General features: G+C 37.6%; 1 protein-coding gene across 1 annotated transcript; it reads right to left on the reverse strand.

Moving 5' to 3' along the window:
- Positions 1-24,353: 24,353 nt before the first annotated feature.
- Positions 24,354-114,407, reverse strand: PXDN (peroxidasin). Its single transcript, XM_059829558.1, has 23 exons — positions 114,178-114,407; positions 83,350-83,421; positions 81,668-81,739; positions 74,747-74,818; positions 67,479-67,550; positions 66,190-66,261; positions 64,031-64,200; positions 62,583-62,700; positions 60,263-60,432; positions 59,046-59,318; positions 57,581-57,697; positions 56,233-56,391; positions 53,696-53,808; positions 52,566-52,722; positions 48,722-48,830; positions 48,133-48,290; positions 42,200-43,703; positions 41,221-41,355; positions 38,614-38,822; positions 30,204-30,324; positions 27,551-27,683; positions 26,191-26,304; positions 24,354-25,568 (listed from the first exon to the last, which is right to left on the reverse strand). Exons 1-23 carry the CDS (start codon positions 114,405-114,407, stop codon positions 25,446-25,448), a joined length of 4,473 nt encoding a protein of 1,490 aa, XP_059685541.1. The 3' UTR covers positions 24,354-25,445.
- Positions 114,408-130,318: the final 15,911 nt, after the last annotated feature.

Consider the following 130,318-nt stretch of genomic DNA (forward strand, 5'->3'; position numbering starts at 1 on the left):
AAATGATGAGGTGCATGGAAAAGTAAACAGGAACATATTCCACCAGGGTACTTTTGAAAAAAGTTTTTTGCAGTAAAATAGGGCAGAAATAAATGTGAACCATGGATCAAGTATTTTTTAATTTTTTTTCATTAAAGTGCCTAATCAGACTTTAAGTACCTAATTTAATCACCAAAGCTTGGGCCTAAAGCCATTTGCTGAGTGAAATCCAAGTTTAGAACATAAATACAACTTTCCTGCATAATGCAGCTTTGATCTAATGACTAATAACAAGGCAGGATTCTTGTTCTATTACTCCCAGAACACAAATGAAATGGCCTTTGTGTTTTCTTTCTCTAATCTTGATTATATCTGTATGTCTTGTAGGTCTAAGAGGGCAAGACAAAAGTAATTATAATTCTGTTAGCTTAAGGACAATCTCTGCTTTTGGATCCAAAGATTTTAAAAAGAGTTGAAGTGACTTCTTTTCTTTTTTTTTTTCTTTTTTAAGTTTCTTTAAAAAGAGAGAATGAAGAAATGTAAAAAAAATGAGCTAATGAGATGGCTAGTGCTACTTGTTGTTTCTTGTGAACTTGTCCAGAATTCAGAATGCATTTTTCCTTAAGAGAGGCGATAAAGTCTTCAATAAATAAAGATAACATGGTGTCACGCTACTGGAATTGTGCAGGCTCATAGAGCAGCCTGCAAAAACACTGTGGAAGAATATGTTGAATGTCTCTGTAGTCCCTATGGTAACACTGGAGCAATAAGTTGTTCTGAGGACAAGTGGAAAAAAATGCTATGAGAAAAACAGACCCTTCCTGACTACAGCAAGGAAAAGGCATGATCTCTGCAGCCTTCTAGCAATAACGTACATTGTGATTATAACTTTAAGTATGCAAACAGAGATCCAAGTGTCACAAAGGGGATGAAAAATAAAGAGCTGGCCCAAGGCTCTGTGGTTTTATGATGGGGCTTGAGGTACAGAGGTAATTTTCAGCCTGTAATTAATATTTCCCTGCTTCTGCCAAGGCTTCCACAGACTAATCTCTTCTCTTTCAGGGTTCCTAATTGGATATCCTCTGAACAAAGTCCCATGGCTCTAAGTAATGCAATGATCACAATAAAATTACCACATAGTAGCAGTTCTTCAAATACTTCCTAAGCACTGTAGGTGGCTCTGCTGCTGTTCCTTCACTTCCTACATTCTCACTTTCTCCCATGACCATCTCATGATCTTGCTCAGCATCCAACATCAATCATCTTCAGAGGTGCTTCCAAGCCACTGCCAGGCATGAGTGGGATTTCCTTACTCCAGGGCAGAAATACCTATTACCATCAACATAACATATCTGCAGCATTCCTGTCAGAGGTCACTAAGCTGAATTTCTTGTCACAGCAATATCTTATGTGAATTTTCACAAATGAAAAATACGAATTGCTCATAATTGAATGTGTAAAATGTCAGCTTGGTATACTGAAGATGGGGAATAATGCTGTTTCTTCTGTAGAGATCTCAGAAAGCAGGAAGGAAATGTTCCTGAGGAACACAGGGGAAAGGAAAAGGATCTGGAGCATGGATTTTCAGCAGAGAATTGGAGGAACTAGCTGGGGAAGATGAACACCTGGCATAGTAATTGAAGTTCATAAAATGATTTTACATTTGAACATCATATCTGTACCAAACATTTAAAACCGCATATGTTAAAGTCAGTTTCTAAAAACACATATCTATACTCCAAAACGTGTAAAAATGTTACTAGCATACAATATATTAGTAACTGTAATGATGAACAGTTCATAGCCAGATAAATATTATACCAGATTTTAATAATTGTCTAAATAACTAATTGAACATCCCACAATGCTCAAACTAGCAAAATAGTCCTTTCTACAAAATACATGATTGCTTAAAAGTATTTTCTTGCATCTCAGTCTAAAGGTCAAAGAGCTCTCTCCTGCAGCTCACCAGAGCAATGACTGCCACTGAAAGGGACCGTTCATGTTACACCTATGATTTGGGAAACACTTGTTCTAAATAAAAGCTTAGAAATTCTTCACCTCGTCTTTCTCAGCAGCCATTGCACCTTGAAATGTATCTCTCTCCCATTACCTGAAAAAGAGGAAGAAAAAAATCCAACACATATAGTTTGTTAAATAGAGCAAATACATTCATCCTTCCTGTATACCACTTCCAGAATTTCAGAAACAGATGTAACTGAACTACCAAAGCTTCTGAGACCAGAAAGGTTGCAAATTCCCTTCCTCCTGCCCTAGGTAAGGTAAACTGTTGTCTAGGCAGTTTTTCACTGATATGTCCTAGGCAGAAACACATGCACATCTTCTCCACAACACAAGCGGAATGAGCTGGACACAGATCCAGGACACATGGAGCTCACTGCGTATGTGATGCACAGATTGACCTCACTGAGAAGAAGTGCACATTTGCAATAGGTCTGTCCCATCCAAAATATGAGTTATCAGTAAACCATATAGAATCATAGAATCATTTAGGTTGGAAAATACCTTTAAGACCATTGAGTCCAACTGTAAACCTAACACTGCCAAGTCCACCACTAAACCATGCCCCTAAGTGCCACATGTACACATCTTTTAAATACCTTCAGGGATGGTGACTCAACTACTCCCCTGGGCAGCCTGTTCCAGTGTCTGACAACCCTTTCAGTGAAGAAATTTTTCCTAATATCCAATCTAAACCTCCCCTGGCACAACTTGAGGCCATTTCCTCTTTTCCTATCACTTGTTACTTGGAAAAAGAGACAAACACCCACCTCGCACAATATGCGCAATACAGTTAATACAGCAGTCCCAATATACATAACGTACTACTAGCCTCCATTATAATAGCTATAGTTAGTGCCTAACGCAAGACAAATTGTCCTCACAGATCCCCGTAATCCTATTCCATTCAGATAAAATTTTCAGGTGAAAAAGAGGATGTGTCTAGGAGATGCCTATGTCCATCTGGTAAAGAACTCTACTTCTAGGGAATATTAACAGCATGTACCAGTTTGCTCTCCATATCTAGAAATTATATTTTTCATCTCTTATATCTCTTGAGGCAGAAATTTTTGTTATTGTCGCTCTTATCTTGACACAGGGAACCCCAATCCCCCATGTTTAATTTCGCTGCATTTATTTACTTACCAAGACCCCTTCTCTCTCATTGGAGAATACAAGTCTCAGAAAAGTCACGGCCATGAAAGAACGCTGTTAGCAGCAGCAGGAAGAAGATGAATAGAAGATCCAGTCATGACAAAGCTTCAAAGCAAGGACATATGCACTCTTGTCACCCTCTTATCTCCTTTCTCCTTTAATAAAACTCATCTCTCGCTACTCTTAGCAGGATGCTCCAGGGCATCCCAAATAGCATGAGGTCTGTCAGTGTACCTTGCAAAATCAGTGAAAGTCCCTAGGTCTGCAGGGTCAGGGGTGAATGAATAGTGTCAGTTCAACCACATGAACACATAATTAATCAGACAGTAAAAACGTGCTGGGCTCACAAAGTTGTACTCTTTCTTCGGTTACGCTGGACTTTATCACTTCTGACAAACTGTTGGGAGAGCATGACAAAAGAAGACAAAGAGCAAGGTCTCTGGATTATGAGAGCTCACTGTTAATCAATATGAGGACTGCAAATATTGGTAACATCCTGGGCTGGGCACCCAGTTCAGGTATCCAGGTGAAGGGCTGTTTTTCACTCCTGCACGTGCTGAGGGACAGCCTTAAGGAAGTTGTCCAAAGGCAGACTTAAGATCATTGCTCTCCCCTGCCACATGTTTCCTGGCCAAAAATAGGAGGGGAACTAGTGAAGAATATAAATAAGGGAAAAAAATACAAAAAGACTGGAAAGAGGTTACGATGAAACAGAAATTGGAAACAGGCATAAGTTAAAAACAAGAAATGGTCTACAGACAGGCTGGCATCAGTTCAAGCTAAGGGACTTAAAATAATTTAGACAGTCACCTTTAAAAAGAAGTCATAAAAATGCCTTGGCTGTATCAACAACTTTAGCCCTATTATACAGTAAAACCCTTGTTTCTCTTTGTTTTCCCTGTTTTCTCTGTTTTCTCATGCATCTTGTCATTTCCCTCAGGTCTTATCCCTCACAGATAATTTTCCTCATGTTCAGAAAGGTATTATTTAGACTACTTAAAAACATTTTTTTTAATTATACTGATGAGCAATGGTATTGTTCTGGACCTTTGACAAAGGGTGAAATTTTTATTATTTGACATGATCATTTTTAGTGTAGTATGGCTTAAAATAATTACAAGGCAATTAAAAGTATATACACTTCTGAAGAGATAAAAATGCTTAAACACTGCAATCTATAAAGATGAACAAATAAGAAAAACTAACATATGAAAATAAGGTTACCATAATAAAAGAGCCTGGTATCTTTAAGGGGAACTTTTTTGGTTGTTTAAACGGGGATAGAATGTTGTTGAAAATTCTTTAAAAAAAATTTTATAAAATACCCTGTCACAGAAAACATGAGTGATGTTGGCTATGTCCCAGGTAGAAACAAGCTAAAATACCCACAGCGATCTCATAACAATTTCCCAGGACCTCCTTGAAAATGTGAAGTGTGTCACAAGGGGGATTTTCCTGATGAAATAATGTATAAATAGCTTCAGTAAAGTAAGCAAGGGAGTTAATTCTGGCAGGAGGGATCTGCTTTGAGTTTTTGAGAACTTGCTCTCTCCTCAGGTATCTTTTGCTGACAATTTACATCAATGGATACTACAACTCAAACCACAAGAGCGGAGTAAAACCTGCGACTGGTAACTTATTACCTCATTCCCAATCATAGATCTTGGGCTGCCAGGAACCTCCTCTGTCCCTTTTTGGCTCAGCACAGGACACTGTTCAACCCATCTGTCTACCCTGCTGCCTTCTTACCCCTTTGCACACATACACACAGAGGAAAATCTAGCTACAGCTAGCTAGTTTAGAAAAGATAATTTCTTCCAAGCTGTTATGTTTCTCAAGTGAATATCAGATGAATTCATAATTGTGGGAACTCTTGAAACATTTCCAGCTTTATACAACATGTTTGTTTTAGTGCTCCAGTGACGTCTGTAATGTGTGGGTCTGCTGAGATTTGGAACAGATGCATTATTTTCCTCAGCCACCTGGAGGAAAGTAAAATATTGAGAAAAGCTGGTTTATAAGGACTCCCTGGTGTCCACAAACTGGTCTGGTTAATAGGAGAGAAAATATTTCTGATTTTTTCAACTGAAAAACAAATGGCTAAACATATAATTGTTGCTTTCTTTCAAGGAAATAAAAATATCAGAGACTTGCAAGGCTTAAAATTAACACACAGTAGCTTGCCTAGTGTCCTGTTTTGGGGGGACATTAAGAATTTCAGACCTGTCCTGCAAACCTGAAAGTGAAGAGAGCAAAACATCAAACCTGTGTGCAATTCAGTGTAAACTAGAAAGCTTTAGCAGGACTTAGAGGAAATTCGGGAGGTTGTTTTAATTCTTAAATTCTTTTATGGAGGAAAAAAGACACTTGGAGTATACACTTGACGTTGAGAGCAAAAGATCTCTGGAAAAAAGTGGCCAAGTTCAAATGGCAGCCCAGAGAATGGGTTTTTATCCAGACAGAGGGATGTTCAGCTTGTTGCAAATGCCCTTGAAATTAACAGGCAAACCACTTCACATATACAAATATCACCAGCCATATTATTTGCTGAAGACCTCCTTTGCTTCCCCTCAGTATAATGAAATGTGGCAAAATACTTTGTAACCCCCATTCCTTCCTTTGAAAGACAGGCGTCTGTCTGTCTTCAGGCTGAAAAGAGGAACCCTGTGTCCTGCAGCCCTGAGCCTGTGAGCAGACTGAGTGGACTTCATCTCCCAACAGCAACTTTGTAGTTGGTGCAGAGCCTCAGACAGGGATCAGGAGCTCCTGAAGAGGTCCTGCTAAGCTGCAGAGGGCTCACAGGGGTCGATTTGCTGCTCTTCTCACAAATGGTCGCATGGCCTCAGAAGGTGGTGGCATAACAAGAAATGCCAAAGTAGGCTCAAGATGGAGCTTCTCTTATGTAGCTGTCATTTCTTAATGACTGTGTGTAATGAATCTTCCTATATGCAGAGGCCACAGGTTGTTACAGACCAATCTACAGAACCTGAATATTTAGTTCAAGCCTTTAAAGCACCCCTATAGTGTCCCTCGGTTTTGCCGATGCTATATAGCACATATCAAATACCTGCCTCAATTCTTTGTTTCAGATTCTTCTTATTCCTCTGTCTTGGGGTAAATCTTCATGATTATGGTTAAAAAAAAGACCTTTTAGCCACAAGGCCTCCCATGGACACTACACTGGAGGACTGATGCTGAACGTGCACAGCCACAATGTTCTTTATCATCCAAGCAAACTATCCCAATCTATGCAACTGAGGACTGCAAGGGACGAGCCTGCTGGCTGACTTACTTACCTTTGCCTTTTGCATTGATAAGCTATGAACAACCAATTTACTGCATTATATCCACAGATTATCAGGTTAGCAATCAGGTGAGAAGAGCTGTTTGAGCAAATGACTGATCTTTGCCTTCTCTTTTGTTGACGAATATTGAAAACAGAAATATTTTTGTCTAGCTGACTTTAGGATTTCTCAGGTAGTCAAGGAGAAACCTTTTACTTTTAAGAAGTGTTTTAAAATGTCTTCACAGGCTGACCAGAGCTTTCCCACATTAAGATATACAAGGTATTGCCTGAATTGTTTTCACAAATTGACCCAAAACGTCATCGCTGTTATGTGAGGTAAGGTGTTTCTTAACTACTGCTGGGAATAGGGAGGAGATAGTACATACAGCAAAAAACACTTATCAGAGACAAGAGATTTTGTCCAAGATATACACGTTTCAGCAGCAAATGTAAAAACCAGTTGTGTCACCAAACATCCTAAGATGCTGGCCTAAAAATGATATGTTTGGGTAGATAATGTTCTAAAAGAGACAACTCTGACCAGCTGTGCTTGCAGGCTTTACAACCCTGAATCAACCTCTCCTTTTCATGCTACAGCTCAGCTCCAAGACATACACAGTGGGATTTCCAAAGAACTAGGTTTTAGCCCTGTATCTTCCACTGAAATTACTTTTTGCACTTCTTTGGAACTATGAAATTTCAAAGAAAACAATCTGCGTCTATGATCAAAAGAATATAAAGTTTAGAAAGTTTTCTCTTGTCTTTGCATTTTAGAGATTGAACAACAATGATTAAAATATGATTTTGTAACAAATTTTTATGCATCACTAACAAAATTCTTCATTGTTCTTGTGTGCTGGCCATTGCATAAGACCAACTGTTTACCACAGTCTGTTCATCTCATCTTGGAAATATCGTGACGTTTACATGGCAAGTCCTGTGTAAAGGGATCAATGTGAGAGAAGTAGTTCGCACTTCTTAAAAAAACCCAACAAACAAAATGTTTCTTTTTCAAGCCTTCCCTCTGCAAAGTGAGCTAGAATATAAAGACATGTAGTTAAATACTAAGAAAATAAAATATGGAATACATTCCTCTCCTCTCACTCCCAAAAATCTAAATCTTCATTATCTAGCAATTTATAATTAGCTACATCTGCAAAACTGCATTGCTGCATTTGAAAATCCCAAAGGTCCTAGTGCAATTTCTAACAGATGTATCACTTCTCTTACACAAAGGGGAATAATGGTTCGATCAGCTCTTCAGCCCACTAACCACAGGAAATACATCAAGTTATATATCCAACATCTGGTGATGATATCATGTCCCAGTTTGTTTTTCAGCATCTTACATGGACCTAGAACTAGGTCTGGCTGTGAAGCTCAGCAGAGAATTGCACTACAGTTCACTTCTTACTGCCTTTACAGAAATGCTATGAAACATTTCATTGACATGATAATGTATTTATGAAGTCTGTTATTTAGTGAGCCATTTGTCATCCTTGTATCATGGAAATAATCCAGGTATCAGGTTCACAGGAAATGTCTGCTTATGTTAGACTCAAAATTGGTCTGCTGGGGCTTGTTGACATGCTTGATTCTTCCAACTAAGCCCAGCTTGGAGCCAAAGTGGGAGTGAGATGAGCAGACTTGGATAAAAAGCTAATGGGAGTAGAAGGATTAAGATGAGGAGTTAAGGATGCAAGGAGGGGAAAAAGAACAAGCAACCAAGGTGACAGCAGAGTAGAGAAGGCAAGCTGAAGGGTGTATCAGAGAAGTAACAGCAGGGTTAGATCCAAATAGGGATTGTCAGCTAACATCGGAATTACATAGAAATGTAGCTTTCAAGCAGCTCACGTAATTGCCAGTTATCCCAGGCATCATCTAATCCACTGGTTTTTAGATTGCCAGCCTTTAAAACTGATTGGCCTGATTGTGCTAACTTTTTGGAAAGCACTAGTTGGAATGAGCTGAAAGTGTGCAGGTTCTTTCTAACAAAACACTCAGGTTTGCAGGTATGGAGCCTTTGTTTACTGTCATATGGAGTTTCATCATCCTGATCCCTTGGAGTCAGCGGCATGTCAGCATCACTGCCCTGGCTTACAGTCAGCTGTTTTTGCATTTAGAGCAGCCTGGCCTTGGGATAAAGTTGTTCCCAAGTCACTACAGTGACAGTACTATTACTACTGTGAATTTTTTCTGCCTTCATTCCATGAACATTTAATATTAGACAACACCTAGTTCTCAGCCTCTCAAATACTCCTTTGCCACTTTACAAGTCATTTCATTACTGTAAAAGCACTAAAAAATAAAGTCACAGTAGACTTTTAGATTAAGTGTTAGCAAGTAGCTGAAAATTAGCAGTAGCATGCCTTTTCTCAGTTATATATGAAGGACAGCGTGAAGTCACAGAAGTGATTGCTTCAAAAGGATGGCTAAAGTATGCTGTTCCATGGAACAAGGCATGGTGCTTTGGACTCCATGGCAAATGGAATACAAAGTCCAGACAGGGGTGATATTTAATGCATAACCTTATTCTCAGGGTGTCCCTTTGGGTTAGTGTAGGTTGCTCACTGTTCAGCGTATTCTTTTTGATACATCCCATTTTCAGTTTCTTAACTCTCATTATACATTATATTAAGCTTAATATCCAACACTCGTATTTCAGATGCTTTTGTAGGACCTGAGTACCTTAAAGATAAGTATTTATTTAAGGAAGTTCTTCCATTTTAAGACAGTTACTTTTGAATATTTTCAAATTATTAGCCAGCTGGTGTACTGACTTCTGTAGATTCCTAGAACCTTCACACTTGCGATTTGGACCTCTTAATTTACCTGCAGGCCAAAAAGCCACAGTACCCTGTGACCAATCACTTCGGGCATAAATGAACATAGATGGAGCATAGATGGATCCTGTTTACTGTCATTAATGATCTGGATGATGGGGCAGAGTGTACCCTCAGCAAGTTTGCAGATGACACAAAAATGGGAGGAGTGGCTGATACACCAGAGGGTTATGCTGTCATCCAGAGGGACCTCGACAGGCTGGAGAAACAGGCCAACAGGAATCTCGTGAAGTTCAACTAGGAGAATTGCAAAGTCCTGCCCCTGGGAGGAACAACCGCAGGCACCAGTACATGCTGGGGGCCACCCAGCTGGAAAGCAGCACTGCAGAAGAGGACCTGGGGGGTCCTGGTAAACACCAAGTTAACCATGACCCAGCATTAAGGGACTGGAGCATCTCTCCTATGAGGAAAGGCTGAGAGAACCAGGACTGTTCAGCCTAGAGAAGAGAAGGCTTGGGCGGGATCTTATCAACATATATAAACACCTGAAGGGAGGGTGGAAAGAGGACAGAGCCAGGCTCTTTTCTGTGGTGCCGGGTGACAGGACCAGAGGCAATGGGCACAAACTGAAACACAGGAGGTTCCCTCTGAACATCAGGAAACACTTTTTTACTGTGAGGGTGACCGAGAACTGGCACAGGTTGCCCAGAGAGGTTGTGTAGTCTCTCTCCTTGGAGATATTCAAAAGCCATCTGGACATGGTCCTGAGCAACGAGCTCTAGGTGGCCCTGCTTGAGCAGGGTTGGAGCAGAGGTCCCTTCCAATCTCAACCACTCTGTGATTCTGTGACCAAACACCTGATACAATGAGTACAGTTTATGTACTAGCATTAGCAGCATATTTTCAGCTTTTCTTTTACTTTGGCAGAATGCAAAGCCAACCTAGGTTCAAGTTTTCTACAGACAAGAGTAAATCTGTTTGACATTTGTTTAGTCATATTTGCCTGATCAACTCACAGGAAAGGAAATTTCACCATTACCTGTAATCTGTAAAAATACTGTTTGTATTATAGCATCTAGTGTTTGCAAGCACTCCTCAGAGTTCAACATCAAGTGTTAGAGAGTTGCTCAAAGAGTGGATACTGGATATTCATACTATCATATAAAATCAAATAATAGCATGATTTTTACATTTAGCAACCAATGGAGTGATCAAAACCAGAAAAGTTACTACATGTGAAAAGGCAGGAAAATCTTGTGATATCAGTGTAATTTGTATTCAAATATCCAAATTAGTTGCTTGAAAGAATACATCACTTTATCTGATAACTCTCTTCCTCATGCTCCTCTTCCTCTTCCCTCTTCTTAAACAGCAGATTTAGACCAGCTATCTACATGCAAAGGTCTGTTAATTTTCAAAGACATGTTGTTCCCCACTGAGAGTTAGGGACACACATCTCTTTTGTAAGGTCCTACTGATGGTTTCAATATTTATCTACAGAAATTATTATCCAGTGTTAATAATAAAGTAAACCTGTATTGCTATGAGGGGTTTATATTTTTGCAAAATGACAGCAGTATTGTAAAAAGAATTGCCAGTGCTGCACTTTGGGAAGGCCAGTGGGGACTACGACACAGCTAATGCAAATTAGGACACTAGTGCTGGTTTTCATTTTGGGGATGTCTTATGAAATGTTGTTCTGTAACATGGAAATGGGAACTGTGGAAACCCAGTCATGCAATGTGTTTCACCATTAGAAAAGGCTACTAGAAACACGATCTTTGTGATCAAAATCCAAATCCAAAGCAAATTCTGAAAGAACAAGAGGGCAATGCTTTACCCCTATGTAACAACAAATCCCTGAGATGCCCAAAGTGATGTCATTGTAAGACTTTTGATGTTGCTGTTTCTTCTATCACAGTAAAAATAACGTTAATATTTTTACTGACCTGTAATAAAACATCCATGCTGACAATTTTAAAAATAAACAATAAACATACAGACACAAGAGTTACTAATCCAGAATAGTTGTCCTTCCCGCAGAATTGGTCTTGCTCAGTACTAAGGCAACTCTTTCTTGTGGACCCTGTAAACATCCCTGAAAAACAGAAAACTTGGATTATTCTATGGAAACGTGGAAAAAGCAAACTGTGAAGGTCCAGAGTTGTAAATAAAGGAAAACCTACGTGGTATTTCACCTTTCATGCCAAGAGGGTTATATCTCACATCTTTCTCGGACCATAATTTTAGTGGTATTTCTTATAAAGCAGACATTTTTAGACAGATTTCCACTCATTTGGAAAATACTATATTTATTCTGTGTCTACTATTTTACACAGTATTTTCTGTTAAAAGTGTCTTGATGACTAGAAAGTTGTTCTTCCTATTAGGGATGTCTATTAATATAAATTTACTTTTGATGTTACAACATCAAGCAATTAATGGTTGTTCAGAAAATTTGCCATAGTGTAACAAGATCACTGATGATTATCATGTGAATGTTAGTAAAACCACCCAGGCAAACAAGGTAAGGAATTTGAAGACTGACAGAGAGTAAGAGCACATCTAAGAAATGCCCTGCTTTGTTTTCCCTCTTCTCAACTTTTTATAGGGAAATCTCTAGTTGAACCTCTTAAATGGAATTAAAGCTGTCAACCCCTTTTGGGGGATGGGAATGAAAAAGCAATTCGTGCCTATAAAGATACAGGTATCTTCAGTCAGAAGAATTGGAATTCAGCAGTGGAATCCTGCTCTTCATCAGGTGCATTTATGAAAGGGGGCATCTCTACAACTTTATCAAAATGCCTGTGATGCAGAACTTGGAAGAAAGAAACTCCCTACTGAGGAAGACTGAACACCGCATGGCTGCAGAAGCTCTAGTGTGTTGAGAAAGTGGAAGCATATCTCATCTGATCCCGTGTCTGCCTGGGAAAACCTAAGGAAGGGAAGGATGACAACAGGCTGTGAATTCAAGGTTTTCAGACAAATCCAGGCCTAAGGTTGTCTGAAAGAACAGAAATTCTGATGAAAGATGGGCTTGAAGATTCATCCATCATCTCAAAAAGTTAAACTGATGAAAACCTAATACTATTTGCTAGCAGTGCCAACGTGCTTGTGTATGTTTTGTCTCACAATGATGATTTTAAGTTCACTGGGGTTCAGTGAAATTCTGGGATGTTCTATGATTATTTTCAAACTGCATTAACTGACACTTTTTCTCCAGTTTAATTTTGGGCGAGTAAGCTGAGGTTCAAGTGATTTGAGGATTTCTTTTTAAGGGTATAGGTTATCTAACAGGAATTAGATATGCATAAGTATGGTCTCGCTGTTACTAATTCTCCATATGCCTAATTCCATGTGCATGAAAGGAAGGGAGGAAGGACAGAGAATGTCACTTCTAACCCTTAATCTGCCCTGCAGAGCAGCTGGTAGGAAATGACAGGCACTGCAATGGTATTATCAGCCACTCACAGACCTGGAAAACTTCTATAATCATCAGATCATCTAAGACTCAGCTTCCCCTTCTGGTTAAAAGTTCACGGAGGTGTTGTAAATGGTAGATTTGTCTTCATTTGGCCAACCAAATTCCTATTCGAAATAAAGGCAAAGATAGTAAAAATGAAAAACAAACAGGAAAGGGAAATAACACAGTAGAAGGAACAAGAGTAAGCTTTCTCTGAGACACAAAAGACCACCGGTGAGCTTCAGTAGCTTTTAAAAGACTTTACAGAGGCCTGCATTATGATGTCTTTTTTACAGATGGGAGATTTAAACATTGAGAGATGAAATGAATTGCTCAAGCACGCTGAAAGCTAATCCAAGAATAAAACCATCCCGTTTCTTATCTTCAAGGCCATCCTGCCCTCAATTAACTGTTCAAATTTCAGCCAGACAATGGTTAAGAGATGTTTTCCCCTCTTTCTGCCCTGGTCCAGAATATTTTTTTAGGATCAAGATGACAAATAGTATCAATGTAGGATCCAGCAACTCTGGAGATAAGAGGGCCAGCAGCTCTGTTAGACATGCATCCTTTCTAACCATCCCACAGTCCAGATGGTTTCTTTAGAGCACTTCTGATAAACAATCTCTACAAACATGTTGCAGCCAAACCCTTTTAAATTACTCGTTCAAAATACAACCCATTTTGATGTGTCTAATAGCAAAACCTCCTCCTAAATTCCATTTAACTGCTTGGGCTAACTCACAGCTGGACTAGAAGAGTTGAAAACTATTTTCTCTCTTTCTTATTTTTGTTTGTACAAGTAATTCTATCTCTGACATTTACTGTAAAAAAAAAAAAATATTTTAGGTACATCATTTATATAAAACACATAAAATACAGGATATTGTATACAGACTGTAGAGTACTCCCAAACAGCACATTTCCACTTCTCAGTACAGGTTTGTGCTGCCTTCAGGTCAGGGAAACAGAATTGTAATAGAGAATAGAAAAGCCAGTTACTGAAAAGCAACTAAAATATGGATCAATATGTAAAAAATACTTAAGTTAATATCAGATACTGAGAACAAACTCCTAATCAGGACAATACTGTCACGTTAGTATCATTAGGAAAGGAGTATACTATTTAGTAACACAGTAATATCAACTTATCACCTACAAAAAACCTATTTCAAATACTGCAGATAGTGCTTACACCATGGTATTCCTTTCACAAAGAATGGAACTTTCTAGATACTGATGAATAAATCACAGAATCACAGAATCACAGAATCACTAAGGTTGGAAAAGACCTGTAAGATCATCAAGTACAACCAAAAAAAAAAAAAACCCAAAAAAAACCCCACACCCACAACACACCAAAAACCAATCCACCCAACACCACACAGCACCATGCCCATCAAGCCACATCCCACAATGCCACATCCACACGCTCCTTGAATACCTCCAGGGAGGGTGACTCTACCACCTCCCTGGGCAGCCTATTTCAATGTTTCACTACTCTCTCAGTAAAGAACTTTTTCCTAATATCCAGCCTGAACCTCCCCTGGCGCAACTTGAGGTCATTTCCTCTAGTCCTGTCACTAGTCACTTGGGAGAAGAGACCAACACCCACCTCTCTGCAACCCCCTTTCAGGTAGTTGTAGAGAGCGATAAGGTCTCCCCTCAGCCTCCTCTTCTCCAGACTGAACAACCCCAGTTCCCTCAGCCGCTCCTCATAAGGCTTGTGCTCCAGACCCCTCACCAGCTTCGCTGCCCTTCTCTGGACACGCTCCAGCACCTCAATGTCCTTCTTGCAGTGAGGGGCCCAAAACTGAACACAGTATTCGAGGTGCGGCCTCACCAGAGCCAAGTACAGGGGCACGATCACCTCCCTACTCCTGCTGGCCACACCATTTCTGATACAGGCCAGGATGCTGTTGGCCTTCTTGGCCACCTGGGCACACTGCTGGCTCATATTCAGCAGGCTGTCGACCAACACCCCCAGGTCCTTTTCTGCGGGGGAGCTTTCCAGCCACATCAGCATAAATATAAAAGCAGGTGTTTAGATATGCTGCAATTCTTGCAAATAAGCAATTTATTATTTATTTTTGTGCACCCTTCACTTAATTTTGTGGAAATTTTACCATGAACTGAACAGATGAATCTCTTCAGTTTACTTCAATGATTATTCCACACTTTGAGGAACTGAATAGAGTTGCTGTTTTTCTCCTCTAAAACTGCATTCTATTTAAACCACCTCAAACAACCCCTTCCTTCCATTTTTCCAAAGATTTCCTTCAAAATAACTGTGAGTTGTAGTCTTATTTGGTCACTTCACGATGGTCGTTTGGCAAAAGCTCTTTTAACCCCCCTTATGAAACCAGGCCCCATGGTACCATAAATGTTGGTCTTCTTTTAGATTCACCCCCTTTGACAGAATACTTTAGACAGGACTTTGGATCCTTTTTTTAGGTGCAGGATCACCAGTGTCATGTAAGAGAGGCATACAGATTATAGATGTCACTAGGTAGGCATAAGAAATATCATATGCATCCTAGAAATAAGTACATGTAATCACTACAGTCAGAGAAGACTTTAACTCATAATAATATAAAATATTTCATAATTAAAAGAAAATATGTGTAATAAAGGAATACCATATTCAGTGGAAGTTTCCTTCCTGCCTACAGCTGGAAATTCATGTATTCCATAGAGATATTTTAACTAATCGGCTCTCAAGTTTACAAGACAAAAGGGGAGTATGGTTTTCTGCCTGATTGCCAGAGATTTTATTCAGGGCCTGAGAGAGAAATGTATTCATGTAAGTCATGATCCTGTGCATGCTTCCTTGGTGTGCTGTGCCAAGACTGATGTAACAAGCTTTGGGAATCTTCACTGAAGACCAAAATGTGCTAACTGAGATTCAAGATAGCAGCCATCATCCTGACAGTCTGGCAAGCTGCCTAGGAGAATTTGCTGTATCTGCTGGCAGAGTTACAGATATTCTCTAAAGAGTGAATGATTTCCTGAAATCTGGCCAGAAACACATAAATTAGTTTGTACATGGATTTCAATTTCATTTGTAGCTAGGCACTCACAGGTGTAATAAAAATGACTTAGAAAAAAATTAAAAAATGTTTTCTAGGATAATGTCACCAAGGCTTTTATTATAAAATGACAAACCTGATGGTCTCCTGTAAAAGGAATTCCTTTAGTGAAATCCTATCCTTAAACTGTAGTCACACACTATCCCTAGCAATCTAATTAGGAAAGATTTGTGAGTAAGTTGGTTATAAATGTTCCTTGGGATACTTCTGTTTTCAAGAACTGCCACTGTAACTTTTCTGTTTATTCAGTTCTGTCGTACTGGGCGCATGTGTAAGCAAGCAAGAGTCAGGACAAAGGGCCTGGAATGTTACAGATGATAGGATTTCTTCCTAATAAAAATATATTGTTCAGGGCTGTCGTACTGACCTGTAGCAGACTACCATAATTGAAACTGATCTCATGTTCTTGTATCTTAGACACCAAATTCCTTCTCCCTCTTAACCACAAAATCCAGAACTACAGGAATATTACTAGAGTATTTGGGGTGAAATCCTGGCCCAACAGGGGTCCTTCCCAGGACCGACCACGCGGTGTCGATGACATTACCATGTTTGCTTAGCGGAGACAAGATTCCAGCCCTGTCTTTTATCTCCTGTTAATAGAGTTTCACGGGCTTTCAGAATGAAAAAAAGCCACCTGGCCAGATGAAGATAGGAAGGCAAAATAGAAAAATAATGGTCCGTTTAGGGAAAGTTTCTACAGCACTTTTGCAAGATCATACCTTATTAAAATTTTAAATCGTAAGTGCTTAAATTTTCTGTAATCCCATAGGAAAATTAAAAAACATGATTTTAAAACAGTTGAAATGAGCTGGCACAGTCATTGCTCTCAGCTTTCTTTAGACCAGACTTAGTAATACTGTCTTGTTTGCTTTGCAAGAATCTGTGAAAGTAACACTACACCATTTTCTGTAAAGTCTGGGATGAACACTCTAGTTTGTATTCTGGTAATAAGCAGTAAACCACTCAATATTTGGTTTATAAAATAAATGTGTGATTGCTGTGGCATTTGCATTTTCTTTTTTTGTTCTAAAATATCCCTTTCATTTTGACCATTTAAAGTAGTAATTAATAATAAAAAATACTATGCAAGCAACTCTTCTGTGTACAAATATTCCAATATTCCATATAACAAATATTAAGGGTTTTAAGGTGCCCATAGTCACATACTACTGCTAATCTGAATGCTTCTAGAGGACAGGTAAGATGGCTTGCAGTGTTTCTAATGGAGAAGCAAAACCATTATCAGTAATTCTGCACAGAACAGAGAGATACTCCCTTCTATACACTTGCAAACAAGTAATTATCACAAAACCCACCAAGACTGGTACTTACTTGCAGTGTTAGTCTCAACAGAGACATGAATGAAGGCTTGAATGAACTCCGGTCTTCATCTGTGTCTGAATAATTTTCCAGAGCTGTGGTGGAGTTCACTGGCACTGGGAAGTTCTCACATCTGCAAACCATGGCTGTTCAGTAGGCCAACAAGGCATTTCATTTTCCAGTGGTGCAAATCCAATACTAAAATATGCAAAATTCCTGACCACAGCTATAGCTTAATGTAGCCCAAACTCTTTAAACTTCTAATATAAACATTTTCCCCAACCATATTTTTCTGCTCTTTCATAAGTACGGGCTATTCTTGTTTTAATTTAATTTAAATTAAAGACAGAACTACCGGCTGTAATACCAACAAGCTTGTGGCCTGAAAGGGAAAGGAGAGACAAGATTATCACTAGGAACACTCAACCTACACAGCATGTTACTACAGCGTAAATCCTGACTTTCCCATCAAAGCCTTTCTCTCAAAGCTGTCGTGCTTTTAAATAGTGTATCAAAAGTGAAGCAAACAGCAGCAGATGGGGAAAAACCAACAGCGACTGTCACCAGCCTTTTTCCTTTTGTGAACAACTTCTCACCACAGAAAGGAAGCAGCAGCTCAGCCTTTCTTTATTTTTCCTTTAATTTCTTGCTCGCTCAAGTGTGATCAGTCATACTTGGTTGATTTTTGCTACAAGGAATATAAGAGAAGGATTCCCCTGTAGCTGCATCAGAACTTCTATACCAGATTAAATAATTTGAAACCTTATCATCTAATGAAAATTAAAGTAATTACAGAGAAATCTGGATTGCTTTCTAGACTGAGTTTACCCAGTTAGTGTAACACAGTTAAATGCAAAATCATGCATGGGGGAACAAAGAATGTGACTCCTACTTACAAAATTGGGGGCTGTAAAATAGCGAAAAGCAGCTTTAGGATCTGGCTGAATATGAATTTTTGGTGTGATTTAGAGAATAAGAGTAATCTTAAACTATGAATGTATACCCGTAACACCTTGAAGTTTTTAAAAAAAGAAATAAGAAGAATTACCTATTTTGCAAATAAAAGTGAAACTAAGGATCAGGATGAGCAGTGCAGTAGCTGAATACCTGCACATAGACACATTAACTACTGTAGGATGAAATTCTTTGTGAGAATAAGTAACCCACTATTAAAATTTATATTATAGTGGTGCAGAAGTAACATTTTAAAATTTTCTGTCGAGACTGTGTGTCTTTTTAAGACACTATTCAAACACAAGACAGTGTCTTAATGTAAGAAACACTGGATAAATTGAGTTTAACATGCTGTGCAGATGCTAGACAAGACTGCAGTGACTTCTCTGGGCTTTAAAAGTCTATTAATCTAAAGCAATAGGTAGGAGCTATACCCCTTTTTATCACTCCCAATGTGCAAAATCCTTGATCTTAAAAATGTAAGGTGACATGTTTCCTGAATACATCTGAAGTTCAAATGGAAGATATTAGCTGCTTGTGAGGTGAGATGTGGGGTAACAATAGCATTCCACCACAGAAAAAAAGAACATAAGATGAAGGTTTTAAAATCCACATTAACATTTGCCTGCATCAGAAACTAGCTGCCGTTTTCTGACCTCAAGGCAGCTATTGTCTGTTATTGCCCGAATTGATTGTTGATATAAAAGAAAATCCAAATAATCCCATGGCAATCTTTAAATACTCTCAACATAAGAGAATAGCCTGGCAACAAGTAAGGCTGTATGCAACCATGCCAAGCCAGTTCAGCTGAAGGAAAACTTTTATACCACTCTTAAAATGTCTCCAGTCTGCTGCACTGCATTCAAGAAGGCCCTTTCTATAAAGCTTAATTAAGAAAAAAAGTCTTCCTTTTCTGTGACAGCATTTGAGGTTTTAAATAAAAGCACAGGTTGCAAAATAACTCAATTTCACCCGGAGGGAGAGAAAACCCTTGAATAAAACAGCTTGAGTATTCCTTCAGCAACCGTGATTGTTGTCTATATACGAAAGCTGGGACGCTTGCCTCTCACGTGTAGTAAGAAGACGGCTTTCTACAGCAAGGCTGACTTAGGAGAGAGTGAGCCCTCAGCTTGGCATGCGGGCAGAGTTCCTTGGAACTGTGAAACCCGTATTAGGGAAATTTGTAACAGACAGTGCTGAATCTGGCACCTAAGCACGAGAAAAGGACAGGAACCGCAGTATACCTTTCGCTAACGTTTCTGACTGACTCTGAACCCTCCTCCGAAGTGTCCCATTGAGGCCTCTGAGTCCTCGTTCACCAGCTGGGACCTGCTGTTCTGAGGGGTCAGGCTGATGATTTGCCCCAATAAACTTCTTGGCCAGTAGCCTGGAGTTCTTATTTAAGTCCTTTAGCTGTTGAAAGCATAGAGGCGAAAAAAAGAAAAGGTGATCTTCATTGAATGAGAGGCAATGCCTCAAAGTGGAGGTAGGGGACTAAAAGCCTGCCTTACTACTACCGCTCTAGTAGCTGGTCAAATAAATGGTCAAACTGATTCCCAGTGCCTGGAGACTGTCTATTGCAGCCTAGTATATGTGTCGCTTTGGTATATTTAATCAGTTCCTCTATTCCTGATGAACTGATGGATTTTGCCTGAAAAAATTCAGTGTACTTGATGAAATCTGTCTTCCCACCCCACCCCCCACCAAAACAAAGCAATAGCTTCTTTTCCTTTCTCAGGACAGTTCCTGATTACTTTTTTCCCTCTGGGTACTTTTTTCATGCTAATCTCTATGAAAAGAGACATGAAGCACTTTACTGCGCTGATTCTTGGAATGGCTGCGAGCCAGGTTAACAACAGACAACATCTCATAAAGATATAAGTAGGTAATGGGATTTATTTTGGCAACACAGCAACATTTTTAAAGCATGTGACTTGTGGGAATGTAAAGCTATATCACTGAGGGAGGCATCAGACACAAACGTCTTTACTGAATGCAACAATTAGGTTTATTCCTTTATCGCAGGAATTGCTTTTCTGTTCCATTTCTGAATCTAAACAGAGATACACAATTCATAGCTTTTCAGCTAAACACAGCTGGCCAGATCTTCTTGCAATTTAAGACATATCTGATCTGCACTCTGCTCTATCTGTTACCAGGCTGGAATGCTAAAGCGCAGTGAAAGGACCATTCATAACACTGCCGGTGGACAGCGAAGATGTCGGGCAGAAAACAAAAGGAAAAGTACGGTGGAGGTGCAGAGGTTTCCTTGCCATGTCACAGCTGGCTAAGTGTGAAAAAAGGAAAGAAAAGAAACTGTTCCATGAAACTGAGCAGCCAGGATCATTGCAGAATAACAGTTTGATTTTGCTAGAGTGTCTGCTTTAAAATACGGTATTAGCAGACAATGCTGCCTTTTCATGACTTAGTACAATCTCCTGATTAGGTACATCAAATGCAAAGCTGATTAGGACAGTATTAGTTTATTACATGTTTAGCAATTTATTTGTTCCCATTAGTTTTAATACGGATAACGTTGCTTCCTTCCACTGAGGGTCTGACAAACTTTCAGCATGATGAATGAGACATACGCATATGGTCATATTGGTATTTTTTGTTGACATATTATATCTAACAAGCTTTTTGTCACATATCAGATCTCATTTTTTCCTGTACATATAAAAATCAGTGTCATGAATTCTGAAATATACTGCCCTGAACACCACATTATAGATGAGAGAGACCACGAGAAGACAGTAAACAGTCTTTTTTTTTACTGGTAGCTTTATAATTGTATTATCCTGTATATGCAAAATGTTTAATCTATTTTAACAATATGACAACAGAATAATGCAGTTCTGAGAAAATTAGTCAAATATACCAGCTTTTGATACCTTATTCTAGTTTCCAAACTAAAGCCATGGGACAGTCCCAACATGTCTAAAAATCTCACTGCAAAGATTACTGATTTGGTAAATACTATAGGAAAAAAACATGAAACTAGTAGGGGATTAAAAAAAAATATAAGGAAAAATATTTTAGATCATATAATGACATACACTATGGCAGCAAAATAGTATTTTACAAAACAAAGTTACTGAGTATGGGAGGTCATTTCCTATAAAGACAACTTTAATCATACTGAAGCCAAATGATTCTTAGCTGTAATCAACCAAAAGGAATAAAGTCTATTTACTTGGTTTATTTCAAATATAACTGAATCTTTCTCAAAATATATCAGTATCAGCCCAAGAGTTTTATTCTACATGTCTAAACTTTGTGGTTTGGGTTTTTTTTATAACTGTTAGCAAACTTCTTGGCAATTAACTGTGTTGAACCCTGGCAGTTGTCTTATTTAGACTAACACAAAGTTACTGAAACAAACCCTTCTCTTCAAGTCTGCCTGTTTTAGTCTCATGTCAAAAAAAAAAAAAAAAGAAAGGTTGTTGAAATGTAAATATCTGAGTACTGTTAGATTAGGCTTAGGAACTTAGGAACAGACTATGTCTGTTAAAAGAAGTATACATTACCGATTTAACTTACTAGAAAAATGTATACCAGTACTTTGCCAAACCAATTTTACCTGAATTTGGAGAAAAAAATAATCTGATTGCCTAAAATTTTTATAGGATAGTGATTGAATACTACTCATCAACATTTTGGATATTTCAGCAGCCTGCTAGAAAATACATAAATTAACCTATTGCAGTTCTGCTTTTCTAGATTTGCCTTACGCAATACTCAGTCAAACTATAGCAAAGCACAGTCAACTGCAATCTGAAAACGATTCTTAACTCTGCGTCTTGGAGTCTGTCTTTAACCTCTCCCATTTCACTGTTAGTCAACTTAGAATTACATTAATTGCCATGATATTGTATCAGAAAATGCTTTACTGTATGAAGTCGTGAAGAAACAAATGAATCTTAGGTGGATCTAACAAAGAACCGACCCAGTGCCCTAAAGATCCTAACACCTCACCAAAGGATGAGAGTAACTCAGCAGTAATTCATACCCTATGATGGAGAAACAAGGTGAGGTAAATAAGAGGATCTCTTCCTCACAGGAGACTAATTTTGAGCTGAGATTGCATGAACCTGGATATCCATTTGTGAAATTATGTGAATAAAGAATGAATGGAGAATCAAGTGAATTGGAAGGCAAGTCATGATTTGTTTGAAGATGAGAGGAAGCGAAGAAACTGTGTAAGAACAGGCTGTATGTAAGTATTATGACATTCCGATAAAAAAAGGGAAAAAAATGTTCAGTACTAAGAGTTTTCAAATACACATTTGTGCTAAGAAATAGATGTATTTTTAAATATCCTTTCTGAGTCTACGTGTATTTTTTTCCCATCACCTACAAGAAAACAGTGAATAGATACTTAAATTCTATGTGTCATAATATTAATCTACATGATGCATTAGCTCATTGTTTAGTTCTCAGAAATGGAGTCTTGATCATGACAGTCCTGCATAAGATAAGTAATATGGTTCTTTGATAAAGGCCTACACAATGGAATCTTTGGCAAATAATCTAAACAATACACGTATCGAGAAGAAATCACTTGGAATTTACTTGGAAATGTGGCCCATTTTATTTTAACTGAAAAGCATTCATTATACAGTGCAAACAGTTCTTTGGTAAATTTACTGATTAAAATAAAAACAACAAAGACTTTTTTTAGGTAACATTAAAAAAGAAAATAAATATGTAAAATTTGCAACATATTACAGCAATATTCTCACAGTGGATACTGAGGAAATGGTCATCTAGCCATTCATTGGCCACTGTTTCAGAAATGTTCAAATCAATGCTGATTCTGCAGACACTGCAATAAAACTGAATTAGTACAACCCATGACTGATTACATTTTAAACTGTGGATAAAGACCTGTTTTTCCTGAATGGTTTATAATCAGATGGATGGCAGAAAATAACTCAGTATTACACTTGTTTAAGCATATCCAGACTCCTAAGCCCATTTTATATACCATATGAGTAAACAGTGAACAACGAACAAAACCTCCCACTTTACTCTGGAGGCTGGAGAAAAGGAACAATCAGATATAAGGTACTATTTTATAATGTATAAATGGAAACTCTCTTCTCCTATAAGTGGAAATCTTGAGTACGTTTATTTAATATAAAATTGGAATAAAAGAATGCAAGTAGTAACCAGCTGGATGTATTACTGCCTTATTTAACTGTTTAGGCAGTTAAATTATATTTGGTTTAGCTCTGCAATCCTTCCTCGTTGAGGAATTCCTGCTATAGGTCAATGGGAGTTCCATTTGAGTTGGAATTACAGGACGAGACATGTGGTTTGGACTCTCAGCAAAAGTCAACAAAATACCAGAGTATCAAAGAAATACAGGAATGACAACCTCTAGGAACCGTATGATACTCAAATATACTTGCCACACACAATTTCTAAAAGTGTTAACATAGAAAATTACATAAGTCACAACACTGTATATAAAATCAATTAAAATAGTCTTAAAATATAAATTGTACTTCCATGTGTACCTCTACCGCACACCTTTAATACACCACTCACATGTACATACTGCTCCCACCACAGTATGAAACAATTTCTGTAGTAAGCTTTAAAGATACACCAAAGTTTGAATGTGTGTCACGGTATCAGTTTATCAAATTAGAAATTATTAATGTTAGTAATCAGAGAAATTATGTGCCAAAATATTATAGTGGAACTCATATTGCTGTGCTAGGTTAGTTATTAGACAGGTATTTGATCTACCATGCAACAATGAAATATTCCGTCTGTTTGCATAATCTGAAATGTTTAAGATTAAGAACGTTTAATTTTGTGCCGATTTCTTTGATACCCAAATCTCCGTTTCCTAAATTTGAATAATAAACTCAGAAGTCAGTGAACTATATAACTAAAGAAGAGCTCTGGTTCTAGTTAGTCCTGACTTAGGACTTAAGGACTGAGCCATAAATTCTAACATATTAAGTATTCAGGGAGAGAATCAATTCTGAATAAACATAAAGAAGCTGTAAAATGAGGTATGATAGTTGTCCTTCACTGAATATAATATATAATTCCTGGTCAAAAATATGCAGTCTGTATTCTAAAAAGTACACAACTTTGAAATGCTAGAGTAGACATATACTCTATAACATTAAACATTTATTAAATGGGAAATAAAGTCCATTGGCAGACCATTTCTAACATGAATGATAAAAATATTGAGGTAAAAAATATATATGCATTATATGAGACTGGAAAAAAACCCTAAAAAAATCAAATACCTTGTCAGAAAAAAGTAGTCAATCCACAATTATTCATGATGCTTGATTTTGATTGTTTCAACAAACAGTGTCACAATATAATAAGGAACGTATGTCTATTGACAATATGCACAATGAATCAGTAGGAATCTTTGTATACAAAATGGCATGTGACATCTTTTCACATTTTCATAACAGGGCCATACAAATATGTGAGCTGATCTGAGATCAAGAGAAGCATGCTTTAAAACTGGACTGGATGGTCATGTTACAATGATTTAAAATAAATGAAACAAAAAAGTCACCAAGCAATTACATATGTTTTGACAAAAAGGATTATGTTCATTTTAAGATCAAATGCTACTCTCTCATGTATGTTTTTGTAGAATGAGGAACACTGTCAATTACATCTGTAATACACATTCAGTTGCTTTTTGTATCTTCCAATTACATTTATTTGTATTTCCTTACTAATTCTAGCTTTTTTGGTTTAAAAATTTTGATTACTTTTGCTCCTTGAATTAATGAAAGGATATTCAAAGGTGTCATGTAGTTTTCTTTACTTCCTTGCTGTCCCAGATGCAGAAGTGATAGTGTGATTCAAGACAATTTCCATGCATAGGTGGGTTTGCAGAAACTGGCCCTCTACGGCATTGATTTGGGCACAGGGACCTTGTGTTTTCTTTTTTCTTGCTTTTACTAAATAATAACAAAGAGCTAAATAGCAAATCAGACTGGTACTGAAAAGGGATAGTAAACTTTTAACGTTGCTAATTAAAGATAGGAAACAAAGTGTTCATTTTAGAGTAAGTCTTAAGCCCAGTCATTTTGGGTACCTAAAACTACCTGACAGTGTTCTTTTAAAGTAGCACCAGTTTGAGTTTGTCTAACCTGAGATGTTTAACATACAATTAACTTTGACCTGTTTGCTAATTTCCCTTTCGTTAATTTTTGCATTGTGATTACCTTCATGGGCAGAAAATAAAATGATACATTATGTTATACTGTTACAGCACCATTAGAATGTTGTAAATCTTGATTTATTGCTGTTGTTAAGACTGTAGTTACCTGGTTTTGCCATCAGTAGGCATTGATATGATTTGAGGAGTATGCACCCTAAATTCTTAAAAAGCAGACTTATGGCTTCTTTTTATTAATATTTTGTTTTAAGCAGACTGGACAGCAATCTCCTTTAACCTTCACAGGCGCTTCGCAGTCAGCCGGTGGGCATGATTCCACAAAACAAGTAATCTGACCAACCTGTGTCAGGAAAAAAAGTAACAAAGTCAGAACATACTTAGCTATATTTTCCAAACAAGAAACACTTTTCATATTATTGAAGAATATGGTCTCATTTATCCTCTCTAAGATCTTGGCTACTAAGATTAGCTCCACACAGTTTATTTCAGCATAAACTGATACTGAGAAGGCTCTTTGTGTTATACCATCTTTAAATGGAGCAGTATACCATTTTATCTAACATTCAGGCATGAAACTCTGGGATACCAAGTAATGACATATTTCTTTAATTACCTTTATTAAAATTTCACCACAATAAAAGAAAACTAAAATCTAGCACTAAGTTAGATGAGCTTTTATTGATTTTTACGCATTTTAGGCAACTTTTTCATGAAGTCTCTTACTTCACAGTTAATTTTGCCAGTACAACTACACATCAATGAACACAGAAATAGAATAAAAGTATATAAAGGCTGGATGGAAAACCGGTGTCAAGAGCAGGGATATCTGAACAATATAATTTTTTGCACCACATAACTGAAGGTCCATAAAAAACCAATTGGCAGGCACAAAACTAAAACTGCTGGTTTAGAAGCAGAACTTAATATAACTTCTATCTCAAAATGGATTTCCACATACTTACTTTGCATTCACACACAGTACAAGGGTCCCTTTTCCAGGTTTCATTGCTAGAATATGATTTACCCTTTTCATCAGTGCAATCAGTTTTACTGAGGCGTGATTCAAGTTTTTTTATCTGAAAACATTAAAAAAAGTTAATAACTGAATCAAAGAAAGGTTTTTATTTGTGCAAGGCATTCTGTCTTTTTTCTTATGCTACATAATCCATGATGAATACTTGAATGGCTTTTTCTTCTCACTACTTAGTTTTCATAATGCTAAAAGATTAAAAACAGGTAATACATATGGAAACAGCCTTTCAAAAGAAAACTAACAGAAGATACGTCTTTCCTACCATTGGAATATACAACTAGAGCATACAAAGAGAAGCAAACTACACGTGACATATATGGAAAGACAAATCTAAACTTTCAAAAATGTCTAAATGACAAGGAGGTGAAATAAAAAGAATAAACTTAATTAAAAATCTTTGCTTGGATTTTTTACTATCTCTGGTTTTTCCTTAATGATGAATAGGAGTTATATGATTAGTTTGTCTTGCTGATTGTATGCTTCTTGGGAACAGTAATTAGGAAGGCACAATTTTTAATAATCCCTCAGTCTGTCTTATATCCAAAAAAGACCGAAGAACTGACTGAAATGTAGTAAGTCTTAACACAGTATTTCCACTGTCAAAATGGGAGTACTGAAGAGGAGTACAACAATGATTAAGTAATACCATCAAATCAAGTTACTATGCAAATAAATATATGATTCCTATCTATAAATTATATGCAAAAGCTGCTTTGGAGGAACTTAATTATTCTAGGCAAACATTTTGGCCTACTTTGGATTTCTCTGTCCTGTATGGTATACATTTTTAAAATTGAATTCCACTATGGCTGAGTTATTCTGAATAAACGGTTTATTTACGCCACATCGTAAAAGTCTTCTGTAAGCGGTCTAGATCTTAACTATGTTTACAGCTGTAGTCTGGCATACTACTTCTTATGAAGTCTACATTTTAATCATAGTTTTACACAGATTCTATACATTTCAGATAGGAAAAAAAGATCTTACTAACTCCACAGACAAATTTTTAGAGAAAGACTAATCCCATGTTTAGTGTACAATGGTTACACAAGGCTTCAGGTTCAAAAGTCAAGAGGGTCTTATTGTAGAACATTTCAGTACGATTTCAAAAGAACATAGAAATAAGGAATAATAACACACCATGTTCTGTGTTGTGTTTTGTTTGAGATACTATGTGCTGGGTTTTGGCTGCAGTGGATGTCTAAATGTTAAAAATATAAGAGGAGTGATGTTACAAAAACATTATAAAGTAAGTCTACAATTAGAAACCACCCATTATAGCACCTTACCTGGCTTCTGAGGCTTGAAATAGTTTTTTGCATTTCCAAAACAAATTCTTTGAAGTCATTCACTGCAGGCATGTTTGTATTTTCTTTAGATGCTGATGTGGCATTACGAAAATATTTACTCTGTTTCACAGAGCTGCAACAAATGAATCAAAGTCAGGGTATTCATCTAACTCATTTTTATTTGGCTAGGTATTTTAGAACACTTAGCAAAAAGGTAAAAGACGAGCAACCAACGAATGTAGGAACTGTATGAACCACAACAGCACACAAGACCCACTAGTGCTGAAGACAGCCTCAGGTCAGATGAGCTCTGGATTACAGTAAATATCACTAACAACAGGGATTTTCTTCTACTTAGAAAAATAATGTCTGTATTTCATGCAGAGGGACACACAAAGTTGTCATCAGTGACACTGTAGAGCATCACCTTAAATTCACTGGGAAATCTCTTGAGCCTCCAATATGAAAGCAGACAAAAGTGAGAGTCTTAAAAAATGTTACTTCCAAAGATGAAATTCACATTTCGATATCAGATTCATACTTTGTCCCTCTATATGCTCATTAGCAAAATGTGTATTTAAAGAAACACGACTTTAAAAAGGAAACAGTAGGTTTTCATAAATAAATGAGAAGTACTTCTAGATATGAACATATTCCTGTGTCCCATTTTAACTAACATTTGAAATGAGTACTGATTATTGTACACAAAATCTAGAGTCTTTTGTCAATAGCACTTTCCAGCTGATACCTGATAAGAGGTGTACAACACTAAAGTTTGTTAACCAATTAAATCTGTTGATGGGAAACAGTTATTAAAGGAACTGTCCGTAACTAATAACATATTATTTGGCACCACTTAAAAAACATGTATTCAAAACCAAGGATAACACTAATTATTAAGTCACTTATCAAATTAAGATCCTTGAATCGATACAAGCATTCCTATTTTGTTAGCACGTCTTCTCCAGAGCTAAGGGATACCCAAAGAATGAACTGGCAAAGAAATCCTCTCTCATATAATAGGGCTCATGATTTATAATCTTTCTACATAAATTAAAACAGCACTTATTGGCAGGTGTTCAAGCTACTTAGTTTCCCATAGTTTTTCATCTAAATTAAAGAAAAAGAACTCTAAACAACATAACATGCCAAAATCCAAGTAAACCAGCTGCTATTGTATAACAAAAAAGCTTAATCCTCCCCACCTGCTCAAGTTACTGAAAATGAGAAGGAAAAAAAAGAAGAAAAAAATCTTACCACCACAAATGCAATTTAAATACAACAATGAGCATAAGAACTGATGAGAATGTTAAAGGACTGAGGTTGCTTTATCTTTATTTATGCTATAAATAAAGTATTGTAAATTTACTATTTTGTAGTCCTAATTAGTAATTGGACTGCTGTATATTTCTGAGCTTCATTTCTAAAACACAGTCAAACAGCAAGATAACAAAAACAAGCTGCTTCTCAGATATAACTGTTTATTTTTTCTTGCTTTCATTTTTATTTAATTTAACCCTTCTACAGTTTTAGAATTATGGGACTAGCATCTTTAAAAAGTGAATGCTGTTTTGTAAATTTAAATACTTCTAAAAGTTCACTTGCAAAGACAGACGAAACATCCCACTTCAAGGATTACTTTACAGGAACCTTTCTTTTTCTATGGTCTACAAGTAAGCTTACACTTAGCTGCTGTCTTTTCTTGTCTAAAATCCTAAACACCTAAAGGCTCTGTTACTTTAGGACAGCTTCCTATCAATTAAGTGAAATATAACGTTGGTGTTTCTTCAGTGCTAAAACATCTGCGTGAGTATTTGAAACTGCTGAAATAAATTTACCTGTCTACATATCTGTCTAGCTGCTTTCCTTGCCAGAGTGGGTAGACTCTGCCTGGTCATCTCAGTCAAGTAGATGAGTTTATTTGCTAAAAGAACACATGCTGTATGGAAAGAGCTATATAATTCAAAAGAGTCTCAAACTCACTCATCATGAAGGATCTTCACAAGAAATGTTTGGTCTGAGCAGAACTAATTTCATTTCACTAAGTCATGGATAAGTTTTGATTCCCTGGAAATTGCAGGGACCCTGTGCAGCTGACCTTTTGTGACTTACATTGTGATTTACTTCCTTGCTGAAGTATTCTCAGGATTAGATAAAAAACATTGTCTGTAGTACTCCTTTTCTCCATTCCTGCTCTGAGTATTTTGGTACTAGAAGCAATCCCTACCATTATCACAAATTTTTATGCTAGTGTTATCAACACATGGTTTTCTCTTATTTCTACAGGAGGATCTAGCAGCTCCAAGGAGGAAAGGAGATAATTCAGTTGGTTACCACAGGCACAGTAGGAATGTGGGATTCCAAATCACCCAAATTATGCTTCATTGCTGATTTTTTTCATGAAAAGCACAGGAAGAACAGAAGTACTATACTGTGTCACTCACAAAGGGTCTTACACAAATGTGAGCTTGAAAAAAAGGTGGTTTACTGTTAGCAGATATGCAGAAGTGTCAGAATTAAATACATCAATCATAAACTTGAGAAAGCAATCACTGGAAAAAAGTGGTATGCACTTAGAAAAATATAACTCAGTTTCATTCCATTTTGAAAACGATGTTTCCTCCTACTTCTATTAGAAAAAAAATAATCTCACCTTACTGGTTTGGACATTTTCATTTTCTTCAAGGGCTTGTCGTCCTGAAAGCTGTAATCTAGAGAACGCCTTCCCCGAAAATGATATGAAAATGCATTAAACTGTCCTCTAGTTCTACAGTCTGAAATTAGACAAGAAATTACACATTATAAACTACAGTGTAATTCAGCAGTTATAATATTAATATTGTTTTACAGCATCTTCTGTATTGGCAAAAGCAATTCATACATTCAGTCTGATCCCTCTGGAATCAGTTTGATGGCAGCTGAATATGTCTCAGCGATACAACTTTTAAGTAAGTCAGCTAGATGCAGAGAATTTGATTATTCACAGACGAGCTTTTTGGTATGAAACAAAGGAATAAAGATTATTTTCACAAATATACCAGTGCTACTTTAAATATTCTTTTCACTTGAAATTTCCACTCTCTTGGCTTTTAATTATTTTATGCTTTTGGAATGGGGTAGTTACATATGGAGGAAAACAAGGATAGAAAAAACAGCCTGTTGCTTACTCATCTATTCCAGGCATTATTATTTGTTATTTTTGGCATTTGAAAGAGAATCTTTAATTAAATCCTGGAGAACATTTACAGACACACTTTACTTTACCAGCTCTATTTCCAAATTTGAGGGATTTGAAGGTATCACCAGTCACTTAGACCCTAAGACCCCACGAGAGAGTGAAAATCTCGAGCCTGAGAATAATCATGACAGAAATCTTCTCCTAAGATCCTAAGAGGACATCTTCACAGGATGAAGTATGTCTTTTCTTCAGTTCACTTTTTTTAGCCTTCCAAACACAGTGAGTATTTGGAAAGAGTCCCACTCAAAAAAGAAAAGGAAAACAAAACAAAACTGGAACAGTATTTTGGAGAGGACACAATGAGAAAATAGAAGTTTTCTAATTTCTGTTCACAGAAGCTTTAAAACAAAAAATTGTAACGGGCCAAGCTGCAGCGGGAACCAACAGTGTGTTCAACTGTTACAAGCAAAGAGTCTGCTAAGAAAACAGAAGGGAAAGCTGAAATACAGAATCCCATGGACATATCCCAGCTAAGTCTGGTATTACCAGAATAAGCCATGAAAGCAACTGAACAGGGGAAGAAGTCATTTTCCCTAATGTTCTCTTAACTTGTACCAGAACAAATTTATTCAGAAAGTCAATAACATTTTATAAAGTATTTTTCTGGAATTTAGCAGTAGCTAGATCGAATACCTGAAGTATTAACACAAATTATTTCATAAGTTTCAAGTCAAGAAACGAGCCTCAAAACACTGTTGAACTGAGCAACTGGAGAAACAAATGTAAGGTTGCTTTGCGATTATACAAAAATAAGTATCTTGGACTACTTTTAATTGTATTGGACTTTTACTTAAATTAGACTATCGCAATTCCCCTGTTAGGAAAAACTTAGTTTGTCCAGGGCTTAATACCAATTAAGCTAGGAAAAAAAAAAGACTGACAAAAAAAAAGTACCGATTGATTTTCAGTTCAAAAACAATACCTACATATCATTGTCGAACACAATTTACCCACACAAGTCTCCTTCCTTTTTCTTTCCTTGCACCTTGTCCCATTCTTGAGTAAATTTATCACCTTCCTCCTATAATAACAGCACCACCAAAGAACTAGATGGTATTTACTGCCAACATATTGTTCATTCTTCTTGTGTGTTCTGCTGTTTCTCACACAATCTTCTTGCTGCCCACTCAGAAACTAAGCTCTTTCAGATGGGAACAGACTGCTGTGTCTGTAAGATGCTTAGCATGAAGGCATTTTTGATCACCCTTAGACACTTCTATATTTAGTATGGTGAGAAAAGGGGTCACACTCTGAAGGGCCACTGGACAAAGAACTAGTTTTGGTCAGAGGAATTTTTTTCTTAATGCAATCTGTTGCTTAAAGTTTTCCTGAGTGTCACAGAAATTTTAATTTCTCTTAGAAGCAATTTGTGAAAGGTTTCTGCTATCCTCCTTTGTTTAATAACTGCTAAGGTCATCTAACATAATACAGATATATATTTTTTTTGTACAATAACACAATGGCCCATTGTTTTTTTTATTCCTAGACTGATTTTTAGAAACAAAGGTCTGAAATCCTGGGAAGGTTTTATCACCTTAAACTGGTAAATATGAGAACCATATGTTCAGTGGCAGCTTCAAGTACACAGACCTGACATTTCTGTAGTTTTTAAAGACTCAAATATCTCAACTTGCCAAATGAACAACTCTTGTTCTTGGTTTCACTTTCAGGTACAAGGAAGAGGATTGTCACTGCTGAAGAGGTGCAGGACAAAATGCTCTACTCTAGCTTTCAGAAAGCCCAAACCAAGAAGTTTATATCTTCTTTTAAATGAAGAATACCTTAGCAGTGGTGGTAAATGAGAAAAATAAGCCTAAACTTCTGCTTTTTTCAGCCTACCTAAAATTTCCCCAAATTAGGTATACCCAGTCCAATTCACTTTCTGCACAAAAGCTGAATGTGTAAGAGCAACCTAATAATTCTTTTTCTCTATGGACAACGTTTTTCTTCCAGAAGCTACTTATTGTTACATTGCAAGTGTCAAGATAACCCATTTGTATATTGAAGCCATGTTCACAGCTTCAGAAAATCTCCTATTTTCCATGAGGTTTTAAAAATGCACCTATAATGTAAATTGGATAGAAAAAAACCCTGACATTTAGAAGTATTGAGCATTCTTAATTCCCAGCCAATTGCGTCTCATAATCTGGGTCAAGGAGAATTAATCTAACAGTAGATTAAACCAAAACAACTTGAGAGACTAAGGGAACGTGAAGAAAAGCACATATAATGTAACTATTCCTTCTACTTGATTATACTTCAGTTTTCTGAGATTTAATGTAGTGAATTAAGTTGCTGTTACTGTAAGCATTTCTATGTATCTAAGAACTCCTAGTTGTGCCAGTGGGAGCAGTAAAAGGGAGAAGAAACACTGGAAATGTCTGAAATGTCAAAAGATTTTTTTGAGTAGATGTTTTGACAAAGCTGCTACTTAAAAATTGCACAAATTAGGAAACTTTTCACCCCAAATGAAGTCCTAACTTGAAATAGTTGGTTTTGCTATTGCTAAATAGGTCACATCCCTTCACATTACACTGCACCTCTTCATTTCTTCTGCTGAATAAGACTTTCTAACAAATGATAAATTAAATAGCAGCAAAAAATGTAGTATGTTGGTCTAAAACCCAACAGTAATCTGCTCAGATTGGAAAAGATGCATTTTGCATAAACATTATTTAAACATTTTGACAAAAATAATTGGCATAGGGTAGAAGACAAAGTGACAACCCAGACTGTCATCCCAGCTGACATACTTGGGAATTCTAATAATAAAGATGTTCTCTGTAGTTGACCTTGAAGCTCAGAGACTGATGCTACCAAAACTAGAAGGCCCAGACATTGCTGGGAAAGCAAATAACCAGATAATTTACAGAACATGACTATATAAATTGTTAATATATCGTTAATGATAGCCTAAAGACATTTAAAAACATATCATGTCTTTGTGATCTGAATATGTTTTGGATGGCCTACAAGAAGATAAAGGAGAACCATTAGGTTCTTGACACCAAACCAAAGCAAATCCAATCTCCCCAGCAGAAAAATTAAACACAACTAGTTAGAAAGTTTTGCAGTTAAAAATCAGGCCTCTTTTGGAATATGAATATCAAAGATCAGTGAAAAAAAAAAAAATCACACAGACTGAAAATCCACGGAAATTTGGAAATTTGAAAAGTAAGTACACTAAGAACTGACCTGCCCATTAGACTGTGAAGGTATCAGTGTCTTAGGCAGTAACAGTCCACAGGGAAGAAGGAAAGGCTGCAACTGCCCAGTTTTGCCCAGATCACCAAGACACCTCCATTAGGGTGCTTTCCTACCCCTGTTTCCTTTACAGTCAATGGAAGAGATTGCAGCCTGAATTGTCCTCTAGAGGCACCTCTTTCTCTGCTGCCTGCAGCAGGACTTCAACAGGCTGGGATCTTAGATCTGGGGACTCATTCAGGAGTTTGGGTTTAAACACAATGAATGACAGCCTACTCCTTCCCTGAGGCTTTTCACTAGGAATGGCAACTACTGGCATGAGACCCCTGGTAGCAAAGACAAAGCAGTGTCATAATTAAGTCTCCTTATTTTCAGTTTATGAATTAGAACTGTATTTTACTGATCATGGATACCTGAAAAAGATAAAATATTCTTTGTTTGGATGATATATAAATAAAAATACTGGTTCTCTCAATAAAATTTGTGATCCTACAGAAATGCTGGACTATATTGAATGTACTTCTATTCAAAGGAAAAAGAATGTCATCCTTGAAATTACAGACCATGGAACTTCATTTTAGTAGCTTGGCATAGACTGAACTGTTATTAAGCTAATAGACACTGTCCTTAAATGTAAATTTAAATGTAAAAAGATACATTTGAATGTAGAAAGCAAAAATAAATATGACATGACAGAAGCAAACCACAAGATCTTTGTAAAGAGAAAACATGTTCAGGCATAAATTGCATCATTTTGGTACTTTGAAAAGTTCTTGCTAAAAAATTTCCATTGTCACAAAAGATCTTGCAGTCTCACACTGAGATTGCTGTTAACATTTTAAAATGCTAGTCTTCCACAGCATTTAATGCTTAGTCCAGTGTTGCTTAGTATTTTCACTGAAGATGAAAGGGTACAATGAGAAATGCATAAGAAGATATAATACTAGAAGTAAAAGCCAGACAATTTTTAACTTGGAATAAAGCACAATTGTTAAAAAAAATAGTTGATGGCTTTCTAGAAGCAATGTTTAAACCAAGGAGGTCAGTAAAGAAACAACAGATGGTGTAATTGTTGGTCTGCTCTTAAAATGCAGGAATTCATAAATATAGGTCTATCCTACTGGAAGACCATGTATAAATGCACTCAGATTAAGAATATGTCTTAACTCTTCTAATAAAATTCAGTGTGATTTAAGCATGTTTAATCATAATTTGTATAAGCCTGTTTTCCTGAATTGAACAAAAAAGAACAATATGTGATACAGAAGATATGTTGGCTGCTGAGAACCAGTCAAGAAAAATCATCTTCGTAAATCAGTTTATGCTTATGAGGATGACTTGCATCTCGTCTGAATCACTGCCTCCTGGGTCATTGTTTGCCACAAAACAAAAGGCTAAAGAAATTTTTAATTTCTATTTAGGAAAGAAAAAAAATTTGAAACTTCTGAAGACCCACAATGGAAAACATTTCAAATTTAAATATTTGGAGTAAAACCATGTTTCCATTTAAGCCAATATGCCCTTGCACCTAATTTCTAGTCTTTTTTTTACAAAATTAATCTCACAAAAATATTTGGCATAACCATAACAGTATGCTTATATTTGAGGGAAGAGAGCTTTATCATTTCTGTGTTTCGTGTTCAGAACTGAGATACAAAGTCACTAAGAGTAATCATGGAAGCATACAGTGAGTACTTTAAAAAAAAAAAGGTCTTTTTTTGTACTATAAAGCCTGAAAAAAGCACCAAAAGTTTCTTTTTGGAAAATCTGAAACTTGGATGCTCTTTGCTCAAATAAAGAGCTGCAGTAAATCTGCAGTAATTCCTCACCATCTCTGACAAGACAAAGAAAGGTAGAAAGTGAAGGAAACCAGACGGAAAACTTGTGTACCTCAGCAGAACCCCTTCTTTTTCCCACCATAAACTGTTGTATGATTCGTTAACTAAAATCTAAAGGTAATCTGGTATTGTTATTATAAAAAGGAATAATGCTCTGCTATATAAGAAATAAATACTAGCTTTACTCAAGAAATCTAAGAAGTAGGTTTTCGTAACTAAGAAGTTTTTCTGTTCTTCATATGGAAAAGTATTTTGACTTGAACAAAACAGGAAGGATAACAAAAACAGATGTGTTTTTTAACCAAGCTGAAAGAGCTGAACATATGGGTCACTTATTAAACATACATAAAGTGCAATGAACAGTATTCTGTACTTTAAATTTTAACTTAGGATAATTGTAATTATAAAATAATCAGAAGTCTTTTAAATGTGGACAATAGTTTAATTTTTTTTTAAATAATAAACAATAATAAAATCAAAGAAACAAAAAACCAGAATGTATTTAACTTAAAGTAAATGCTGTTCCTGAATCTACGTTGTGTATGCCCCCCCACCTCAGAGTAGTGGTGAGTCCCTAGTGGCACAGAATGAAAGAATTTTTTTAAATTAATTGCTTAAACCTGGATTCGCACGGAAAACGTCACACCCATTCATCCACGCAAGAAAGCAGTTCAAGCCATGCATACTTCATTTTTTCTTCATTAACCTCTGCACAGACTTCAAAAGAGTTCAGAAGAAGGGGATACAGATAGGCAATTTTTTAAAGAACATTATTTATTTACCCTTTCTTTTGCCTGGCAGTTGTCTAACTGTACTGCATCCAGTAGTACCCTCTGGTAGTAATGTTCTTGAATGAAAATACAAGCTAAGCTGTTGAATGGCCGAATACTCTAAAGACTTTCCAAAGATAACATCTGCTCTAGAAGGCTCAGTGATAACATAACATTTAGAGAATCAACACATAATTTCTCAGAACAACTTTACAATTTTTCCAAATCGATATAATTAATGCATTAGTAAAACTGTCTGCCAAGCTTCATGAACCACGGCAAAGCGAACATATCCTGGACTGGTAGAATATGATTTATTTCTTTATGGTAAGGCATTTGAAGAGTGATAATTGATTTTCTCTCAATGCTTCTGGCATATGTCAGGGTTATTTTGAAGAAATTGGGAAAGATTTTGCATTGTAATTACAATTCGTCAACCATATCTGGAGTTTTATAAGCTATAATCATCTATTTGGGAATGCCAAACCCAGTAAATGTCATTTAAAAAAAATCTGAATAACCTAAAAAAACCCAACACCCTGGTAAAAATTAGAGTAAGACCTGAATGAAATGATATCTGGGGGAAATTGTACGAGATTTCATTGAAATCTTAAGTATTTATTTCTCCTAGTATCACATAGATAACTGACATTTTGAACCAAGCCTTCCAAGGAAGAATTTTCTTAGTGTTTTATTATTTAAAGAGTTGTTTACTGGACAAGACAATGCAGTAGTCAGTTTAAAAGCAAAATTTTGCATTATCTTTTTCATTTTTAATGATACCTGAATTTGTTCGCATGGTAAAGTCACACTAGTTAGAATCCTTCCTCAGTATTATACTGTATCTGTACCAGGTTGAAGGGACATCCTCCATCAGTTTACCCTTTACCTATTGCATTAAATTCTGAGCTATATCACCAAATGACTCTCTGTCATTGGGGACAATTGTCTCTTACCAAAAGAATTAAATGGACACTAGTGGAAGAGTGTGCCCTCTCTCAGAAATACAATCCACCGGTTCTTCATTCATGCATATCTTCTGACGGAATATTGAATAGCCTACTCAGCAGGAGTAAACTCAAGAGAACTGGCAGTAGAAAAGATGAAGAACTCAGATCCAGATCCCTTTCATCAGCAAATCTACAAGATACTGGTATTGAAATCTAGGTTCTTACTAGGTAAATTATAAGATTCTAATAATCATCAACTGATAGTACCATTACCCTCTCTAATACGAGCAAGATTTTTTACAGTTAGTAATTTGTTTGGCAGCAATTTCTAGTTACCAGTGTTTCACAGAGAAGTTCCCAAAATTCCTGAATATACTTTTTCAGCCAGGGCATGTCATTTGAGTTTTGTCAAAAGAAAATCATAATAAAATTGCCAAGAGGTCATAAAATTGCCAAGAGGTCTCTCATAAAGAGAGGTCATTGTCCTCTGAAGTATTTTGTTCTTGATGCTAGTGCAAATCATTCTGCAAATCTGTGTGGTCCAGAAGATTCTCTTGGGAAGGGATCCTCTAACTATGTTACAGATGCAGCGAAGTCTGATGTCATGATGGCTAAAGAGAGGCCATGCAGAAACTCTATATGTAAGATAGAAGCCAACATACATGCTAGCAACCAACATGGGATTCTCAGTGTCCTATGTTTCACGCAGCTAAATAAACCCTGTTTCTGGAGGAAAAAAGTCTCTTTCTGAAGAAAAACAAATCACCCCACTGTCCTAACTTTTGAAGGAGATGGCAATGAACAAAAATTTTACTCACAAAAAGAAGAAAAAAGGATAACAGTTATTTATACCATGCAATGCTCAAATCTATGCTATGTTTAAAATGTGTCTATTTAATATAAAATATGGAATGACTGCTCACTTAACGAGGTTGTGCTCCAGATTTTGAGTTTGTAACATCTTAACAAAACCTGAACAACAGTCAAATATCTTCTTAAAATAAAATGAACAGACACTAAACAAAGCACACATTAATACACCCAAATCCACCTGTATACAGACCTTCACAGCAATCTTGCCACATCCTGAGGTCCAGTTTAGGAATATCTTCACAGCTACTGTATCCATGTGGGAATTCAGCCACCTTAAAGACATCATGTTGTACCCTGGTTATGTTGTCACCATTGTCACACAAAACTCTGGCAAGAGATGTCTGCTTGATCTGAGTAAGCTGAGCAGGCGTGAACACACCCGGGTTCTCATACCATAACCTGTAATCTCACAGAAAAGACAAGTTTGCTAGTGAAAAAACAAAACACGCAGTTTTCCAGAGAGATTGCAATACTGTATTCAGAATGAAATTAATTATTCCATAAATCCTGTTCTCAACTTTACATTGTATCTGAGGGAGTGATCCAGATGCCAAAATGTAAGCACTTGGTGTCACTTCAGCCCTACTTGGTATCATGCTGACACTCTGAAAGGGCCCAAGTCTTCAACAAATCCTTTGACTTCTCTTCTAGTCCCCTTTTGATGTCTTGGGTATCTTTGGACATCTAAAATGGCACTAGACTACCAAGTTTAGGGTTCTTTTAAGGTAGAGGCTTAAATTACCATAGATTTCTTTCTCCAGGCAATTTTCCTATGGGTATGAAAAAATTTTGATAAAATTGCTGAGATTAGAAGAATGGTTAACCTATACCTGTTTTATTATCAAGATAAGTGAGATGATGGTTGAATTTACTAAGGAATTTTTTTTCTGTAAACTATTTTAATGACTACACTAATTCAGGGACTTACTAATATATGCTCAATTAATTCGTTATATTGAAGGAGGAAACACTGTGGTTTTGAATAATTTATTTTTTATACATAAAGGGCTAAAAGGCTGTTATCAATAGAAAATATAAATAATACATTACTATGAAAAGCAAGCCAGCCCTTGTAAAAGAAAACATTTTAAGTTACTGTCCAGGATTTGAAAACATTTTACACTATTCTAACATATAAGAATTGCTCACTGCGATATCATTTACATCTCACAAAACTATAAAGTTGTAATTCTATATTGATACTTTTTTCCACCAATTTCAACCAAAAATAAGTAGGAGGCTCTTTAAACTTTATCAAATATCAATAAAAATGTTATAATAAACTTAGAAGAATGGTCAAAAAATGTCATTTTACCTACTTATTGTATCATTTTCATAAAGCATTGGACAGTGTCCAATGAATTTCCAAGTACTGGGATCAGAAAAAATAGATTCTGAAATTTCCATGTTGATATGAAGTTTGAAGGCTCCCTTCAAACATCACTCCTTTTCCCTGCACAGGCACATTTGTTTTGCATGGTGCTGGCAGCTTTGATCCTCTGCCCATTGTAAAGACTTTTCAAAGAAGTGAGAGTTGCTTTCATTGCATCTAATAATATTTTACTATTTGCTGGCATGTTGCTTCAAAACATTTGTATTCTTTGGACAGCAGAATCCCATTTCCTAAATATTCAATGTCTTCCTACAGTTTCTAAATGTTGTTTAAGAAAGAAGGAAAAAAAAAAGCTTTTGCTGAAAACGTGCAAACAGACACACACAAAAAAGCAGTATCATTATCCTGTTGTGACACAAATAGGTACTTGTCACCAGCAATCTGGAGCTCATACTGCATATATTTCTCCTTTTACTCTCTCTGCCTCCAGGCGTGAGAGTTTTATGTTTCACAGCTTAATTTTTAAACAGATTTTATGTAAGAAACTTGTTTTTTAAAAAAGCATACAAAAAGGCTTGTGTTATTGACTACAGAAATAAAAATGCCTTTATACTATCTTAAGTAGCAATTTTATAACTTACATAAAGCAACTAACATCAGATAAAGTGAATCAAACCTAATTTCCTAATTCTTCCTCTGTTTCCCTTTCACTAGGCTGGGACTAATCAGCATAAGTCTTGCTACCCTCATGCCACGCAAAAACCAGGATTCTAGGTCACCAAAAATGTTAAAATGAGGGAAATATTGATTTTCAGATTCTGAATGAGTGTGCTGAAAGTATGCAAAGGACATCTGGCTGCTGCAACAATAGCAAAGACTATTTTCTTATTTCAGGTACTGTAGAAACTGAAAATGAGAAATTGCTCATAATGTGCATGTAAAGTAATTTAAAAACAATTATCAAATTGTGATTTTGGGGATAACCTGTCTGTTATTAACACTCTTTTGGTGCACAGCCTGCTTGTATTGAAATATGTATAGGGGTTATATACACAGAGTGATACTTTCCCAACCTATGCTTAAGTAACAGAGATGGTGAAAGTGTCTCAATGACCTCAATTCCTTTGCCAATAAAATAATTAAGTACCAATGAAAGGAGATGAGTAACATCCACTTTTCAGAAAGGTAAGTGACTTGAATAACTGGTAAAAGGAAACTCAGCATGTGTTGGCTGTGGTGCTTTTTGGAGGCCAGTATGACATATTTACCATAAAAAGTAACAGATTTAAAAAATAAATTAATCATAGCTTCTAACAATGTTTTAAACCTGTATTCTTCATCTTTTCAATTATATATTAAAATCATAAATGAAAATCAAATGCAGTTTGGAAACAAGACATTGCAACTGTTATTAAGCATCTTCAATTTAAAATTACTTTTGGTTTCCATGTTATTTTGATTTACCTGTCTCCATCCCGAATACGCCTAAACTGTGTGCTTAACAGACACATCAAAGTTGGCCCCAGTCGGCTCCCTGGAACTAAGTCTTCTACCATTAGAGCAGGAAATAGGTCTACGTTCAGTGGGGAACCATACAACCTATAAATAGAAAGCCACAAATATTTAATATCAAATATTTTACATTTACAAAATAACCAGTATGTGGTAAAACTAAGGGCAAGAGATATGAACAACTCACGGTAAAAATGACAGTGACAGTGCTACATCTTTTGTGAACAACGTGTGGATGTATATGCAAGAAATCCTGCAATGTAGGTTGTATACGAGAGCAACATCACAGGGGTCTGCAAGTCTACCCCACGATTTCCTTTCTCCTAGTAGCTTTGTCCTGATTTCTTAGAACCATTTCTTTTTCAATAGCTTCTCTTTCCTCCCCCTCTGCACACTTTTTCTTTTACTGTAGCTGAGATTAATTCTCTGTCTGATTTTGTATAGAAAAGCTAGGCGTGGCAGGTAGCCTGAAGACTTAATTTTCAAACACTGATGCTCTAAAAAAGAACAGATTACTGGTAGTGGAGGATGTCCACATGAAAATACAGTGAACGATATTCCTGTTACTTTTAGTGTACAGCATGGGTGGAACTGAACATGTAAATACCTGCATGAGACTGGCATTAAAGATGACCTTACATTGAAGTAACATTCATATTTAACAGCATTTATAAAACCAGATATTTCAAATTAATACTTTAATAAACACATACAGTATATATTAACTTCTTATTGTTCACAGAGATGCAGAAATGGAGAAATTATCTGCATATGGGAACTTTCCACATCTATTTCCTGGTACAGATGAAAGTTTCTTAAAAAATCCCTTTACCCCTTTCTTAACAAGTATTTTCTTCCAGATAAGACATTTAGCTACTGATTTTGCATGCACATTTAGATAATTGATTGGTTTTCTTCATCTCAGGCTCACCTGCTAAGTTTTTCCCTGATTTCAGGATTCTTAATTTCATTTTTCAGATCTTCAAAAGTCTGAGCTGAAGAAAGATTACAGTAAACTCTAAAATCATGGTAGGGAGGAATTCCATGATCTCTGCCTCTCTGAATATTCATAGCTGCCAGATCTAAAGCCACAGTACGTGCCATGGAGAAGAGTCTTTCTGTTAATTCTGTATTGAGTAATTGTGATGGGACACGCATCTTACCAGCAACACCAAACAATCCCCTTAGAAGTGGATCAATGCCTCCTTCATTTACAATCCGAAATGGAGAGAAGAATGCCTTATGAAGAGGTAGATGGCCTTGTGGAATAGGTTCAAAGTTTTCATCCAGTCGATACAGAAAAGGATTAATGAGTGTGTGACCAAACCTAAAAGCGGCAGTTGCAAACTCATTAGTTATGCCAGAATTAACACTGGGATCATAACCCTTATATTCGCCAAGCATCTTCATGCCTACCTCTCCAAAGATCTTAGGTAGCCAGTGGCTAAATGTTATGTGTTGCATTTCTGCACCAACAATTTTGCGTGTTTCGTGATATATTGTGTCACCATCCCAGTGTGGATTGAGTTTCAGTAGCTCTGTGGCAATTCTGTTGTGTTCTCTAAACCACAACGTGTGGATGCTGGTAAGACCCAGCTGTTCGTTAGAACGCTGATCACCAGCTAAAAAGCAGGGAATTGGGCTCTCATTTTCATCTCTCATACATTCTGTTGGTGGGCCTGTAGCAAATGGAAGAAGGGGCTTGCCAGATCTCTGTACGATGCCCTGTCTCAGAAGACCTCTTTGACTTGCCAAGTCTCTGATTTCCAGTGCTTCATGGTCTGAACTGCCATACACATTGGACGCATCGATGTATGAAGTCAGCTGGTTGATCTGTTCTCGTGGATACACAGAATTCATCAGGAGAGATGTCATGCCGCTTCCACAAACCGGACTGGAGCGTACAAAAAACATGCAGCGTGCACCATTTCGAACTCTGGGATCATTTGGTGGTATCATGATCGAAAAGCATGGAGGATCGTTTGTACAAACTGAACTGCAATGCTGACCATCCGAAAACCTGGCCTCACTTAGGGCAGCCACAGTGAGGTCAAGGTCGTGGTCAAGAAACTGACCCCACTGCATGAGCATGTGAGTGTACTGGTCATCAGGAGTTATTGTTTCCGTTCCAATCAGAGTAGTCGAAACCAAGCGAGGCATTGGGAGCGCGTAGCCATTAGAGAGCCTCTTGGGTTCAATTCCCCGAGGCAAATTAAATCCATTTTCGTAGACTGACTTTAACAGACGTTCAAAGGCTGTCAGAGAAGCGCCCCACATGGGATGCTGAAGGTTGTTGCATGTTCCATCATGTGTTCTGTACTTCTGGTGGAAGCACATATCTGAGCAGTTGTTCACTCGTCGATGGGCTGTGCAGCCTGAAAGATTAGCTATCAGATTCAAGTACTGTGGGGATACAAGGTCATTATAGTGATAACCTGAAAACAGAAGAGAGACAGAGAAAATCAAAGACTTCATAGACTCATGGTCCCCACAGATCATGAATTTCTTTGCAATGTTATTTTATTATATTGCATTTTCCACCAGATTAAATATCCCTATTGTTTAAAAAGAACAACAATAATTATATATGTGTATTAGCGCATTAGGTCATTTAAGCAACAGACACTATTAGGTCAGGAGGGAACTTTGTAAAATGCCAATTCAACTACAACTTTTACAAAATGTTTACCAAAGGAGCTCATTTCTTATTTGGTCACTTAAGAAAGCAGAGATATCTTCAGAAATAAAAGCCCCATATTGAGAAAAATGGGAAGTTTTCCCCATGTCAGTAAAAGCATTTAAAAACCTGTCAGTAACATTTACATGGATTTCAAGACTTTATCTTTTGAGACTTGATAATTCACTGAACATTACTATTTTGTTTTGCTTTATTACAGCAAAGGTTGCACAATTTTAAGGCAAAAAATTCAACAAAAAAGACAAAAGAAAGTAATCACAGGCAATATAGCTAAAGAGAGGAGTGATCTCTAGGACAAGTGGTGTGAAGTAACTCACATTCACATTACCCAGAACTAGTTTCTAAAGAACACTGGTGTTTGTGTAACACTTTGGACAGGTTTCCTCTGCAATCCACACCATTCACCTCTGGGACTACAACATACTTAGCGCTTTCTTGCATTTTTTTCTCAGTTCATAGAAAAATAATATATACAAAATATATACTGTAATTCATTAGAATTGTGTTTTTATAAGTTCAAACTAAGGCTACGTGTTGCATGATCTCTGCTGTGGTATGATGGCATGTGGAAGGACTGAAGACCATAAGGCCTCCTAGTACAGTATTGGGTTACTGCAAATAGAGCAGTCAGACTGCATCTTGTCCATGTTGCCTATTAGGAGACATTCTAAAAGTAATTTTTTCTTAGGCTTCACTTCAGGAAAAAAGTCATTAATTTGGGCTATATCTACGTCATAAACTTGCGTAGACAAACAGAAACGTGTCTGTAGAGTGAAATTCTTGATGCTGAGAAAGACATCCCTATTTGTAACCTTTGTGCAATAAGAGCAGGTTTCCTTCAGAAAAGCTTTACCTTGTTCTCCTGGACTGAATGTGGCCCTGGACCACATTTTTCACTTAATTTGAAAAGAATCCACACTGTTCAAGACCATATCACAACTCACACCAAAGCACAGTAAGCGGGGACAACTGGGAGATTCACTTCAAATGGGCCCTGCTGATCCAAAGCATAGGCACACCTTGAGTGATTAATGGATACACGGTGTGGATGAGCAACGTTCCAGGATCCAGGAGTGAGCCCAGGAGGTAGAATATTTGTCAGTGTAGACGCACTTTTAGCTAACTAGGAACCATCACACACCGCCATGGTTCTTGATCTGGAAAACTTGCAGTCAGGAGTAACACCAAACAAGCAGAATAAAGGCAGAAGGACAAAAGGAAATGAGTGAGTGTACAGTGGTACTGTGTTCCCACAGGCTCACGGGGCTCCCACCATGATGGTAATCACTCAAGAATATGAACTGAATGCAGTTTTGCAAGAGGTCGGTGCAGGCTAATTGCACACAGTCAGGAAATGTTCCTTTTAGTCCTGAGCTCAGTCCCAGCATGCCTGCAAAGACACCGACCTTCATCTACATTCAACACATAAATGCGTGCTAGACACACTGCTGCTCTCTGCCAATTTCTACAATGCAGAGCAATTTTAAACAAACCACCTAAAGCCCCTCTTTGTCTTTGCCTTGAAAGGGACTGGATTGCTCATAGCTTCTCAGCTGGGACAGGACCTGTGCTCAGTCAGGGGATCTATGTTTTCTTATTAGGCAAAACTAACCTGTTCTTGTAGACATACATAAATTATTTTATAGAATACTCCAGACTAGGAAAAAGAAAAATAAACCTCAGAGCAAACCCAGTAAGTGCCACTGGGTAACGCAGCAAAATACACTATTTGAGGATATTATTGATAAAATATTATAATATGCTGGCTAGGGTAGTTTAATTCTAAACTACACTCAGAAAACTTATGTCCTTTATAGTAACACTCCTTTTTAAATGGTCTTCATTCATCATGGAGCTCTTTCCTTATGATCGTTATTCATGCAGTCTTTACATAAACATTTGTCTGCTGTTATTATCCTGGTTGCCACCCACACTTCTGAAATCAAGTTGTGAGCAAAACTCGACTGTGAATGTTTTGGGTGGAATGACCTTCATTACCAAATTAAAATAAAATTATTAGAAGTTCAAGTTGGAGGCAATGTCTCATCTGTGGATTAGATCAGATGGCTTTCTGAGCAGAGTGGAAGCTGGCATAAATGCCAGTCTCAGACCCTTAATTACCCCTCACATTGTAGGCACTAACTCTGGCTTTGCTTTCTAAAAGGCTGGACGCTGAGCATTTCCAGTGCTTAGAAGCTGGCTAGCACAATTCACATAATATTAGCTGTATTTTTCTCAAACTGCAAGGAAGATGTTTCATAGAGTCATAGAAATACCGATTAGAAGGGACCTCTTACCCAGACCAAGGTACTGCTTGAAGCAAGGCTATCTCCAGCACCGGATCAGCTCAGCTGTATCCCTGTCTAGCGGGCTTGAAAACCTCCAAAGACTGAGGTTTCCACCCTCCTCAGCCTTTCTAGATAAGTTGTTCCAGTGCTGCACTGGCCTCCTGGTGGGAAAGTGTTTCCTAACATCCAACCTGAACTTTCCAAGCAGCAATTTGTGGCCATTCCCCTTGTTATACAGTCTGGCACTGCAGAGGAGAATTTGGCTCCATAGTCTTTCCTTGGAATATTCCAAGATATTACATTAAAAAAAGTCTCTGAATGGGAAATTGTCAAGTTTCTCAACTGTTCCCAATGCAAAACTGCTAAATAACACCTTTCATTGGGCTCTGCATTTTGAAATAAAACCAAATAAGGACAAATATGAGTATTAAAATCTGAGCATTAGGCTATTTAAATGAAAACAGATTTATTTTACTATCCAAGTTTCCCTAAAAGCCAGATTTCTATGGATTTTGTAGGGCTGAGAAGCAAACTTCCAGTATCACAGAAAGTTGCCTGATTTTGTGTTTATTTATTTTTATTTGTATGCTTTCATAACCTTTAGGTGATTGAATTTCACTATTACAAATCCTAGTGAAAAGTAGTCAAGCAATTCTCACACATCAGATTTCATATATTCCTAATATTATAGTCAATATGTTTGCATATGCATCTAATCAGAGAACCAAATTAAATTGGGTTGCTCTTACGAAACACAAGCCTTCAAAGAATTTTGAATAAGTTTTTGTGGTAAACTATTCATCACAAATTATTTACTCAGCTCTAATAATGAGTAACAAGCTTCTTTTACTAGCAAATGTTACAGTACTCCACAAAGCTTGTAGTCTTTAGTCTTATAAATACTTGCCTAGTTCATGGTCAGAGTTAAATTTTTCGGAAGTTACAATAAATACTCAATTATAAACACCAAAAAAAATATAGTAAGTAAAAATATTTCCTCTAGATTTTCAGTGTAGCTTTTGGCTATGTCTCAAGTCTCAAAAGCTCTCCTAAACCTCTACCATTATTTCCAAATGCTTCAGTCCTATGTCTCAAGCCTATCCACACACATATCTACACACATTAGTTGTATATGCTCCAGCTGGACTTCATGAATTTGAACTTGGACTTCAATAACTAAAATGTAGAAATATTAAACCTTGCATTTTTCTGCTATTTATAAAAAGCAGCAAAAACTGTACTTCTCATTACATCAGGTCAGTGTTAAAGGAAACAATTAGCTTAGTTTGATACGCACTTAAAGAATGAGTGGCAAATAATTCTTTGAATACTGTTGTGGTACATGCAGAAAGCTTGGTTTGTAAAGCATACAAATCCTTCTTGTTATATCATCTTTTTTCCTTGCCAAGGCACGCTGACACTAAATGGTTTTACTTAAAGAAACATCAACAACATACTGATTATTTTTAATACATAACAGAAAAGTCTGTTCTGCTATGAAACAATGGTCCTAATGAATTAACACACAGGGAATTAATAAACAGGACACATTATGCACTTCCATTATACCAAATTTGACCAGTAGAAGAATGTGAACATGATTTTTTTTCCCTAATATGTCTACGTGAGGTAAAATAAGAGTACTCGGAGAGCTCAAACAAACTGAGTTACACCATAATGTAGCAATGTGCAAACCAAGGACTGAATTGGGCAAACACATGTATTTGGTAAAGTTTTGCAAAGTCAAACACTCCACTGATTTCAATGTAATGGTTCTGCAACTGGGATCCAGACTCATAAAATAAATGTCTCTTGAAGTATAATGACTTAAGAAGGCAAATACACTTAAACACAGAATAATAAGGAAAGAGTACTGACTTGTTCCATTCAGGTCAACCATCAGACCATCTTGTACATGATCTTGGATAAGCTGTAATGTCCTTTCAAATATTTCCCCAGCTCTTGCTTGCTCAACAGTGTATGGATCCCTTGGGTATCGAAATAAGGCTAGCAAATCATTTGGAGAACGAGGACGACTGATAGATAATTTGAAAAAAATGGTAAGTGTACACAGGAGTTACAAAATAACAATATTACATAAATCATGTAAACGTTCAGCAACTTGATTAGTACATACCTTGGTTACTCATCTCAAAATGGAAGGCAAACCAAAAAAATTAATAAAAAAATAAAACATTAAACATTTAGTAGCAATTAAACATATAGTAGCCTTTTAATACACATTATCTCAGGAGAAAAACCTCTGCAGCGAATAGAGATCTCAACAGGAGTGTTTAAACAATAGGAATCTTTACATGTTCAACTGTTAGTATTCCCAGAACTACCCAGATGTTAACAATGTGTCATTTAAATAATAAAATGGCTTCTTGCTTAATAAATGTTCCATTATTTCTAGTACATACAGAATTAATTTTGTCTTCTCAATATAAAAAAAAGAAGGGGATACCTGTCAAACAGATGTGTACGTGTTGAATTTATTGCTCTGTCAACAGTCGCAATTGCTTCCACAATTGATGTTTGTACAAAAGGATCTCCATTTCGGCTGACATTAGGAACTACAGAAAGAGGAATTCACATGTTATTGCAAAAATGGCCACACACAAAAAGATATTTCTATAAAACAGCGTCTAGACACGACATCATTTCAGTTGTACAAAGTAAACCCCTGTTCTTTAAGCATTAGTTTGTCCAAATATAAAATTCTTAACCATTTTGGAATTCTGTCAAAGCCTGTTACAGTAGAGCAAAATTCATTTAAAACAGAAGTTAATGTAAGTTTAAAAGTCATCTTGTTTATAATTCTAAAACAAAATAAAGTGAAGATAAATGCATAAAATGTTTAGCTGTCCATTAATTAGTCCTACAATTTCAAGTAAAAATGACCAAAGAAAAAATGAATTATTATTAAGGGTTTTTTTCTGGAGTGGTGTATTATCAGCTTTCAGGTGTTGACATCAAACGCCTAACCTATATCCACTGAAATCAATGCAAATATTCCCTTTGATTTCAATTACTACTGAATTAGTACTGAATTCAATGTAAAAATTTAAAGGGTTTACAGGAACGCGTTACAACAAGTGGAAAACACTGACAAACTTAGTTTGCCTTCTAGAACACATGCATCACATAAATCCAAAGAGATTTCACAAAAAAAATTCATCAGACACAAGAAAAAAAGAAACCACAGACTTTTATGTATTCCTAAATAGCTACAGTAAATTAACGTTGCTCCTCTCCTGAGCCTAGTCTAGTAAGCAACACACACTGATTTTAAAGGGCTATAAATATTTTATTTATTTTGATCACTACTTTGTTTTCTACTTTAAAATTATCTAGCTTTTTAATAGTACATTAAATATTGCATGCTTAAAAGCTATTCAACAACTCTGCATAATAACAGAAACTCACTAATGGATAGGCCCATTCATCTGCCTTTTTATACAGTACTCAGTTGCAGCTGGATGTTTGTACAACATATCTAGGGCTAATAACCTTCCTTTCAGTCTAAAACAAGAACTACCAGATCCAGGGGCTAACAATTTCCAGAGTGTGTTTAGATTGGAGAAGTCACACAGGAAGAAGGGTAAAGTGGGGAAAAAGTCCAAAGCAAATACACTGGAATAAAATCAGCAGATGTACAAAATCAGCTGACATAAAAAAACGTTGTTTGTGAGCTTTTCATTACTTTTTTTTTTCTTTTCTAGGCAATATTTCATTATTCCTTCATAACTGGCAGCTTAGGCTGTGTCTATGTGAGTTTCAGAGTCTTGACCTGGATAATCAAACTTAACCATCTATACCATCAAATAAAACAGTCCCTGGCACTCTATAGCTGTAGCTGAAGCCCCTTTCTCTGCCTTAAGGCCAGTTGCCTTGGTCTACTGACAAGGTACTCCCAGCATCCAGAATGAGCTGATCCTTTCCACAGTGCCTAATGGCAATAGTCCCTGATCTGTCCTAATTACCAACTGTCCTCCTTGCTTGACAGCTTCTTTTTCAAAGCAATCGTACAGAAACATTGTCAGATAAGCTACTTATTTTAAGAAGAAATATCATTTACAGGTTTGCTACCCTAATTCTAGTTGTTTCAGAGAGTGCTTGTGTGGCATGAGCAATCTTAACACTGCAACACTGCAGATGATTATAAAAATCTGGTTGCTGGTTACCTTCCCTAGTGCTGTCTACGACAGATGTACTCTCGGTATTCACTTTAGATACGTGTTTTGCAGAGCTATCTGTCTGATTAACAGTACACGTCGGCTGAATCATAAACCTTGGTCAGATGTTAACAATACTGTACTTTATTTTTGTTTAGACTATTTGCTGCCAGTAGTTCTCTTTTCAGACTGAGAAATATTAAAAGTTAAAGCTCCTTGCAAGCCTTCCACACAATACCTTGTGGGGTGGGCGGGGGCAGGGGAGACAAAAATTGCAATTTTTTTAAGCAGCGAAAACGTAATCCACACACATCCTGCCTTATGCTTAATCCAGAGACTTTTACAAAACAACAGCAAAGGACAGAAGAAAATGGCAAAAGAAAAGCATCTTTAAAATATTATCAAACATGGCCAGCAAAACCTGTCCCCAGGTTCTATACACTTGCCTTTATTCTGTCTCAATGTTAAGAAAAGATTTTTATGCACTAGGAACATTCATAAAACTTTAACATTGATCAAAAGAAAATGTCACCATCCAAGTTTTTAGGCATTTCTGGCTATACCATTATTAATACTATCCAGATAGCAAGTATCCAGTACTTATCATCTGTTCACTTGTCCTCCTTGCTTCTCTGTCAGCTTCATTTTTATAGCAACCATAGAGAAACAGTATCTGATATCCCACTAGTTTAAAGGAGAAACATAATTTACAGTTTCAGACTGAATGCAGATTAATCAAGGGTAGTTTCACTAATTTTAGGTTTATTGATGCTACAGTTTACAAGAAAAATAACCACATTACAATTAAATACTGCAGATCAGCTAGCACCAAGTTTTTTAGTTTGCTAATTTCAGCAGATGAGAATGAGCAGTTGACACCTGCACTAAGTGAATGAACCTGGTTTCCATCGGGGTTATAGTTCAATTCATGGTTTCATTTTTCAGAGCTCGTATTGATTTGAGATCTGGCTAATGTTTTTTTTTGCCTTTATTTTAAAAACAAAAAACTTTTTTTCTATGCGACTCCAGAGTAACCAAGATTAACTGATTTTTATGGACTTTCTTTCCTTTGCAGACTTCACATATGTAGATGAAACCTTATCACTGAATGATTTCCAGTCCTGCAATTTTTCTCTCAGAAATCATCTTTACAGATTGAAGAAATATTATTTTTGATAGAGGAGGGGATAGACTGGTAGTCTACTACAAGCAACTTAAGCCAGGGAACATCATAGTTTTATTGACACCATGTGATAAATATCATGGTAATCAATATATTAGAAAAATCGCTGATATATATTTATGAATTTAGTAAACAAAATATAGAACATCAGACATAACACTGGGCAACTATATCCAGTATGTTAAAGACATCTCTGCTCAATACTAATTTTTCATTTATACAAAAATATTGTGTCAGATTTTCTACTGAAAGACAAAAAAAAATCACACAGTTTCCTTAATATTTTCCATCAAAATGAGTCTGAAAAATCAGCAGTTTTACTCAACAAGTCAGAAAAGCATTAGGGTCAATGTGTGTAACAAAGTAATTTCCTTAGTTACTTCCCATTATTACGTATTAATAATTGATAACTATTATTTGCCATTATTACTTTCAAATAATTAGAGTAAGTTCAAAGATTCTCCTTTTACTTCTGTTTTCTCCTTTAGCTTATTCCTTTAGGTTATGACTTGCCTGAATTCTTTCACAATGGTTGCAACCTAATTTTCAACCAAGTGCTGTAAGTGCCCCTTTAAAGATGCCACAGGACTTTTTGTCAAGTTATCCCTAAAGATTAGACTGTGTATTCGACTAGCAAATTCTAATAGGTCCAAATAATATCTCAAGGGGAAAGTAGTATGACTAACTGGAACCCAAAGCATTGTTTGTTTTGAAGCTTAACTCATAGAGACATTTTGGCTGACATATTCCCATCTTACTCACATCTGTGCAGATAGTTGCCTGAATGAAATGAAGAGGGGAAAAAAAAAAAAAAGAGGATTACGGGAGAAAAAGAAAAATATAAATAAAAGGAAGAATTTAACATTTTATTAACTTTTTTGCATCTTACAAATGAAGCAATCAGAATAAAACTAATAATCTAACTCATACCTCTGATTCATACACCTTACCGTTAACACTAAGCACCATACTAACAGAGGAGTATCCTATGGTATTCCGGGCAACACATTCATATCGACCTTCATCAGCTGTTCCAACATCGCGAATGGTAAGAAATCCCTCTGGACTAACATGAAATTTTCCACTCTCAGTTACCTGTACTCCATCCTGCAGCAAAGCACAATGTTTAGTTATTCTAAACAGTCTTTGTTTTCAAACCTGATATTTTGTGTTCTTTTTCTCTTTTATTTTTACATTTTATTTTTTGTTTCTATTTTGTATGCCAAAATAATACTCAAATAGATTTACATAAACTTATATAAAAAACTCACACACTCTTATGTTGACAGGAGGACTTGCATGTACTTCTAAATTGTACAGTGTATTTATTTACTTTTAAAAGTACTCATTATTATAAATCAAAGTATTTTAATAGTTATAGGTCCTCACCACATAAAATTTAAGACCTAAAAATAAGATAGCACCTCTTGAGAACATATATATTTGATTTTACTCAAAACCAACTAAAAAAGTTCTCAGGAGCTTTATATCTATAAATTCTTCATGTGCTATGCATTTAGAAGCTATTTAAGGTACATTGAAGTACATTTTCTAATGCTCACTAATTGAAGAGAAGAAGATAATAAAGAAAATTGAAGATCAACTAAAAGTTTGATACAACAGTTATTGCACCAATGGAAATCAAAGCCACAGAGAGGTTACCAAAGAGTTACCGAAACATGTCCTGGTGAAGTGTCAACCTAACAGCGTCAAAGGACTCAGCAATACAGTATTTTTTATTGCTTTATATCTATAATATCATTGAAAGTGTGAATATTAAATGGATATTCCCACAGAACTGTCACTAAAATATACAGGCCTTTTAAAGCCTACATTATGAATTTTAGCTGGTCTGTATAATGATTTGCATAACAATATTTTTTTTTTATATATATATAAAATTCAGGTTTGGTATCTGTGTACATGCTCTGTATTAAAGAAGATTTGCTGATCGAACTTCAGGTAATGTTTTCAGACACCAGAGCAAGCAGTAATTTGACAATGTGCACTTTAAATAGCTAGTTACGAAGAGGTGGAAAGGCCACTGCCTTTCTGCAACAACCAAATAAATATCTAGTACCTTATTCCATGTAATTACTGGCTCCGGCTCTCCTTGAGCGCTGCATGGGATCTGCACATTTGTGCCAACCTCCACTGTCATGTCACTGGGAACACTGGCAAATACAGGAGTCACTGAAAAAACAAATGATACATTGACAAAGGTATGAAATACAGCTTGTGCAAAACACTATCTAAAAAGACGTCAGCACTGTTTATTTTTTTCAGTTACCCAACATTTCTCAATCTATAACCCTATTCTGCCTGAAAGTTTTTAGTTGCTTATAAATTTGTGTTAGAGATAAAATTCCTTATTCCTGATGTCTGCTTCAGGCTGATTTTTAAGTACTCTTAAATTCTAACAAAACAGAGTGGTAGTTGCCAAAAACACTCGCGTTCCACAAATTAAAAGCTCTGAAAAAACCTTCTGTGAATAGCTAAATCTGAACAAAGTCACCAGAATCAATATCCCATCAACTTCTGTCAATTTTTTTAAGTTTTAATTTTTTCAATAGCAACAACAGAGATTTCTTAGATGATAAAAGCAAAACTTCCCACAACTCACTCATTCAACTGTGGTTCCCCCAGCCCAACTTGCTGAGGTGCTAAGCCTTCAGAGAGCTCCTACCCCCTCGACACCAATGAGCCCTAGGCCTTAAAACATAAAAAAAATCACCTTCAATTTTAAGAACACAGGGCGCACAGTCACCTAAATCCAGTGTGAAGAAAATTAATGCATTTTTTTAATCCTAATTTCCTTCAAATCCAGATTGACATCCAGCACTCGGATATCATCACGAGAAGAACATACAAGACTATGAAGACATTAAGAACTGTATCTCTGCTGTAACATATCAGTATTTTTGGGGCAGTGGGAGAAGGCTGTGCTTTTACAGAGAAGTATTTGGTCACAGAGCATACATTTATACTACGAACCAAATCTAACCCTGGTGTTAAATTGTTTGTACACAAATGACTGTCAAGGACCAGAAACCATTTGAAATAAGGTATCCAGAGGCAGGCGTCCAGCACTGAGAGGTAAGAGAGTCTGGCTCTGTGGATGTGAGCCATGTCATGCCAGCAAACAGACCTGGACCATTAATCTGTAATCATTAATACAGATTTAGCCACAGTGACCACTGACTAAACATTCCTCAGATGAACAGTCCTTTTGTTAGAAGCCCAGAAGAAAAAGTTTTCTCTTCTTGCACAATTGAAAACAGCATTGCAATGAATGTATGGAGAGCTCCAATTTCAGGCTGCATGTGCAGCAGACTGGATTTTGCAACCTGAGTTACATAAAAATCATTTTATTAAACTTTACTCAAGTTCAGCGAAGTTTAACACAGCTGGAAGGCTATAAAACTTTCTAAATCTGAGTTTTGTTTTATGGAATGTTAGTCAACAATTTTAGAGAGGTGAAAAACAAAAATCTCAATTTTGACAAATCAATCTCCCAGTACTACTCTAAGCTAAGAAAAATCAATTTTTTTCTGACAAACATCTAAGCTCAGGAAGACATCTGAGCCCCTTTCACTAAAATACTGTTTAAGATGAGGTCACTAACAAGAAATGCTTTGAATTAAATGTTTAATCTCCTTGAATTTAGTTAAACACCAAAGTACTTAACTAAATTATAAATATTAATACAATTCTAACTAATCCTGGAAGTAGCTTACTTAGAATTTACTTGAAGAAAAGCATAAGAAAAATGGAGTGGGTTTTTATTTTTCTGTGTCAGCTTATTTTAAGTACAAGGAATGACTTTTCATTGTGAAGGTCATTCTGCTGTTGTAAAATAAAGTGTTCTGTTTCTGGACATCAAAACATTACATTAATAACACTATTTAGTTAACAGCATAGTCTTATAAGAAACTAGTCTTTTCAACAAAACAAAATACTTTCCCAAGCATAGGAATACTGTCATCCACAAAGCAAACCTCCATTCTTTACAAAACAGAGTAAATCAGATAAGCCTCTTTCACAGAAGACAGACTGTTCTAAAGGAATGATACTCTGTACAAATACTGATAAGGATCCATACATGTTATTTAGTAAAAACCACCTGGAATCTAAAAATAGATATACGCAGAAATAATTATCAGAAATTTGAAATGTTAGCAATACCCTGACCAGCAAGTTTTCTAAACAACAAAAGATATAGCCCCATTCTAACAAGCTTTTATCAAAAAAGGCCATGTTTATTGTAAGCTTATGTAGTCTCCAAGTGACTTTCAACAAAGTCTATCAGGGCACACAGTCCCACATGCTCAATTTATAAAATCTAATAAAACACCTTATAATTCAAAACCAGCAACTTAGAATCACTGGAAAATGCGGCAAAAGTGCTGAAGAAAAACTTAAGCACTATTCAAGCTCTGTTTCTAATTTATAATTCTAAACAAAGATAAACTACTTCATATTAACATTTTGTGCCATCAAAAATAATTCTCAATCTTACATTTTAGAAAAAAAAAATTAAATACAGTACTGTGTATTTTACTGTAAGCTTAAATCTTTTTTTTTTTTTTTCTTGGCAGCTGTACATGGAGAACATACCTCTAGGTTGTACGGTCAGGTATACGACAATTCGTTGAGATCCAATAATGTTGACAGCTTGGCATTCATACTGTCCCTGGTCATGCAGAGCAACCCTGGAAATCCTTAGGGTTCCAGAAGATAGAACTAAGTGTCTTCTGTCAACAGACAACTGGCCTCCTGAAACACAGAGCAACAGCATTTGCTATTTATAGCAGTGCAGAACAAAGTCCCTTTCTGTCAGAAAAAGGGAAATCCAGAAGATTTTAAATTTGAGAAAACATTGGAAAAAAGTAAAGTCTCTTAAAAAAAAGTTTGAAACCTTTACTTCTAAGAAGATAAACATGCAAAGCAAACAAAACATACATATGCACACAATCATAATCCTGATCTCTTCTCTGTTTGTGGTAGAAATAATTATTTTCGTTTAAGGAGCATGATAAAGCATCCAAATGAGAAGGCATCGAAAGAACACCAACAGATATTACTGTTTATTTCATATTATTGCCATGTGTGTAAGACACAATTCATCTCATCTGCCTAGGCCATCTAGAGAATCCATAGAAAAATACATACAGCCCTGAAAAAATTGAATATAATAAAGATGAAATAAAAGGCACATCAGTGTCTGTACCCTGTTCTTCCTTTCTGGACTTTTGATTGGAGCAATGTTGGTAGAGGGAGAAACAGGGATGTTATCAGCATGAAAATGATCAAGAGTTTGTTAAAAATCTGCTTTATCTACCATAACTTAGAATTTCCTGAGTTGTTTTGCCTGCTAGAGCTATTTCATTTGATTCAACTAGAATATTTACTTACTGATAAAACATCCACTACAGTATTTCTTCCTGCTGGATTTGGCTTAATGCCTTTACAGCCACAACCTGATAAAACAGTCGGCAAAGTGCACCCCAATGTTCCTGTCAATACACATTAAGTGACAGAAATGCAGTTATACTGATGCCAGTTACAGGTTGGACTGTTCTGGTTTCTGAAGAGAGCACATCCCACCTAATTTCAGATCTCCAGTTAATGACAGTCATCTCCATCTCTTCTGCAGTAAACTGGCAGTGATAGGTATTGCCACATGTGATTTGTCTCTCATTTCTTAAACATTTATTATTAGGAATCTATTATGGAGACATATATTTTAGTGACTCTTTTTTATTGAATAATGAAAAATGCTTGGGCTGCTAGCTTCAGTGGGACACAGTGCATTTCCTAGCTAAAGCAGAAAGACATGAGCCCTGTTTCCTTCAGAGACTGAAGCATCTAAACAAATACATGCAATTCCTTTCAATGCATGAGTGATTCCAAAATGACAGCTAACCTATTCTAGTAGTTTAAAAGTAAAAATGGAACACCTTACCTCCTTTAGTCCAGGCAATAACAGGCTGGGGATAGCCTTGTGCTTCACAAGGGAAGTCAACGGTTTGTCCCTCAATCACTGTTTTGTCTTGAGGAGTGACAGTAAACTGAGGTAGAGCTACAGAAGAGAAAATAAACTGGTTAAAACAAAACAACTGAAAAATGCACGACTGTCTGAAATTATGTACTGTTTCCTGCGTGACTTGAATAGCTCTCATTGGTGGGAGAAGATGCTAATGGGACTCTTTCATATTGTGACTGCTATAGGGCAGAGAGTTAGGGCAGCCACTTGAGCAACAGGAACATCTCCCTACTAACCCGTCCCTGGTGTCAGTGAAGGCCTCTGGAATCTACTGCCATACATCCAAAATAAGAGGTACAGTAAGACCTGTAGAATCAAACACAGAGTGTTCCCTGGATTAAAAATACCTTCGTCTCTTTCTCTCAAAAAATGCTCAGCTAAATTGTGAAGAAAATGCAATGTATTCAAAACCATCGTGAGCTGCTTGTTGTCTTCTTTACACAAAAGGAAAGCAGCAAGTGGAGTGTGGGCAAATTTCTGCAGTAACATCACGGCATTATCAGTGTGAGAAGTACTTTGTTCAGCTCTCAATACACAATCATCCATTGGTGAATAATAAATGAACAAACCACATGGACAAGTTGTTTTGTATACCTTTAAAAATTGAACTCCTTGAAAGCATTTGCAACCTGTTTGCCAACTAGAGACCTTAACATGAGAACAGAAACAAACTTAAGTTTAAAGGTTACTCAAAATGTTTTGTGAGTAAAAGTTCCAGGATGAAAACATTTGCAAAAAATATTCTCCATATATATAGGTGGCTTTTGACATATTGTTCTTGAAATACTTTATATTCATACTATTTACATACAATACTAAATTTATTGTGATCACAATAAGTTAGAGTACTTCGACTTTTGTTTTGCAGAAAAGCTATCCTAACGTCTCAGCTGGCAGAGCGCTAATTTCCATGAAACTCAGCAGAAAATGTTCCCACATTCACTGAAGTGTCTACAAAAGAAAGGCAGCACAAATCTGTACTCAAAACTACATTTCTGGTACTCCAGGCACAAATTCTAATCTCTAGGATTGCTGCCTGTTACAGAAAAAATTTAATCCCCCACAAATTCGACACTGCATGTTTATTCCTACAGGCAAACAAAACATAATAAGAAATAAACATTTCAAAACACCAATTATTAACTTCTGAGAATAATCAATTAAACTTAACTTTCAGAGAATTAGTATGTACTATCTTACTCTGAGTGAAATGTATAGCAACTTTCTTATGGACTACATTAGAATAGTGTAATTAGAAGAAAAAACTCATGAATTTAGTTCGGCTCTGACAATTCAGAAAAAAAGACAAAACCACACAATTTAAAGTAATATACTCTTCCTAGTATGTTGTACAGCATGTCGCTCCTAGTTTAACATTACTCACCTTGGACTATGATGTACGCAGTTGCATGGATATTATCTATGCTGTTAGTTGCAAAACAGGTATACTCGCCACTGTCCTCCTGCTTCACATTTTGTATGTAAAGTCCTCCAGACGGAGTTATTGTGACGCGAGGGTCACTTGGTAAAGGGGTTCTGTCGCCTTTGGTCCAGGTAATTCGCGGCTGAGGGTGCCCGGTTGCACTGCACTCCAAGGTCACACTCTCTCCAACTAGCACTTCAGTATTTTGTGGGTGAATCACAAAACTTGGTCGGGCTGTGAGAAAAAAGCAATGTCTATATATGACTTTTAGCTCACATAACACTAATTTAGCTGAATATTGCAATAGTTGGGGAATTTGGGGGGTTTTTTAATAGCTCTGTTCCAACATACTTCTAATCTTGGTGCAAACTCTTCCTCGCTTTAAACCTAATCTAGCTGCAGACATTTATAAATATCAATAGATAAAAAATAAAAGCTCATATAATTACACTGATGTTTTTTCTTAACTCCCATTAAAACAATTTTCAAGCCTTTCCTTCTCATTTGCTGATCTTTATAAAGGTCCCTTCAGAGGCATAGACACTGAGACCCAGAAAACAAACTGGCTAAAAATTGCCATGAGTACACAAAAAGACAAAACTGATTAAGCTACATTTTAGTAACTTTTCCCAGCTACATGTGTGCTTTGAAGTGACATTTTAAGTTTACCTGATGTGGAGTGTCAAAACAAAATTTTCTCACAGCAAAGTTTGGAATTTAAACACTGCAGTCCTGGACAGGAATTTAGTGCTTGCAAACATGAAGCACTGCCTAGACAGGGATTCAGGCTAAAAAGCTCCTAGGCAAGGATGGCTGCACAGAGTCTGCCACAGCTTTTATGACTGGCCTGTTCGGAAGCTTGTGGTTTTCAGGTATCCAGAGAGAACATTATTGCACTGAGCAATGTTGCAATGCAACAGCCTCTTCTCCTAACCTTTCTACAAACAGCCTACACGACTATCATCAGAATTGCACACTACAATAAAGCTATTAATTAACTAGCTGATTTGCATTTTTGTTCTAGGGATATTATAACGTCATGATCTAGTTCTCAATATGCCCAAGCACAAGAAATCTACGTGTCAAGAACATACAAGAGCCAAAGCATCTTATTTTTAGCAATCTTATTATCAAAACAATTCTCTATCTGAATGCAAAATTCAGACGATGTTCTTTACCTGGTGACTCAAAGTATCTAAGAGTAACTTCCTGAGTTTTCACTTCTCCAGCCACATTTTTTGCCATGCACTGGTAAATGCCTTGGTCTGTTTCTTGAGTATTCTGAATCATTAACGTGCCATCATCTAGCAAGTTTAGACGGGAATCTTCTTTCATACTGAGCTCATTACTGTGAAGAAAAGAATCTGCTGGAGTTAAACCTTTAAATCATAAGCACAGAAAACTGCCAAATAATAAAACCCAAAATATATTACCCAAAATAACTTGGGGGAAAAAAAGTTTTACCGTGTTAAGTAAAATAATAGAACTTCTAGTTTTCTCCTAAAGAGGAGAAGAAGAAGAGGAAAAACTAAAAATGAATCAATTTTGCTTATGCAAGTATTACATCTTCAAAATGAAAAGCCAAAATACTTCTATGAGAAAAAGCTTACAGGGAGAACAGTGAATAAAATAGACATACTTGGTCACATTTTCTTTTAAGGCTGTTCTAACTGGCAAATCAATTTAAAATGTTTCCGCTGGAAGTATATAACATAAGTTCAACACTCATGATACTTTCCAGTAGGAGAGGGGGTTAGCTGCTATAAAACCATCTTTGTGCTAATCTCTGTCTGGATTGCTCGAGGAGCACTAATGATAATTTGTATAATTATAATTTGTACTGGCTTGAAACATAAGTTAATCAGGTCTTCAGGTTATGTCATGGACACATTTCTGTGATATTAACTAAGAACAATTAGAGGTTTTATTAAAGAAAGTGTTTCTCACTCCATCCCTCACTATATGATGAAGATAGCACAGAGGAGGGATGAGATCTCACCCCTTATTTACAAAACCCAGCCTGACCGCTGATCTATTCAACATACCGCTCAATAGGTCAATGGCTTTTGACTGAAATCTTGCCATACTTCACTACCTTGCAAAGAGTTTTGCTCTCATTCATGCAGCCAGGAAACAAGCCAGAGTCAATAATCCCACACCCCAAGCTCAAGTTTCTTCTTAAAACTCTTTCATATGTGCATTCTGAATACATGTTTTCTTTGTTTATTATAAAAAGTACATGAGCCAAAGAAAATTTTAAAGAAATAATTATACCATCCAAGTTCAAGGCTCAGTTCTTGACATACTCCATAAACGCTGTACCCTTGCTGCACGTGGGGTTCTCACTGACATCAGCACAAAGCTACAGAACCAGGACTCTACGTTGTTCCATTTTATCAGCAACTAACAAACTAAAATGGTTCATTTGCTAATATAAAATGTGAGGGAATATATTTTCCACATTGGGTTCTCCATTTGTGTAAGAGCATTATTAAGCCAAAGTCTGATTAACCTAGTGGTAAACTCACAATTTATGTGTCCATTGTAAATTCACATCAGTTTAAGGGGGAGCAACGTGCTGCCACATGGCTGGTTCAATAGTGCTGTGCCCAGTGCTGCTGGAGGGAGCCAGGCACTGGGCAGAGCTCTAGCAGCTACTCTGCAGTAGGCTAGCCCTTGGGCTGCTGAAGATGCACATCCTTTATAGGCCCTTCCCTTCACCCCCTAAGCAGTGAGGAGAAGCAATGGAGCAGGTTGCCCAGAGAGCTTGTGCCACCTCCATCCCTGGTAGCTTTTAAGACACAACTGGATTAAGCAACCTGGTATGATCCTGCTTTGAGCAGAAGGCTGCACTAGAGACCTTCCGAGATCCCCTCCAACCTGGATTACCCTACAATCCTCTGATATAAGCACTTGCCTGCCCTCCAAGTACTGGTCTGGGGAGCCTGGAAATTGATAGATCTCTCCTCTCCTGGAATGGAGCTACACCTTGGAGGAAAGCTGCCTCCGAGGAGCTGGGGTTCAGGGAAGACCTTTTCTGAAACCTAACTCGTACCCAGCTGGAGTCCTTTAAAAAAGTAGCTTTTGCTCTGCCTCAAAATGTAATGCAAATAGATCCGCACAGAGTATGCAAACACTAGCTAAACCCACAAACTGCACGTGCAACACATCCATATTGGATTGCCTGGTACTTACATATATAAATGATTTACAGGTGTGAGCAACTTTGCATGTATAACTACAGTTGAAAATCTTACTAATAATATTATAGTCATAAACTAATATTTTCTAAAGTTATCAGCTCTTAAGTGTTTAGAATTACTAATAAAACAGATATGGGCCATTATTACTTCATATACTTCTTTTAATTATAATATGTTTCTGCTGCAACTATTCCATATATTGGCATGTAATGCATGTGGACATGCACCCAGAAATGTACGCACACCCAGACAAACATACTTACATCAAGATTCTCTCTTCCTCTTTTAAACTTACTTGTTTCGAAGCCAGATAATTTCTGGTTTAGGATTGCCTTCAGCTCTGCAAGTGAAGTACACTGTATTCCCTGAGGTAACGTCCACATCCTGAGGCTCTGATGTAATTCTTGGCCTCTCTGTATCAACAATAAAATGTATAAGGAACTCTTACTTGTTTTAAAACTGCTAAAGAATGGTAAATAAAACATTTTCCATACACCTTGTAGAAAAATATTTTTCACAAATGTTTTAACTTAAAATATTTATACACTTAATCAGGATTAAACGTACATTTCCCTATGCAAAAGTGACTGCAGGCTTTCTGACCTCCTCCATTGTTCCTCAGGACCTTTTAGCAGACTGGAAATGGATTGTGCAAATTTGTATCAGGTTCTAGAGTAGCTGTTTTATTTATTTGAACAAAGGCTCAATTTGTTTATGAAGGAAAAACTTTAAAGCAGCAAGCACAAGTGCCATTTAAAATAACTTCCTCTAGATAAGTATCAGTGCCTAACCTGCCTCCTACAGAATAATTTGTCCAGCTTGCTTCCTGCAGTTTCCATATTCAGGCTCCTTAGATGTGCAGAGAGCTGGTAGGATGCCATGTGAATTATCCTTGCCCCAAATCCACTGTTTACTATCTTTTTCAAGAACCTTGTAGATGCTTATGGTCATAATTCTGATGATCAGAATAATATCCAACAAATAACCAAAAGGACAATTTACTTATTTTATATCTCGGCCTCGTCACGTGGCTGGGGAGGCAACTGCCCATAGCTAGATGAGAAATCTGCATTTTGATTTTGGAACAGAAGAGGTGCAGGCTGAGCCCCAGGGTGCCCATGGGGCCAAGCCTTTGCACCCCTAAGCTGAAGGAATACAGATAAACAAAAGGATTATAATAAAAGTGATTATCCATTAATCCTTCAGTGACAGAGGATTTCGGTGTCTGTGCAGGGCACTCCTTGTAAGTATAGCTGAGTAAAAAAGAAATCCAGTGGCCCTACCCCAATTCCAATAATATCAAACAATAAGATCTGTGAAATCAGGAGCAATTCTGTACAGCTTCTTTCTTCCCTTTCCCTTGTACAGAAGGGAATAAAGGACACCAAACAATGTGACACCAAAGACCCTAGTTGACAATTCTTTTATGATCAAAACTGAAATACAAAAAAGGAAAAATAAACTCTTTGCGGATAATCACATTTAGTTCCTCAAAGAGAAATTTTGAACATGATTATATTTGTTTATTTAAAGATAGGCTGAGGAGTAAAAGCAATCAGTTCTGCCAGAAGCAGACAAAAACTGAGAAGGAACACAGGGAGATTTCTGGAAATAACCAATATTGACCAGAGGTGGTCAGTGTTATCGAGGCAAACAGAACAAAAAATTCTAACAAAACAAACGAAAATACAGTTTAGGTACATTTGACACATTAAAGAAGCCAGCAGGAAGTGGCAAACCCACCACAGTTAAGTTCTTCTGGTGTTATCGTAGCCACTGATCTTCCCTGGATCCTTCGTGGATACTCGCAGGTAGCTGCTGCTTGAGCATTACCCGACTCTGCGTACGTCTTCAACAGCTCCGCCAGCCACAGGATTTCACAGTCACAGTGAAGGGCGTTTGAATCCAAACGCCTGCACAAAACAAGAAGCAGCCACAACACCTGTTAGCAAGCTCCGACTATTTTGTTAGGATCAAAATGGTTCTGCAATACCAGCAGTGCCTTTATCTGTGAATACAAACAACGAGCAATATGGAATACAGCTGACGGTCACTTGCTTATATGCATTCTGGTAGTCTTTATTACAAAAATGCATATTATTTTTACTGCATGGGTAGGACTGCATTCAACATAGCAAGCATCTAAACAACGTTTCTTTTTTAACCCCAGCATTCGGCGAATAAATCAGTTTTTATTTACCTGTTATACCAACTTTGCTTACATAAGGAACTTATACCATTCTCCCCACATTTCTTCTGTTTAATACTTATTACTGTAGTAACTTCACAGCTAACCTGACATTTTTACAACTTCCCATTTTGCTGATCAGTCAACTGAGACAAAGACCCACAGTTTTATTTAAGCATTAAGCTCTCGTTGAGTTCAGTGGGTCAGTAACTTCATAAAACACCTGCCTATTGCAGATAACGAGAACCCATAAATTCTGTTGACTTTCTCTCCAGTAGTGGAGGGCCCTGTTACTACATGGAGCACTGCACTTCTGGTTGAGAGCCCTGTAGGAAAAAGAAACATTAAGGACAGAAATCTGTACCATTAAATATATCTATATAAAATTTGGAAATAAAGTTGCATGGCAAAGCAACCTCAGTTTGGTATATCTTTGAGGGTCGTAAACTTTTTGATCATTTTGCCTTTTAATTTTTTTTTAACCTCTTGTACAAATGCCCAGATATTTTTTCTTCCCTGTTCTCCTACAGAAAACAAAGAACAAGCAAAACTGTTTTACAAGCTACTGTACAAATGTCTCCCAATATATCAGATGTTATTGGTAGAATTTAAATCCGGAACATGAAAGTCACAATGTGACCTTTAGGGATAAGCTGGTCAGGGATAAGGTCAGAAGACACCAGGTCAGTCTAGCCCAGTGTCCTGTTCCACTAATAGCCACTTTTAAAACTCCCCTTTACCTAGGTATTAGGTGAAGAAGAATCTCTCTCTGTTCACTTGAACTCCACAGGACTTTAAGGGAGGTATGAGTGAAGCAGCTGCTATGGAAGGTGCATTCATCATCTAAATTTACTTTATTCTACCTTTCACCCACAGTCAAAGGTACAGTTTCACAACTGTCCTAAACGAGCAGTGCCTCAGGGCCATCTTGCTGTTACGCCCCTTGTGATCTCTTTCCCCTGTAGAGCTGGCGCTGTGACTCGCTGCACAGCACACCCTCAGCAGTCCTCCCAGAAAGGGGAGTATGCATGCATGACTGCCTTTCTCTAAATGGCAGTATTGGATAATGTAAAGAATGTTTATCCTAGATCAGTGAAGATCCAAAGGGAGGGATAGAAAATCCTCTGAAAGTCACCTTACTATGGTACTCTTACTGCGTTCAAGTTTTCAAATGCTGCTGAGGGACTAAGAAGCCTCTAATTTTCCAAGCTAATGGCATTTCAAGAACTGGTTTCTGGAGTTGCTTTTGAAAGTAATACTTATATTCTTAAACCACCAAGCACCTTTTTATAACCATGTTATAATAAGGATAAAGATAAGTAAAACAATTAAAAGAAAATACCAAAATAATCAAATATTGAAAGAGATCATAGAAGAATCACCCAATAAGACATAGACAAGAGGGGGGAAAAAAGCCAAAGAAGGATCCATGTATTACTTAGTCTACAAAACAAAACCGTATGATTACAAATAATTCCAAGACAGAAAACAAACAAAAGGATTTAGTCAATCACTAAAGAGGGTAGGATATGAAGCAATGGTCTTAATCTATGTATGTAAACAACTGGAGCACAGCTTAGGAAAAATTATTTAATATATAAAACAATTACACAATGAAAGGCAGTTGCAAGCAAGATAAATATTGCAAGATGAGATACAGTATAATTAGATTATTTAAACTTTCTTTAGCTCAATAATAATTCAATTTACTTACAGTCTCTTCATAGATTCTAAGTGACTAAATGTTCCAGGAATCAAATGAGCTATTCTGTTGTTATGCAAAAATCTGTTAAAAAGCACAGAAATATGCATGTAATAATTCAGATTTTGAGACGTAATCATTTCATTTACATTCTTCTGGAAGTCCTTTAAGAGAAAGTAATTTTACAAAATAAAAACTATTTAACCTTTTTCAGCGATTCATTGGCTGCTATTTTTTAAGTGTCCTCTGTGCTGGTTTTGGCTGGGATAGAGTTAATTTTCTTCATAGTAGCTAGTATGGGTGTGTGTTTTGGATTTGTGCTGAAAACAGTGTTGATACACAGGGATGTTTTAGTTACTGCAGAGCAGTGCTTACACAGAGTCAAGGCCTTTTCTGCTCCTCACCCCACCCCACCAGCGAGTAGGCTGGGGGTGCACAAGGAGTTGGGAGGGGACACAGCCGGGACAGCTGACCCCAACTGACCAAAGGGATATCCCACACCATATGATGTCATGCTCAGTATATAAACTAGGGGAAAAGCTGGCCGGGGGACCACTGTTTGGGCTGGGCATCATTTGGAGGGTGGTGAGCAATTGTTTTCATTTGCATCACTTGTCTTTCTTGGGTTTTATTTATCTCTATTTTTTTGTTATTTTCCTTTTCTTCTTCTTCTTCTTCATCATCATCAATCATCATCATCATCATTATTATTATTATATTTCCTTTAATTTCATTTATTAAACTGTTCTTATCTCAACCCACAAGCCTTCTCACTTTTACTTTTCCGATTCTCTCCCCCATGCTGCTGGGGCAGGGGGGAAGTGAGCGAGCAGCTGTGTGGTGCTTAGTTGCTGGCTGGGGTTAAACCACAGCAGCCTCCAAGGTGTATTTGGTGTATCCATATGGGGAAAAAGAACCCATAAAAAGACAAATTAACCAAAAGGAAGGGAGTTCATAAGCAGTCAAATGAGAAACTAAAAAGAAAAAAAAAGTCATAATATAAATCTTCTACTTCTTCATTCATAACATTTATTTTAGGCCAAACATTTATCACAGCTCTTTAGGACATAGATTTGCAGTAGAAAAATATACCACAGGCCATGCTCACTTCTGCATGCCTCTAAGGTCAGCCTGACCAAAGTGTTCTTGGCAAAGACTATGTAGTAGTTAAAACAAAAAAATTATATTAAAAATAAACTATGGGAATGATAAAAATATTATTTTCCAGTTTCAAACACTGGATTTAATTCAAACAAAGAAGCAAGCTGACTTCTGAATCTTACAAACAAAAACAAACTTACAGCCTTTCAAGTTTTGGAAGATGGGTAAAGGATTCAGGTTCCAACGTTTCTATTTGATTAAAGTGCAGATACCTGAAAATATGTCAAACAAAAAGAAAAATACTAAAACAGTTTTCTTAATGAAGTTGAAATGTTATAAACCATTTGTTATTGTTTACACAGTTTACACATGTAAATGGTGAGAGTGATGTCGTGGCTTAACTTTCTTCTGTTACCAACTGAATCCTGTACTTGAATCTGAGAAATACAAGACATGACAAACAAGAAGGGTTTGCAGACCACTATATAGTGTGTGTGTCTGTACATATATGTGCAAAAAACACTGTTTGAAAATGATTACTTTGGAGATTTTGGAGATACTACTTTGAACACTCTTTTGCCAATTCTAATTTTCATTAGTATGCATACTTGAATAAATATATATAGAAAAAAGAAAATTATAATTTTTTACAGGAAAATGTTACAGATTGTTTAGAAAACATTTACAGTTTCGAACAGAATAACATTTTTAGTGAGCAACTGTTTTCATTGCTATTACATTGAGTGAAAATTTCAAAAGATGCTGAGAAGTAACCTGCTCTAGTCCATGAATACTGGCATTTAAAGCTATGTACGCTCTCAAAAGCTCAAAAGCCAAACAAATTTGTAATAGAAAAAAAAAGTTTGATTGAATTGCTTTTAGACAAAGGGCTTCCCAGCAATTGGTGTACAATTAACTACCACAGCTATGCTCTGTTTCATGCTCTGCTGATGCTTATGTAAGCTATTAATATCACACAGCAACAAATATTACACAGCTGTTAATTCTATAAAACTGAAAAAGTCCAATGTAACAAGATAATTAACCAGATTATTAATCTGTAACTGCTGTGAAAATGGACTGCAAAGGTGGGATCATTCCAGTCTTGACTATGTTGTGGAGGTACTCCACAACCTTGCAGATGAGAAAACAAGAAGTAATTGATAAGATTTGCACAAGGAACTGTGAAAATGATTTATAGATTTTGGACCCTGATTATATCTAAATGTATCCAAACCTCCTAAAGTTTCCTATTTGACCTCTGACAAACTCAGGAACATCTGGAGAATGTGCATATATAGAAATCACTGTGGGCTGAAGAACGAAAAACCCCATCATTTAAAAACAAAGATAAAATCTCAGACCCCAAAATCTCCTGTGAAAAATCAGTCCTTCAGCATGAAAAGTAAAAGGACACGGGAAGTCCCTTGTGCTGAAACACCGCACGTGCTCTGCTCCCTGACCTGAGTCGAATGGTCGCCGCAGAGAGGAAAGCGGGAACAAGCAGCGATTACGGCAGAGAGTCGTTGCAGCGAGCCCTGGAAGGCGCGTGCGGCGGGGAAGCCAGGCACGTGCCTGGCAGTTTCCCAGATCCCCTGCCAGCAGCAGCACAGCCCGAGCGTGAGCCAGTGAGCGATGCCAGGGAGCAATGAATGGGGACCACAGAAAAAGCCAATAAATCAGCACGGATGTGATCAGGCACATTGGAGTGTCAAGTCTGCTTAATGCCAGTGCAACGCGTGGCCACAAATTGTAGTGAGCATAGACTATGATCCTGTTTGCATAAGGAAAGGAGTGCATAATCACGCTATGCCTGCCAGTCTTCATGTCCTTTCTGAAAATACAGGCCAATTTTATCTAAATTAAAAAGACAGACATCTCAAAGGCAGATACTTCCTCCAAGGTTCATTCAAATCGCCAGCGGAGTGAACAGAGACCTCAGTCAGGTCCAGCCCTGAGGAAGGACCGGCAGGATGGGGCCAGTATCTGCCCTACGAGCAGGGAGGGCCCGGCCGTGAGGTGGGCAGGCACAGCTCGCCAGGAGCCAGGGCTCTGCTCGCCCACCTCCCCAGCATCAGCAGCATTTGGGAGGGGGCAAGGCAAGGTGGGGATCACTGCAGTGAAAGACGATGAAGGGAAAAACCAGGCACAACTATAGGGTTTGTTACTTCTTCTGAAGCAGCTTTGATTTTGGAAAAAATTACATACACTACTTCTTGCGCAGCGAATAGGGATTTTTTCCTGTTTAACTTTGTTAATTCTACTTGGATTTTTATGATTCATGAGCACCTTGCAAACGTATCTCCTTATCTTCCCAATAAATTAATCTCTTGTACTTTAGCATTGACAAGGCAAGATTTGTAGATACAAGTAATACCTCCGACTAGAACAACAAATAACATTGGTAGAAGCAGGCACATTGAGGCACACAATGCCTTCTTCAGGTCCATGGATCAGAGGTGAGATTAGCAAAGAGATAAAAAGAAAGGACACCTCTCTCAGATAGTTTAAGTGATGTACACATCATTAAACTCAAAGCAACAGCCCATAACTGCTATTTTGTATTCAAGACTACTATAATTACAGATGTACAGAATACTTTATGTGCCTGAAAACTCATCTTGTTTTTCCAAACAAATTAATCAGTCTAATTAGACCAATATTTTTGTTATAAATCTTGCCTTTTTTACAACCTCAAATCATCACAGATACAACTACAATAATTCAGGCACTAAAGCACGTTATAACAGCTAACTTTACCTCATCAGAAATCATGCTGCCTAAAGTAGCTCAAAAAATCAAATAATGAAGTCCAACTGGAAAATACTCATAACTGCTTCATATGACAAGCTAGTTGGGTTTTGCAGGTCTTTAAATTATGACCTCAAAAAAGTCCTGAGCAACTTGTAAGGCAATTTATGAACAGAACAAGGTGTTAAATATGTGGACAAAGTAATTAGCAACAAGTGTAATTTTAAAAAAATAGATGCAGAAACCGGATTGCATTGTAAGTCTACAATAAAAGGAATAAAAAAACCTTGGCTTTATGCCCTACACTTTAATCACATTTTATCACTCAGGTTTATCACCTACATTCTTTTCTTCTATGTACGACCTTAATGCTTTTTTAAAGGATCTTTACTATTTTAATTAATATGATAATTTCTTGGACTGGAAATCCACTTTATAGGTAATCATATTCAGGAAATAATCTCACACTGACATGTCTTTATAGACATCTTTTATGTTCAGAGTATAAAATGCTCTTAAAAACAGTAGTATGATGTAATGAATTTGATATTAAAAAAGACTTTCATAATGGAAATGTATAGAAAAAGCATGCAAGAGTAATTTTTAAATATCCCTGTGTCTTCCTTTTTTAATTCTAAATTCACTATCAAGGATGAAACAGAAGGAAAAGAAATACCTAAAGGAAAAAAAAAAAGTCCAAACCAAACACACCTAGAGGAAGATAAAGATTTGATCAAATAAGCATGGTACAGATTTTCTCTTTGTTATTACTAATCTTGGAGGATGAACATTTACGGTAAAATTCAGTCCCAGTGGCATTTTTCACAGCACTAAATTTAGGATTATGTCTTCTGTAGCATAATATTTTTGTAGAGGATTACTTTTATCATATATACCAATTGTTCATTTCAAATAGTATCTCCACATCTTTGGGGAAGTGCTTAAAATCCATTAGTTGAGTATAATCTATGTCCTGAATATTTAAATAGCATATTTGCCATTTTGATTATTTGAAAGAGAATGAACAAACATATTTTTCCCACATTTATCAAAGAGCTTTCCCTGCCCAGGGGTATGACAAGAAGTAACAGGCTTAAACCACAAGGAAAGAGAATTAAATAAGATGTTACAGTAATGATATAAAATATTGGAACAGGATACTTAAGGAGATTATGGAATCCTCTCTTTAAAGACTTTTAAAATAAGGCCAGATAAATATCTGTTTCCAGTCATCTAGGTTTGTTGTCCCTAGCTGATCTTATTTTAGAATAATAGGGATGTACTTCTCAAGGCCCCTTTCATACCTTTTGGCTTGGTTTATTTCTTTGTTTATTAATTAATTCTCTTTCATTGTTCCTTACCATAGGTATTTTTAGAAGCAATGAGACTTTAATCATGCTCCACTAAGTTAAATGTGCATGACTGCTCACATACAGTTATGGAAAAACCAGGAACTCTTTGTAACGTAAAACAAAACAAATTGAATTGAGGGAAATAAAACGAATATAGCAAGCTGCATCACTATATGTAAGATGATGTTTTATCTATTATTTTCCCCCAAAATATGTACATGTGTACACAAACTACAGCATAACTCTAACAGCTTATAAAGAGCAAAATTACTATGTTAATATGAAAGTTAAAAGAAAATGCATAATTAGTATTCCACTACGATTAGGTAAACAGATTTAAATAATTCCATTAGTATTTGGGAATCCCACTAGTTAAGGACTGCAGAGAATACTTTTTGTCCCAGATACATACAGCTCTTAAGCTGAGATCTCAAAATATACAGTAGATATTTGGAAGAAAAGCAACATACACACATCTGGAAATAGACTGCATTTAAAGCTTGATTTTGGGATTCAGATCCAGCAAACTCGTGACCTCCCAAGCCAGGTATTTGTGACATTTTAGGTGGGATTCAGTTGTCTAAGCACAGGCATATAGAGGCATATAGCAGTTGTCTAAGCACAAGCGCATAGAGGCAGCTTTCATTGCCTTTTGGGTGCTCTGGCTGCCTTCTGGCTGCTGCTCTGAAAAAATGCAAGCTTCCTGCAACTTTGTGTTGCATTTGCCAGACCCAAACATATGTCTTGCAGATTTAACAGGGTCTAAATGGGTACTATGAAGCTACTTTTCATCAGCTGATTTTCTCCCTTCATGCCCTACCATGATGAAATATGTATAGCTCAGTGTGTTCTAGCATCTAAAACTGCTAAGTTTTTTCAGAATTTACTCTAGCACAAGCAAGTTTCAAGATCTGATTCAAAGATCTTATTCTCTTGGCAGAGATTTCCGAAGAAAAAGATATTTCTACTACATCAGCAGCTAAGAATTCTGCCGCAGAGGTTTAGGAAGGATCCTGCCAGCCGCAGTAAATACTGGATTTTTTCTTCCCTTATACATGCAACAGGCCTCCTAAATCAAACTATATTTACAGTTTATCTCAAAGAACAACAAAACCAAAGCAAAACAAAAAAAACGTAAAAGTGTTTGCTCTGCTGTTCGTTTTTTTTAAAAAAAAGCAACTATCAGTTTCATTCTGCTCCATTGGAGTAGAAGAAATTACTATGAATCAAGTCTTTCCCTGAGATGTGGACCACAGCATCTACTTCTGAGAACTCTGCTGAGCATTGAGAAGAGCATTTGGCTGAGTCAACACATCCAGTAGCAAAATGTGTTTGATAACTTGAGGCCACAGAAGCCTCAAATGTGGAAACATCGACTGAGTAGTTGATACAGTCCCAAACTGAAGTTAGAGGACTTGGGATCTTGTTCACAAAGACAAACTTTTGTCTTGTGAACACAGTCTTTTGCCACAGATAACGTAATAGAGTTCTGTAGAGTCAGAACCTATTTTTATGTTAAAGATGCATAAACGACAAGTCTCTCATAAACTACAAATCTCAATGCATACCCTCTATTAAATTTATTTCCAGGCCTGTCACTGGCTTCCTGTGCTCCTGTTTTCCCACCTGGTGAACCTTCTTTTTAAGATCTGCCCAGGAGAAGGGCTCTAAAAGAAGTGAGCTCTCTGATGTGCACCCAGCAGGGCAGTAACCAGCTCACCAGACCAGCCGCTGACGCTGCTTGCGGCAACCGATGCCACGACACGAGGGCAGTCACTAAGCAGTCACTGTGCCAGGCTCCATTTCCATACTTCCCAGCTAGAGATGACACTCGAACCCTGTTTAAAACTTAATTTCATACAGAATAATGTTGATGTCTCAAGTCTGAGCTTAAGCTGATACAGTGTGATATCACTGCAAGCAGAGAGGCTTAACTGCAACCTAGCAGAAAACTACATTCAGAAGGTGTTAATATTCCAAAGTGATTTAAGTTTTTCAGTCATAACATAAATCAACAGGAAATAGCGCAAAAAAAAAAAAGGACAAATGTTGCCACTTGCAGCATGTCAGGCTTGTGGCATGGGGATGAATAACATTTTGGAAGCATTAGTAATTCAATAAATGGGCCTCAATATTTAAAATTCTACACAGAAAATAAGAATTGCTATTAGCATGCAAGTAAGCCCTACCAGTTGCTGTCAATATGCTGCAGTAATCATTTCTAGAGCAGGAGGAAGAGAAAGGCATTAAGGAAAAAAATGACTTACTTATATATGCTTTATAATTATCACTTTCATTTTATGTAGAAGCTCTTCCTTCAAAAGGCATCTATTGCCCTCTAAAATGAGCTTGTATGATTTTGTACCGATCCAGAGTGTCATTTTTTTTCAGATACACACTGTGTCCATTAATCTCCATTAGAGGTTTATAGTAATGAGGAAACTGGCACATATCATAGAAAATTTGTAATAGACTGATAACTGTCAGGAGTTTCAAAATTTATGTTGGTCCTAGAAGAAAAATGTTCAGCCCCCAAAATTTATATGCTACAAAACTCATTGGTTTAGTATGGTCATTTGGCAGCCAAACTGTGAAACAGGTATGCATTTATAGCTCTTTCTGTTTTTCTAAACATTACCACAATGAAGCAATGCTTTCTGATTATAAAACAAAAGATCGTTAAACTTAATGGAATCAATACAACCAGGTTTTGTCATGCCAAGGACTGCATTTTTCATTCTTTTTCAATAGAAATTATTCTTTAGTCATTATACAGGAAAAGGAGTATGATTTTGATCAAACTTTCTAGAAGACATTACTGAAACATCTACATTACAAAAAATGAACTTTCTTACTTTTTAAACATCTGTATATGGCAATGATTAACACATATCAATAATAAGTTTTAATTTTAAAATCTTTTCTTGTTTTAAAATATAACAAAACTGGGTTAAACTTCAAGAGACTAATTCAGCTTTAGTTATGCTGTATAAAACAAAGTAACTGCTGCAGTCAAAGGAATTGCAATGTTATAAAACCTACAGAAATGAAATCAGAATCTCTCTAAGCAATACACATTAGATTTCAACATTTCCACAATAATGTTTCTTCTTCGTCAAAGCTATGTAAAATGTATAGGGACACCGGGAATGCAAATCACAAATAAGAGACAAACACAGAAATTAGGAATTTGACACAGAGATCAATTCTGTTTTTTCACATGCAAATGATTATGGGGCTCTTCCTAACAACCCAGGGAGTGCAGACATGCAGAGCATGCAGGCAGGATGTACGGATCAAGGCGTGCACTTTTCCTCTGCAGAGGAACCATGGAGATGACAGCACAGAAGAGAAAAGGCACTTACAGTTGTTCTAGAGAGGCAAGTCCTTTAAATGCTTGCCTGTCAATTGACTGGATTTCATTCTTGTACAAATAGCTGAAACAAGAAACAATCAGTAATATTAGTACACAAACAAGAGCTACATGAAGGTGGAAAAGAAGAATTAAGTTGACACATGAAGACAGTTTTTCAACTACATATTAGGAAAAAAAATACAAAACAAAAACTAAACACATACACATAAAAATACTTTGTCCTTGAGATTTCATTCCAAATGTTTGCTAGGAAAGACAAAAGTTTGGGGCCCTGTAGGCCCTGAGGCTGTCACCCAGACGGTCTTAGGCTTCCCAGTGCTCACTGTTGTTACTTACTGCTTCTTTGCCCCTCAGTTTCTTGATGGGCTTGCCAAAAGTCAAAATAAATTCAACTCAATGGGACAGAATTGCATCAGAAGTGCCTTTGCCAGAACACACTGGGGATGCCATTGGCCTCTTGTTTTCCTTAAAATATCTTATCTGAATACTGGTACAAATATTCAAATTATGATGGAATAAGTCTTCTTATTAGATTTGGAGAACAGTGAGAATTTCTATAACTCCACCTATGTCACCTTTTGAATATTTACCAAAAAATACAAGTTAGAATATTGGTATCGCATCCATAAAACAGCATTGTATATGTGTTTTATCACTGTGTAGAAGATGGACACTAGGTCCCCATTGATACTCTGTAATATAAATAGAATAAACTTATGCAAAGTACCAGTATGCTCACATGTGTTGTCTATACCTTTTCTGAAGAATTAAAATAAATCAGGATGGATCAGTGTATGTGCTCACGTTCATCATGCTTTTAACAGCATGAATGGTTTAGTGAGAGGGTGTTGGGAGAAAAAATCACACAGTTTAGCTGATGACTGCAATTTCGGCATGGAGGCAGCAAATGAAAATACTTTTGGGGTTCAGTGTCAGTCACTCTCTTTTTGCGTTAGGTTAGGAACAGGTTCGCAGTTAAGAACTTTCTCACAATTATTTGACAAATGATTTGAAACTCAGTTAATCAGGCATGGATTTCTATGAAAAAGGGATGAAGAGACTTTGGACCACGAATGGCTTTATTAGCAGGCATTTTATTAGTAGTGATTTTGGCTTTGCTATTATTACAGTATTCAGTAACTTACTGGAAATATTGCAAACTTCTTTTGATGCAATAGATAAAACACTGGCTCTGCTGCAGCTGGTGGCAGTTTTTACACTGACTTGACAATGGGCAACATTTCACAATAGGGCCTAACAAGGAAAAAAGTTGTAGGTATCTGATGTTCAACTTATGACAACTTTGGGGGACAATATGGAGTAACATTCTTCCCTTGAGTCTAAATTTAGTTTTACAATGCATTGCTTGCTGAGATTCCAACACATTAATATACAGACACTCAGGTGTGTTTAAGTAACATAGATACGCATCTGAACAAAAAGCAGAGTTCCTTCAATAACAGAATAACAAGGAGGCAAAAATTTCAGAGGTTCTTAAAATGCTCAAAATTATGAACAAATTAATCTGGAAAAAAAATACTGTCATGTGAAATTACTGTAAAAACCTTAAAAATAATTTGAACAGAGAGAGAATAGATTACACACTTTGGATGTTGAATTGCTTTTTATTCTATTTGAAAAAAATTTTATTTCACAAGTATTCAAATATTTGTTTTGACTCAGATTTATCTTAATTTTCTTCTCTGTATGATAATAAATTCCTATCTTATTTTCCAGCGAGAAAATTTCTTCTCACTTAGAAAATTTCAAAGTCTGAACAGCTAAAGTGTTCTTTACCTTTCTTAATACACTCCACTTGGCAGTGTGGAAATTCCTCTTATTCCTCTGAGTACTAAACTTCCGATTAGACCAGTGAAGTAGAGTGGGCTAAGATGGTTTTAATAACCAACCTCAGTTAAGTATCTCTTGTAGGCATTTGAATAATTTTATTCAATAAATCTGAATTAATCCCATTTTTTAAAAAAAAAAGTTTTACCAGAATCACTCATGTAACTTTTATTTACTTTCTGCAGACAAAGTAAGGCAGAGTGAAAAACAAAGGTGGGTTAGAGGAAGACTGGGATAATGACTTTGTAGTTTTGCAGACTTTTACTACCATACTGCAGGGAAAGGAACAGCCTTTCATGTCCCCTTTTGGAGCTTTTATCAAGCCACTACAGTGGGACTTTATTTGGGATTCAGCTTTAAACTACAACTTTCTCCATTCTGATCAGAAAACCCTCAGCTGCAGGACACTCAAATGACCTCAGTCCATCACGTCCCCCCTCCACAGAGAAACCCCAGCAACCCGAAGGCTACAAAAACATATGTCCTATGACAGGTGTGTTAACTAGACTTTCAGTTAATTGCATAGACGTTTCCCTGAGGATATTAACAGAAAAAAAATATATAAATATTTGCCTAATGAAGAGAGAGATGACAGAATACAAAATACAAATAAGTAGCACTCACAAAAAATATTTACGTCTTTCTAAAATGCTACTGTGCCTAACAAGTAAAACTTTGTAAACACTGCACTAATCTTTAACAAAAACATTATCCCAGTTACATTAACAGAAAACAGATTTAGATTATAATTAGGGAAAAAGTAATTTACCATTTAATTTACCTAAAAGCTCTCTTACAGAACTGAACCATTAGAATTTTACAAAGAATGAATAAACAGTGGATTAAGATGACAAAGGGATATATTCTATTAAGACATTAAATTATTTTCTGATTACAATTACTACTAACTGTTTTCAGAAGAGTTTAAAAAAATAGCATTTTTCCAGAAATGCAAGCAAGGCTGATAGAGGCCAGAGGTACTGGTCATATACTTAGGAAACGAACAAACAAACAGGTAACCAGTTATCAGGAAAATAGAAAAAAAAGTAGTTCTAATTAAAAAGTTTCTAGATCCCCTGTGAGGATAATTTTTGTTTGTTTTTTCTTAATGGACCATATTAAAAGTCAAGGGATTTAAGGAAAGTAAGATCCAGATATAGTTGTTTGGAACTGGAGAGAAAAAAGGTAAAAAGTAATAGCAATATCAGGCATTGTAGAGTTAAACCTGACAAGTAAAGAAATAGAGCAAAGAGAGATTTATATAGAAACATAAAGGAGACGGTGGAATTAACAACATGAATTGCAAAGAAATGAGATCCGGAATCACTGAAGGTGGGCAAAGGACAAAGCAACATGATCATGACAGCAACAGTGGTACAAAGCACAGAAGAAACATGAACCTAATCCCATTTCTGGAAGGGTGAGGTCATCAACTCAGCACTGCAGCAAACCTACAACGTATCTTCTACCACTACTACTTCATTCACGAAAGGCAAAACAAACCTTGCATGTTCCCTTTTAGTATTTCCAGAACTGATACATTTCATACAGTCTCAATATCCATTTATCATGTGCTTATCACAGTGTCGTCATGTCTGATTCCTCACCTCTCCATTTCTTACTAAGTGAACATGTATCACTGTTGTTGCCAAAGTTATTTTCATTCTCCATTTTTATTCCCTTCACGCTAGCTTCTAGTTTACTGCTCTGTAGATATCAAGTACGTTCTCTTTATCTGGAAAGGTTTTTTTAATCGCTAATCTGTATTTTATATTTTTCCATCTCTTTTCCCTAAATTCTTTCTTTTTAACTTAACCTCTTTTTTTCTACTACTGATTCCAAATCTTCTAACATCCTACATGTTAAAACGGTAGTATGTGTCTACCTTCTATTCCCAATTAGCTTCTGTCTTGGAGAATAAACTGTTGATTTTCAGGATCAGGAAGGATTATCCTACCAAGTTTCCACAAATCTGCCTGCATCTACATTATAAGTTTGGGAAGCTTTTCTTTCTCATCTTTGTGTACTACCACCTCTAGTCAGTAAACTGAATAACTCCCAGGAATTCAACTAAACATATTCAGTGTACCATATACATGATGTACACATATACATATACATCTTGTATCAGGAGCAACAAATTATAAACATGTTACCAATTATTTTGCTCATATGAAGACAACTTTAAAAGTTTATTTTAGACAGGAGTATTTACAGTATCCTTTGCAGAAGGGGGAATATAAGACCCTAAACATTATACAGAAACACTGAAGTACAGAAAGAAACTGTATTATGGATGGGGTCCAAGCTACTAATGCCTTTTTGATCCTTACTAAAGAACCATATTGCGAACACTAAGGTATATGAAATAAAGACAGACAGACAGAAAGGCAGAAAGACATGAAAAAAAAAGTTTCCTCTTGGTTTCATAGCAAACCAATAATAATTACATTTCTTTCTTTCCAACTTTTAGTATATGCATTCAAAGACAAATTATTACCATAAAGAGCACATGAAGATCACACAAAACTGTTTATAGAACTGTCAAAATTTCAATTATATAAAGAACAAGAAAACAAATATTACTAAAAATAAGCTTCAAAAATCATAGGTGCATAATTTTCTTTTTATAATGTAAAGAATAACTTTTACAATGATGAATATTTTTCATGCACAGAAAATTGAGAAAGTATCACTCTTTGTCAAAATTTGTTCTTCAGACAGACAATTCTGAAAACATATATAACTCATAAAACTCTAAGCTCAATTTCAGAACGAAATAGTACAAAGAAGCATTTGAAAATTCTAGGGCTTCTTTGACACTTGGTCAAAAGAAGTTTTGTCTGAAAGCACAAAAACAATCTTCAGCAGAGTTACAGGAATGGGCCTTGACATCTATCTCTCAGACACTGACTTTTTTTTTAAATAAATATACTGTATTATGTTTTATACTTACATGTTTTATATATAACTATATAGTTACAAGTATTTTTATACATAGTTACATATTAATATTTACTAATAATTATACATTTTGTATTTATATATACTTATATTTTGCTAAATCAAAGCAGGTTTTCTAAAATTACTGAGTGAATTACACATTTTTAGAACCATCTGCAATCCAGTACTTGAGTTCTCATAAGAACACAAGTAACATAATGGACCAATGAGCTCATTTTATAAAAACTGACAACACAAGTTAGGTTTGCAAATATCCATAGGATCAGGCCATACAAACCCTCAATTATTCCAGATGATTTGGCTTTATAATACTAAATTCCAAACAATATTTCTAACTTTTGTACAATCTCTCCCCCCTAATTTCTACTTCAGTTGATCCTACTAGAAAAAAATGGTCTGTTCTGTTCCCTTTGTTCCACAGTATACAGTTAGCATGTACTTACTCAGCTGAAATTTTCACAGCTGAACTGTATTTATTTGGTACATTTAAGCCTTCTGTCTTGACTATCTGACCAGCACCAGCATTTTTATAACTTTAAGGCTGTACAGTTTAAAGTTAAACATTTATATCACAGCCATTGAAATAGGCAAAAAGATCTTCTTAAAGTTTATTTTAGCAAAATGGGGGATGGCTTTAAAGAAGAGCAGTTGAATGAACTAACACATTGAACTTTATATTCAAATTTTCCAGGGAACAAGAGGAAAAGGAAAAGATCTTCCTCTTAACAATACAGATATAGATAAACATTATTACATGTATATGAAAATAAATCATAGTTCAGCTATCTCTTTTCACTCTTTTATTGAACTGAACAGAGTGCGTAGCTGAGTTTTATCTCAGGTTTACTACAGCTAGGCAAAGGCAAGCATGTGAAAACAAAGAACTAATAAGAACCAAGTAGTATTTTTGCACAGTTGCTGACTATGGAAAGAAGCTTAGCCATCCTGAATTAGACCTTACGTACTCCACTCCCAGATCCACCATACAAACACATCTTGTAACAAATACAATCATCATGGACTTTAATAATCCATTGGGGATAGTCTGTTCAGTATTATTTTTCCTCCTTTCTTATATAGATTAAACAATTTTATTACTGAAAGACAATACACATAAAAATGAGACCAGGAAATGTAATCAAACACAGCTTGGAAAACCAGGTAATGTGTCTGCACAAATTTATGTGATTTTTATTTTCCTCCTTTCTCCCACCTCGCAAGGCTGCATTCTTGAAAACTTGATGGAAAATTAAGCTTCTGAATTGTTTCCAAAACAATGAAAACTCAAAGTGACCATTTTTTTCTGTACAGCATTCAGGCAATGCTGTACATGCTCCAAGATAACAGAGTGAAACTTTTCTACATGACATTACATAAGGTCGACTCCAGAGACTAGAGCTGGCAATCCATGACAACATACTATTCAGCTTCAGTCTTTTATACAGATAAAAATGACATTTTTTGATGCCTTTTCTTTAGTTGGACAACTAATACACGTGATATGTTTGTTAAAAATGGGAGGGAATAGTCTTAAAATATACAGGGTGCTTGAAGACATAGAACTTATGGCAAATCATATCGCTACTTTTCTATTTTGTGTCTGAATTTTTCTCTTACAAATTTATACTGCATTTAGTGAACAATTTAAGAGTAGTTAAAAAGCTTATATAAGTTACAAGCTTCTGCAGACACAAATCTTGGACTAGCTGCTTTTAAACCACTTTTCAAAACACAAACTTAAAAAGTACCTGTGTGAAGGTTTCAGTGAACCTTTAAAGAGGTGACTTCCGAAACCTTTCAACATACCCCTTTTTAAATCATCTTTTAAGTTGCATATAGGAAACAGCAACTAGTAAGTCCTTTAAAATCTACTGCCTTCAGATATCACAGTCTTATACCAGCAAATCTCAAAGCACCTACGTATAGAAACAAAGATTCACAGTTGCCTCCAGCCCATAAATTAATTTCACAGATTTTGAAAGCAGTTTATCTCCTGATATAGTGAGTCAGATTAAAACACAATCTCAGATTAAAACACTTTCCCATTGAAGAAGTTCAGTTACACATTGATGCAAAAAGTGACAATCATTTAACTTACAGATATTTCAGATTTTCAAGGTCTTCAAATGCCCCACTAGGTATTCTTTTGATTTGATTGTTGTTTAGAAGCCTATGAAAAGAAATGAACAGCTGTTTATTTTAACATGCAGGAACAGTAGGGGGAAAAAAGCATAATAGCAGGTGTAATGTAGCATTAAAAGGAAAACAAAAAAATAACAAAATGAAATGCTTTTCCCCTAACAGTAACTGTTAGAAGAAAAAAGTGATGTGCTTACAGCTACTCAGTCATTACCTTGCAGGAGAAAACTCTGAAAAAAATAGACAGAAATAAAAAAAAAGAAAAAAATCTAAAAACTGAAATAATGTGGCTTTTTGTAGGTATCTGAGATGAAGATGAAGGGGAAAAAACATCTGGGTCTCAAGTCTACACATCAGTTTTAAATTGATAAAATCAATATTAACAAAGATTTGTCATTAGCAGGAGCATTAAAATGACTTTTCCTAGATGCTTCTTAGCAATATTCTGTCTACTGGGTCCTTTACATCATACAGGAACACAACTATCTGTCTTCACAGATTTGCACTCATCCCTCATGCAGTGGTTTTATGAAGAGAAGGGAATCCAAACCTAATGAATCCTGCCTTTATTCGGGACTTGTGGATCTCAGATCAGTGATCTGGACAGTTAAAACTTGAGGCTGGATATCTGACAGAAATCGTAATTCAAAACTGGGGATCAACTGCAAACAGAGGTATGATCAAAGGTGACTGGAAGTAGGGATAGCTAGTAAAAACATCTTGGTAGCACAGATTTGGACAATATGCTTGGGGGGGAAAGTCCTATCATTTCTTCTGGTGTGAATATACAGTATAAGATGTCTCAATATATTTGTTGTTATGTGCTTGCAGGACAATAGCAATTCAAAGCCCACTGATATCACTACTGTATTTCAGTTCACACACTAGTGTTCTAGAAAACAGTCAAATTTGCAGTCATAAATTACGTACATTTAAAAGTAAAAATAACTGTCCATCTTAATTCCTCCTCATGTCTGCTAATATATTAAAGAGAAACATGCATGCATTTGTTTCAGAAGTGATGTTTGAAGGAATTACAAAGGAGATACTTTGTTAAACCTGAAATATACATACTATTTGCATTACAGTTTGTAAAAAGTCTTTTAGAAAACACAGACTTTTCTTCACAAACATATATGATAACAAAGACCTCTGTAAAAGGCAGCTCAGTAGGAATAAAACCTTCCAGCTCCTGCCAGTCCTGGCGAGCACATCAGGACAGGAAAGTTCAAAACATTAGAGTTTGTCAAATATTTTGTAACTGCAACACCTTCGCACATCTAAGCCTCTGAGCAGCTTTGTTGTAACTCCATGATTTATTATGTGATATTCCACCAAAGTAATTTAGCACAACTTGGAAAACATTATACAGTAACGGTCTGTATTTTTCATACCTCCAATTAAAGTATGTTAATAAAACACGAGGATGTAAATAATTTCTTTTTTTATTTTAATAGACATATACCTGGTTTTGCTTTCAAATACTTTGGGCCTAAACCCTACTTCCCTCACCTGTGTAAATATGACAGCTGAAAATTGTGAGACTGCTTACCTGTGATAAGTGAGCAAATTTGGCACATTATCAAATTAATCATATTAAATCAAAAGGGGAAAGGACCTTAGGGTTGAAAAAGAACTTACAGTGTGTTCAGGTTTTTAAGCCGTCTAAACTCCCCAGGCTGGATTTCTTTAATCCTATTAAATCTTAGGTCGCTGTAGAATAAAGAAAGAAGAATCATGTTATAAAAAAATTTTGTATTTTTTCACACGAAAAACAGAACAAAGTACAAGTCTTTTGTGACTAACATGACCAGTCTCCATCCATAAACCATAGCTTTTGACCAAAGGAGAAGGCAAAACAAATCCAAACACTGTTTGACAAGTTTAAGCAGAAGATTGACCAAATTCAGCCTCAGCAGTCAATGCTGAAAGCTGTATCTAAGTTGAACCTGTGGTCATGAAGGATGTTCTTTTCCACAGGGAAGCAACTTGTAATGGGATGTTGAACTGTATTTCGCTAAATCGAATTGTCTCCGTATTTTAAAAGCTGCTTGTAAGTAACACAGCGAGGTGGCAGCAGCGCAGGGATGTAGGGAAATGTCACAGCTGTGCCAGTCTCACATCTCTCTCCTGCTGAAAGAAGGTGACTGTGTTTTCCACCTCTGCCTACCTCCTTTCCTCTGGCTCTGAGTCTCATGGTCTTGCTGCTTGCTTGCACTGGCTGTCATATTCTCAGCAGCTCAGAAATTGATTTAACCAACTCATCAGGACCAGCAATAAACCCATGCAAAAACAACCAGGAAATAATTTTCTGCCTGATTAGCAAACTGAACAGGCTTCCTGGGAGGCCACACAGGTGAGCGAGGGACTGCGAGGAAAGATCAGATCGGGACCAGGGTAAAGGAAGGAGGTCAGCAGGTCTGTCCTCTTCCCTAGCAGCAGACCAAGGACACCAGGACCTTATAGTCTCTGGCAAGCAAGCAGAAGGGAAGCAAACGGAAAATAAGTAAAATCAGAAAGACTGTGATTACACTTATTGCACTGTCCTTCCTAGAACACACACTTATCAATTGTTTTCAAAAAGTAGGACATAAACGTGTCATAACTTCAATCTTTGTACCAAAACCAGTCCTAATTAAAACAAAAAATATGCACTGCATTTTAACAAGTAATATGTTATCAAGAAGTTTCTCTGGAATTTGATATTTAGTCAAAGGAAATATAGAAAAGCAGACAAGAAGTCAGCTGCATACTAATCCCATATAACCCCACTGGCTGAGGTTGTACACAATGGGGGGCATAGCTGCCTGAAGTCTTTTGCAAAGAGCATACTTAAGCATCATTCCTCATGAATCAGCCCATCGGGGCTTATTCAGCTCTGGAATAATGGCCTCAGAAGGACTTTTTCTACATAAGTGGTTTAGGATGTGGCCTACTGTTCACTGTAAGGAAAGGATTAGACATGTGGTTCTGTTTGCATTACACTACACCAAAATATTTGATCAGTGACTGGAATAAATGAGGGATGCAAACTGCTATCCCTTATTTAGATGTGTAGTTAAACTGCCTGTAGACATTCAGGACAGCCCCCTTACTCAACTCCCAGCTGATGTGAGGATTTCCAGATTTAGAAGCACAAATTGTCACAGCTTGAATTTGTTCTTTACAAAAGCACCTTCTTTAGTTACAGCTAAACAGTGGTACGTTTCGTTCACCACTCACACAAGAAATACTCACTTATCACACGTGAAACACACATGTCCCTGATGAGAAAGAGATGCTGCCTATGAGTCACTGAATCTCAGGTGCCGAAATTTTCTAAGCAAGCATTCAATGTCATAGCCTGCACTGAGAGAAGATACAGCAGATCTATCTGTAAGCATCATTGGACATGACATTCCACTTTACTGAGATCTTTCTCTGTATTATGTGTTTCAAGGAAGCATTTTAATTTTGATTAAAATAATCAAAAGTGCAAAAATCCAATATTCATGAACGGAATATTGAAAACTGAGTATTTTTCAAAAACCTCAAAATACCACTACAACTAGCAATATTTAGCTCCTAAACAACAGGGACTTCTCAAATTGATTTTTTTTTTAAAGTTGCACAATTAAAAATAAATCTTTACCCAAAGTAGGCATAGACAGAATGCAGAATGTCTTTTTAGATATAAAAGAATATACGTTCGTCCACATGAAAAGCAAGCCTATTTCCTACAGTGAAGCAAAGCTGACAATAAGTCTGTAACTTTCATGAATGCAATGAAGAAGGCAGTCCTCTGAGTCAGCATCAAAATGAGCACCCTTTTGATGTGTCAAATCCATTCTGCAGTAATTCACTACGATAACTAGAGATTAGCAACACCAATCAAAATAATTTATATTATTTTACTATCGCTGCATATAGTGATATTATATCCCAACTCCTGACATTACTGCCCTTCTCATATGAAGTTGTTAAGACTAAATAATACACCATGTTTGAAAACCTACCCATTCATTTTCATTCTGCATAAATGTATTAAAAAAGAGCTGTAATAAAACACAGCACCCAAATTTTCTCTAGAGCCCAGCACATTTGGTCTCTGTAAGTAAAACGTTTCATACAAAGCTATGATGACAACAACACATTTTTATAAAGATTAATTATATGGGGGTTTTTTAAAGTTAGAACTACAACTACATTAAAATTGGAGAAAAACCAATGTTAATCTTACTAAAATGCAGAATTATGATTTTGGTACACTCCTTCAAAGGGGAGCTCTTTCTTCAAAGGAAGTAACACTTCTAAGTGTTAACTTGAAGTTTTTTCATTAATTTTTCAGCACAAAATCCCCTAAAATAAAGAGTGAGGCAGATCACAAATGCTGCTCAAAATAAAGAACACATAACCTCTTTTGTTCTCTAAATTAATATAATTATAATTCATGATGTTTTTCTTGTACAGAGAAGACAAAAGGTGTTAAGTCATAACCACTGTAGCTTTCTCAAGAAGAAATTCTCTCAAACTCTTAATTTCCTTATATAACAGGATAATAAGCCAAGTGGATAAAGGAAATACAGTATGCATTGCATATGTCAGTTTAAGGGGTTTGCTACAGGCCTTTCACATAACAAACCAGAGAAATATGGTTTAGAGGAAATCTCTGTAAACCAAGTGTTCAACTGGTAGGGAAAAAGAGGATGAGCAAAGACTAGTTATTGAACTGAAAGGTTGTATCAAGTAGAATTGGGCAGAAATCTGCCATAAGATACTAAATATTTTAAGACAGGTTGGTAGAAGAAAAAATAAGCTTATGAAGTTTGCAGATGCTGGCAAATTTGGAGTGGCTGCAACTATTCTGGAAGATGTTTGGGATTAGAAACAAGCCTGAAGTTATAAATCCCTGAGAAGTAGAAATAATTAACTGAACAGCAATGAAACAGGGAAGAATCAGACAGCCACCAGTTCTTTCAAAGCCAATTAAGGTTTCAGTAGATGATGAAAAAAAATTTAAAAAGCCTCAGTCACCACTGCCATACTATTGTAGGAAAAAAAAAACCCTCCATACCAAACTGGAGCACCATTTGTCAGGCTTGAAATGTCATCCTCCCATGGTACCGACCCCATGTCCAGCTTATGAGAACCAACCACATTTCAGGGGACAGGAACAGAGCTCAGAGCAAAAGCGTAACAGCAACTGGAGTGCAGGGAAACATCCCCTCAGACAGTGAATGGCAGGAATGAGTACTGTGTTAGACTGAGTAAGGGTAGGTCAAGCAAGCCATTATGACCCAGATCTTCAAAGACATTTTGTGTTGCTGAAATAACGTATGGTTAATCAGCATGATGAGGTTTCTTGTCCCTTTTTTTTCAGACTAGTTCCTGCCCAACCATGCTGCCACATGACTTTTTACTCACAAAAGCGTGTTCCCTGCCCATTCATTTCTCTTTCACCTTTTTCATTGTTCACCATTTTGCTCTTACAAACTGACTGCATCCTGGCTGTATTCTGTGCTGTGTGCCTGACTTACACTGACCGGCCAGAGTGCACCAAATGGTTAAAACAGCAAACTGAGAGAGTCCACCCCAGTTGCTGACTGTCATTTTTCCCCTTCCTAATCTCTAAATAGTTAATGAAACAACCAATAAAAATTATGCAAACACGTATGATGATGGCATAGGATTTTAGGGTACTATAATAACTTTTGTGTAATAATCCAAACCTAAATGTCATGCATTCTATTTCTCAAATAAAAACCTAGTACACCTAACTCCTAATTCACAGAATCACAGAATGACAGGGGTTGGAAGGGACCTCTGGAGATCATCTAGTCCAACCCCCCCGCCAGAGCAGGGTCACCTAGAGCAGGTTGCACAGGAATGCGTCCAGGTGAGTTTTGAATATCTCCAGAGAAGGAGACTCCACAACCTCTCTGGTCAGCTTGTTCCAGTGCTCTGCCACCCTCAAAGGAAAGAAGTGCCTCCTCATGTTTAGATGGAACTTCCTATGACAAATTTGTGCCCGTTACCTCTTGCCCTGTCACTGGGCACCACTGAAAAAAGACTGGCCCCATCCTCCTGGCACCCACCCCTTAAGGATTTAGAAGCATTAATAAGATCCCCTCTCAGTCTTCTCTTCTCCAGACTAAAAAGACCCCAGTCCCTCATAAGAAAGACGTCCCAGTTCCCTAATCATCTTTGTAGCCCTTTGCTGTAGCCTCCCCAGCAGTTCCCTGTCTTTCTTGAACTGGAGGGCCCAGAACTGGACACAGTACTCCAGATGTGGCCTCACCAGGGCAGAGTAGAGGGGGAGGATAACCTCCCTTGACCTGCTAGCCACACTCTTCTTGATGCACCCCAGGATGCCATTGGCCTTCTTGGCCCCAAGGGCCCATGGCTGGCTCATGGTCACCCTGTTGTCCACCAGGACGCCCAGGTCCCTTTCCACAGAGCTGCTCTCCAGCAGGTCAGCCCCTAACCTGTACTGATGCATGGGGTTATTCCTCCCCAGGTGCAGTACCCTACACTTGCCTTTGTTGACTTTCATCAGGTTCCTCTCTGCCCAACTCTCCAGCCTGTCCAGGTCATGCTGAATGGCAGCGCAGCCTTCCGGTGTGTCCGCCACTCCTCCCAGTTTCGTGTCATCAGCAAACTTGCTGAGGGCACGCTCTATCCCTTCATCCAGGTCATTGATGAATGTGCTGAACAGGACTGGACCCAGTACTGACCCCTGGGGAACACCACTTGTTACGGACCTTCAGCTAGACTCTGTGCCACTAATCACAACCCTCTGAGCTCTTTCTATCAGCCACTTTTCAATCCACCCCACTGTCCATTCATCTAACCCACACTTCCTAAGCTTGCCTATGAGGATGATGTGGGAGACGGTGTCGAAAGCCTTGCTGAAGTCAAAGTAGACAACATCCACTGCCCTCCCCTCATCTATCCGTCCAGTCATGCCATTGTAGAAGGCTATCAGATTGGTCAGACATGACTTCCCCTTGGTGAATCCATGTTGACTACTTCTGATAACCTTCTGATAACAATTCAGATTGTCTCCTTTGTTATGTGTTTCACAGTGAAAATACTTACTTCTTAAAATACCTAGACAACATAACAATACTTTCAGGGAAGAGTATACTACCGCTGCTTTCTTGTATTGAATTCTCTCAGCTTGTGGTCCTGTACCTAAGCATCTTCCTTCACAGAAATTCTGCCTGACATCCCAAAAAACTTTGCTGATGGTGTTATCTCTTAGCTCTCATTCTCAAACACAGCCACACATATACACATATGTAAAAAAAGAAAACTCATTACAATGAATATGAACTTTCCCTTCTACATAAAGCCCTAAAACTTGTCTTTCTGTCAATTCACAAAAACATTCTAAATACTAATGGTTACCATTTTCCTCCTTCTAGCAATCCTCCACAGCTTAACTATTTAAGTTGTAAAAATACACTTCAGCCATACGGACTTCCACAGAAGCTAAGCCCATCACTTTGAAGCATTACGTCTCCCCTGAATAATACAAACAAAACAACATGTCGACGATGCCTAGTAAACCAAATACTCTCAGGATTATTTTCCTGGCCCCATGTCATCTGCTCTGTGCTAATTCATGGAGCACGACCAGGAAATGTTCGGCAGAGCACAAGGCTGCATGGGCCAAGAACGTGCCAGGGAGCACGCTGGCAATTTAGCAACTGGATGCCCCTGAGAGTCGCATTCCAGCGCCTGGGAATGGTTGGGGTCCCACAGCAATGGGAACACCCGTGGGTCAGGAAGCGTGCCAAGCAGGACGCAGCAAACGGGTTGCACATACACAGCTGCTTAGCAGGCTTCCTATGCGCCGTTATGTGAACGAGATTTTATGAAAATCTGTAAGATCTGGATGTATAGCATATAAATAAATACAATATTTGTATATTTTCTTTTCTGTCACAAAGCAAACGAGAACTGGACTGCAGACACTTTTTGTCGGGACAAAACCAAATTCTGTTCCTTAATAAATACTTTATTTGAACTAACTGTGTCCATTTCTCTCTCCCCCTTAGACTGCTCATTCTTAACAGTAAACTATTTCCAATGTAGCACTTAAAATTAACTTTTAACAATACTTTTATCTAATTAAACACAGTGAAAACTTCTAAATATATAAATATTTAAAAACATTACCCAGCTGTTACTGTCCCATACAATCCAATGCTCCAGTGGCAGCTCCTGTCACTCCAATTATTTAAAGTTTGCACTGATAGTGCACAGTAACAAAAACTGGCTTCTCTGTTACCACATCCTGATGGGGCAAGGCATCATTTGGGCATATAAATTCATTGCAAGTTTACAAAATAACATCTTATAAAATAAATCAAGCAATAAATACTTAAAGGCATTAATAAATATTTGGAATATGAAAATCACACAGGATACACAGCAAACAATACAGCTCTCAAATACATTGACCTTAAACACCAAGCAACTTACAAGAAAAGTCAATTAAAGAAGTTTCACATCAGTCTCTGTTTGAAATACAGGAATCCCTTTTAGAGAAGGGACAGTTTTTACTCAGAACAAACCATGCACTGAAATTAAAACTAACTTTTTAATAAAAAATACATTAAGTGCAGTTATTCTTTATTCTTTTGCTTTCTAATTATTGCAAAACCACACACGGGGAGGACAGTTAAGGCTTTACATTTCATTACTTTTAGAAAAGATTAGATTTGGTGTACTTTAATAATCTTAATTCACATTCCTTTTTGCATATGTTTGACTTTTAAAAATTCTGTTGCTTCATCAAACTAAGAAAAATCATGAACTGTTCTAAAAGAAACTGATTCAAAGTAGGGCTGCCAAGACAACGTCATTTACCCCTGTCATGCACCTCAAAAGGTGGCAGCCTGTGGATCAAGTTGTGGATACTCAACACCAAAACAAGTCACCCTCAGTCATCACCCCACTGACGAGAACCTATTTAATGCCAAGTAATAAGCACTCACTAATCAGCAGCTAATACAAAAGGTGGTGTCCTAAGCAGGGCAAATGGGCAAATTCTTTGTGAAGAATTGCTGGAGCAGCAGCAGGAAAGAGGACACCAGGGCTTCTCCCTTGCTTGCTCTACCCCAGCCATGTCCTCCTCATCTCTGCCTGCAGACTGGGTACCTGCCACCTATTAGGGCTTGGAGGATTTCCCTGAGATCCCTTCATTGCTATAGAGAGAGTATATAGGAAATGGCTTTCCATTTTCTCAATTTTAATTTGTGTCAGAAAAAATTATCATGACACAAAAACAATATAATAAGATCTTTAATTAAAAAATGAAAAACAAAAAAATAAGATGTTAAGCTACTGCTTCATTCATAGCCATGTCTCTCTATATATACACATATAACTAGCCAATTCTAACATGGATATAGAAACACTGTATAAAGTGATGATTTAATTAAAAACATTTATCTTGTGACATCATGGATGTATGCAAAACATACCATCAGGGCATTAGCGAAGAACTCTACATGTCACACTCACAGCTGACAGAAATGCTGCAATTACAGAGATTTCAAATCTAGTACCGCAAGCATTCTTGCCATTTTTACAGGTTATGCAAGTTTTTTATTATACAGTCTTCTATGAATTAATTCTAGTGCACTTAAATCTGAATGCAAAAGCTTTCAGAATGTTAATTTTACATAAAATATTTTGTAAGAGCAAAGACAGCTGAAAACATTCAGAATTTTGGTTACCCATCTCCCGTCTTCCTGGCTGCGGGATGGAAATAAAAGCAAAAATAAAACTGAAGGCTTGTTTGCTAGGGTGTAACAATAAGATTTACAAAATTTAACACAAGGTAATAGTTTCCAGCTTTAACAGCTAGAATCACCAACATACATCTCAAATAATGATATGTGCAAAATCTTAGACTAAAGTAAGGGAGATGACTTAGTTTGCTTTGGACACTTTTTGTTCTATTAATAAAAAATGCTTGAGAGGAGAACTGTAGACGCAAATGGAAAATTTTAGGCACGATGTGTAATTTCTTCTTCTGTTTATAGCCCTCCTGGTTTTGATAAAGATCAATGCAAAAATAGGCTATCAAACCTATTTCCCTCTCACATTAAAGAATAAATTTTAAATCATATATTTAATTGTTACTGTTTTCACTGTTGAGGCTGAGGAGGACAAGTAGCTAGCCTAACCAAGCATTCATTGTTTGTACTAACCCCAAATAATTCTGTGGCATGAGACTATGTCTTACTTAGTACTTCTTGGGTAGACCTACTGTTCCACATCACCTGTATTTCCAAACTTTAGAAGATCCCTTTAATCATTTGGTAATTCCCAAAATTTGTCATAAGTGTTTCTTGTCCAAAAATGAAAATATTCTGTTACTTCGCTTAATAATGTTAGATATCAACAGAACAAACTAAACACCATGTTACACTTGCACTTATTAAATTTGCTCTGGGGGACTGTTTTCCAGCATACCGCTCTCAGATATAATAGATTGTAAATCACATTCATATGTTTGTGCTAAGAAACACTATATGAAAATCAGACTATGTGAAACAAACAAAAAATATTCCAAAAAAGTAGGACTTCCAAGTTTCTCCAAAAACAGTATCCATCAAGACAGAATAAAGCCAAAGCATCAGATTTACCATTAGCAAAATAGAACAATGCATTTAAACTCAAGTTTAGAAGATCTGCTTTTGTACTAGCCTATCACAGTGAAAGCATCTGATTTCATACTTCAAATTAAAAATATTTGTATATCACAGAATCACTAAGGTTGGAAAAGACCTGTAAGATCATCAAGTCCAACCATCAACGCTACACCACCACGCCCATTAAACCATGTCCCACAATGCCACATTCACACGTTCCTTGAACACCTCCAGGGATGGTGACTCCACCACTTCCCTGGGAACCTTATTCCAGTGTTTCACCACTCTCTCAGTAAAGAAATTTTTCCTAATACCCAGCCTGAACCTCCCCTGGAAGAACTTGAAGCCATTTCCTCTTGTCTATCACTAGTCACTTGGGAGAAGAGACCAACACCCACCTCTCTGCAACCCCCTCTCAGGTAATTGTAGAGAGCGATGAGGTCTCCCCTCAGCCTCCTCTTCTCCACACTGACCAACCCCAGCTCCCTCAGCCGCTCCTCATAAGACTTGTGCTCCAGACCCCTCACCAGCTTCGTCGCCCTTCTCTGGACACGCTCCAGCACCTCAATGTCTTTCTTGTAGTGAGGGGCCCAAAACTGAACACAGGATTCGAGGTGCGGCCTCACCAGCGCCGAATACAGGGGCACCATCACCTCCCTACTCCTGCTGGCCACACTATTTCTGATACAGGCCAGGATGCCGTTGGCCTTCTTGGCCACCTGGGCACACTGCTGGCTCATCTTCAGCCGGCTGCCGACCAACACCCCCAGGTCCTTTTCTGTGGGGGAGCTTTCCAGCCACTCGTCCCCAAGCCTGTAGCGTTGCCTGGGGTTGTTGTGACCCAAGTGTAGAACCCGGCACTTGGCCTTGTTGAACCTCATCCAATTGGCCTGGGTCGATCGATCCAGCCTGTCCAGATCCCTCTGCAGAGCCTTCCGACCCTCAAGCAGATCAACACTCCCACCCAACTTGGTGTCATCTGCAAACTTGCTGAGGGAGCACTCAATCCCCTCATCCAGATCATTGATAAAGATATAAAACAAAACAGGCCCCAATACTGAGCCCTGGGGAACACCACTTGTGACCGGCCGCCAACTGGATTTCACCCCATTCACCACGACTCTCTGGGCTCAGCTGTCCTGCCAGTTTTTTACCTAGAGAAGTGTGCACCTGTCTGAGCCACCATTCACCAGCTTCTCCAGGAGAATTCTGTGGGAGACAGTGTCAAAGGCTTTACTAAAGTCCAGGTAGACAACATCCACAGCCTTTCCCTCATCCACTAGGCGGGTCACCTGGTCATAGAAGGAGATCAGGTTGGTCAAGCAGGACCTGCCTTTCATGAACCCGTGCTGGCTGGGCCTGATCCCTTGGTTGTCCTGCACATGCCCTGTGAGCGCCCTCAAGATGAACCTCTCCATAATCTTCCCCGGCACCGAGGTCAGGCTGACAGGCCTGTAGTTCCCCGGATCCTCCTTCCGACCCTTCTTGTAAATGGGTGTCACTATGGCAAGCCTCCAGTCGTCTGGGACCTCCCCTGTTAACCAGGACTGTTGATAAATGATGGAAAGTGGCTTAAATATCTTTTAGCTTTGGACAAGAAAAAGGAATTGTGCATAAAATCAACATACACTGATACTTGAAACATGATATGGACACATTAATGACTTCTATTATCAATCTTCATTAAAAAGAAAAATACTGAAGCATTTACCAATGAAATCAAATCTTGATTTTTTTATTAGCAGTGAAGGCAATTATCTCATTACCTTGTTTCAAGGATTCACCAGTACTTCAGCACTGATACAGGACACGAATGAACTTAAAGTCAGGGATACTCCTCAGGTAAGCAAAATCACCCCAGTAGCAAAATGGATATATCTGAAAGGATACTACTGTCTTAAGTATCTTAAAAACTGAAAGGTTCTCAAATGCTAAGTGTGGTTCATAAAAGAAGAAGCCCCATGCCCCAATCCCCTGCCTCAAAGGTAGACACTTTTAAAAGGTCTAGTGAAAACTATTTAAAGCTAAAACTCTTCCTCTGCATGTGATTGTAAACTGTATGGTAATATAGCCTTTATTACTTTAATTTGACAAATTGAAAGGAGGTGGTGGCTTTGGTTTGGTAAGAATCAGCAGGAATAATGCAAACCACTTTCAAAGGATAGATTTCTCATTGTTATAACTTTCTGGTATTGAGGGATATAAAAAGTCTGAAAAAGATGTACATGTGAAAGACAATGCACTCATTCATTTTATTCATCTGTAAGGCTAGTTATGAAATGCTGATTGGCAACAGGGAATGACAAAACAGAAAAACAACAATTCCTTCAGCTGCGTGATATATACTGAATCTGGAAAAAAGTGCAAACTAGTTAATCTCCTTTTCCTTTAAAAATGGAGGGAGCAATTTAGTAGATAAATATTAGATTTGTAGATCTATCAGATTTAATAGGTTAAATTAATAATCTAAGTTAAAGAATGACCATTGCATTTATAATTTTTTTAGCTCACTTCAGATGTTTTAATAAGGTATGAATTGTCATCACTGGATCACTTTGCCACTGGCAAATTCAAAAGAACAAAATAAGAGAAAAAACTTAATTTTTTCTAACTGTTGAAGATTAATTACTACCCAGCAGAAATAACCTATACCATAAATGCCAAACTACTATGTTTCTCAACACAGAACAAAAGATCTGCAAATGCCAGCAAGACTACATTGCTTATGTCTACTTTATTCTTATTCTTTTTTTATTCAAGGTCATCCCAGCAGGAAATGAAAAACAGCCATCAGCATAGTAAAAACATTCAAACAGAGCAGAGCATGAAAATTGCACAAAAGAGGTTATATAATCAAGTCAGTGCAGTAACTGGATGATGTCAATGGCACTTTAATGCTGCTTTAACTACTGCCCTGTAAAAAAATGTGTCACTTTGCTGAACGAACAAAGAGAAGGCCACCACTTTAAAAAAATAAAACCAAACACCACTTTCAGCTATAGCACTACTTATAGTAATCCTCACTGCTAGCAGCATAACATTTTCTGCAATACCAGAGGAACCAAGATTTTATTTTTTTGCCAGTTTTAAGATTTAGCTCTAGTGATTCTTTTACAAACAAAATTACATCATTCTTCTTTTTCTTGGCAATTCATTTTCTGGATGAATTCTTCCCCAGTCTAATTACTAGATACAATATGTGATTTTCTCTAATTTACATTGAGAGACTTTTATTATCTGTACATCAGTACTCAGCACATAAAATAAAGCCACTGCATTTTTAGATGGGAAACTAAAACGTCATTCTTACATGGTGAGTGGGTATCCTAGTCAGTAATATTTAGTATACCATAATTTTAGTAACAAAAGTAAATGGTAGGATCACAAAAATATTGAAATCTGTAGAACAGGATGCAGAACATTTCACAGTACTCACCTTGATCCAACCATGCTTACAAAAATATAAAGAATTAAATCTGAATGATCTATCAGTTATCTAATTAAAATAATACCTGATTTGCACAAATATGTAAGATTTGTTGAAAGGGACTTTGAGTTTCTAAGTCTTAAAAAATGTATTTATCAGGTACAGCTTTGGTGAAAGGAGAGCTTATGATATAGCCTTCTCCAAGAGCTAAGGATTTGTTTTAACTAACAATTATTTTGCCATTAGAGTTGAACGGAAAACATTTAAATGTGAACTCCATGAAAAGCAATACAGTATTGTCTTACTAAGTCTGTAGATCCCTCTGCTGCCCTCGTTGCCAATTTTCCCAACCAGCTATGCAGTGCCATTAATAGGACTCAAACAGGATTTGCTGTTTCAAAGTTTTAGGCATGTAGGCTTAATTGTCAAGAATTATACATGGAAATTTTACTCTGGCATGATCATGGCTCTTTGTCTCATCCACCTTCAGAGTCTTCCAAAATCCACCCACTATAGAAATGATATATTTTGAAATTAGAAATTTTGTTTTATAATTGTTTCTAATTCTCATGCTATCTTAAAAAACCCCAAACAAACAACAACAAAACAAAACCAAAACACACAACCAAAAATCACTGTTTTTAACAGTATGGGTAGACTTCAAGGTGACATAATGCTGTTTCTGCAGTCTGAAGAAATAACAAGAAAATCTGTCTTTATTCCTCTCAGGGGAAACTATTTCTAAAACCAAACAATGAAAAGGTTCTTGACAGTACATCCATATTATGCATTACTGATTATTTTTGACAGAAATATCCTTGGGAAAGAGCTGCTTTCTTCTTCTGCATTTGTGCAATGCCCAGTAAAATAGGGCACGATAGCTGCGCATGAGTGCTGTGCTAACACAAATACATGATGGTTAAGGTCTTGGATCAAGCACAGAGTGAATTGATGGTTGGCACAGTCTGTATTGTAAAGAGTTACTGATACATTGAAATATTTTTAGAGGATTAGCGATAGTTGGAGATGCAACCTCTTCACGGTTTCCTTCTCAATATTTACTGTTTCAACTGTACTTTTCAATCCAAAAACAAGGTTTCTTTTCTCTAGTAGGCTAAAGAAGACACCAAAAAGGGAAGCTGACTAGTTTATGGCATACCATAAACCACTAAAACAAATGCGGTAACAGTTTTGTTTGGTTTTGTAATCAATAGCCATGTGAATTACTACCGTGAAAAACCCCACAGAAATGCTGGTTTTATGCTATAGTCATAAATTAGTCTTTTTTCCCCCCTATCTACCATTTTGCAAAATAAAAAATGTTTCTGCACTTCTCTGTCTCACAGGGATGCTTAAGTCTAAATTCTATATCCATGAAATATTGATATTCTCAGAGGAAAGAACTGAAAGCCAGAAAGAAACATTATCATCCCCTGACCTCCCACACAGGACAAGTCACACAACGGTGCAGAAGTTCCTGCCTTAAGGCAATTATTGTTATCAGAGCTGAACCATCCCTTTGAGAAAAATATAAAACTGTGATTCAAAAGACCATGAATCAAGCAAAACCTAAAGCAAGTCATTCTGGTAGTTAACTATATTCACTGTCAAAAATGGGATAGTTCAACCCTGCATCCAGCTTAAGTGTGTTTATCTTCAGATTCCACTCACCAGAAGCAAACAGCTGTAAGTGAGGAGTAGCATTGACTATTTTTCTTAAAATAGGTCCAGAGCACTGAAGTTCATACATGAAGGTTTTTTTTGCAGCAGTTCTTAAAGACTAATTAAAAAACATTCCTAAAACACCAAATATGGATGGACAGGAAAATATACTCACAATTCTTTGTAACAAGGATTTTTCTGATTTTGTTCTACATTGGATTAGTTCTTTCTTTCCTGTCAGGAAAACAGATGCAGGTGCAATGCAAGCAAATGAGCGTGCATATTCATAAAAGAAAATACACACTGATACAGAAGAGTCACCTGCATTTTACCACAGGTCAGATCATTTCTTAAATCTCCTTCTATCTCTGACACATCAGCCTCTCTCCCACAGGAGTACCCAGCTGGGTACCCCCCACATTGGGCAAGTATCAGTGGAGAGCTGAGGGCCATGAGCTCTCAGCAACAGAAGATCATACAGCTGAAAACAGGGATGTGTGAAGGATGGGAAAGAAGTAACAGACTGGGCAGGTAAACTAATATGCTGGTATAGAAGTGTGATTTCCCCATCAGTGCAGTTTCGGGGGCTTTTCTTTCCTTAGGGCAGGAAGCCTCACTGATGCAGTGCATATGAGCTTGCATTATATTTATTATACCAATAAATAACATCCAGCATCTACAATGCCAATGACCTTACTAAAGAATGCCCATTTTGTCTCCTTCAAGTCAAAAAGAAGTCTTGCAATATAAGATCAACATCAAGCCAAAGGATGTGGAAAATTGAATGAATTACTGCATCTAAAAATAACATCTAAATTTGACTCAAAAGACTTTATTCACTGTAAATCTATGCGTCACTCTTCCCTCTCTACTAGGTGGATTTTATCAGAACTCATTTCCAACCATTACATACTTTCCAGTTATTTCCAACACAGAGATTGCCGTATTAGATTCAAACAGACTCAGAGGTGTTGTTAGAATTTATCTGGATACTTGTTATGCCAAGGACATTTTACTATTAATATGGAAAGCACTATTGGCTTGCATAAAGAGTAAAAACAAAAATTCAGGTACTCTATCACTTGGCTGCAGACTGGCTTCCTGGTTTCAGACAAAGCGACAGCTCTTCCGTCCACCTTATGGAAAATCCCAGGTCACCTCACTGGAAAGGCTGCAGCTCTTGGAACCCTATTTTCTGCTTCCTGAGGTTAACGACAGGCTGCCAGAGCAGATAAGTTAGCTATTTTCTTGCTCTGCCTCCAGCTCCTCCTGCTCCTGGCAAAGCAAACTCAGAACAAGAACTGGGAGTGACGGGGCTGCTTTAAGACTCTTCCGATATTTATCTCCTCAATTCCTCATCAGCGCAGACAGCCTCAACATAGGCATCTGTGCGTTCCTGTCTCTTGGGAGAAGAGAAGATGCTCTCTGCCTACAAAGAGCAATGGAAGTGGCTACTAGAAGAAGACATTCAACCTTAAAGTACCCAACTGAATGAGTTTCAGAGAAGGGAATCTCTGGGAACAGAGATTATTATTTTCTTTTTCTTCTTGCCATGTCCATCCTAACATCAATGTCACAATTATTAAAAAAAAAAAAAAAAAAAAAGAATTAAAGCAATTTACTACCCATTTCCAACTCCTGCTTCCTACTCATTAGGGAACAAGTTATCTTACATAACGCATCAAGAGAATAAATAAAAGATTAAGAATAAATATTATGCTTTATATATTTTTATCATATGCCATAACTTGAATCAATCAACACCCATCTCATTTTACCTCACGCTGCAAAAGCAGAACTGAACTAAATAAAATGCCTACAACTTCTTTCTCTGCACATTTCTTCTCTTCTTTCTCTACCTAAAGTAAATCTGGATTGACCAGATTAAAAAAACTTGGAAAATTGGATTGCTGCAAATTATAGATGTGTCCGAAATTTCCAAGTAAGCATTACTAGTCTTGTGTGGGTTTGTTAGTTATTTTAAATTCCAGTGGTCTCAGGAGATCACATCTATTTTGCTTTAAGTCAAGCACCCTCTTCCTAGCAGTTCTAATATTGGCAGTATTAAATCAACAATTAATTAGAAAGCACTTTTTAATATCTCTGTAATTATGTCATCACATTAACAAAGTACTAAAAATACCAAAAAGAAGCATGAAACACTTTTAGGCAGAAAATGTTTTTACACAGTTACATGTTGTTCCTAAGGCCAAAAAGTTCATTTCTGAGTATAAGCGAAGACAATTCTGTACTACTACAGTCTTTACAGTTTAATGCCATTTTTAAAGTTAGAATTCAATCTGATTTTTCCATTTTGAGCACATTGCAACTTACATCCTTGTTTTCATCACCCTTTATCAGTTACAAACTAGCTATCGCTCAGGCCATATAAATACCGTTTGGGCCACGTGGAGAGCAACTTCAGATGCTTCCCAGTAACACATCATCGCTAACATGGACTCTCAAGGGGTCTTTCCCAGAGTTCAAAAGGAAAGAAAAATGCTTACAACCACACGCTTATGCAACAAAAGGAGAAAAGTTAAAACATTTGATTAGTCTTGCAAAAGCAGAATGAAAAGAAAATATTAGAAATATTTCTACGCTAAACACATACCTGCATTTTAGGAAAATCAGGTGTTTCAAAATAGCCACATAATAAATACCTAGCATGACAACACAATAGATGGGAGATTAATTAAAAATTAATTCGGGAAAGTCAAAATTGTAAACATTGCCAAAGTAAGCCATTTTCTTTTGCTGCCGGCTGGGAGCAGCAGGCCCAGGGAAGTGCGGAGTGGGGGGCAGGTGGCTCTCACTTCCCCAGCAAGGAGGGAAAGTGGAAGGGGACTTTTTCTGCAAGGAGGTCTCAGCAGGGGCGTTTACAGTCCTCTGTGTGCTCAGAACCTGGCCCTTCAAGTTGTATCACAAACTCAGCTTATTTTTACGGTTTTCCCTGAGGGCAGGCCTGTTTCCGTGAGGCCCCAGGGACCGGTTAACAGGTTCCCTCAGGAAGCAATTCCTGCCCTCCTGCCGCCTGCCAGGCCACATTTTCACTGGGGCTAACACCAGTGGCCACGGACATCACAGGCCACAAAATCAGGGAAATGATTCAGAGTGAAACCAATTTTTTTTCCCTTGTTTATTTTTCAGCTAACTCTGAGAACTGACTGAGAAGGCCAAGGGCAGGAACGAGCAACTACTGTTGGCACCCAGCAGCCAGAAGAAACCCAAGTACCACTCACAGGGTGTTTCTGGGTTGGATTTTTTTAACTGCAAAGGGGCACAATCTCTATTTTGTAAATTAAAACAGAAAATTGAAAAAAAACAAGTAGGTAAATACTAGCATTAATATACTAAATAGACCAGCTACTTAAATACATTAGACTTACTATTTTCTTTTAATATACAGTATAAATAGTAATCACAAAAAAAGAAGTTTGAGTACTATCTGCAGCCAAAAATTAAAAAAAAAAACTTAGTTTCAATATGCAGCTATATCTACTAATTACTTTTCAGCTTTGAATAATAGATTCTCAGAATGTTTCTACTACCCAAAAACACATATTTACATGTCTTGGAAATGTATAAAGTACTAGTACTCCATGTGACCAAGAACACTGCCATATATACGGCTTAAAAGCCAGTGAAAAAATTCTTTCCCACCGATATTATTCACCAGATTTTAAGTTAACCTGAAAAAGAATCCTCTGGACCCACAGCTAAACTATCATTGCTGTAATACTGGTCAGAAGTACGAATATACCCTCTGATCCAGAGGCATACAAATGCCAATTTATGGCTGGGATTTCCACAAATACTTAAGACACCTTAAGTAGAACTTAAGAGGCTGAAGAGTGCAAGCCACAAACCCTGCACTTAACCTCTTAATCGCATAAACTTCTACTGGTGAAGTTTCCTCAGGCATCAGATGTTGTGATACTACAGTAGTGTTGTGGCTGAAATCTCTCCTGAGAGACTATACAGTTGCTCTAGTCTCTAGAGGCACAAATCCTTCCCATGTCCAAACCATAGGGCTAAAGATAAGGCTGAGCTGAATGGACGTTTTATTTCCCACCCACTGAAGCTTTGTCACTATGCAGTTAAAAACAACAAATTTACGGAACAAAAGAGACACCAACCAAGAGGAAAAAAAAGTAAATTTTAAATCCACAAAGGCATTCAACAAGTTTTTCAAATCCTGATGCTACTGGAAATTTCTTACATGTGGGTCCAGATCTTAAAAAGAATTTATTTTATGGGCATCTACCATCATGTCCAATTATCTCCAAAGCTCAAAGTTAAAAAATAAAATAAATTAACTCCACCCCAATCATCAGCTTGTTTTAAAAGCAGTATTTTGTTTAGACTGTCCAGAAGATTGGTTCCTGAAAGATGAAATAGTCCTTCAGAGAAATAAGGATATTTTCAAAGCAAAGTCAACCTGCAAAAGCCAATAAGTGAATAAAAGATATTTTAATATTTAAGGATCCTATAAATGCAAATTCTACTTCACATAACAGACTAAGATGCATTTATTATTATGGACTAATGATAAGAGAGATATTTTTTCTGATTTTCAGCTAAAGAGTTTGGGAAGGTAGTTATGGCAAAAAAACCCCACCAAAAACAAACAAAAAAACCCTCAACCAGGATACAAATTCTGTCATAAACAATGTCTGACAAGCAAGACAGGTACTAGCTTATGCTATTACAAAACAATTCCTCGTGGATATCCACAGAAAAAAAGTAAATTAAAGGTAATGGAAAACTGTTACCTAAAGAATCTGGGTTGCACAGATATTATTGGTTTCATATACATTGTAGGAATTCAAAATTTACCAATATTGAAAAGACAAAACTAGTTTGAATTCAGCTTGATACTGTTGAACGGTGAGTGCCAAACCACAATGAGTTCTCACTTCTTTCTTTGATGAATAAGGGATTATAAACACATGCCATGGAGTTACAAGACCGACCTACATAATACACCTGAGTACCTGAGTGTGTGGGCTGTACACAAGTTATTTGCCTACCTCTTGTACCTGTTCTTTAAGTGTTGTTCACATTGCAAGGCCATCAAAAATGGAAAACTTCCTCTGTACTATCTAAAGTGTTTGGCACACCCACAAATTTCTTCAAAAGACAGTTCTATCTTACATCTATTGATGGATAGATATCCTTTAAACAGATATGACCAGTATAAAGATTGACACTGAATGCTGATTAATATTTTTTTATTATAAATCTTACTTTATGCCACTTAAATTTTTCTGCCAAACTGTTCAGTTGGAAATCTCCAATCAATATTGTGTCTCGGAGTATTTTTACATTTTAGACAATATTTTTTCTGTTTACACTACTTTTATGCAATTCTTCACATGCAAGATGTATCCAAAATGTATAAGGAAAATAGAAGGTGTCAGAAAGAAAAACATATTCTTCAGAGAGAACATGACGTTGGCACAGTATAAAACATCTCAGAAAATACTCATGTCATAATGGGAAGATTAGAAGATTTTCTGGCTAAGATTTCAATACTGTCATTTACTGAATCAAGGAAGATGTTTCAGCTTGTATCAAAATTTTAGAAATTTCAAGTGATTTAGCTTATGGATAGAGCCCTCAAGAAAAAGAATAGTTTGAGTTCTAAAAACTGCTTTAAATAAAGTGTAGGAGATGTTTCTATACTATGAAAGGTCTTTACAGACCTTTAATAATTGCCTGGTAGCAATTATTTACACTCCCGACAGGTATTTCTTCAATCTACACATAAAACATGCTTTATCTGTACATAAATGGATAGTCTAACTAGCAAACATTATAATTGATTTACTTTAGCTGATTCTACGCCCTACATAGGTGCTGGTACTTAAGCTTTGCCCAGGCCAATAAAATTAAATCAGAAAGTTAATGACTTGAATCTGGCCAGAGCAAACCACCTACTCACATAATCAAATTGCTCTCACTGGCTCTTGCAGTCCTGTCGCAGTTCTGCAGCTCTTCCTGCCCAAGGAAGGTCTGTCCTTTCTCTCGTGCTTTAAACCAAACGCCTGGGCCTTTTTTATTGGAGACTGACAATGTTACCTAAGTCAAAGATCTGAATTTTATGATTCAGTTTATGTCTTTAAAAAATAACTTAAAATACTCCCACCTCTCAAATTTTTCAGAGTTTATCAAAATGCCATCAAAGCAAAACTTTTTTCTTGAACTTAAATTAGATATTATCCCAAAGAGTGACAAAATATCCCTTAAAAGGTATCCTGCTTTGATAGGCAGCTTCCCAGCGGCAAATCAATCACTGTGTATTTTTTATATACATATGCCACACCATGACACTGCTGCTCCAGCTTTCTACATTATCTTATCAGACAATGTAATGCAGCATTTTTTTGTATTTATTTTGAGTTTTGAATGGCTCACTAGAGTTACCTGTGCAGCAGAACACACACTGCCCCACATACTTCCAAAATACTTTTGAAAAATTAGGAAAAAGATTGTTTCCTCACCCACCATTAAAACATTATAAGACTTTGATTCAGACACACTTTAAAGATTTGAATACTGATGGCAGATTTAATCTGATTATCGTTAAATTTAACTGATTATCATGATAATCAGTCATTAAATAGAAGCAACCACGAGATATCAAAGAGTGAGATTCTATATCGAAGTGGCCAACCAAACCCATGTAAAACCAAAATATTTACCTTCTGTAGAGCATGGTGGACCTTGGACAGAGGCAATAACCCTCTGAATTTAACTGTTTTGAGAAGTCTGCACTGAATTTCATGCTGCACCAGCTGTGATGCTCACACTGTCTGGAGATAAGTCAAATTAAGCATGGACTTGCTTATTCTATATTTTTTCTCCTATGAAGGAAACCGGCAGCCATACGGCTAATAAAAGGCTATTAAATCCATCAGTCTGGCTAACACAATGCAAGTAACTTGTCACTTAGCTGTCACCATCCTGCTTACCAAAAACAGTCATTAGTTAAGATAATGCTGTGTACAAAGTAATATTCTTTTCCTTTTTTAGACCAGTCAGGCAATGAGTAGACTGTTGTAATAAGTGATCTAAGGGGAAAGAATGCTGAAAGAAAATGTTTCCAAAAGATCCAGGGAGTGGCAATTGGAAAGAGAATAAAAGATCTGAAAGTCCGAACAACAGATCACAACAAAAAAGGGCGCAATGTCACAGTCATTAAAACTAATTTTGGAGTTAAATACATATGCTCGTTGTTTTGCTTAGTAAAACTTAGAAAACAACTCAGAAAAAAACCAAGAGAGAACACAACATTGCACCAAACTTCACAGTTTTCATTCTACAAACTTTTGCAAGGTTCAAGAAGCCATGCCAGGCACTGCACAAACTCTTCAATAATCTTTGCTGATCTTTGTAAATACAGATTAAGCAAAAAGACATGAAGCTGAGAGCCCACAGCAGTCTCTCCTCATATGTCTTTCTCAAGAAATTTGAGAATCTTTGTTATTTGCAATAAATTAAACATTCATTCAATTTTCTTTTTAAAAGAATCACTTGACTCTCATTAGCAACAGTAATAATTCCATACCAAAAAGAAATCAAATTTGGCAGCCTCATAAGCAAAGGAAGGAAAAGGAAATATTTGAGTCATTCCGTTCCAGCTCAGCCAGCTCTCATTGCACCATCTCTTTGGATTGTCTTGAAGCTCTGCCCATGTTTGCAGTAATAAAGCCTGTAAAGCTATTTTTATTTTGGTTTTGTTTTTTTTTCATCAAATCCAAATGGGACAAATGATAAAGACAATTTGGCTCAGTTGTTTCCATTTTACTGTGTGTATATCTATACACACAAACACATACATACACACAATGTGTATAGCATGTGTATATATATGTATAAACCCAGACATACACACAAGCATTTAAAATATCAACTTATTTTTATACATAAACTTCTCCAGAAAGACAAGCAAGTATAAATATTTAGCTTGTGTGATACAGATTTTAAATGTCACCTTTATAAATGGACCTTTTCTTTAAGTGAAGTCTTAGCCTATAAGGCTGTAAACACTTTGGCTTGCTGGAAAGAGACTCGGCAAATGTCCAAGCCCAGGAAGAGTCAGAAGCCTGGGGGTTACTCATGTATACAAAGCTAAGCATAAGTTCACAACTGCAAGATGAAATCTAGAGTGTACAAAATATTTGAATATATGAAGTAGGGAAAAATACTGTAAGCAAACTACAATAATCTTTGAAAGTCTCAGAAATATGAATCCAAAAAGAAATAATTGAAAAAATACCATTTTTAGAGATGAATCAAGATAGGTGAAAATTTACACTTTGTTTTTCAATTGTTCAAAATAGAATTGGGGCCTGAAAACATTAATCTAGCATTTTCATTTTATCCATTATACACAGTAAAATATTCCTGTAAAAGAACATTTTGTAATTCAAAAAACAAAATATTATGCCATTTTATACATTACACACTATTTCTCTTCTTCTTTAGTTATTTTCTGAGTAGTTGTCTGCTATTTTTTCATGTCGTAATAGCAATAGCAATTTCTTCTATCATATTATGTTGTTTTCTTTCCACAGCTTCCTTCTATCTTTACCCCAAGCTCTGTTCTCTTCTTTACTGGCTATACTTTCTATTCTTCTTTTCTTCTAGACTTTCAACCTTTTAATTTAAACTTAATTTACTTACAAGCCAATACATAAGCACACGTGGGGAGCCTAATATTTATTTAATAGTTAAATGACCAAGCTTTCTGCTGGCTAATGACATCGCCATCTCATCTCTTAATGAGCACTGACCTCACCTGGGAGAGAAATCAGTAAGAGCTACTCAGAAAAATGGAGGAGGTTGGAATATTTATTAGTCATATTTTTCACTTAGGCATGTGTTTACTACAACGTTAGATGAGACACTCACTCCTCTCCTTGTACCTCAGACCCAGACCCTCCTAATGACATAAGGGATAGGCATCTCCCTGTTATTTTTTCACCAGTCTTCTTTGGGAAAGAGTATATTTATTCATGTCCAAGCATCCATTTCTTACTCTTTCCAGTGAGTAATCCCATGTTTGTCTCTGCTACTCAAAAATTTCTTATTCAATGTCCCTCATGTCCCTAAATTCCCCAAAGTAATGATGAAAATTGATATAACTCATCACTTAATTTTGCTGCTGTTTGGGAAAACTGAGTAACGGCAGAGGCACTGAAGCTATCTGCCAGCAGAATCAGGAAAAAAGTTTAAAACTGTGATTTTCAACTGGGGACCTAGACAACAATACCAAGCAATCCACTGATCTATATAATCTTGATGGCTTTCTAAAATGTTTCAGTAGAATACACAAAAAAAATCTTGTGCTGATCACAGTCCAAACTCCCAAAGCTTTAAAACAGCTAGAAAGCAAATACCCTACACAGTCCAGATGAGCATATAAAGAGACGTTGGTAGTAAATGCTGAATCTTTATAGTGGGGGAAGGTCACCAGTTTGACAGAGAGCTGTGCTGTGTTCTGCATTGTTTAATTTATTCATAAGTGGAAGAGGGATGAACAACAGAGACAACGAAGTTTTGGTTATATTTCTCTATTTTAACAAAGTCTGATTAGGAAGAACAGCAGAAGGACCTGTCAACAGGCCATGAATGGCTATTAAAATGCAGACCTAATGCATATTAGTACAAAGTAATGTATATGGAAAAAAAAAAACTTTACAAATAAAATGGTGAGCCTAGAACTGATCATTACTACTTACGGACAAGATCTTAAGCTACCCTTGATAATTCCATGAAAACAACAGTTCAAGAAAAGGAAATATTATGTTGGGAATTATTAGGAAAGGAACAGAAAATAAAAACAAGAGGCCATCCGAATGCTGCTCTATAAATCCCAGTTAGCCCACAGACCAGATCTGTCCATGCCAGTACTGGGGAAACTTGTAATTCCCTCACCTCAAAACACAGTAGAGTGGGGAAGGAGCAATTCAGATGATGAAAGATTAAGAACACCAACCTTTCAGTGAGAAGACTCCTCAATTTTAAAAATAAATTAATGGAGAAGCTTGGGATCAAAGGTCATAAAATCATGGCTGGCACTGAGATGATAGAGAGGGACTGAGTATTCGCTGTCTCTTCCGACAGAAGAAATGGGGGACACCAAGCGAAGCTAGCAGCTTGCAGGCTTCAAATAAGAGAAGAGAGCAATTTACACCGTGGAGTTTGTGTAGTACTCCTTGTAAGAAAATTATCAGTGTAAGTAACAGCTAAATTAGTTGAAAAAAAGAAGTTAAACAATTTGTGGAGGAGAAATCCATTCAGATTTACATATAATATGGAAATAATCTTTAGCTCAGAAAATCCCTAAGGTGCAAATTATTTTAGGGAGGAACCACTATACGCTGCTGTATGCTACCTACTTGTTGATAAGCTGCACTTTCAGTCACCCTCAGAGAACAGATATTATGTCAAATGGATCTTTGGTTTTACTCATTACAGACATCTTTCTGTAAATAAATACATGTTTAGCATTTCAACACTCAAATGTTAAGTATTTACTGGTCAAAAATACATCTTAGTAAAAAAGATGAAAACCAGAAATTATATTTATTAACTGTAACATAAGACAATGTATTCCTCTGGTGACAGCATGTTAAACATACAGTAAGACACTTGCGGGAAACAATAGGTATGATTTTGCTCCACATGTCTTCCCATTCTTCAACACAGAATTTGATGAGGGTTAACTTGCTGCTGAGATGACAAAAATACTTTCCCACTAGTGGATCTAGTGACTTGCAGATACGTTCTTAAATAGAAGACTTATTTGGGTCTTCTGCTGCATCCCTCAAGCAGCTTTGCCTAATATCTCTCAGGAAATGCCACTCTATCAATGTTGTGCCCTTCTGCCCCCTGCTAACAACCAAGCACATTCTGCACGCTCTGCAAATGTCTCCTTAACACATTCACGCCTTGGTCCTGGCTCATTCCATCGCAGTACAGACAGATTGCCTGGGAATGGCTTTAGCAGGGTTCACATCCTACACACCCTCCACAGTTGCTTTGCTGGGGAGGTTTGGTATCTTTTGCAGTATCCATTTGATTTGTTGGTACTCAGAGAATAGGGCCTAATGGAGGAGAAATACTCTCCTTTTAGCAACAATTAACATACTTCAAAGTAAGTTACTTTCTGTGTTGTACATGACTCCTTAGACCAATTTTTGCAAGTAGTTTCCTTCTGTCAAAAATACTACAAAAACATTCTCTTCTGAAAAATATTTTAAGCTTTTCTTTAGACAAATAAATATCAACATCTACATACAGATGTTTAAACTCCTTTTATTGTCAACAGAAGACCAGCCAACACACTAATGCTGGAGAAGGCATGAATAAACTGCCCAAACAGTAGCAGCTTAATTCAGTTGTCCGAACAGTGGTGACTGCTGTTGGTTTAGATGTCCTAGGCTGTCTGAGAGCCTTGCTCTCATCTGTTGAGAGCAAGCAGGTATAACACAGGCCCAATGGGAGACCTCTGTCCTGTTTGGAGAGGCAGCTGGAGGCAAGAAATTATTTCCTCAAGGGAATTCAAATGGTACTAGATACTATAGTTAGCAAATGAAGGTGTCTCCTTTCAGGTGAGCCGAGTCCTGCTCCAGGCACTATGGACTGTATTGGCTAAGTTGCTACTCACTAGAAGGGAAGCTCAGACATCAAACGTGGCTGTAGACTCCTGCATATAGATATCTAAATGTAGGTGTTCTAATCTCAAATTAAATTCTGCATTTGGTCATAAAATTTCCATGAAGGAAGACCTAAGATAATTTTTATTGAAATAATCTTATGCTTTCCCCCTGCTTTGTAGAACTCAAGCAAATCATCACTGGCATCTAATGCAGTTTGCTGCCCAGCCAAGAGTCTGTCAAGATCTGTGACTGTATTCAGTTATTCTCAAACACTTCAAGTAAACCTTCAGTATCTCTTCTTTTTTGAACATTAAGTATACACAAATCTCCGTGTCTTAACTAAAATCTTATACCAGTGTCATATCTCTCGACTACCTCCTATACGTAAATTGGTGCTCAGCAGTGAAGTGATCAAGCTTACCCACAGTCCAGATTTGAGACTACAATGCTTTGTCCTTCACAGTGTCGAGGTGTATTTATTTGCTGTCTTAATTGCTTAACCTACTGGAAGTTTTCTAGAAGGGTTTCAAAGATCTGATCAGAAGCAAGGATCCTGCATTTTTCAGATGAGAATGAGATGGTGGTTTGCTGACTGATAATGTATCATTTGCAAACAGCAGATCTGCAAATAGCATGCATCATTCTGCTATGATAGCCCAGAGACTCCTGCACTGACAGAATCCATACATATCACCCATTTCTTTTCCCTAAATGCATCTGTTAGGAGGCATAATGTTATCACAAATCAACACTGAAATGCAAAATGTCATTACATTTCCATTATGTCTTTGGTAATTCATGTACACTCCAAACAGATGTGTGATTTGTGTAATTCAGTTGGGTTTTTTTAACTGTATTAAGATAGATGTTCTTGAAAAGCATCAGTGATGCTTTCTACTGGCATTGTGAGTGTACATCAGATTCCACAAAAATTCTCATGGAGCTATGAAAAAAATGTAAGTACTTCGCATACTTCTCTGTCTAGAAACTCACCATAGAATTAAACAACTAATGCTTTCCCCTTTCCCTTTGGATGGATACTTGACTTTTACACTACAAACCAGAAATTAAAAAAAAAAAAAAAAATAAATCCATAAATAAATAAATAGGTATGCACTGTAAACTATCCAATTTATAGAATATGTTGGAATCATGTAAACAAAAGCAGTAACAAACAACACAGAGACTGTTGCCTTCAATTTAATTTCAGTGACTACCTTCAAAAGCTACTCACCTGGAATAACTGCAATTTAAAAAGTCCTATTAAAGTATGATCACTTAAAATTATACTCACATATTGAAAAGGTGTTTTATTCATAACAGACATCCAGGAGAGCCAAACTAATAAAAACCTGTAGCAAATATTATTACGAGTGGCTTATTTCAAAATAAGTTTTTCTCCTCAATAATTTGCATGCCATTCTTAGTGCAAATCAAGCCCACTTTCTTTTGTGACAATTATTTTTTGTCAATTTTTACCTTTTCTGCTTACAACAGAACATTAGTTTCTGTTCTTGTTCAGTCCTTCAGACCCAGCTGCAGTGAATGCAATTATGCTTGTACAGCTAGCAAAAAATCAGAGAGCATCCAGGTGCTGCCAAGAAAAACTTTGAACAAGTTTTCGTACTGGTCTGGGTATGTGTAACTAGTCCTGTAGACAGGTTTGGATTTTGGTCTTGTTTAGGCAAGATACAAATAGGAACATACTGCATCAACACTCAAAGGACCCCTGTCAGAATTACAAACACCATGAACCAGAAATGGCTGTAAAACACAGAAATCCCCTAAATAAATGTAAGATAGGATACAATTCATGGAAGAGAAGACAGCAATGGTACTGTATCCAGAATTTTACATTCCTCAACCGTTTAAATGGTCTAATATAAATATGTTTCAGCAATTTCCATGAATACATGAGCACTCTATATTTAGTCAGAGATGAAAGGAAACTTCCAGGACTATACTTAAGGCATGAAGTGGTTTTGCAAACCACTTTGGAGGTGGGTCTCCATTCTTAAGGGAAGTCAGCACAGGACCTGCTGACTGGGATGTCGGCCCTAGTCCTACGAAGAATCTGGCAATAATCTCTTTTTGGGTGAAACCACGTGCTCACGCAAGACTCCACAAGGACTTTTGAAGCTGGCAGAACCCACCCTGCAGAAGAAATCTAAGCCGTGGATCACAGCCTGCAGCAGGGAAGGGGAAAGCGCCAGAAAGTGGGGGAAGCAGGAGTGAGAAAATGTACAGCCAGAAGTAGCACTGGCAAGGTCAGCAACTAGTAATGTTATGAACAGTTTTCAAAAGAGAGCCTGAGATTAGTAGTAGACATTTTGGATATGTGGGGAAAAACATTTGGCTGCACTGTTGGTTTGGGCCCCATGCTGTCTGAATCCATATAACTAACTATACGTGAAGTAGAGAAAAGTCAACTCAGCTTCTAAAATGGGACAGTTTTCAGAACCAGTGCTCAGCAAAACCCAATATAACTGTATACTTACAAACAGCAAAAAACTTATGGTGATGGGTTTTTTACAAAATTACTTTACACGGTCAATCTGAAAGATTTCTGAAAGAAATAAAAGGGACGAGAATGTGGAATTTACCAACGCCAGTAAAAATGGGCTTAACCCATCAGCAACACACTTTGCAGGATTTTGTAAGTCCATGTTTTAAAGAGGAAGGTGTTCAATTGAAATTAATCAACACCACTACCAAAGAAAATACATTTAATATACAGGCTCCACATGAAAGACTAACTGTAAGAGTCAAACCAGAGATGAAATAACTGCTTTTTCCTTTCATGCTTAAAAAAGAAACTATTCTTGAGTGTAGAAAGCCTTCTGTGGGTGATGGGCTACCTCCATGAATCGTAACACGGCTGCGGAGAACTGCAGTTCTACATAGCAGTAAGGTAAAAATGAGTGGTAAACCATCTGGTAATTCAATGAGTACCTCAGACATGTAATAATTATTCTGCTAATGGTAGGGAATTCATATACTATAGGTAAGCTATTTATGTATAATTGGTACCTTCAAACTACTGATTACTAAATAAATTGTACCATTGTTCTTTGTCCCAGAGATTCATATTGTCTGACTACCTTCTGGCCCATCTCCTCCCCATTCACAGCCATTCAGCAGAACTGCAGCAGGAGCAATTGTGCATGCACAGACGTAGTACTCCTTATTTTATGTGCAACAGTCCCCTAGTCGGTTGGTGAAAAAGGAGAATACCCATTACCTGATGACAAGTAAGGCCACCATTATGTTTTGAAGGATGTTGGTCATCCGCAGGAGTATTTTGAGAATTACTGTTCTTTGTCAAGCTGAAAAAATGTTTTTAACGTCTTTTGCATTACTTCTGCTGCATTGTAGCTTGCATTATACCGGAATGATAATTCAGATTTGGGATACTAGACAATTTGATATATTAGTGGGGTTAGACGAGTATAATGCTTGCATTGTTCACACATTCTGCTCTGACTCACTGCAAGATTATAAATACCCACCGAAAGGGGAGCTCCACCCTGGCTGGCTTTAATCTAATACTTTCTGCTGTTGCAGGCCCTTCTACCTTTAGCATGAAATCAAGCCATTAAGACTTGACTCCATACTCTGAAGATTTTCTTTTTTGTTTTTACATTTAAGATGATTCACAAAACTAGCTTTACACAGTTTCCTACAATCTCAAGGCAAAAAGGTGTTCTGTAAATGCACTTTGTTTCAAATGTAAGAAACATTAACCACCCACTTCCTGTATTGTTCCCTAAAAGGTTTACAAGTACTGCAGAACTAATCCCATTCTGCCAAAAGGCTGCGCTTCTTGCCAAAGAGGGACTCAGTTAATGTTAAATGACTGTACTCTTCACATTAAATAATAGTTGGAAGCTGAAACACACCAAGGCTTTATAGATCCCTTCTGAAAATATCTGACAAAGTCACAAGTCAATTTATTACAGGAGGCCCCGCAGAAAATTCCCAGGGCCAAGCTCTGCTCAGCTTCCATGGCTGCGTGTGTGTAAGGGAAGGACAGGGCTGGTGCCAAAAGCTTTCTGAGCCCAAGTAACGTATAAGCAGGTCAGTGGAACAAATCCCTTCCTCAGAGTATGCCTCGAAACAAAATAGCATGTGATGTTTCTTTAGATCTTTGTATTTATTACAGGCAAATATGGCTGGAAAGGTCACCCTTGCAGTAAGATCAACGTGAACGACATAAACTTTAATCCTTGCCAATACTGAATTTTATTACCAACACAATCCCACTCAAAACAGTGACTGGACCCTACGGATGAATGGTCGGGCACTTCAACTGACACATTAGTGCCTGAATTAAAAAATAGGACAGAGAACTGTAAGTTCGCACGTCCTCAGTCCTTTGAGGGAACTTGAGCCGGGGCAGTCTTCGGTAAGCCCAGGGTTTGGGTCCGGGTTTGCTCATACATCCCCAGCACGTCTCAGAACTGAACAGAAAGTGCTACATATGTCCCTGTCGATCTCCTGCCAAGTGAATACGCTTTTAAGCAGGATACTAAGGAAGCAGCAAAATCCTTCTCGGGACGATTAAGCCGGAGACACAATGTCCACAGGTTAACCAGAATATCCACCTTTAACCGGCCCCGCAAAACCCCGGAACCGGCCAGAGCCCACCCGCGCCCCGCGCTGCCAAAGCCGGCCAGGAGCGCGCCGGGGCACCGCCACCCCGCGGGACCGGCCGCGGAGCCAAGCGGGCAGCGGGGCCGGGGGGCGGCGAGCCCAGCCCAGCCCAGCCCAGCCCCGCCGAGCCGCGGGCAGCCCCGGGCCTCCCCGCCGCCGCTCACCGAAGAGCCTCGCCAGCAGCGGGGCGGCGCCCAGGGCCGCCCGGGCAGAGCCGCCGCTGCGGGTCCAACCCTCCTCCCCCGACCGCAGACAAAGAGCCGAGGCTCCACCGCCACCCAAAGTGCCTCCCACCCCAGGTATCCCCTCCTCCTCTGCCCTCCCTCCGCCCCTCTCCCTGCCCGCCGGGCCGCCGCTCGCCCCGCCGAGCCGCCGCCGCCGCGGCAGCCCGCGCCCGGCTACTCACAGGATGGTGGTTTGGGGGGACACGGCGGGGACGCTCTCCAGCATCAGATGCATGCAGCGCACCGTGGTGCGGAAGCAGAGGCAGCGGCTGGGGCACCACACGCTGCCGCGCTGCTGCGGCGGCGGCGGGGGGGGCTGCGCGGCCGCGGGGGGGGCGAGCCCCCCGCTGCGGAGCAGCAGCAGGAGCAGGAGGCAGAGGCCGGGGGCGGCCGCCGCCTCGCGCCGGGCCATGCTGCAGGGCGCGGGGCAGGAGGAGGAGGAGGAGGAGGAGGAGGAGGAGGAGGAGGAGAGGGGCTCCGGCAGGTCCGCGTCGCGCCCGCTCCGTTCCCCGGCCGCGGCTGCCGCTCTGGTCGGCGGCGGGGCGATCCCGTCCCCCCGCGCAGGCTGGAGGAGGGGACGGCAGTGGGCCCGCCCCGGCCGGCGGCGGGCTGGGAGGCCGCCCCGCCGCGGGGGCTCCGCGCAGCCCTGCGCACGCACCGCGGGGCAGCGTCGCGTCCCGGGACGAGGGGCCAGGCCGGCGCCCCCGGGGTGCTGCTCCCCGGCCCTCGCCTCCGTCCCCGGGAGGGGAGGGGAGGGGAGGGGTGAAGGTACCCCCTGAGACGGACGACAGCGTCCACCCCGGGTGAGGAGAGAAGGAAAGGAAAATGAAGGGAAGTGAGAGGGGTGGAGAAGGGAAAAGGAAAGAAAAAGGAAGGGAAAGGAGAGGAAAAGAGACAGAAAGCCAAGAGAAGAGATGAGTAAAAAAAGAGAAGGGAAAGAGAAACCCTTATGGGAAGAAAGCAAGTTCAACAAACTAAGTCCCGTTTCTGTCCTGCTCTGAAAGACTCACGTACACAACCCTTGGACTACCCGCTCTTAGTGCTGCAACTTCTACTGCTGAACCAGGCAAATCTGTCGGATTTGCCCTGAATTACATTCAGTTTATGTTTTTAGGTAGGTGTGTACACTGGCAAGGAGGTGTAAGAGGAGCACCAGAGCGTAACTGTGCTTACAAGAGTAACGGTTGAAGCCCTAACTCCCACGATCTCAACACTTTCTCAAAACACATCTTGCGTGAGAACACAAAACTAGATTACATTGGAGATTTCTAACATTGCCTTAAATATGTTGTAATTTTTCTGTGGTGTCAGGACCAAAGTAGATAGATAGCCTTTTCTCCAACCCTCTCCATGCTTTGACTATCCCAGGTGAAAACATCGGAATGTCAAATAAGCCATGGCACTTCTGCGGGGTTGCCTGCATGCCTTTTTCTTCAAGGAACAATATAGAGGCCACTCTTGCCTAAAGCTTAACTATAGTAATTCGTACTCCGAATCTCCCTGTGAAAACTTGGGTTTAGCACATGAGTCAGGGAATGACTTTTTTTTTTTAACACCAAGTCAAACACCTCATGTAGGAAATCAGAGCCTGGAATTGTGCTACTGGAAATCACTGATGGGCCCAGAATCAAAATATGAGTCATTATCTGTAACTTTCTTTCTGCAGAAGTACTATTTGACTATGTTTTTCCTGAGTCATTACATCTCTCTTCTCTAAAGCAAGACATGACTGCTTGTATCTTCAAAAAGTGTTAGCTAATGGAAGCATAGCAGTATATTTCTTGTTCTGAGGAGTCCTGAGTCCTTTAAAACATCCTTCAGCCTCCCAGTGAGCTGGAGGCTGGCTAACTGGGAGCCTGGAGAGGCTCGTCAGAGTTTACTGAAGAAGCAGGTTAAACTGTGCATCACTTCAGCGTCGATTCAGCAAGCAGCTGCTCTGTGTATCACCTCCTCTGCATTTGTAATCATTGTTGGGATATATGCATGTCTTAATCTGAAAATTATATTTGTTTCCTGGTCCAGTGAAAGCTTGGGCGCTTTTGACCTACAAAGTGCAAGTGTTGGCACAAGTAAGTTTTTGTCCCGGAAATGCCACTCACATTAGAGCATCTTGGTGGTTGTAAATCTGTCATCCTGCAGCAGAACATCTGAGGTTAGATAATTAAACACAATAATATAGAGATATCACTAAATTGGGGTATCTGCAGCATTTAGGAAAATATGACAGTTTATTTTGTGGCATTTTGGTGCTTTATGATGATTATTTTCAAAAATAAAGTCCATAGTCAAAATTAATTATGTTTTCTATAGGTAATTGAAATTATTCTGAAAAGTTTTTAGCATCTGGGGACTTGCCAGACTATTGTACTATGCATTGGAAATATCTATGCTATACATATGTAATTCTGAGAGTGAGATTAAAAGTGCATAGATATTTTCATTCCAATTAGGCAATTTAGCCTTAACATGCTGTATAGCATTCTTGCCATTTACTCTAAGTTACATGCAACCTCCAGGCTCTTGGTTAATATATTATTAATGCCTCATAAGTCATTTAAGTTAGACTTTTTTTCATGCCCTGTGGAATCCAGTAGAGTATGAGGTGACATGCAATTAGCTCAGCACTACACACTGGATAGAATATTAATGTTTCTAATTAAAATATAATGCAGATCAACTTGACATTCATTGAGATGCTGAGACAGCAGTCAGTTCCTTCCTTGTCAGTGCAGTGATTAAAAGAGTCAAGGCTACATTTGCTGAGTCCAAGAACTGCATCTTCTTTTCAGTCTATAAAATACGACTTTGGCAGGGAAGAGAAGAGAGAAATATGGGTAGACTGAAAAGTCTTCACAGAAGTGAGTAAGAAGATCCAAAAAAGCTTTCAAGAGATCTCCAGTAGTAAAGGGCGAGTTTAAAAAGACGTTTAGAGAGTGGGTTAAAAAGCTAATCCATTTTACTTAAAGCTGTGTAGGAAAGGTATTTGCGTTATTATGTGTTGTAAGTTCAGCTAACTTTTGGAAGTCCTCACAGTTTCTTAATTGTTCTTCACAAACTTTCCGGAATAAGAGAATTTTCATCCCCAGGTTATTATTTATTCTTTGAACTAAATAAAGTAGGAAACTTGTGGAAAAATGGCTTTTATTAAGTAACTGAAGACTGTTTCAATGCAGTTGCACAAGGGAGAAGGGAAGTTTCTGGTCTTTCCTAAGTTTTTTGTTGTTTGATTTTACAACTTCAAAATCTTTCCTATTTTTTTTCCTCCACAAACAGTATTTCTGTAATAAAATAACATGAGTAAGAAGTTCGTCTTGAGCAAACTTGAGCCACAAACTATTCAGGGCTACTGTAGCTGAAATCAATGAGAAACAGCTCAGTGACTTTAGTAAGAAGAAAATCAGGCCCAAAAGGCTGCTTCTGTGTGGTCATTTATGGTATTCATGAAACTGTAGTTTTTAAAGATTGGAGAAAACTTCTGCTATGAATTTAATTTAACTGTCTGTCTTCTGGTCCTTGCATGTTTTTGGTGCTGAAAATATAGCCATCACTCCATAGTTATACCTTTCAATAATCCTGACATCCTTTTTGGCTTCTGACGCCTCTGTTATGATTTAAAATTGCAGTTCTCTTTTTCTTCTGATTTATCTACGTCTTATTTTCATTTATAAAATGTACTGCAAAAAACCTGTGTAATGATTTTAATATTGATTGCATGCTATTCTAAATTGGTGGCAGGGAAAGTTTCTGATAAGTAAGACTTCCAAATGGTTTTGATATATCTTTCTATTCTTAGCCAGTTTTCATAGGAGAATTTTTATAAAATGTGCAGGGTCATTTTTGTTGACCCTGCATATAAATATCCATGGGAAATTTGTCTTCTGTTTCCAATTTCTCTAGCTGAGGAGTTGACCTAACAAAAAAATAATGTATTTATGCTGGAAATGAGAGATGTTTCTTTCTGAATGCTAGTAGAAGTGCTTACCTTATAGCTAGATATAGTGTAAATCTCCATTTGCTTTTAAAAGTCTCCTACTTACCGCCCAGATTTTTGTCAAATACTGCCACTTGCTGGTTTTATTCCATACCAGTAATTTAGTTTTATAGCTTTTGCTTTGCTGAAGTAATAAAAAAAAACTTTCTGAAAGATCTTATAGTTAATACTTTTATCTTTTGTTTTCAAAAAAATTCAGATATAAGAAATATAAGCTCAAATCTTCTTCACTTTAGTTTATATCTCCATGTTAATATTCTGTCTCTGGATATAAAATGAGACATTCAAGATATTTCAGTGTGTCTTCGGATACCTGACAACGGAAACACTTTGCATTGACTTTGGCAGACACAGAATCATGACCTAGTTTATTGTTTAGGAACCATTTGGTAACAGTTAAGAGAACAAATTGTCAATATAATTGATAAAAAAGCACAATAAAAGCATATATTTAAAGTGGTTTTATTATAACATACCAGCACAGGACTAAAGCTTAAACACATCTTATCTTTAACCTTTTAAAGGCAGAAGCAAAACTCAGACTGGTTTTGAAAGCTATAATGGTGCCTTTTATTTCTATTACATATACAAAGCTAATATGATGGGGTAGCTGGATGGCATGTCAGCAAATGTGCTAAACTCAGGGTATCAGCCAAGTCAATTATTTAAATTTTTAAATGCCTGTTCACAAACTTTTCTCAACTATCGAGGAAAGCTTATGCTATAGTTGGATACATACTTTCTGAAATACCGCAAGCTTCTTCATAGATCAGTCAGAGGCAATACGACTTCTTCTCTGACCATGGGCATTCAAGAGTTTATGACACAGAATCATAGAACCATAGAATCATAGAATCATTTAGATTGGAAAAGACCTTTAATATCATCGACTCCAGCAAAGCAGATTGAGGATGTTGTCTCCACAGAAGTCAGATTCAGATATCCTTCTTCCTCTCAGTTGGGAAAGTGATGTTGATATCTTTAAAAGCTGCCATTCTCCTTTCCTGAATATAATACAAATTTCTGGGGAAAAATACTCCTTCACTGGTTACATGATGAGAAAGGTTCCTTCCCAGTTCAAACAAGAGTACTGTTCTCTGGAATGTGCTAGAGTATCTTTAATTACCTCATGTCTTGTAGATCATCTGAATATGCATTGTTCTCTTCTTATATAATAAGAAATTCCTAGGACAGGTTTATATAAACTGGCAAAAAAAGCAAAGGTTCTCTTCCAAATTATCTTTGAGTCTTCACCTCAGCCAGGCTACCTGGTGCTAGTGTATGTGTCCAAGGAAAGAAGCTTACCATACCTTAAATCAACCAGTATAACTTATATTTGCCAGATATTTCTGGGTTTTTTGAACAATGTGTTTTAGCATGTCCTCCCTTTCAAAAAGAGAGTTTGTTGGGTGTAGCTATAGGAAATGGACCTTGCTAACCTATTATCTGATATTTAAGGAAATGCCCATAAGCTTTATTTTTTACTAACTGTGCAATATGGATCTATTAGATCTATTTGTTTTTTGGGTTTTTTTGATTGCACACAATTATCACAGATGACAGTGGGGGGGTAAAACACTTCTTAACCTGCATTAGCAAGTGAAGTCAGGCTTGAAAAGTAGGTAATGCAACAGGATAACCCTCTTTTTATCCTGGCTTTTTAAACAATATGCCAGGGGAAAAAAAAAAAAAAAAAAGAAAAGAAAAATAATATTAAGCCTTGCTTTGGCAAGCTGCTTAAAACATAGGAAACCATAGGTCCTTGCTCAATAGCTGGCCAACGTACCTAGTGGAAGAGTTGGCCTGTAATAGTAAAGGAAAATAAGAAAACTCCCCTGAAGAGACATTCCCCAAGGAAAATGTACTCGAACCAGTGAGCTCCTGGTTTCCCACAGAGTAATTTTCCTTAATATCAGCATAACGGGAAATTGGGTGTTATTCGTTTAATCCCTTGCCTACACTGAGGAAATACCTCACCCAGGAGAGATTCCAGGCTATTATTTGTACTACATCTGTGCCTGGAGGCCTCAGCCAGGATCAGAGCCACCCAGCCACAGGTTTTACAGACATAAATAAAAAATGGTGCCTTCTCTGAAGAGATGGTGCCCATCTCCCAGATGGATACTGTCAGGGTTCTGGTTGCCCCGGGCGCGGGGACCTGGCTACTGGGGTGCAGTGCCAGCCTGGGAAGAGCAGAGCTGGTCGCTGAGGAGAGTGGGCTGCTGTGGGGAAAGCCAGGCCCCCCTGCAAGGGCAAACAGCCCTGCTTTTAAGCTAACTGCCATTTCCAGCCTGGCCTCAGATCAGCCCCATCCCCACGGCCCTGCCCAGCCATCCCAGGGCTGTGTCTGATGCCAGTTCCCCCAGTGGGCCTGATCCCAACCCCAACCCACGGGTCAACATCCTGGCCCAGCCTTGGCTCATCCCAGTCCCCAGGGAGGTGCCTGATGCCCAGGGCTGGGGCTGCCCCCGTGCCCCCCAGCTGTCCGGCTTCTGGCTGGGGAGTGAGACAGGCCCTGGCTGCCAGGCCCTGCCCTGCTGTCCCAGGGAGCCCCTGCTGCTCCTGGCCAAGGGGATACCAAATCCTAGGAAGGATCCTAGAGGTAGTGTTGAACAAACCTTGCTGAACTCTCCAGAGCAGTGTAAATGTTTTCTCTTCTTAGTTTTAAAAGAATGAGCATCATCAGGAGAAACATAGCCAGTAGATCAAGGGAAGATGCTTTCCTCCTCAGCTGCTGCATGTGAGGTCCCACCTGGAAGGACTCATCCCGTTCTGGGCTCTCCAGGTCAAAGGGGATGATGAGAAGATGGAAGGAGGACCACCAAGATGTCCAAGGCCCTTGAGTACATGACCTATGAGCATAAGCTGAGGGATCTGGCCTTGTTTCATCTGGTGAAGTGGGGTCAAGGTTGTGATCCAACAGCAACCTATGACACCTTGAAGAGAAACTACAAAAATTGATAAAGCGAAACAATTCTTTGCAGTGGCAGATGATATATATAGCAAGGTGCAATGGTTGTAAATTGTGACTTGAAAAGTTTAGGTTGGATATCGCGTAAAGATATTTTTCACCAGCATAGTAGTGTGGCACTGGCATAGGTTACACAGAAATGCTGGGAATCCTCTTTCTGAGAGATTCTCAAGATTCGATTACACAAAGCCGTGGCTGATATGAGATAGTGCTGGCAATAGTCCTTGTCTGAGCAGGAAGCTGGCAGAGAGGCCTTCAGACAACCCCTCCAGCCAACATCTCTGTGATTTTGTCATCAGCTGACTTGCCCTTTGGAAATGCCCATCTCACTGTTAACAGTAGCCTATGTGACTAGCTTGGGCAAGATGCCTCACAAGCCTAAAAGGCGAGTCATTAGCAACTTTACCAGTATGACACAATCTGGGACAGGAATGGTCTCCTCTAGTCATCATGGCCTTAGCTTCCAGTGGAATGCAACAGTTCTTCTGAAGCAAAATCAACTTACCATAGTTTGATTAGAGTAATAGTTAAACAAAGGTCTTTGAAAAACCAGAAGTAATGTGATACTTTAACAGGACATTCAGAAGAAATATTTTTTTTCCCCACATAGATTTTTGTTTTAAAAATAATAAACCAGAAAGATACAGTTCCTCAAACTTTCAGGTCAGATACCAAAATACACTAAGAGGCAAGAGGGTGTGTTCAGCTAGGTTGTCTGAGATTTGGGCTATCAACAGACCTCCCTCAACTCGTCCATGTTTTCCTGGCTGATCAAAGTCAATAGGACTGTTCAACTAGGGTGGGCTAACTCAGTCCTGTTCTCTCCCTCAGGGTAGTTTTGATGTCCTCTAATTGCTCCCTGGATTGCCTAATTCCTGTTTGATCTTCTTCCTTTAGTCACCTTTGATGTTCTGCTGTTGTTTGTTACAGGATCTCTGGTTAGGATTAAGTCATTTTAGACAGTAAGACGTTCCTGCAAAGGGGAATACGGACAAATAAGTGCTAAAAAGAGAACAAAACAAAAATGTGTTCTGTGCTCCAGGTGGCCAACCCTGAGTTACAGTAGCAGTGAAATCAGAGGTTTTGATTTGTAACTTGGGTTATTGTATTCTGACCAAAATTTAATGTCTGCCATCTATGCTCTCTTCCTTTTGGCCCTTGAATTTTAGAATGACCTGTCAGAGAGCAAAACAGCCTTTCCAGATGCAAAGCTTAGATAAGAGTAAGCAAAATAGAGCCTGCTTAAGAAACAAATGGAGGAAAAAAAACACTACTAAAACCTGTAGTAATACCGGTACCTTTTGCATGCAAATCAATGTAATGCACAATTCTCTTCAGTTGCACAGACAGTAATTATATTCTCAATGATCCTTGCTGTACATCCTCCACTAATCATTCTGTCTTACAGTCATCCACAAAATGGACGTTTGGCTGGTTTGTTCTTTTTTGTTTCTTTTTGCATAGCCTATAGAAAGCAAAATGATTCCCATCCAGTTCTAACTGGAAGTGACAGTATCTTTAAAATACAAGAGTTAAGATTCTATTATTTATCCTTATCATATAGTCTGAAACTTTAGTTAGTTGGAAGAATTTTAGAAAATTAGCAAATTTTAGATTTTTTTCCTGTTCATTTTTCTGGTTTTCTTTGTTTTTCTTTCATTGTTAGTTCTTATTCTATTCTCGCTGTGTCTTATTTTTAGAACAACAACAGCTAAAAAACACTGTCAGGAAGTAATGAGGGTGAGGGAGGAAGGTTGGGTTTTTTAAAACTTTGTTTATTTTATCAAAAAAGCAAATATTTTTTAAAAATCCAGGGCAATTAAAATGTTCCATTCATTTGAAATGTTCTGTAGTAAAGATATATCATATTTCAATCTGAAACTTTAATTCTTCTATCCACACTAAAAAAATGAAAATATTTTTACTGTAAATGTGCACCAAATGCCTCTTATCTGACAAATATATATTGAACCAATACCAAAATTACATATTTTAGTATGCACAGTATTTTTTCAATTATGTTGAAATACAATTGCATTGAAGTTGAATTAGCTAAAGTCTAATGAGGATTTTGTGGAGAAACAAACAGACAACAAAAGACCTTGTCCTCTTTAACAGGAGTCTATTAGCAAACCAACAGTTGACTGGCATTTTAGTACAAAATACTAGCCCTTAAAATAAAAAAATAAATCTCAGTATCATTTGTAAGATCATCATGAACAGCATAATTTTAGTATTTTTAGTTTGTGACTTTTGCAGAGGCACCAGAATTAAAAGGGCACAGTCATTAATTCTTCATTTCAGACTTTCTTTTTCATTCTTCTTCTTAATGTTTTCCCTGCCCTTTTTCTCCAAGGCACAAAGTTTTTAGGTCTTACATTTAGAAAACAGAACATTAGAAGGTGCTTGAGTGATTTCTAATTCCATTTTCTACTTTTGAGTCACGGTGTTCATTTTATTTGATTGTTATAAATTTGTGCTATTAAAAAAAATGTCAAGGAAGGTGAAACCCAGTGGCACAGAAGCAGAAGGGTTGCTCCTTCGAGTGAACGCTGGGGCCTAGCAGAGCTAGCGGTTAAGACAGTCATAGCAGAGAGGGTTCAAAGACCTTCCTGGGGCCAAGGAACCCAAGCAAGGGCTGAGTAAGCGACTCAGAAAGTCAGTGGAAGTAAGGACGTGCTTGCAAGCAGCACATGAGGACATCTGTACAATCTTTTTTATTTCTCTTCTAGCTGCTCTGAGCCTTCCCTGTTTAAAAAATGAACCTCCTACTTTTGTTCAAAACCTGTCTTTTTGTGTTTAAAATCTTTTTGGTCTTCTTTGGAAAGCTTACTGTCAGGAGAACACCTAGGCAGATCCTCTTTAAAGTCAGCTCAGGACCTTGTCACACTCACATTTTGAAGTCCTGCTCATTAAAGTCATAGTTTCTCTTGACTTCAGTGAGATTTTCAGGGAGTGCACTTGGAACATTTAAAACAGATCATTTAATAGATGAGTATTAATAATAACAGGTATCATATATGTTTTACCTTTTGTCTATAGATTAGTTTATAATCAGCATTTAACTATGTGTATCAGCTTCTTTAGGAAAGAGTGGGTGAATTCAAATTGCAGTTTGAAAAATCAAGGTTTAGCCAGGATTTTCAAACTGAAACATGTACAAATAATTTTCCAGGGTGCTGAGCACCTCTGTTCAGACAGCTTCTGATCATGTGTAGACAAGATGCACTATGGAATGGTTTCCATGATCCCTATCTATAGATGAGATCACATCACGTGCAATGCTAGCAGCCTCACCTGAATCGGCATGTCCGGTTAGAGGCGCAACCTTTGCTATGAATATTGCTTCTTGCTTATTTACCCACCTACACTGAAAAAGATTCTCTTTTTAGGCCAGTCAGTTCAAAACGGCTTATAATCATACACAGTCATATAAGTTATGACTACAAAAACTTAGCAGTTCAGCTGATCATGCAATACCTCAATTTTGCTCTTAATTTTAAATATTTTGCATCAGCTGTCCAACAGTAAATGCAATTGCTTAAAAAGATCACTCCTTTCTTTCACATGTAATGAATCCTTCTTCCAGACAATGCATTCCAGACCTGCCTCCTGCGATGGCAGTTCAACTTAAGTTTTTTTCAGAAATTGTCCTCACATGTATTCTGACAACCATAGATGGTGAAAATGAGAAAGGGTGGAATAACTGAAAGTGAAATTCAAAAGATTTAAACCCTTTTTTTTTTTTTTAGAAACTAGCATATAACTAAGAAAATGCACCTGACAAAAATAAGTTTCTCCTGAACAGGCTTGAATTCATTAAATTTGCTGCTATTACTGTTGACAGGCTAGTTTCCTGGGTGGAGCAGCAAAAACAGATTTTACTATGAACTTTTCTCTTTGCAGTTTACTGTAAATGTTAGTGAAATGTGAGCTAAAAGATAAAGTTCTTTCTTGGTCCAAGAGGCAAACGGTCTCATGATCCATCTTTTCTTAGGAAACATGAAGTTTTTGGGTATCAGCATTTTTAATCACAGGAGATTAACTCTAAAAATGTGTCTGGGTACATAGACATGAGAGGTGAATAGGTGCTGTGTCATGTGTAGTCAGAAGAGCTGAAATGTCTATTTTAGCAATAAGGGTTAGATATTACTCTTACCAGAGTGGAGACCTTACTTCTACCTAGGCTGAAACATGTCTATTGGTGGAGATGTTTACAATGATCTGATTAAATATGATGTAGCTCACACACCTTGGGCATCCATGAGGGCAGAGCCTGAGGGCTCTGGAGCATGGCCAGGGATATTGTGAGGCAGCACGCCTCACCATTTAAGAGTATGTGCACGTATGAACACACTAGTCTTTTGTGTTAATGTTACAAGAAAAAATTAAATCTAAAGTATTATGCATGTGGAGAATAAATCTCTTTAGGAACAATGTCTCAGGGAAGGACGACATGGTCCATACAGAGAAAGATTTAAATGTGTAAAAAATCTCAAAACCTGCTTTCATTTTGCTGCATCTCCTTAATGTATAAATCCAGTAAGGACTTGTGCACTTCTGTTCTCTGATTATAAAAGCCATGGTCAGTGAAGAATGGAGTAGAAGCAATTCCATATGTTTGGGGGGTCACTGAATAGCTCGTTCTATATAAACCATATTATTTACTAACAGCACACTGCTCAGATCCTATTGAATATAACATGTTTACTTATATTAATTCAAGTAACAAAACCATTTACAAGTAACCACAGCCAGCTCACTATCACTGCAAAAATGGAAAAAACATGCAGCTACTTGTACTGTTCCCATTATAAGTAATCGCTGCATATAAATTGATGCCACGTTTTCATGACAAATAACCACAGAAAGGACCTAAAGTAAGAGTGTTCTCTAAAGCGTAATTTGAAGCAGTTAGTGCTGCAGTCATCCCAGTGACCTCTCTCCTGCAGCTGCTCGTGTCCCTGAAGCTGCTGCAGGTCTCAGCACCCCTGGGACCACTCAGTGCTTGCAGCCCCAGAGCTACTGGTAAGGCATAGCAGGACAAGCATCACCAGGGGAGTCAGGAGCAAGGGACATCCTCATGTGACGATACAAGATCTGACAAAGAAGATAACCTGGCCCAAGGCTCTGTTCTTCAGGGGGATACTCACTCTTTCTTTAAGTGTCAAATGAAAATACGGTGCTTGAGCAAAATTATGCGTGTCCACAAATACAGGTCATGCAACACACAGAGTGTTTTGGGGCTGACGAAAGAAACTTGATAAGTAATCCCAACAGTACACTTGGTTGCTCCTCAGACATGTGCTCAATGGGAAATGTTTGTGGCCCTAATATTTGTTGTGCAATAGGAGACACAATTCCATTTTTTCAGTGAAGCAGTTTGACTTTTCAATGTTAAGAATTTCTTATTTTCAGATCATAAAAGTGGGACACATTTGAAGCTAATTTAAGATTAAAGCTTCTCAGCCTAAATCATGTAGCAAGAGGAGCAACATTCTCAGATGTGACAGAGCCCAGAGCCTAATGCAGAAGCAAGTAATAAGTGTAAGTGCTAATACATGAATTTCAGAAAAACAAAATGGCTTCTGAACAACTTCCCCTGGGCATGCTTGCATCCTCCAGCTCCACCGTATCATGCATCCTTTTTCTTCTTGGAATAGTTGTGAAACCATAGCACAACTGTTCTTATCTTTTTTGTTACTTTCTCCAGTTTATATGCCTGCATTTTTGATGGTTTGAGTCTGTCCTGTTTCTTTCGCTTTTTACTGACCCTGTGTACTTGTTCTGCAGCTTTTTATTCTTCTGGTTTGATCCCTTGCACAGACAGTTTGGCTGATCGTGGTCTTTGGAAGCGTTTGCAAAAGAAGCGATTTTCAATGTACAGTCAGTGAATCCCAGAGAATCCACAAATTTTCCTAACAGTCCATGAGAGGTAGTTAAGAAAATCAAGTCTACTGTTCTGTTTAGAGATCAATGCCTCCATTAAAAAAAGTGTCTGCAATGAAAACTCTTGCTCTAGACTTAGATCTGATTTTCTCCACAAAAAGTGTTAAATGAATAATTGATTGCACATGCCCCATTCCACATCATCCCTCCCTTTATGATGGAAGTAAAACTTCTCTATATATAGTAGTGACAAGACAGCTCTGATTTATTTGTGAATATGGTTTCTGCCATTGTTTTTCTCTTTTTGGTACTACTGAGGCAAATAATCTCATTAGTGATCTTACATAAGAAGACCAGAAATGACCAAAGATGGGAAGAATGATCAGCACAGAATTGTTGCATTGTACATGAAGAACTTGATGATGTGACAGACTAAATAAAAAGGCAAGGTTAGAGATTACTGAGAGATAATAAAATTTTTTTTCTATATTCCAAAACTTGATCAAAATGTAACAGCTGATCACAGGTTTAAGAGTCATCAGCGAACAGGCAAGGAAAAGGAAAATGTAATATGAGGACGTAACAACATGGAAAGTATTTCTGGACAATAGCAACAGAGAGATCTAGTGTTAGTGCTTAGTGGATGAGGGAAAGGCTGTGGATGTTGTCTACCTAGACTTTAGTAAAGCCTTTGACACCATTTCCCACAGCATTCTCCTAGAGAAACTGTCTGTTTATGGCTTGGATGGGCGTGCTCTTCACTGGTTAAAAAAAATGGCTGGCTGGCTGGGCCCAAAGGGTTGTGGTGAATGAAGTTAAAAACCCAGTTGGCAGCTGGTCGCAAGTGGTGTTCCCCAGGGCTCAGTGTTGGGGCCAGTTCTGTTTAATATTTTTAGCAATGATTTGGACGAGGGGATCGAGTGCACCCTCAGTAAGTTTGCAGATGACACCAACTTGGCTGGGAGTGTTGATCTACTTGAGTGTAGGAAGGCTCTGCAGAGGGATCTGGACAGGCTGGATGGATGGCCTGAGGCCAATTGTATGAGGTTCAACATCAACATGAGCTAAGTGCCACATCCTGCACTTGGGTCACAACAACCCCATGCAATGCTACAGGCTTGGGGAAAAGCGGCTGGAAAGCTGCCTGGCTGAAAAGGACCTGGGGGGTGGTGGTTGACAGCCGGCTGAATATGAGCTGGCAATATGCCCAAGTGGCCAAGAAAGCCAACGTCATCCTGGCCTGTGTCAGAAACAGTGTGGCCAGCAGGAGTAAGGGAAGTGATTGTACCCTTGTACTCGGCACTGGCGAGGCCGCACCTCGAATCCTGTGTTCAGTTTTGGGCCCCTCACTACAAGAAGGACATTGAGGTGCTGGAGCGTGTCCAGAGAAGGGCGACGAAGCTGGTGAAGGGTCTAGATAACAAGTCTTATGAGGAGTGGTTGAGAGAGCTGGGGTTGTTTAGCCTGGAGAAGAGGAGGCTGAGGGGAGACCTTATTGCTCTCTACAACTACCTGAAAGGAGGTTGTAGTGCGGTGGGTGCTGGTCTCTTCTCTCAAGTGACAAGTGATAGGACAAGAGGAAATGGCTGCAAGTTGCGCCAGGGGAGGTTTAGACTGAATATTAGGAAAAATTTCTTCACTGAAAGGGTTATCAAGCATTAGAAAAGGCTGCCCAGGGAGGTGGTTGAGTCCCATCCATGGAAGTATTTAAAGGACCTGTAGATGTGGCACTTAGGGACTTAGGATTGAGGTTGGACTTGATGATCTTAAAGGTCTTTTCCAGCCTAAATGATTCTATGGTTCTATGATTCTATGATTTATGAAGGTATTTCTTGGGCTACTGGGCACAGTAGGCTCAAGAAGGATTAAGTCAAAGGAAGTTCGACAATGATTAAGTCCACAGACACAGAGAAGGGCCTGTTGATCACAACAATGGAAAAATAGTCTTACAAGACTGGAGGAGTTGGCTCATTTCTTTGGCAAAAGGATTTCTCAGAAGAAATACTAATGTTGGCAGGAAACAGAAGTGTGGAGTGGGCATTAACTACTTCAGCTACCGCTGATCAGCTGACTACTAACATAGAGAACACAATGCTTTTATGTACCGTGCATCATACTAGCCCACTGGTGCATTGAATTAGGTCTAGTTTGATGTACCTGTTTTCTGGTCACAGTGATCCATTTTACTGGAGGTGAGGTGGCAAAATTATAGGCTTATATTTACAGCCAAATATATTCTTTATATTTGATGTACAGCGATTTGCCTGCTTACCAGGATTGAACACTGCCATATTTAATACTTTTACCCTATAGTTCTGGACTGTATGCGAATGTATATTACAAGAACATTATGTTATGCATTAACAGAAAAAAAATTCTGATACTCAGGTCTAACATCAGAAATAATTTTATAAATATATAGGTATACGTGGTGTAAAAAAGTATTGTTGAGTTTCTCATGAGAGCTGCTAAAAGACACTATGACTGAAAACATGTGGGCAAGAAAAATCCAGAATTTTACCAATAAATAGTTAAAATAAAACAACAGCACAGCTTAAGAAGAGATTTGTAGTATTTATGTTTCCCAGCCAGCACTATCTATTGAGATTCAAAGCGAAACTTCTTTATAGGAAGGTTATCCCTCAGCTGCTTTGTAAGCAGTTCAGAGCTTTTTCTGCAAAGGCTGATTGTCGCCATTTTCCCAGGCAGGTTACTGCATCACAGGGATTACCATCTTGAGCCAGTACAGCAATTTCTACGTAACAAGTGGTTTTTAGAGAGGGGGCGGGTGAGACGACAAATCAGACAAGCTACTATGACTGAAAATCTCAAATACTTTTCTGTTATCACACTCCATTTCAGTAAGTTTTTCTTATTTATTGGTTCCAAAAGCAAGGATGCAAACATATTTGACCTGTTGCCCATCTGTCACAAAAAGCTGAATTCTGACTATTCCAGATCTCAAAAAAATTTGAGAATTGCTTGCCAGTTGTCTCCCATATGATATTATTTCATTTGGTATTAATGTCACCAGGCTGTTGTAGGTTCCTCTGTCGATAAAAAGTTTGCAATGCCTTTGAATGGCTGTAAAAGTACTTTTGCGTGTCTAGAAGTTCTTTCATATTCAAGTTTTCTCAGAATTTATTTCATTTTCCCTTTATTCCATGGTCTTGAGATTCTCTTGTTCTCCTAATTTTCTTTAGCATAACTGATACCAATAAAATAACCCACGCTGTGGATATATGAAGCAGTATAGTCTCCTATATATACATGTTTAGGCCTCATGTTTTGGATTACTGTTTGTTAGAGATCATTAGAAAAAAAATACAGCTATCCTCCAAAACATGTTCACTTTTTTCATCTGTTCACCTCTTGCAGTTTCTCATTCTTTTTTTGAACTTTGCCATTTTGTTGTTTCTTTCAGAAAAAATCTCACAGTATGAAGAATCAAGTTCTAATATGAAAAACCTTC

Source organism: Gavia stellata, chromosome 2 (assembly GCF_030936135.1).
Source record: "Gavia stellata isolate bGavSte3 chromosome 2, bGavSte3.hap2, whole genome shotgun sequence".
NCBI classification, from domain to species: Eukaryota; Metazoa; Chordata; class Aves; order Gaviiformes; family Gaviidae; genus Gavia; species Gavia stellata.

Coding starts and splice junctions, on each gene's coding strand:
- PXDN (XM_059829558.1), bottom strand. CDS start 114,407: ATGGCCCGGCGCGAGGCGGCGGCCGCCCCCGGCCTCTGCCTCCTGCTC. Junction 52,723..53,695: donor CAGTAATTACATGGAATAAG/GTACTAGATATT, acceptor GCTTTGCTGCAG/GATGGAGTACAGGTAACTGA. Junction 43,704..48,132: donor GGTTGACCTGAATGGAACAA/GTCAGTACTCTT, acceptor TTCTGTTTTCAG/GTTATCACTATAATGACCTT.